Here is a 144179-nt window from a genome sequence, read left to right as displayed (position 1 = left end):
CTGGTGGCTGTGGGTGCTACACAAGTGCCATCTCTGCCTCTGGCTGTCCATGGCCTTCTCTTCTCTTTGTGTCTCTCCTCTGTGTGGAGATTTGGCACTGAACTGGCTCCACTCAGATAATCCAAGATGACCTCATCTCAAGCTCTTTAACTTAGGGGTGCCTGGGTGGCTCAGTCAGGTTAAGCGTCTGACTCTTGGTTTTGGCTCAGGTCATGACCTCAGGGTCGTGAGACTGAGCCCCCAGTTGGGCTCCGCGCTGGACGTGAAGCCTAAGATCCTCCCTCCTCTCCTTCTGCCCCCGCCCTCGCCACCCCGCTCACACACTGTGTCTCTTAAAAAAAAAAAAAGATCCTTAACTTAATGGCATCTGTCATCTGCAAAAACCCCTTTTTCCAAATAAAAGTCACATTCACAAGTTCCAGGGATTAGGACATGGGTATATCTTTTTGAAGGCCATCACTCCATCCACTATACCTTCTTAGGTGGACTGTCACATTGTATTACCCTAAATGACATAATCCCAGCACTTCAAAAGCCCACAGAATAATAAACACCATGTCCAAAAAAAACCACAAAGTGCTGTGGGAACAGACAAAATTATAGAAACTAACTCTCCTTGGGGAGTAGAAGGTTCAAGTCATGGAGGGGTCAGTGTCAAGGCTGGGTCCGAAAGGATACAAAAAAACAAAACTGGAGGAGGCAGGCCTTCCAGGCTGAGGACTTAAATGTACAGAGTCACAGCTGGTCTCTTCCCTGCCATATCAGAGAAGACTGAGCAATTGAGTGAGACAGAAGCCTGGTGTCTACAGGGAACTAGTGATAGGAAATGAAGCTGGATCAGGATGTAAACTGAGGCTCCTTGTTGGCAGTGGAGAAATGACAGAGATCTTTACAGAGATTAGTGACATAATCAACTTGGGTTTTTAGGGAGATAACACTAGGAGCAGTGGTGAGAAGTCAAGAGGAATCAGACCCTGGTAATGTAAAGCCCAGCTTAGAAAACCCTAGCAAAGACCCAAAAGAGATGATGAGCACCTGGACTTAGGCAGGGCATTAAGGGAAAGAGAAGTCACATTCAAGACCTTGTTGTCCACATCAGAATCCTCAAAGCTCACGATGGAGGCTGGCACGTTACAATTCTTGAAAAAACACAAAAAAAGGCTGCTGATCTGAACCTAATTTCATTTCCCACCAGCCTGTCACTCAAGAGTTTGTAAACCATTTCCAAATACTTCATCTCACTTTACTCTCCCAATTTTATGATGACATTATTATTATTCTTTATTCTCATGTAACAAGGGAGGGAAAACAAGAGTGAGTTAGGTGACTAATGTCATAGCCAATGGGAGGGCCAGGACTCAAACTCAGGTCTTTTGACTCTCTATGGCATTTTTTCTTAATAAATTATTTCAGGATCAAGAAGAAGTCCTTTGGCTAAAAGGTAAAGAGGTATTAGTAACCCTGCCCCTTCCAAGGCAAGTAAAAAGCATTTTTAAGAAGTGTGCGGTGAGGGTGTCTGGGTGGCTCAGTAGGTTAAATGTCTGATTCTTGGTTTCGGCTCAGATCATGATCTCATGAGTCATGGGATCAAGCTCAGTGGGGAGTTTGCTTGAGATTTTCTCCCTCTGCCCCTCCCCCAACTCTCTCTCTCTCTCTCTCTAAAATAAATACCTTTTTAAAATTAAAAAAAAAAAAGTGTGCAGCGATAGTGATGGCATTAGGAAGAGCCAAAGACCAGAGAAAGAGGAAATGCTGACAAGGATACAGAACATTCTTACTACCAAACCTAGTCCTATCCTTCCATAGGAGAGATGCTATCTATGTAGTCTAAGAAAAAATTATAACTATCTAAAATATGCCCTTTAATTAAATCTTACCATGACTACCTCTTGTTACCCAACAAAGCTATGATCAAAAAAGAGAAAGTAATATGCTGAGAGAGAGAGAAACAAAATTATAAAGCATTCATTCAACAAAGATTTGACCATTTACCATGGGTCATGCAACAGTCTAGCACTGGGGATACAACAATGATCAAAATAGAACAAAGTTCTTGACCTCATAAAGCCAACATTCTAGTAAGGGAAGACAGACTATAGATGTATAAATAAGGAGGCCAGTGTGGCTAGATGTGAATAAGCAAGAGAAAAAGTAAAAGAGAGAAGGTTAAAGAGGGGGTCAGATATACAGCCATAGATATGACTGAAGAACTTTTGACTGTGAATGAGAAGGGAAGCAGTAGGACCAAGAAGAACCTGATTTGACTTCTGTTCTAAAAGGATCTGATGGGGATGCAAGAACAGAAATGGGAAGACCAGCTAAGAGATTACTGCAATAATGCACATGAAAACTGATGAGGACATGGACCACATGGGGATGGTGTTAAATCAGATTCTGGATGAATTCTAAAGGACCTGCTAATAAATGAGATGTGGGATGAAGAGAAAGAGAACAGCCAGGATTTAGCACAGGTTTTACCCTGAGCCACAGCAAAGATGGAGCTGCCCTTTAATGAGCTGAGGAAGACTGCAGGAGGTCAAGTTTCAGGTAAGATCAGGCATGTTTAGTTTCCGATACCTTAAGTTTGAGATGCCTACCAAATATCCAGGTGGGATCCTGAGTGGGCAGTTGCATTACTAGCATAAGGAAAAGGTCAGAGCTTCCGTGTAAATTTGAGAATCATTAAGTATTTAGGTGTTAATTAAATCTATGAGACCAAATGAGATTAGCAGAAGAGTGGCTGGAGATAAAGAGGTGTTTTACCATTTTTCGTAAAATTTTACACACACACACACACACACACACACACACAGAAATACACATGGCAAAATGTTAACTTCGTCTATAGGTAAGTGGTATTACAGTGCTTATATGTTGTTTTTTGGCTAACCATATTTTTCTGTTGTAGGCAGAATAATGCCGCCGCCCCCCCCCCCCCCCCGCCCCAAAGACGTCCATGTCTTAATGCCTGGAACCTATGAATATGTTACGTTAAATGGCAAAGGGGAATTAAAGTTGCAGATGGAATTAAGGTTGCTAATCAGCTGACCTTAAGATAAAACAATTATCCTGGATTATCCAGGTGGACCCAATATAACACCAAAGTCCTTTAAAGAAAGAGGGAGGTGGAAGAGCGAAATGATGTTATGTGATGAGGACTCAGCCCACCCTTGCTGAACCTCTAGGATGGAACAAAGGGCTACCAATGCCTTGATTTTAGCCCTGTAAAACCCATGTCAGACTTCTGACCTACAGAACTGTAAGATGATAAATCTGTGTTGTTTTAAGCCATTAAGTTTGTGGTTATTTGTTACAGTAGCAGAAGAAAACTAATACAGTTGCTATGGCAAAAAAATCTTTTTTAAAGATAAAACATAGAATTTGTATACTTTTAATAAGAAATGTCTAATAACTTCTCATGATTAACTTTTTACCTCTGACTGTATCTATAACCTGTAACTTGCTTCCTTCTGCATTGAGATTTCTTCATAATGTGGCAATCAAACTTGATGAATCAAACAGTTACTATGACCATCAGCATTACATTCAATGTATATTTATGTCAATTTCTAAATTAAACATAAAATTAGCATATATACTTAAAAACCTAGTAAAAAGAATTATGTACAAGGTGAAATAAGTGATAATCATATTTTAGCTATGCTTCTATGCACAGACATTCTATCAGAATCATCACATTAAGATATGAAGTTCAGTAGTACTCTGAAATGATGTGATACACACGGGCTAGTAATCATTTTGAGCACGGAAGCTTTAAAAAAAAAAAAAGTCTAAGGGCGCCTGTGTGGCTCAGTGGGTTAAGCATCTGCCTTCGGCTCAGGTCATGATCCCGGGGTCCTGGGATCAAGTCCCACACCAGGCTCCCTGCTGCTTCTCCCTCTCCCTCTTCCTACCACTCTGCCTACTTGTGCAAGCTCTCTCTGTCAAAGACTAAATAAAATCCTTAAAAAAAAAAATCTATATGCTTAATAAAAATTAGGTGTCTAGAATGCTTATCTTCCACTTTTTTGCCTGACAAAGTCCTACTCAGTTCAAATATCACCTCTTCTAGGACACATCTTCACTACCTTTCTCAGGCAGTCAACTGTTCCATCTGCAAAGCTCCACAGCCTTTTATTCATCTTGTTTTCTAATTCATCTATTTACAGATCTCTACTCACCAATTCTCCTCCCTGAGCCCAGTTGATGATCCTCCCAGAGGAGAGACAATCTCTTATTCTTAGTTTCCTCAGAATCCAGTACAGTATTAGGCACATGGTAACCTGTTAAATTTTTTTAAGGTTCATGAGTGGGTTCTCTACTTTATGTTGATCTAATATACTAGAAAGGAAAGTTTGAGTAACGTCCTTAACCTGTGTCATCTGAGAATCTTTACTAAAAGCATTCTACCTTCTAAGTTCCCTGTTTTGAATCAAGGCAACTTTGACATCTAACTAATGTTCCCAAACAGAAAAACAGATAAGTTTGTAAGGAATCAAAACCCAGTAACAAGAGCTTTACTAGACGAAAATATGTCCACTGATAATAATGCAAGCAAACAATATTCCCTAAATAAATGAGATGAATAAAACTTGTCTAATAAATAGTACACAGGTTGCTCTAACATTTAGTTATTTCTTACAACAATTTAATCAAAGTCTTTCCCAGAAAATCCATGCCAACAACCTGACAAGCTTATGGTTTATATTGCAGGGTTTATCACAATTTGGGATTGTGAAGTTCTCTATCCTTTGATGCCAATACAAATCTTAAAAGGCCTTTAAGTGAAAACAAAGAGCCAGGAAAAGGATGCTATCATTTTCCCCCATTCTTCTGCCAAAACCAAAAGGCTACCCAGATGTACATAATTCAAGGTTTTTACCCCTTCAAATCTCTCCATGGGGGCTGACTTCCTGGGTGGCCCCAACCCTTCTGGACCATGTGATGGCAGAACAGCAGCTGCTACCTTTCACTGACCGTTTATTATGTGTGAGGCATTTCTGCATACACTTCTTCAGCTAAGCCTCACAACAGTACACAGGATTCTATTTTACAGGTGAGGCTCAGTAAAGTTACACTGATTGACCAAGGCCTCACAACTAGTGGCAGAACTTGGGAAAAAGGACGGATTTTAAAAATCCAGATGTATATGAAGAGACGTGGTATCATGTCACACCAAGGGAATACGAAATAACCCTTTACATTTAAATATGGAATGATTATGGCAAGCTGTTTATCTTCATTTTTTTTTCTTTTTTGCTTAGGCCAAAATGAGAAATTGGTTTACATTTTCTGTGCAAACCTTATCAGTAGGCCATCCCAATAGTGTATAAGGTGACAGAACAGACCAAATTTCTACAATTTTTAAATGTTTTTCACTCCACAGAGAATAATTCACACCTGATAATTAAGAGCACAACACACTTAAACTGATTAATTTAACCTCAACCAGATTTTAAAGAAGTCCATAATTTCTGGGCGCCTGGGTGGCTCAGTTGGTTGGGCGACTGCCTTGGGCTCAGGTTATGGTCCGGGAGTCCTGGGATCGAGTCCTGCATCGGGCTCCCGGCTCAGTGGGGAGCCTGCTTCTCCCTCTGACCCTCTCCCCTCTCATGCTGCTTCTCTCTCTCTCATATAAATAAATAAAAATCTTAAAAAAAAAAAAGAAGTCCATAATTTCTTTTAAACCAATGTAACTCATCCTTTATGAACAACTCTCTACCCTTATAACATGTCACTGGCAGAACAGACTACTAGAGTGGCAAAATCATGGAGGTAGGGAGAAAGACTTCCCATCTGCTTGTGTAACTAAGCATCTTTTCCTGCTTTCTTATGGAAAGAAATTTTAAAACTTAGCCAATAATCAAACTGTTTCAATGAATTTTAATGATTCCTGAGAATCACGGAGGTCTCATCCTACAATTTTAAGTTGAGTACTACCAGAATACAAGAGAAATTTCTAGCATTTACAACATTCAGTAAGAGCCCTCAAAGCACTGCCATTCTTAATAAACCAGAATGTTAATTTATTAATATACAATGAAAAATATCAAGTGGGCAAAAATACTAAAATAAATAGGTAAGTGAACCCCCCTTTCAGGCAAAAAGGTTCCTATGGACAGCAGCATTTTAAGATTCACATTTGTTTTCCTCCAATCTCTTTTTAAATTCCTTTTTTTTTTGAGAGAGAGCATGCGCCCGGGTGTGTCTGTGGGGGGCGGGGGTGCAGAGGCAGAGGGCGAGAATCTTAAGCAGGCTCTATGCCCAGCATGGTGCCCGAAATGGGGCTCTATCTTACCACCCTGAGATCATGACCTGAGCCGAAATCAAATGTCAGAGGTTTAACCCACCGAGTCACCCAGGCGCCCCTCCAATATCTCCTTAATATCCATCCCCTCTTCCCCACCCTCCTTCCCACATTTCTCTACTATAATGGCTTTCAAGCTCTGATCAATGTCCATAGGAAGAAATGCACTTACATTAGTCTACATGTAGGAATATAACTCAAACAAAAGTTTCACAAAACACTTCTTACTGCTAGTACATGTGATACACTCTAATATTATCTTTTCTATTGTTTTTCTTTAATGCAGATTGCAAACTACCACAGGCACAATCCTAGGTTTGAAAAATGCTGATCTACTCTAGATACCTCTATGACCATTATTAATTCATCTTCCATATTACCACTTATCATCATAAAATGTAAATCTATTTTACTCATCTGCTTAAAATACATAAAAAGTTCCCTCTGCCTTATTTGTAAAATACATACATACATACATAAATTAATTAAATAGTTTTTCTTTAATTCAGCCATTCATTTACTCAGCAGCTATTTATTGAGAACCTACTGAACGCTAGGTACTGTGCTATACATTGGTATATGGGTCCAACATAGGTCCTTAACATTGTAAAGTCTACAATCCAGCTAAGACAGTTACTACAAAAATATTACATACTCTTTAGGAGTGCTCTTATCTACCTCTCCAACTTAATTCATTCCCCTCCTTCACTTTTACCACACTGCTATAACTATTCTGATTTGCACACAGGTCCCAGAAAAACCACACACTTTGGCCATTGTCCACAAGGTTCCTTCTGATTAGAACGTCCTTCTTTCCTTTAATCATCTCACAAATTCCTCTTCAGCCTTCAAGAATCAACTCAAGTGTCTCCTCTAGAACAGTTCTCCACTCCCCCTTTCCATGCCCTTTCCGTTGTCACTCCTTTCTTGTCATCATGTATAGGTCACATCCCTCTATTATAATGTTGGTCACATTGTTTTAAGTTGTTAGTCTTGCCTAGACTATGAGTTATCTTAGTTATCAATAAACAGCATAGTTTATTGCTCACAGAATAAATTAACGTATACTATAATTGTACATGGGTCAATAACTCCATTATGCTGATTACTCAATTAATCAATGTTTGGAAACATATATTTTTCTAGATATTTACAGTAAATATATATTTATTTTAAGGACTTTCTTTTTAAAGTCTTATTTCAATATGTGGATGTTTTCCTTCATTAAAAATTTGCTCAGCAGCAGCCAGTCTGACTTGGGATATTTGTCTTGAAATTGATCCAATGAATATTCTCAATTTCAATAACTACTCTGGCAAGAAAAAGCATATAGGATTTCCAAAATCAATACATTAGGTCAGTGTCTGCAGCACAGCACAGTTCATACAGGCAGGGCAGTATTACGCCATGTGTTTCCATTTCTCAATGCTAATCATTTTTGATTTGAAGATAAACTGTCAGATGCCATTAATCTGTTTACCATCTCCCACCATACCCCACAGAGGGTTTTACATTGTCCTTTTCCAATAATCTCAGGAAATTTTGGTAGAGCAGAATGACTTTTTAAAAAAGCAACCTTTAAATAGGTCATTGTTATATAAGAGTAACATCGAATACATACTGAACTCATGCAGGGAATATCCTATGGTTCTCTGTCCACTTTACCTTTTATCACTTTTCCAGTTAAGACTCAGATCTCCCCATTTCCACTTTTAGGATTCTAAATCTGTTTGGAAAATCTCTATTTTTCTAAATTTCATCACGGTTAAACATTTTCATTCATGCCCATTGCTAACACTCAAGTTCAAATCCAAACTGGTCTTAGGGAGCCCTGTGTACAATCTGCATATGAGGGACCCACATGCCCACATGGCAACAGGCAGCTAAGGGGCAAATGTTTCAAGCACTCACCAGCCCTTTCCATGCCAAATACAGGTTTTCTTTGGACATCATCAAATATCTCAAGTTGAGATTTACATTTCTTATGATTATATAATGTTTCATACCTGTTTTGCCTCTAACAGAATACAGCCCTTAAAATAACTGAGTTGTTCCCTTTTTAAAATTCTTATTACCCTGAACACAAAACGATATTAAGTGTTTACCAATAAAAGAGTATTTTGGACATTGTAGATGATCCCAAAATGATTAAGAATCTGCACAGGCTTTCGGGAAACGTGGTTTCCTACCAACTTGGAAAAGCTATAGTAATCTATTTGTTTTCCAGAGTATATGTATTTGGGCACAGCTCTTAAGAAAGGTAATAAAAGAAGAAATTTTATGCCATTTTTGCTTAGGTGGTCTTTCATTTGCTAATGAGAAATATAAATCATTTGAATACAGTACGTCTGCCGGAAAGGACTTAGTCCACGCCTCTCCAGAGTATTTGACAAAGCCTAGATACTCCTTGTGACTTTCAGTTTGAACCCTACTTTTATATCCTGGATTTTATTCCATAAAAGAGGAGTTTTAATTTCACTCTTGCGGAGAAGCTATCGTGCCCTTCTCTGATCCATTCTCTGGTTAACCATTCGCCAGGTTTGGCAGCGGCAAGGGACCAGCAACCTTACCAAAACCTCCTTACTGTGGTACAACGGTAAGCTCACAATCCTGCCTAGACTGATGTAAATTTTAAAACACTGCTTACAGAGCATTTCCTTTTTAAGGAAAAAAACAACGAAACTTCCCTCTGAACCCATTTTGCCGACGCCTGCCAGTCAGCACATATCCCGCATTCCCAGTATCACCCAATTCAACAATATTCTCCTTTCCTTCCCCCACCCCAAATCCTCCAGGGGGCGCCCCCGACACCGGGGTGGGCCCCCACCAGCAGCCCGAGGCGGGAGCCCAACTCCGGCTCCGGACGCCGCGCGCAACCCCCGCCCCACACTCACCCACCGGACGACAAGGAAGTGCAGCCCGCCCCTTCCGCCGGACAGGGTTCGCCCCGCCCCGCGCTGGCCGCGGCGCGCAGGCGCAGGGCTCACTGCTGGACGCGAGAAGCCCAGGGGCGCCCGGGGGCCGGACGGAGGCGTTGGGCGGGGCTAGGGTCTCGGCGGACGTGGCCGCGGAATTCCGGCGTGTGTGGGGGACGCGTGTGCGTGAAGGCCTGCGGGCCTGCGTCGGGGGTGGGAAGTCGGTGGGGCGCCGGGAAGCTGTCGGGAAGTGAAGCGGGGGAAGGTAGTTTATGGCTTTCGGGTAGCTTTTCTCCGGGTCCTTATTCGGTCATCCACCTCCAGAGCTCGAGGGTAACATTCATACCCTCCCGGCCTTGGCGCGTTGAGAAGTCCGGGAGACGGAGCCAGAGTGCAGCCCCGGGGCCCCGCGGCATCGGCGGGCCGCAATCGCAGACCCCTTTTTTCCAATCCCAGAAGCTTCGAGTGTGGGGTAGAGGGTGAGACGTGGGATGTTTGACAAACGGTAACAGCAGGAAGACCCCAAAACTCCGGAAAGCCATTTCCAGCCTATTGGAATAAATGCTCAATCGAAATAGACCTCAAGTGTTTAAGCCATGGCATAGGTTTTTTTTCTCTTAAAAGTTACCATTCGTATTAACATTACTTGTACCAAAAGTAAGGACCCGCGACTGCCCTCGGAAACTCACCGAGGGGGAAAGGCTCCCGGTTGAAATGGAGATGAAAACGAACATGCTTTATATTTGCTACCTCACTGCGGGGCTGGAATGATAATGATAATTAATTTTTTGAAAACCTGTTGGATTATATAATAAGTAGTAAAACCTAAGTTTGACCTGAGTTCTAGGATTTTTAGGGAAAACTGAAGTCTCCCAAATGTATGCTATGATGTAATAAAGACAGCACCAATAGGCATTAAATAGCAAGGATCAAATTATGACAAATAGAAATGGTCCTAACTGGGGTCTATATTATAATCAGTATCCGGAGCCAAGACCACAATCTGATATGCCAACCCCCCCCCCATGATATGCATACTTGAATGCATTTGTGAGGGGTTAGGCCTTCCTCAAGTACTTGGTATGGGTTCGTTCTTGTTGGACATAGAACAATAAAAAATAATGAACTGTTGGTTTTCATTACTGTCTTCATTAGTATTCAGACTAAAAGACCACTTTTACCCCAATTGTAATTGACCCAAGTATAGTCAATTACGGAAAACTAAACATAAGTCTTAAGTGAAGTAGAGGGCCTAGTGGAAAACATGGAAGCAGATCTGGTTTCAAGTCTCAGCACCTGAACGCAGTAAATACAATAAGGATAAAAACTTGGTAGAAGTTACTTCATTTCTTTAAGTTTGGAGTTATTCATCTGTACAATGGTTTGTGTTTTGTTTTTTATTTTTTGGTATTAAATTTTATGAAAGCTGTTTGCATTACCTAAGGAAATGAGGAAAATTTGTTAATTTAAAAACGATTTTTAATCCTTACCTGGTTTTTATTCTACAAACTGTTAAACACTTTAGTTCATTTCATTTTTTTTTTTTTAATCCAGGTGTTTCCTAAACTGTTCTATGGAACGTTAGTCCATTGCAAAACGTTAATAGACGTTTCATAGAAAAAATTTCCAGCATCAGTACTGGGAAAACACATACCTGTTGCTGTGAGGTTACTGCAAGTACATCCATGTAGCATTCTTGCCAAAAACATTTAGCCTGAATCTGTGAGGAACACTCGGATAAATTCACAATGTGATTTATTTGGACTTTTCAGTGTAAGGTCGAGGCACAGAAGAAATAAAAAAAGGACCAGTTTGCAGTTAGGGCAACTGAACTGGATAGGATCGTGGATTTTTTAAGTTTTAGAAGAATTCTGTGGACAATTGAGGAAATTTGAACATGGAAGCAAAATTAGATACATGGTTGACTTAAATTTCTCAGGTATGATAAATTGTGTTTATTACAAGAATGCTTTTGTTCTTAGGAGGTGCATGTTCAAGTCTTTAGGGGAGAGATCATGATATCTGTCTGGGAACTTCTTTCAAATAGTTCAGGCCAAAAAAAAAAAAGTATGTATGTAAAGAGAAAACAGCCCTGTGTTAATTATGGTTCTAGGTGAAGAGTATATGAATGTTCTTTCAACTCTTCTATAGGTTTGAAATTTTTAAAAATTAAAAGTTGGGGAAGAAATTATAGCTAGCAGTTACTAGTTTTCCTTTTTTTTTTTTCTTCCTAACTAGCAATTACTTTAAAATACACTGGTAATGCTTATTTGTAGGAAAATACAAAGTTCATTTATATACTAGTTTTCTTATAATCTGACCTTGAGAAATGGTGTGCCATGTCTAAGAACTGTAGGAAACTGAGAAATTACCTCATTCTTAAAGGCATGATATTGAATCTACACTGAGGCCTATTCCCTGAGTAATGTTCAGGTACATCATCCAATGACCCCTGCTCTATGCTGTGTATGTTGCATTAGAATTTTAACAATATTAACGAATTCTTGTAATCTGTTAATAGTTTTTAAAATGTTCGTTTATTCCTACAAATATTTCTTTACTGCTGTGTGCCCAGGCACTGTACTAGGTTCTAGAGATAAAGCTGCCATCAGTAATGTACAGATAAAGTTCCTGCCCACACACAGTTTACATTTGGGGAACAAGAGAGAACACAGAGTACAAGCAAATATCCATCAAATGATAAGTGCTATGTAGAATAATAAACTAGGGTTTAGAGATTAGGGGACACCAGGTAAGGTTGGGCAAATACTACTTTATATAGAGTGAACAAAGAAGACCTCACTGAGAAGGTGACAGTTGAGCAGAGATCTGAAGGAAGGGAAGGAGTGGGTTGTGGATACCTAAGTGAAGTGCGAACTGAGAAGCGGACAGCATGCTTGGCATGTTTCAAGAATAGCAAGGAGACCAGAGTGAATGAATGATAATAAGAAAGGGAGAGTCGTAGTCGATGAGGTCAGAGAGGTAGCCAAGGCCAGATTATATAATATGCTTTCAGAGGTGTTTTAGCTCCTTTTTAAATAGAATTACCATCTGGGAAGCCCTTGCTGTAGTGCTAGTATATGTAGAACATAGTAACTGCTAGCTGTTTTTGTATTCGTTTTCTATTCCACAAACTTAGTGGTTTAAAAGAACGCAGATTTATTATCTTATAATTCTGTAAGTCTGAAGTCCAACACAGGTCTCACTGGGGTAAAATCAAGATATCAGCTGACTGCATTCCTTTCTGGACAGAATTCTCTCTAGGGAAGGCTCTGTTGCTTTGCCTTTCCTGCTTCTAGAGGCCACTTACATTCTTTAGCTTGTGGCCCCTTTCTGTCTTCAGAGCCATTAACATTGGTCAAAGATTCTCTGCTGTTAAGGCTTCCTGTGATCAAATTGGGCAAACCCAGATAATCCAGGATAATCTGTCCATATCAAGGTTCTTAACCTTAATCACATCTGCAAAATCTCTTTATCCTTATAGGATAACATTCACAGATTCTGGCAATTAGGGTGTGAACATCTATGGGAGAGGCATTCTTCTTACCACAGTCCAACCTCCGAGCACCAAAGATTCATGTCTGTTCACATGCAAAATCTCACCCCCCTCCCTCAATCCCCCCAGTTCTCAACATATCACAGCATTTCATCTAAATTTCAAAATTCCCAAACCTCATGTAAATTATTTATAGGTAAGGCTCTGAGTACAATCCATCCTGGGACAAAATCCCTTTCCATTTATAGACTGGGAAATGAGAAAACGAGATGTGTGCTCCCAAAATGCAAGGGAAGGGGAGGCACAGGAGAGTAATTGTAGCCATTCCCATTCAAAAAGGGAGAGGTGGAAGGAAAAAAGTAGTCACCAGTCCCAGACAATTTCAAAATCCAATCAGGCAGGCTCTATTAGTTTCAAGGCCAAGGAATAATCTGTGGTTCTTGGTTCTGCTCTCTGGGCTCACGGGTCCACTCTGGGCACTGGGAATCACAGCATGGCTATCCTTGTGGGGGCTATTATTATGACCATCACAAGCATCGTTATTAGATTTAATATTATTTTTTTACTAATCTTCATTCAGTAGTGGTTCCTTAGCTCTTAAATTTCTCCATTAGCCCCAGTCAAGAGGTTAATTGCCTTTATACAAATACACAATCAGTACTTGAGAAGCTCACCATTTTAAGGAACTTTATTGTACATCATTTCATGGTAAATGCAAATATCCCATCTAATTTCTCTTAGATGAAAAAGAAGGCACTCCAAATTTTATACACAGACCATATTTTCTTTACCTGCAGTTAATTTATTCTAAAATTATTGATTTCTGAAAAAATAAAATAAAAATAAAATTATTGATTTCTTTCAGGCGCAAGGGTACCTATATTATGTTTCATTTTATGGGATAGGCAAAGTTTTACAACTTCTAGGGTCATCGCTCTTTCCCTTTAAGGACACTGGAAACTCATTTCTGCCTCCCAGCAGGTGGCAGCAAATCAATATTCGATAAGGTGCAGTAAAATTGTTATAATTTTCTTGTCCTGATAAACGTTCTGAATGTTGCAGACTGTGGCTATTCTTAGCTAGAAGAGCAAAAAGACTATTGTTACCAGATTGTAGGAATTTATATCGGTGTGTCAACTACTTGGGAGAATGTACTTATGTAACTAAATTTTATTATGTAGTTATATTAATATTCATTGTCTCTCACAGAACCCAAAGTCCATTTGTAAGCAGTTATGTTGGAATAACAATAATGCTCATATGTTCTCTCCATAGATAATAACTCTCCATTGCCATTATTTGGCTAATATTCATCAACACAACACAGCCTTCAAAATTTATGGGATACAGATACGGTATTCTTAGAGGAAATATGTATAGCTCTTTTATTCCTTCATTAAAAAAGAATAGTTAATTAATGATCTAAGTCAAGGTCAGCAAAATGATCCATGGGCCAAATGTGGGCCAGAGCCTGCTTTTGTACACCCTACAAATCTCTTAACAGAGCTCATTTAAAAATAGAGACAAATTACCAGTGTCTGGAATGAAAGATCACTAAAGATCTTACAGACATTAAAACACTGGTTCTCAACTGGAGGGGTTTTGTCCCCAGGGAACATTTGACAATGTCTAGAGACATTTTTGGTCATCGCACCTGGGGAGACTGCTACCAGCGTCTAGTGTGTAGAAGCTAGGGACGCTGCTTTGCGCAGGAGAGTTCCCCATGGCAATTTTCTGGCCCCAAATATCAATAGTACTGAGGCTGAAAAATTCTAATTAAAACCACAGAAGGAGACTATTACAAATTTAATAAAATTTGATAACTTAGAAGAAATGAATACATTCTTTGGAAAACAAAACTTAACCAAAACTGACTAAAGAAGAAGTAGAAAATCTTTGTAGTTGTACATCTATTACAGAACTTGAATTCATAATTAAAGAACGCTTTGCAAAGAAAACCTCAGGCCCCGATGCTTTCACTGCTTAATTTTATCAACATTTAAAGAATACATACTGTCAATCTTATATAAAATCTTGGAGAAAACAGAGGAGGAGAGACTACTATCCCACTAATTTTATAATAACAACATAACCATCATAGAAATATCTGACAAAGACATTAGAAGAAGAAGATGACAGACCAATAATCACTCATGAATATAAATGCAAAAATACTATATAAAATACTAGCAGACTGACCCTAGCAATAAAGGATAAAATACAATGGCCAACTGGGATTTTTCCTAGAATGCAAGGTTTGCTCAACATTTAATAAGTTAAACAATGTAGCTTACCATATTAATAAAAGAGAAAAAAATGTTATGATCATTTCAATAAACTTAGAAAAAGCCTTTGACACAATTTATTGCCAGCTTATGTGGAAAACATTCACAAAACTAGAAATAAAAGAGAACTGACTTCATTTTATAAAGAGTATCTATGAAAGACAAATAGCTCCTATCATGCTTGATGGTGAAATATTCAATCCTAGGATTAGGAAAAAGCTGAAAATGTCTGTTCTCACCACTTCTATTCAACTTCGTCTCAGAGGTCTTAGATATTGCAATAGGCAAAAATAAAATTATACAAGGTGTAAAGATTAGAAAGGAAGAATAAAACTGTCTATTCACAGGCGTCTACATAGAAAGTTATTTTTAAAAACTATAATTACTTGTCTTTAGATTAATAACTGCCCATTTAGAAAATCTTTGAAATCTACTAGAATGAATAATTGAAATTAGTGAGCTCAGGATAAAAGATCAGTAATACAGAAATCAGTATTTCTATATATTAGCGAGCAGCAATTAGAAAATAAATTTTTAAATGTAACATTTAAAATAGCATTATAAATACCTAGGAATAAATTTAATGAAAGACATGCAAGAACTGTACTACTCTGAAACATTGCTGAAATGAAAGACCTAAATAAATGAATATGTGTGTGGATGGATCTCTCTCTCTCCCCTATTTGTGCACACAGAACATATACCAAGAAAGACCAAATTCTGGGCTATAAAACAGGCTCGATTGATTTGTCAGGATTGAAATCATGCAAAATATGTTTCCTGACCACAATAAAATTAAAATAGACGTCAATAATAAGTTCCTGGAAAATCCCCAAATCTCAGTAATCAAAGGCATAGATTTTCTAAACTGCTGGCCAAAGAAGTTCAGGTTGATACCGGAGACATGTTTCTTCTCTCCACAGCCAGTTGAATCACATAGGAATTGATTGATTGATCAATTGATCACATTCTAACCAACTGCGCTAAGCTGGCACTGCCCTGAGATTGGGGTATACTGCGAGCAACTGTAGACGGCTGTTATGTACTTGAATCTTGCTCTGGGACAGAGTTTCAGCATATTTAAAATTCATGAGATCATTCCCATTCCTTGCTTTCTTTCCCTCACAGCCTGAAAATACTGATGAAAAATCTGGGAACAAGACTGTGGGTGTAGTTGACAAAACAGAAAATCTGTTCCAGAACAGCTTTTGATGAATTTAATAAGTGAAAGATAATGAACATAGACTACATTTGCATAATGGCATAACAAAAATTCATTGAACAATGCTAACTCTCTGGGGAAACTACACTTTGGAAACTGAATGTAAGACTGGTCCTGGCAAGACTATCCATTCTATCTAAGGATGTGCATGGTTTGAAAAGGGGGGGGAATCCCCCACATGCTTTATTCTCACTGATCTTAAATATCTTTCATCCTATTTTTCTGGAAATAATTAAAATTCATTTTCTAATAGAAAAATTCCCAGCATCTGGAGCCATCCAAATGTATCTCTTTCAAGAATTTATAAAAGTATACATTTCTCTTTAATAGACCTTCAGAAGGATTTGGGACTATAAATCATGTTTAATATTAAAAGGTTTTTTCCACCCTTGAAAAGAATTTTAGGTTACCCCCCAAATTATTTATTTTGACTGTCAATTATGGTTAATTTAACCAGATAATTTTCAAATTTCACTTTGTAAGAATAGTTTAGAAGACCTTTCTTACCAGAAGTTTCCTTCCTTTTCTCTAAAAAGGCACTATTATTTGAATGTTCTTTCAGTATCTACCTTTTGCAGTTTTTAACTTCAAGCTACTTCTGGTCATTCTAAAGATAATTATACCATTTGGTATAATGTTATACCATTTTGGCATAATTTTCTAAAATCTCAGGGGAAGTCTTCTTTTCTGATACTCATTCTATTTTAGATTTGAACATAAAGAAAAAACCAAATGTGATGGTTTTTTAGCAGTCGATCATAACTGATATTATTGAGCTATTTGATGGCCATTGTGCTATTATCATAAAAGTAATTTTTCCTCTCAACATTCCTGTGAGATAGATACTACTGGTATCCCCATACTTATGAGGAAACTGAGACTCAAGGAGATTAATCAAAGTGCCCAAGGTCGTATCATAATGAGTAGGAAAGCCTAGGTTTGAGCTCTTGTAACTGACTACAGTGTCCACATAATTCATCATTGGTGTTTACTAGCTCTCATTTTGCTGTGCATTAACTAAAGTAATAGCACTACTGTTTCAAATCCCCCAACTATTTATGAATCTCCCAATTTCAGGACTCTCTCTCTCTAAAACGTACTATAATGGTACCTTGTTTTCCTCTATGTGGCAGGGTTTCCAATGTGATACACAGTTTCACCACATGATGGCGCCGATGAAGTGAGAAGCCTCGTACTGATAGTATTTGACGTTAGGCTCAGACCTAAATATAAATGTAAACAGAAAATAATTAAAGGTGTTAAAAAAAATAAGATTAAAAAAAAGTGGCCACAAAGGATTACAGTCTAGAATATCTTTTTAAAACATAAGGAATGAAAAGATCATAATTATGAAAAGGGTAAGAATAAATGACTCATAAAAGCTAAAAATAAAAAGATAAAAGATGAGCCTTTGTATTCATAAAGAAGTATGTGGGACAGATGTCAGAGACTTCCCACAGGAAGGAAAACACCAAAGGAAATGAACTAAATGAGAGCAGGTGACTTACAAAAAAAAAAAAAAAGAAGAAGAAAGAAAAAAAGAGACCAGCTGTATAGTGGTGTAGCTCCAGGGTCAAATGAATAAGTAAGATTCCACAGTAAGTGCAAATGTGGTAGCAAAAGCCAGTGAGTAAGGATTTTAGAGAACCTTTTAATAGACATTACTATTTCTTTTTCTAACCAAGATAAGTATTACTATTTTTCCCCCTGCAATATCAAAGACAGAACTTACTGTGGAAGGAAGAAGCATTGTTTTTCAGAAATTTATTGAAGCAAATCTGTATGCATTCTGTTCATTACAGCTATTCCAGTGACTCAAAATGTGATCCCTGGACAATCTGCATTACCTGAAGTTGTTATAAATGCAAATTCTTTGGCCCCATCCCAGACTGAATCCGAAACTCTGGGCATGGGGGCCCTGCAGGTGCTTCCGATGCAGCTGAAAGATCCAAGTCCAACTGTATCGCTTAAGAAAAACAGAAGAAGAAAAGAAATCCATCGAAACATTATTAATATAGAGATATTAAAAATTATAACATTAAAGGAACATTAAGTAAATAATGAAATGTTATCAGGACATTTAAACAAGTCTGATGGATAGTTTTTAATAATGGAAAATATATATCATAGTGGAAAATTCAGAATACAACATTGATCTCAATTATGTAAAAATAGTTCTGGAAAAAATAGAAGGAAACAAGCAAGAGCAGTTAACAGTGGTTGCCTTGGAGTGATGGGATTATATGCAACTTTCTTTTCTGCTTCTTTATATTGCAGGTGCTGTTTTCAAAATTTCTATGAGGAGCCATTTTACAAAAAAAAATAATAAATCATCAATATACTGATTTTTAAAAAAGTAAAAAAAGAGAGACTTTCTAAAGTCGAAATACTATTTACAGATTATATTCTTGCTCATTTTTTTTCTGTGTAAGTGGTTAATTAGGAAAAAATTGACACAGTGACAGTCCAAAGCATAAAGAAGAAACACAGTCATGATGTTGCTTACTGGAAAGACAAAGCACAGAAAGACCATGGAGTTGATGTATTCAGTGTTGAAAGTGGTACAGGAAGTAAAAATTTGAGAGGGAGAGAAAATAATCTTTTTACAGACACTAACCATGCGCTTTACTCTTTCAAGTATCATTAGTTAGTGAAAATATTAAGCATTCTAAAGTAATGTAAAGGGAAACGTCTTCAAATTTAAAAGAAAATAGGCTTAAACACGTAACCCCTAAGAAAGCTGCTTATTTTGTCCCTATGTCATTTGAATTCATGGCCTGACAAACCAACTAGGGGAAAAAAATCCCTCATATGACTACAATTGTAAAGATTAATATCGGGGTGCCTGGGTGGCTCAGTTGGTTAAGCAACTGCCTTCGGCTCAGGTCATGATCCTGGAGTCCCGGGATCGAGTCCCGCATCGGACTCCCTGCTCAGCGGGGAGTCTGCTTCTCCCTCTGATCCTCCCCCTCTCATGCTCTCTGTCTCCCATTCTCTCTCTCAGATAAATAAATAAAAAATCTTTAAAAAAAAAAAGATTAATATCTATGTTTATGAATATCCTGAATATTAGACCCTACATATGATTCTTTTTTTGACAAGTGCCTGTAAAATATATGTTAAAATTGATAAATATATTAGGCCACAAAAACTCAGTAATTTTTTTTAAATCTGAAACTAAACAGGCTACACTCTCTAAAAATAATAAAATACAATAAAAATCAATAATAAATGAAAAACAAGAGGAGGGAAAGGGAATCGTTTGAAAATGGAGGAGGGAAATGATTCCAAATAAGTCTTAGGGTAAAAAGGAAATCAAAACTACAACCCTTAAGAAAAGGCACATGTGAAATAATAGAACTAATGGATGTATCCAAAGTCGAAGTCAGAAACACATTTATTATTTAAATATTTTCATTACTTAAAAAAGAAAACTTAAAGGTAAATGAAGTATTCAGACAAGGAAAGATTCTCCCTGAGACCTCAGAGGGAGTACGGCTCGACCATCACCTTGATTTTGGATTCCTTGTTTCCAGAACTATGAGAGAATAAACCTCCTATTTTAAGCCATAAAAACAAAAAAAAAAGGTAAATGAAGTATTCAACTCAATAAGTTAGAACTTTTTTTAGTTAGAAAGAATTTTTTTTTTAAAATCATAAGAAAGCAAATAAAAGTAAAAACAGAAATTAAAGAACTGTGAAATAAAAACTATTAGAGGTATAAGTGGACCAAGAGTTGTGTCATTGGAGGAAAAGGACTACAGAAATGCCCTGGAAATTTCTAATTAAAACACACACACACACACACACACACACACACACACACACAGATACACACTCTAATACATTAAAATGAGGAAGGGGATAGAAACACAGGTTGAATATAGTTTTTTAAATTATAAAATAAGACCTACCTTTCCAATCATATGGCAGGCTACATTATTCAGGCCAACCCTCACACCTGGAGGGAAGAACAACTTAAAATAATGAATACACAAAAAACCAGTTCATAAAAGCAACACAGATCTGCTGAGACAGTAAGGAATTTCCAGGCCAAAATCTAAATAGAGGAGGAAAACCAGAGATGTTAGCAGAGCACTTCAGTTGCTTTGCCCTAGGAGCCTTTGCTAAACTAGGCAAACTTTCACTTTAGTGGCCTTGCAGAGTGTGGACAATGGAAATCAAAGCCCAGTGTTTACCTACGCTGAAGATCTAAAAGGAAACCCTTCCTGAATAAAGCCAAGATACTCAAGGGATATTCCCTCAGTCTAAGAATGAGCCAAAAGTTAACCTACCCCACTTCTGCAAGGAAGGTTTTCTTAGCTCTAAGCAGAGCAGGGATGGGAAATGAAAACCATCCCTGAGAAGTTTTAACCAGATGAATGCTTCAGGAGTTTGCATACCATAGTTACATCACCAAAGTGCTTCCAAAACCCTTAAGGCATGAATTTAAGCTGTTTCTGAACTGGTAGTATTCTTATGTACCAGGCAGAGACAAAAATATCTTCACTTTCAGCCTGTAGGAATCCTTAAAAATAATTTTCCAAGGGAAAACAAAAAGCAGTTCACAGTCAAAAGTAACAGAGTGCCACAAGGAGATCACCAAGAACAAAACCCAACAGAAACAATAAACTGCAGAAACAAAAAACATACGTTGAATTTAGCTATTTGAATTTTTCAGGGACAGATAATACAATTACTGTGCTTAGTATGTTTTTAAAAATGAAAAACAAGTTTAAAACATCTTCAGAGAATAGAAAACTATAAAATAGAAGCTAACACATTTGCAAGAGAACTAAACAGAACTTGTAGAAATAAAAAATAATTAAAATAAAACACTCAACTGGAGATTTAACAGAATTTCTATTAAGAAATAGTTGAAAAAAGAATTAGTGCATTTGAAGACAGGTAAGAAGAAATTATTCTGAATGCAGAGATACAAAGAGGTAAGTATGAACAAGAGTTTATGTAACATGGAGCTTAGAGTAATAAAGTCTACCACACATCTAATAACAGTTCCAATTAAAGAGAGAAAAAGAGATGTGGCATAGATAATGGCTGCAAATTTTCCAGAAGTACCCAAAACACTCAAGATAAATCTCCAGGTGTCACTGCAGAAAACAAAAACTTAAGATTTTTTAAAAAGCCAGAAGAAAAAAAAAAGACCCTATATTCAAAGATCTTCGGTTAGATTGACAGCAAATGATGAAAGCCAGTAGATAGTGAAATATCTTTAATATGTTGAAAGAAAATCACTAATCTAAAATCCTACATCCAGTAAACATTTTTAAACAAAAAATGGAGAGAGTTTACCACCACTGAAAAATCCCAAAAAAGAAATTGCAAAAGATATAATCTGGACTGAAGGAAAGTGATTTGAAAGGAAGAGTCTGATAGGCAAAAGGAAATAAAGGGCAGAGGAAGGACTAAATGGTATGAGTAAATGTGAACAAGTATTGCATGTTTCAAACAAAAATGATAGTGTTTAGTGGAATGAAAAACAACTTAGACTTAAAATCTATTAAAATAATGAAATGTTATTTGGGCACAAGAAGTAAATGAACTTAAAAGTGTTGTAGGTCCTTGTAGATAAATATATTGATTAACTTTAGGTTTCAGTAAGTTAAATATTTGTATTGTAATTTCTATGTAAAAGGAATGGGGGAAACTGAAATGATAAAAATGACCCAATCAACTCAAAAGAAGACCCAAATGTAGAGAAAAAGAAACAGAAGAAATAAACACAAAGCACAAAATAAAGTGGTAGTTTATAATGACTTACACAGATAAGCCCCTTATCTATTAGGAATTATATTTAATGTAAATGGATTAAATACTCAAGTTAAAAGACAGATTGTGAGACTGGATTTTAAAAAATCAAACCATATGCTTTTTACAAGGAGCACATCTAAAACGTAAGGATACAAAAGTGTTGAAAGGAGGAAAATTGGCAAAATTCAAATAGGGTGTGTGGTTAGTGTATAGTATTATATAAATATTAATTTCCTGGTTTTGATAACAGTACTATGATTATGTAAAATGCTATAATTAGGGAAATCTTAGTGAATGGTATATGGGAACTCTCTGTACCATTTTTACAACCTTTCTTTTTTTTTTTTTTTTTTTGAAGGTGGGGAGGGGCAGAGGGAGAGGGAGAGAGAATCTTAAGCAGACTCCACATCCAGCCAGGAGGGGCCCCATTTTTAGAACTTTTCTAACAGTTTAAAATTATTTCAAAATGAAGTTGTACATATGCAAGTCTTATGATGCAGTAATGCCACTCACAGGTATATATCATGAAGAAATGTTTGCAGTCATGTCCCTGGAGAAATGTATAAGAATGTTCAGGAGCACCTGGGTGGCGCAGTCAGTTAAGTGTCCAACTCTTGGTTTTGGCTCAGGTCCTCACGTCAGGCTCGTGGGATTGAGCCCTGCATCGGCTCTGCGCTCTGCATGGCGTCTGCGTGAGATTCTCTCTCCCTCTTGTTCTGCCCTTCCCGCTTGTGATCTCTCTCTCTCTCTCAAATGAATAAATAAATCTTAAAAAAAAAAATAGAACGTTCACAGAAGCATTATGCCCTAAAATAGAAAGAAACAAATATCCATTAACAGTAGAATAAATAAATTGTGATACTTTCAAGTAAATAATCTGCTGCATGGATGAACACTAATGAGTCACAACAACCAAATACTCAGGGAAAAAATCTAGACATAAAATCTTTATGCTACGTGATTCCATTTAAAGTTCAAAAATAAGCAAATTATAATGTTTATGGATACATACTTGGGTGGGGAAATTAAGTGGAAAAATAGAAAAGTGATTATTTTAAAAGTCACTATTATGGTTACCTTTAAGAGCTAGAGGGGCTTGCGTCTGGGGAGAGGAAAGAGGGAGCTAAGAGAAGGCATGGAAGCTCCGTGCCCCTTCCCCATATACTCTGCTCTATGCATCTCCTCATCTCGCTGCTGATTTATATCCTTCATTGTATCTTTTAATACACTGGCAAACTAAGTGTTTCCCTGAGTTCTGCGAGCCATTCTAGCAAATTAAAAGGACCTAAGGAGGAGGTCGCCAGAACCTCCAATCTGGAGCCGGTGGGTCACAAGCACGTTACCAGCCTGGGACTTTCTTGCCACTTGCATTCGTGGGGTGTACGTGGGACACAGTCCTGTAGAACTAAACCCTTAACCTGTGGGATCTGATGCTGTCTCCAGGTAGACAGTGTCAGAATTGAGTGTTTTGTGTGGGGTTCCCCCCAACCCATGTTGGGATTGGGTCTGGGGAACCCAAAAAGAACTGGTATCATTAGAAGCAGGACACAACAGAAGGAACACTCTGAAAGTATAGAGAGGAGATGAGCTGATTTAGGACCCCAGGACAGGAGAACATCTAACGCATTTACCCAGTTTTGTCGTTGCTGTCATCTGACCCAGAGAAGTCTTTTCTAAATAACTCCAATAGTAGATAAACAGCTTTGTTCCAAAGAGGTTTTAAGCAAAGAAAACTTAGGGGTACCAGATTTAGCAAATAAAAATACAGGGTCTAATGCCATATTCCAAATACTAAAAATGTTTTTATTGTTTATCTGAAATTCAAACTTAACTAAGCATCCTCTATTTTATCTGGCAACCTAACCTAAACCTAAATGCATTTTGGACTTCTGTTCAAATGGTTACATTACCACAATTATTATCTTAGGGCAGCGGTTCTTAACTTTGGTGACAGATTATAATCAACTGGGGAGCCAGGATCTCAGGGGTGGGAACCGCGCATCGGTATTTTTACAATCAACCCTCCCTGCCCTCTACCCCTCTCCCAACCAGGTAATCCTAGTGTGCAAGGTGTAGAAAAACTGGATCAATGTTTTCAAATGTTTAAATATTCTCCAGTTTACACAAAATTCCATAAAATGAAAAATCAAATTTCCAAAATAGTTGTCATAATTTAATTTAATGTATTTAAATACATTGTCTTAACTTGACAGTAGTATGTGCAATGTATCTGACATGACCACATCACTTTACAGGCAGCCTGGTTTTTACATTGCTCTGGAAACATTCAAGCTTCCTTTCCTCTCATTCAGGAGAAAAATTGCTAAAGGTGATGGTATAAAAGCAAGGGCTCTTCCCTAAACTGAGATGAAAAGCAATTCATTGTATTTTTTAAATTGTATTTGGTGATGGACTTTTATTTCAAAGTAGAAGGAAATACATTTTTAAAAAACAGATTATATTAAAGTATGAGAATTGCCTTGAAGCATAATTCAATATTTATCAAATTGTTTGTGTATTTCTGCTGAACTTGGAAAGAGTAGCTTTGGTCTCAGAAGACTAATATTAAACTGTCTATGATAAATATCCTTAGTCCCTTTTACACCAAATCCAAATGTGCTTATTTTGTTTCTTTTCAATTTCACAAAAAAGAGAGACAAGACTGCACTGCCGAATGTTTTTTTTTTTTTAATCTCATACATTATTTCAGCTTGTTAGAATAAATAAAAATGTCTGTTTATTTAATTAAAAGAACTCCATTGGCTGTGTTAGCCCATCTTCCTACTGATAGTGAAAGCAACTATACTTATAAAAGGAAAGGATCAAAAGTTGCGGGTTCAATTTCTCCAACATTTTCTAGTCTATTCTGACAGTTCTTTGGAGTATCAGCCAATGTTTTGAAAATGGTTTCTTCTGAGCCTTGAAATAACCATTTCCTACCTCACATTTTTAAATCATTATTTCCTCCCTAGGGATAATTGATGGAGTGCCTCCAAAATATCTCCTGATTATTGATTAATGCAAATTGCTGATTGGAAAGAGAAGTTACCCTAAAGCCAGGAGTCTCATGGGGAAAGCCTGCTGGTCAGCCTGACATGGCTATCAGGGTGCACCACCCATGATTGACTGCTCCTCTCTATCCAGGGCCAGACTTCAGCCTGGCAGACTCACACTTGATTTATGATCTCTCTGGTAAAGACCCATTTTAAGCACACTCATGGACACTAAAGTGCGTGACCAGAACGCCAATTTATTGATTGGTTATAAAAATATAACGTGTACTTGTCAATAATTCTCTCTACAGGCCAATTTCCATTTGAGGCCAAATTTCAATCAGAAGAGGAGTAAGATGATTTTAGTAGTTAGCATCATTGATCTATAATACCTGATATACCAGCTCCATTTTAGGGTTTTATCTCCTACGTTGCTGATCACCAGTTTTGACTGATATATACTTTTTTTTTCTTTTTACATATATCTAAACATTCGGTCAGATGACAGTGGAGTGTTGTTGGGCAAGAGTACTTTTCTTTATCTCCATGGTGAATTTGTGTTATTGATGAAATGATACTTCATAAGCTTTTTTAATGGCTTACTCCAGAGTTCAGTCATATTTTTCTCTTTTCATATTCTGAGAAGCATCTCAACACTGAACAGAAGCTGCATGAGGACAGAACTCTTGTCTGTCTCATTCACAAGTATACCTCCAGAGTCTAGAACAGTGTCCATAACGTAAACACTAATAATAATAGTAATAGAACAAAGGAACAAACGCTGTCTTTAGTTACTTCTACATTACACAAATGTTATTAGAAAAAAGAACATGTCCTAAGTACCCATGGATTATTCGTCTTTGAGGATCTCAAAGGAAATAACTCACATAGCACTTGCCTATGACCCATCAGTTTAAATTAGACCTTTCCATCCCCACCCACCACTTTCTTATTCTCTCTCTTTTTTTTTCCTTCAGCACTTACCACAGTTGGTAGCTTGCAATTTATTTGTGCTTATTTATTTAAGATCTGAATCATAAGATCTGGAAGGTAAAGACTGTCTGTTTTATATATATAGTCCGTGTCTATAGCTTATCTTCATGCTATGGGCTTCATGATATTTAATAAAAATCACTTGATCTGGGTGCCTGGGTGGCTCAGTCGGTTAAGCATCTGCCTTCGGCTCAGGTAGTGATCCCAGGGTCCTGGGTTCGAGTCCTGCATAGGGCTCCCTGCTCAGTGCAGAGTCTGCTTCTCCCTCTGTCCACCCCCCAACTCCTGCTCTTTCTCAAAAATAAGTAAATAAAATCTTAAAAAAAATCATTTGATCTATCTTGAAGTTGTAGGAGGAATAAGAAATGACTTGGGGATTTTGGATATCAGGCTAGTTGGATGATGAGCTATTTTGCCAAGTAGCCACCCCAATACCCCAAAATCATCCCCCACAGAGAAGTGCTGCTCACAGGCAAACCATGGATCATTGGTGTTCCCCCCGCTATCTATAAGAAGGAAAGAGCAAGGAAACAATTTCATGTTCATTTTGTAAATTTGAAAGTTAAGATTAATTTATTATATTTTCTGGAAATCTAGTTGCATACTTAATAATCATTATGTTCCTGAAAGTTGCTCATCCCAACTACTATTCCATTCATGGTGCCCTTTGCCTTGACTACTGCATTTTATACATTGAAGTGCTATTTACATCCGTTAATTTTACGTGTTTTATTGCATGTTATGATGGCCAATTCACAGAGATAAATCAGGTACTTACAGGTAGTTAAGAGTTGTGTTGCAATGATAACGTCAACATAACAGAGCCCTGTAAACGGTGAACAAGAGTCCAATGCAAATATCGAACGTGAAACCATGTGTGCTAGAACAAGGGAATCTTGATGAATATGTGAAAATTGGATTTCACCAGACCAGCAATCAATTTGCCTCTAGTTTCTATTGCATTGTCTGTTACAAAACTTTGTTAAGGAATGGCAAGAAGCCACAGAAGCTTTTGCATTGCTTTCAAAGTACCGTGACCTTTCTGATAAACCAATTGAGTTTTTCCTGAACAAGCACAAAATAATGCTTTCTAATATGAAATTGATAAATTTTGTCATTTAAAGGTGAAGAGACCCAACCTAAAGAAACATTATTCGAAATTGTAAACCGAAAACCAAAACCACCACCACCACCACCAACAAATAAGGAAGTCACACTGTTGCTAAAAGGTTTATAAATCCAGCTGTAAGGCTAATGATAATTACCATGCCTGGGAAGAAACTTAAATTAGCTACTGGGAATTTCATAATCAAAGAGTGCCATTGTACATCATGTAATATTCATGGCATATAGCACAGAAGGGCAATGTCTATCATGAGTGCCCGCTACCAGACATTTGGCTTACATTTGGAAAGAATCACAGATGTGCAGAGTATCAATCAACACTTGGCAGAAATGTGCAGAAATGTAGAGAAGGGAGGTGCTCACGGACTCACTGGTGAGTTTAGCGCTCTGCCATCGTGCTAGAGGAGATATCTCACGTAGTTGGCAATTATTTTGTAAGCCATGATGCAGGCTGGAAAGACAGCCACAGTACCAGCCATGTTTTCAACAAGGAAGTGTTTGCCTGTTGGAGAAATTGTCCCTTTACCTACTGCTTCATCTCAGGACATAGTTGGTGAACATGGTTAATGTGTTCAAACTGTGGTCATTGAGTATTTACCTTTGAAGCCTGCTTTGTGAAGAAACTGGCAGTCAGTACAAGCCTTCTTTTCCATACAGAAGTAAACTGTTTATCAAGGTGAAAGTGTGTAGACAAGCTTTTGAAATCGGGGATGAGATGGAAGCATTTCCTCATGACACGGATAATGGCAATTTTTTGTAATAAGTAGTGTTTTCAAGTGGCACATTTCAATGATATATTCTATTTTTTTAATAGCCTCAGGTTATCACGCCAGAGTGTAAATTTTCTCGTTTTAAGTGTTGTCACTATCAGGACTTCTTAAGAAGACCAAACTATGGTGTAAATCTTTTAATCAACAAGTTTGATTTTAACACTTGATTTTCTTCATTCATCGGGGAAATCCAAGACAGTATGGGACATCCTTGTATGTCATATTCTCCAAAAATAAAACAAAAGAAAGCAATCCAAATGCTTTTCCCAAACTAGAAAAAACACTTTTTAGAGCCAAATGAAATCAAAGTGGAGTAGGATTCCATTTACCATCATCTCTGAGGTTGAAACAAAACATTCCAAGTATCAGGTATAGACCTCCTTTTTTTTTATTTTTCACGTAGCATTTTGTGGGACGTGTGGTCCGGGAAGCACACTTTGGGAAAGGCCAGCCCTACAGAATTGTGATATTGGGATTTATAATAAACACACATGTGGTCTTCATCCCCATTTCCGGCACAGGGCTCCCAAAACCCTTGGCATTTCCTAAACGATGAGAGCAATGAAAGTGTGTTGATATGCTTAACAAACCCCTTTCAACCTCACCTGAGTTTATGTTAATGAGGTGACTTATGGAAAGTACCTAAGGCTGGGAGCTGGCTGCCAGGGGAATTGATCAGTTGCTAAGAGGGTTGAAAATTCCTGTTCCATCCCACTGACCTTGGAGATGGGAGAGGAGCCGGAGGTTGTTGAATCAATTGCCAATGGCCTATGATCTAAATCAATCATGTCTATATAATGAAACCTCCATAAAACCCCCCAAAAGATGAGATTTGGAGTTTCTCTATTGTGGAACATGTGCAGGTGCTGGGAGAAAGGCTTGTTCACAGAGCTTATAAGCTCTGGCTTTTCCCCCACACCTTGCCCTATGCAGCTTTCCATCTGGTCCCAAGTCACATCCTTTTGTAATAAACCAGTGATCTAGTAAGTAAAATGGTTCTCTGAGTGCTGGGAGCTGCTCTAGCAAATTACTGAGCCCAAGGAGGGGTCGTGGGAACCTCTGATCTATGGCTGGTGGGTCAGAAGCACAGATGACAACCTGGACTTGGCATTTGGCATCTGAAGTGTGTGTGTGTGTTGGGGGGTGCGAGATGTCATAGGACTGAACCCTGACCCCATGGGATCTGAGGTGATCTCCTTGTAGATAGTGTCAGAATTGAATTGAATTGAATTGAGTTGTAGAACACCCAGCGGTGTTGGAGAATTGCTTGGTGGTAGGGAAAAAACCCACACATTGGAATTGGGTGTCAGAATGAAAGGAATCATTTATATTGCCATTTCTTTGTTTTTCACCCCTGTTTTATGTGATCACTGCAGGTTATCAGTGGCTCAGGTGCTGTCAAATGATCTTAACACTTTTTGTTATACAGTATGTTTAAATGACATTAATTGTTTTTTTCTTATTAGAAAAGCAATGTGATCTTATGGAAGAAAAGTTGGAAAACACAGATCAGCAAAAAGAGTAAAACACCCATGATCCCACCATTTAGGGGTCATCACTGTTAACAATATCTGGGTATCAATTCAGCCCTCTTCTTGTTATAAATATACACATTTATATACTACAAGAAGACCATTCTGTACACACTTTTGAAACCTGATGTTTAAATTAACAGTCTACCACAAACTTCTTCCCATGCCAGTATTTGTCTACAGTATTATTTCTAAATGGCTAAAAATTCCGTATTTGTAAATACGTAAGTATAATACTAAAATGCAGATCTGAACTATTGGCACAGACTTTGTAGGTTCAGGAAATACATAAATGTCTCCATTCATTTTATCTCTTCTGGGTTGCATTTTAATGCCATTTTTAAGGAAGGATTTGGTCAGCTTTTCCTAATCCCTCCACAGCTGCATTTTGACTATTTAGATAGAGCCACAGCTGATCAAGGTTATGTGTGTCTCTAACATATTTGCCTATGATAGTTCTTAGATGAATCCTGAAAAGTCACTATAATGTCTAGAGACACCTGTTAGCAATTCACGTATATTTATTTGTGCATCGGTTGTCATCTCTTGCACACTCTGGACGGACGACCGATGGTGGTTAGCAACAGAAACTCGAAGTTCAAGGGAGAAAATGGGAAAAACGCAAACCATCTTCCAGGAAAGGAATTTGGCTTTTGAATTGAAATCTGTAGAGAAATCACCATCTTTTCCAAAGATGATGCTCCCTAAGTATTTCCATGTGCCACCCAAAACCTTATGTGTAATTATGTTCCTATTTCAAAGGCCCTCGGAGATCAAAAGGGATTGACTTGGCGGAACCACTGTTTTCAGGAAGGAAAGAATGAGCTGGTGAAAGCCATAGTCTTTTTCAAGGACTCGAGTGAGGGCTCTCCCCCGTCCTTGTCATCATGTCTCCTTTCTCACTGCCTCAACACCGCCCATAAAAGTCATAGTACAGCAAAGTACTTCTGCGAGTTTAGCTACACTGCACCTGAGTTCTCACTCTGACTGTGAGTAGAGGGACTGCTCCTCTGGTGAAATAAACTCTCTTAAATTTGAGGACCTGATGGGTCACCAACTCGAAGCTCCTGAAGGATAGAAGGTTTACTCCAAAGTAGGAATTAAAAGTAGGGACACAATCAGGCATACTTTGAAATTAATTTCAAAGATGGAAGTGTGTATCTTTATTTTAAAAATGTATGGGCAGTTGATTCACTTGGGATATCATTGTTTCTAAACCATAAATGTTTCTGATCAGGTATAAGAATAAGCACAAACAACTAGAGGATTAAAGATCACACACTTCAAGAAACAGAAGTAGCCTAATTCTAAAATCTATTTTGGCTTATTGATCACGTAGAAGTATTCTCTTTCAATTTGCCAAATCACTCAGTCCATTTCTAAGGATGTTTTTATGGACTTAGAAAATAGATCTTGTGTTTCTGCCAAGGAGGGCTTTTGTTGCCAATAAATAAACTCCATACACATGCATACATGCACATAGACACAATCTTCAATCTAGTTTCATGAATAATACTTCAAGAGCAGTCAACACTATTGTATGTTAATAGTTTAGAAACTTTTACAATTTAAAGTGAAGCCAGGAGCCAAAGTCCCAAAGGAATACTTAATTAATGCTCAAAAAATAATTGTTGATTGAAACCCTGTTCAGTCAACACATCTTCGAGAAAGAAAATATGTATTTGCCGACATAGAGATATATTTCTACTTTCACTTAAAATGGCTCATCGTACTCACATGTGCTTAGTCATTCTCTTGTCTCTCTCTACATGCTCATGCAGTTAGATAATACGCACTCAAAAGATATTTCTTGAACAAATGATCCTTAGAATTGCAAAGTATGTATACGTGACCTGAGCAGAATTATTTCTTAAGTCAAGACACTTAAGGGAGACAAAACTCTTAATGAAATGTACATATTTTGAGAGACTTTTAGATCAGAAGATGACCCAACAGATCATTTCATCCAACCCCTTCATTTTACAGATAAAAGGACTCCTGCGCCGGGGAAGTAAAGTCGAATTGTCCAAGGCCAGAGAGCCATCCGTTGGCAAAGCTGAAACTCAAAGACTCTGGGACCCCAGGTCTCCCGACACTTAGGCTGAATACTTTTCACTCCTACTCTACCATTTCTCACGTGGTGTGTGTTTTAGGAAATCCATATATGCAATAGTATTATACATCCATGTTTATAAAATATACACTGGCATGTATTGAAAGTTAAGCTACTCCTAAGTCAGTTCCTTACAGAAACCTTCGCCTATTCCTCAGACTTGGTCAGCAAGCCCCCATTCACTCTCATAGACTAATGTCCCAATCATTCAGAGTACTAACCCTGGGCATAATTTTACATTTTCTTGTATGATCACATGACTGTTAATTCTGTGAGGACAGGAAACACATCTATTTTTGCTATTATATCCCAAGCATCTAGCACAGCATCTGGCACTAAACAGCAAACTCTCTGGGAAGAATTGGGTAGCCACCATGGGTCTTGGACTCCAGAATAAAACTCTGCTCATTTTGGGAATTCTTAATCTCAGGAAACAAACTGAGGGTTGCTGGAGTGGGGGGTGGGGTGGGAGGGATGGGGTGACTGGGTGATGGACACTGGGGAGGGTATGTGTTCTGGTAAGCGCTGTGAATTGTGCAGGACTGTTGAATCTCAGATCTGTACCTCTGAAACAAATAATGCAATATATGTTAAGAAAGAAAAAAAGAAGAAGAAGAATGTAGCAGGAGGGGAAGAATGAAGGGGGGGAAATCGGAGGGGGAGAAGAACCATGAGAGACGATGGACTCTGAAAAACAAACTGGGGGTTCTAGAGGGGAGGGGGTTGGGAGGATGGGTTAGCCTGGTGATGGGTATTGAGGAGGGCACGTTCTGCATGGAGCACTGGGTGTTATGCACAAACAATGAATCATGGAACACTATATCTAAAACTAATGATGTAATGTATGGGGATTAACATAACAATAAAAAAAATTAAAAAAAAAAAAAAAACTCTGCTCATTTTGGCATTTAGGATGCCCCTAACATAATGACTATGAAGGGACCCCTCCTGGTCAAACAAGCCCCTTGCTGACACTCAGAGGGTGTTAGGCTTCTAATAGGCCTTTCAATTGCCTGTTTCTTCAGGATGAATGGAGAATAGCAGTTCAACAGACATTTGAGAAAAGCAAGCACCATGACGTAGAAAGTCCAAGATTAAAAATCAACAACAATAATAAAAACCCAGAAAAATCTGTAGCAGAGGAAGAAAAAAAATTAAAAGATATTTCAAAAATTTTCAGAAAAAAAGAAATTTCAAAAATAAAAGATATTTCAGATTCACTTTGAGATACTCTATCTGAAAAAAGATACATGTCCATAAAGTAAGAATTGGATCCTATAGAAGAGAAACAATCAAGGAATAATAGGTCTTGAAAATGAAATATGATATCTGAAATAAAGCATTCAATTGAAGGGCTGGATGACAAAGATGAGTAAATCTCTCAGAAATCTGTATTGGTTTCATATTATTGCTATAACAAATTGCCACAAACTCAGTGGCTTAAAACAACACAAATTTATTACCTTACAGGTCTGGAGGTCAGAAGTTTAAAATGGATCTTCTTGGGCTACACTCAAGGGGTGGGCAGGTTCCTTCTGGAGGTTCTAGAGGAGGATCGGTTTCCTTGGGTTTTTCAGCTTCTAGAGGCTGTCTGCATTCCCTAACTTGTGGCTCCTTCCTCCACTTTGAAAGCCAGCAGCATGGCGTCTTCCATCTGACCCCTCTCTCTCACATCTGCTTCCCAGTCCCAGCTCCTTCTTTGATTCTGACTCTCCAGCCTCCCTCCTTCCCTTATAAGAACATTTGTGATTTCACTGGACCCATCTGGCTAATCTCTCCATCTGAAGATCTTCAACTCACATCTACAACGTTCCTTCTGCCATGCAAGGTAACATGTTCACAGATTCTAGGGATTAGGCTGTCCTTAGCAAAACTGATGAAATGATTTTAGTAACAGCTAGAACTATCATTGTGACTTTCAACATGAGGAAGAAAGAAGAGATCCCACAAGCTTTCAGTGGAAAAAGAGATCCTCTAAAAAAGATTGATAAGCAGTCTGGCATCAGTTTCTCACCAACAATCCTAGACAGCAAGGAAAAACTCTAACAGTGCCTTCAAAGTTCTTTGGGGGAAATATTTTCAACTTGCAATTCTTTAACACAAACTATCCATCAGGGGGGAGAGTGAAATGTAACACATTTTCTCAAAGTTGCCCTTCATTTTTTTTTTTTAAAGGAAATAACTCTTAGCTGAACTCCAACAAAATGAGGAAGTAAGCCAACAAAGAGGATGATACAGGATCAGGAACCGTAGATTCAACCTGGGACAGCAGTGAAGGTAAGTCCTGAGAAAGTGGTCGTCCATGCCTGGGCTGACTTATATAGACTGGAGGGCCAGGGAGACAGTTCCAGGAGGGAGGGCCCCAGAAAAAAGGGGGGGCATTTGGTAGACTAAATAATAGGATGAAGACTTTGGTAAAACTTGAAGATGTGACAAAGGAGCAGAAGTGTTCAAGGAGAAAAGAACTAGTTAGAGACAATAGAGGATTGATAGATAATAGATTAGATGTAGGGATAGAGAGATGAGAGATAGGTAGATATATAGAGAGAGATTTGTTATAAGGGATTGGCTCGCACGATTGTGGGGGCTGGCTCTACAAGTCTGAAATCCATAGGCCAGGTTATCAGCAAGGGAAGATGACAGCAGGTTGAAACCACGGATACAGGCTGAAAGCTGGTGTCCACAGGAGGAATGTCTTCTTTTTTTCTGAGGGAAACTTCAGCCCACCACTTTAATCTCCCTTACTTAGAATCAACTGATTGGGGGCTTTAATTACATCTTCAAAATCCCTTCACGGCAACACCTAGATTGGAGTTTGAATAACAGGACTCTAGCCTAGTCACGTCACAATATCAAAAACCTCATGACATTCAAGTCAAAGAAAAGAAAAGAAAAAAATCAGTAACTCTAAGAAAAACAAAAAGATCCCATCATTAGAAAGTTATGGTCCTGGGGCACCTGGGTGGCTCAGTCGGTTAAGCATCACCCTTCGACTCAGGTCATGATCTCAGCGTCCTGGGATCGAGCCCTGTGTCAGGCTCCCCCCTCGGCGGGGAGTCTGCTTCTCCTGCTCCCTCTGTCCCTCCCCCCACTTCCCACCCCCGCTTGTGTGCGCTCTCTCTGTCTCTCTCTCTCTCTGTCTGTCTCAAATAAATAAAATCTTAAAAAAAAAAGAAAGTTATAGTTCAAATAAAAAGCAAACTGCACTCAAATGTTATTTTGATTACATGGTGGGAACACACAAAGGGAGAACCCATTTGAAGTTCCCTCCAGAAACATTTCCCTCTGAGGGATTCTGTGGTTGAGATATTAGAACCATAGAGCCGCTTGGCTCTAGCTGGATATTATTTACATAGTTATGATAATGTAAATGCTGTTTATTGGCTTGGAACATGTAGAATCAACCTGTGGCAAATCTCAGGAGACTTGACTCTGTTTAAGGAACACGGTATAAATGCCATCAACCCTGACTTTGTGAAAATAGAGGTTCGGGTTACAAGGCTGGGAGGAGAAGCTGAGGGCAGAGTGAAGGAAACAAGAATCATGAAACTGCTATCCCGGGCGCAGGCAGGAAGGGGATGTGGGAGCCGTAGAGTCTAGCGAAATCGTCTGTCACGGGGGATCAATAAACGAGGTCTAGAGTCGATAAATCAAGAAATGGAAGTAGAAGCTTATTATTTAGAGCTGTGGAGATGGCAAGCAAAAGACAAACAGTCACGGATGACAATGGTGGCCTCAGGGCAGCAAAATTAAGAAAGGGGAGAGCAGAGCCTGACCTTGTCGCTTTGCAAGGTAAGTCCCTCTGTACTGTTCGTTAATGATCACAGGCATGTCACCTGAATGAAAAATGTAAACAACTGTGTTTGTAAAGAAAAATCTCAAACAAAACAAAAGGCTGTGTGAGAGAAGTAGAAGAAGAAAGTTCGGGAACACTGTAGGAATCACCATATTTATAGTGGAAATCCAGCATTACCATCCAATCCCGTCTTCTTCTGTCTCCGTCCTCAGTGAAGCCCCCCCACCCCCGAGATCGGTGTTTGGGGGTCAACATTCAGCATTGGGCACACAGCTGGCCTGGGGGTTGGGGAAGAATGCTAGAGGACAAGTCAAGTATCACGTGGTAGTAACATAACATCTGACCCCTGGTCAAGATCACAGGGCATTTCTCCAACTGCCCGGCTTCCCAGGCCATCTGCCTTTTGGCCACTCACATGCACAGTCAGCTCTGATCAAACGGCCACTTGGCCGCCACGGGAACGAACCTGGAGAGAGGAGACGGCTCTGCCAGTGACCCCAATTCTCCTAGAGGGTCACCACACGCTGCAGGTGAGTAAGGCTTTTGTTGGAACGGTGCCAGGTCTGACTTCCTCATCGCAATTTCCTGGCAGCTGTGCTCCAAGGCTAGATGAAATCTTGACTCTTACCAGAAGCCACTCTCAATAAACATTTGCTGAATAAATGCTTGCATACATGAATGAATGATTAGAAGCTAGAGGAGAAAAGTCTCCAAGACGGGCTTGGAGGCGAGCGGGGCGGCAAGTGGGGGCACTCCATTATCTTTGCAGGTGGGGGAGCAGGCTGGGCAGGAGGAGAGATGTGGGGGGCACGGGGGCAGGCAGAGGGCAGACCACGGAGAGCTGGCTTCTCCGATCAGTCTTCTCCTCTTCGTGCTGTCCGCTCTGAACTCCTCTTTCTCTCCTGCCCTGTGACGCTCGGCCCCGGGCCCCGGGCTCTCAGGCCTCTCCCCGGCCACCCCTCGGTTCTGCTCGGCATCTGCAGTGAGCATGCAGTTGTCCGTGCTGTGCACGTACTTCTAATGCTTGGCTTCTCCACATTCACGGAATGTTCCTCTGATCTCCCTCCTGGCCTTTCTTCCTCCATGCCATCTAGTCTTTTCTAGGAGTTCCGAGAGAGGGAAGACAGGTCCGCACACACGGACCCCTCGCCCCGCAGCTGACCGGCTCATGATGGCAACATACCTCATTGAGCTGTTCTGCGGCCTGGGTTGGGAGCTTTTTCTCCCTCTCTCCCCCCACGAGAGCACCTCCAGAGGGAGACCTTTTCAGCGGTGGTTCCAAGCTGCAAGTAGAAGCCCCACAGGCAGTTGTGCAACCCAGGAAGAACCTCCTGTTCTTGGGTGTTAGGGCAAAGCTGCAGACATGGCTACCCCGTGCTAGACAGTTCTCGCCACTCTCCACGGCCACTGCCTCAAGGCTGTAATTCGAAAGAGGGGCGCGTTCCATGAGCAAAAAAGAACCTCAGTTTTACCATTCCAAACTGAAGGGCTGTGAGGCTTCTCTTTCTAAAAGCATAAAAATGCACTTGGGACAAGAATTTTCAAGGGAACTTCTAACTGTCACTCCCTATAGAGAGAACGAAGGAACAAAATGCATAGTCCCTTAAAAAAAAGTTAAATAACTTGGCCCATGTATAAATAAAGCAAGTCATCACAATTTCAGAAACTAAGGGCCTATGAAACTGCAATTTTAAGAGCTCCAACACAGCTCAGTAATTTTATTACAGAATTTGCATTCTGACCTGCGGTACAAATTTAAATGTAATTTAGAAGTATCTCCAAAGTGTGTGTGTTGGTGGGGGAATAAATGAAAGTACCAAATAGCACTCAGTCGTAGTACGGTTACATAATCTGGTGTAAAACAGAGATCAAGCACAGTAAGCAGATGCCTTAGCCCCAGTTTTAAAGTGGTACCCTTGATATTATATTTAATCAGTTTAGGAAGCCTGTCTAAGAAAACTGCCAGAAGCATCAGGCTTCTCTGATGGGAAGGCAACATGGGCAGGCAGTGGAAAGATCCCTGGAGACCGGCTTCCAGGCAGAGCTAGGACGCTGAGGTGCTGCGCGGCCGTGGGCAAGGCCCCCAACCCCCAGGACGAAGCTTTCTTCATTGAGGGAGGGAAGTCGATATTGGGTGAGATCTTAACCTTTTATTGGCCACAGATGGTTTTGAGAATTTAATGGAAGCTATGGGCCCATCCACCTGCAGGGAAAATACACCTCAATACGTGCACAAAACATTTTAACTGCAGTTTCAGGGGCTCATCACACCCCCCACCACAACCCTCCTCCTCTTATCCCGCGCACATGGGTATGCCAACCCGCTCTCCCTGGTTCTTCAAGGTCTCTCCTGTGACTGTCTGCTGGGCTGCCTCAGCTCAGTTGTGCACCAGGCTTGGCCACATCCTCCACTCTTGGAACCCCCCAGTATAGCCTTCCGGTCACAAATGCCCTTGATGAAAGCTTGTTGAATTAAACCTTTGCAAATACTCATCTGCCTTCACGCATCTCCTGTGTTTTTACTGAACACTATTCTGAAGAAGTAGAACATGAGAATCCCAAGGAAATGAAGCTCAGATCTCACATTCAGACTCAGGTGGTGAGACTTCCCTATGGAAAAAGCAAATCGTGTTCAAGGGTGAAAGGACAAAAATCATATTTAGAATAGCAGTTTCTGGAATGTTAGTTTAGCCCAGCAAAAGATCATAAACCTTTAGTAAATTCATTTTCTCATTCAGACAAGCATTCACTAAGTGTCTATTATATTCTGAACCTCAGGTAACACCCCAGCGCCTGAGAAGATAAACGAGATACAGTCCTGCATTCAAACAGCAGCTAGTTGAGTGGAGGACTATGAGGAGAAAATTATAGTAGGAGCATTCGTCACTTACAGTGGGAGTATGTCTAGAGTGTTATAATAGCATAATGGGGGGGGGGCAACACTGCCCGAGACAGCTGCAGGAGGTCCCAAATACTACTACTACTTCTTTTTTTTTTTTTTAAGATTTTATTTTTTTATTTGAGAGAGAGACAGAGATAGCAACAGAGAGCACAAGCTGGGGAGGTGAGGGAGAAGCAGACTCCCCCTGAGCTGGGAGCCCGACATGGGGCTCGATCCTAGGACCCTGAGATCATGACCTGAGCCAAAGGCAGACGCTTAACCGACTGAGTCACCCAGGCACCCCGGCCCCAAATACTTCTTGATAATGAGTTGGAATTTTCTGGGCAGCAGAAGGACCTCTCAGACAGAGGCTGTGTAAAAGCAAGTGGTCGTCAAGGATGAGGAGAACAAATTTTCCAGAGTGACTGGAGCTTAGGGCCTATATGGGGACACACTAAGAGGTGGAAGCAGCCAGACTATGCTCTGCAAGAGGGTGGCACTTCATTGACTTCATTATTTTACATGTCATATATGGTGATAAGGACTAACTGAAGGATTTTCATTGGAGTAGAGTGATAACACTGGTATTTTAGAAAAAGCATGTAGAGGATGGATTGAAGATGGGGGAGCCTGAAGGCAGGTAGTTCACACTCTTTACACACATCTCTCTTTGTATGCTCTCTTGAGAAAAGTTTTATTTGCCTAAGCTCTATGCTTATATGCCAGTTTCTGATAAATATTTCTTTGCTTAATTGGTAATCACGGTTTGCTGGGAGACATTTGACCTCATATTCATCCATTATGATTTTGTTTTTAACCCCAGTTTGAACAAGAAATCATTTATATGAGCTTTTATACACTGCATATGTGACCACAAATATATTTTAACTAAGAAATACCACACTTAATTGGAAAAAAAGAGCCTGCAAATCATTCGTGAATGTACATTCAGTTAGCTCTAATTTGTAGTCTCCGAAATGGTGAGCATGGGTGCTATTGATGCCGCCATATTGTTTCAAATGTCTTAACATTTTATTTCGTAATCCAAGCATTTACAGTTTTATATGTTATAAAATTATGAATGCTAGTTGTATGCTACCACCAAGATGTTTACCTTGCCTCATGTTATTCATTCTTTAATTCCACAAACATTTACTGGGCCCCTACCATATTCCCAGGCGATGTTCTGTGTTCTGTTGTATAAAACAGAAAAGATCCCTGAGCAGGTGGTGACCACTGGTGATGTGATGGAGAGTGCCTCGGGACCACCACGGCCAGAGAGGTCAGCAAGGACCGAAGGAAGTAATACTGAAGGAGGTGTCATCGCGCAAACAGCAGGGAAAAGAGCATTGGAGGAAGGGGGTGGCTGGTGCAGAAGCGTTCAGGTGGGAATGAACCTGGTATATTTGAGAATTTGGCTTGGGGTGGGATGAAGCCAGGTGGGAAAGGTACTTCAGAACCAGAGCACACACGACACAAGACACTGAATCTCAAACCTGAGACCCACTGCCTCTTTAAAAAGAATTGTAGTGCTCCTCCTACTGCTGAAGATAAAATTCCTATATATGTTAATTTCACCTTCACTGGTTTTTTTTTTTTTTTGTTTTTTTTGTTTTTTTTTCACCTTCACTGTTTTAAAAGTTAACAACATATTAAGAAGACAAAAGCTATCTAATTCCCCTAGGAAACGTAAGAATGGTATTAAACTATAAATCCTGCCCCTACTTTGTAGGTGGCCAATAAATTGATGGACCTCATCTGCAATATTTCCCATGAGAAGAGTAAGACATATCCTACATGGTCCGTGTTGATTATTGTTTATTTTGTTAGACGATTGTTATGACAACCATAGTCTATGCATTGGGAAATAATTTATGCTTCATATGTAGTTCCCTCATCTCATCTCTTGATGGATGAATATAACTAGTGCAAAATTTTTGCTCATAAGCCCAAACTGGTATCATCAATCAGCCATTACTTCTTGTTAAAAGTAATTTTAAAAAAGCAATTTATAATAAAGGACTTTGTATTTCAACATGTAAATGCTTAGGCACGACTCTGCTAGAAGACGTACGTAAGCGCGTTAACGGCCCAGTTAGGCAAAACTAATGTGCGTGTGAAGGGATGCTGCAATAGTGACTCAGACACAGCCAGGGGCTTCCTCAGCAGTGAGGTGATTTTCTGAAATGGGGAACAGTTCTAGAGAAAACTTGGAACAAAACACAGCACAGCCTTTTTTGCTTTGCATTTAATATATAGTATCAAGTCCAGATCCAGCCTCAGATAATGATCGACCGGCAGAATGAAGGCCCATCCTGCAACTGTAGGACATCTAGCATTCCTCACGCTGCCCACTAAATGCCAGGTGCAGCACCCCCTCTCAAATACTATGACAATTCCAATGCTCTCACCAAACTCCAATCTCTCCCTAGCAATGAGAACCACCGAGGCATGTCTTATGAGACATAGGAAGGAGTTTGGATTTGATTCTAAACACCTATGGGAACTTAATGAAAGATTTTATGCTAGGAAGTAACATAAAATGATTTGCGTTTTTAAAGGATTTCCCTGGATGCCCTGTGGAGAATCAGTTGTAGCAAGAGCAAGACTGGTGATAGGGAGACCAGCCAGAAAGTGATGGTTGTAGTCCAGGCAAGAGATGATGGTGCCTTGGGCTAGGATGGAAGGAGCAGAGGTGGAAAGAAATGGATAAAGATATGTTTTGAGGGTAGAGGCAAGGGATCTACTGATGGAATGGATTGGGATGAGAAAAGATTTTTGGCTTTAGCAACTGGATGAATGATGGTGGTCTTTACCAAGAAGGGGAAGAGCATGTGGGGGAGTGGCATGGGATCATGAGTTCAGTTTTGGCCATGTTAAATTTGAGATGACACCATGTGGAGACATGGAGCAGGCAGTTAGATGTCTGAGTTCCCAGGGGATGCCCTGGCTGGAGACACGTCTGTGAGTCAATGGTAATAGAAGGCAACCCAAGCCATGGGATTGGAGAGTAGAGGAGGTCACCTTGAGAGAGCGGGTGTTTGAAGGAGAGAAGGACAGACAGGACAGAGCCTTGGGGCCCTCCAACACCATTAAATGAGGCCTCTACTCTATTAATTATTCCATTACGAGAAACACTGAAGTTTTTACATTAATTTTAATGGGAATATTTAATGATTAATGACACCAGTGTTGGCTTATGAACAAAAATTTTGGAACTAATTATACTCATTTATCAAAGCATGAAGATGTACTTTTTCATGAATTTCAAATTATTTCCCAAAGCGTAGAGTATGATTATCCTAACAATCTTATGATACAAAAGTAGTAATCAATGTTTGGATCAAGGGCAGTCTACATAAGGGAGAACTTGGGCTTGTGTTCTCATGAAAAACTATAGATGAAGTCTATTAATCAATCTTTATTCGTCCCCTACAGAATAGGCACTGAGATTTTTCAGCTGAAAAATCACTTTTATATTTTCTAAGGGAATTTGATAGATTCTATTTTCTAAGTTAAAAAAAAATCTTTTTCACAGCTTTATTAAGATATAACTTTCATACCATACAACTTTATTTTTTTAAAGATTTATTTTTTTATTTTGGAGAAATTGAGAGAGAGAGATGCAGAATCCCCACTGACCGCACAGGGAGCCTCATGTGGGTCTCGATCTCACGACCCTGAGACCATGACCTGAGCTGAAGGCAGACGCTGAACCAACTGAGCCACCCAGGTGCCCCCATACCATACAACTTTAATGTTTCTGAATTTGAAGGCAGTTACAGTGAACTTTTGAATAGACATATATAGGTTAAAAAATAAATCCCCCTGGCAGCCTAACCAAACATAACAATGACATCTCTTGTTTCCTGGGCACAAACTCAGGTAACAGTAGGACAAGCAGACTTTATATCATTGTCCCTCTTCTTCACAACATTCCTGATAGGTATGCCTCCCATTTTACAGAGAGAAATCCGGGCCCAAACAATTGGACACCTTCACAGAGATCACAAGAGGTCATCAGGGGCCAGGGTTTGGATGCAGGTCTCTGACTCAGACCCTTTCTCTCTCCCTTACTTCCTCTAGCTCCCAGTCTCCTGGAAGACAGAAGCTCCAGTCTGGAATATATATAGGAACCCTCCACCCATTTTAAGGGTAGCTCAGTGTCACAACCCATTGGGATTGATTCAAATTTTAAAGCGTTTTACTGTCACAGGGGGATTAGCTTTAGAGCCGTTTCTTGGTGGTGTTACAGTTAATGCCTTATGCTTAAGTAGAATTACATATCCTATAAAGGTTAAATTGGTTTATCTTGTCTCCTTCCTCTCAAAAGGCCCTATGCGAATTCCAATTTCTAAATATATTTAGGCAAGTGAGGGGGTAGAGTAGGAAAATTGGTAGGGACAGGAGTTAATGGATTTTACTAGATGCCAGTGAGTTATGAATATACGATGACTGGTAACTGGTAGAATCTACTGTGTATTTAGGCAGACACCCAGGGCAGAGTGGCTGCCAGCTCACCCAGTTAGGAATCATGCACTTCCAGAAGTAGAATAGGAGCCTTCCATGTCCTGACCAGAGGAGACAGAATTACACTACCAAAATAAGTCCTTGCCTAAAAGGGATAAACAAGAATTTGGAATGTTGGAACCACACAGAAAAAGAATGGCTAAGGTTGTGGGAAAGGCATCCACTGGATGTGAATTTCCAGTGGGGTTGCCTTTCAACAGACGGAGCAGACTCTGGGTAAGAACTGAAGAGTAGCTTGAATCCTTTGGGGTCAGTGACACTCTAAGGTCGGTTGTGTGTGTGTTGGGGGGAGTTACGGTTCTGTGATCAGGTTTGGCGAACATTCGAGATAGAAACCACCAGGATGGAACTGGCAATAAAGAAATTATTTTAATATTGGCAAAAACAAGGGTAAGAGGTGGCCTAACGTGCAGCTAGTCTATAAATTAGGGGTGGCGTTGGGATAAATGTAAATCAATATTTGTAAGTACTCTGAAAACACAGTTATTTAGTAGTAAATAGAATAAAACTGGTAATATTGTCACATCAAAATTCTTCAGTCAAGAAACCATAGGGGGGATTCTTGTTGGAAGCAGCAGGGGAAAGAAACATCAGCTGTGCTATACATTGGGCATTTCTTTTGTGTGTGTTTTTTTTTCCCTCTACTCTAATGCTTACTATTGTTGTGGGGATTTAAAAAATTCTTGCTGGGTTTCAAATCATCTACCATATCCGAAAGATAATGAGAATACTCAAGAGTTCATTTAGGCCTGTATTTATGAAGCCCTCCAGGTCATCATCACCACTGCACCCAAGCCACTATTAAGTGCTTACTGTGTGCCTGGCTCTGTGCCAAGTATTTAGTGCACATCACACCTATCACACAACTTATGAGCGTGACTATTCTTTTTCCATTCACGGATAATGAGACTGAAGCTCATACATTAATTCACTTGCCTGAGATGACACAGCTGGAAAGTGACGGAGTCAGCATTAAAAAATAAGTCTATAATAACTCATGTGCCCAGACTCTTTAACTATGGCATCGGCAACATAACTGTAAATCCATGGGATGGAAATATGGTAGAGGTGAATCTATTCTTTAGTTTCCATCTGACCCAAGACCAAGGGAAGAAAGAAAAATTTCTCTCGTGCTCTCACAAGGTATCTAGTCCTAAAGAATAGCAGCAACTCAATTTCAATTTTTTTCTTAAGAGAGAGAGTTGGTGGGGGAGGGGCAGAGGGAGAGGAAGACTCTCCAGCAGACTCCGCACTGAGCACAGAGCCCGCCTCTCTCGGGGCTCCATCTCAGGACCCTGAGATCATAACCTGAGTTGAAATCAAGAGTCAGATGCCTAATCGACAGAGCCATCCAGGTGCCCCTTCCTTTTTTTTTTTTAACCTTTTTCAAACTTACTATGTGTTTAGGGACAAAGAAGGCTGTTACTTTGACTTACTTGTTTTTTGGATCAAGGTGGGGGGGGGGATTTACAAATTACCAGCTTTTCACAAAGTCTTCCTTAAAGAAGTCATTTCCAAGCTTTTAAATATGATAGGACCCTGCCTTTTAAAGAGCATATTGCATCTCAACAAGAATGTATGATGGCTTTTCAGTTGCTAGCACTGAGCTTCCAGATCTGCTGTGAAGAGGTTTTCAGTTCCAGTGCTTGGAAACTGCAGGCCTGACAATTCCCTACAGCACCATCCTTGGGGACCACTGCCTTAAAAACCACTTAAGAATTATAAAAATTATAAAATTACACAGTCAACAGACTCAATAAAAAAAAAATAGGCTTTTCAGTAAACTGCCTACAATCCCAATTATCCCAGAAAAATAAGAAATGTATTTGTAACAAAGAAATCAATAAACATTGAGGCCAGCAGCTCATCTTCTGTGTTGGGTGAAACCTCAGAGTTAGGAGATCTAAATCTGGTACAATATTCGCAAGGCATTTGGCAACCATCCCCTCTGAGAAGTCTTCCCTGACTCTTCTGGTCCAGTTTATGTTCCCTTCTGTGTCCTTTGCTGACATAGCACAGTGTTATTGTCTGTTTGCTGGCTTCCCTTTCTCTTCAGAGTGCATGCTGCTTAGGCGGGGCTGAGGATTTATTCACTTTTATCACCCAGCACAATGGTCGGCACAGGGTTGGTGCCAGTTAACTTGATCAACAAAGGGGGCCGATCATCATCTCCGTACTAATGGGACTAACCTTTAGACCTGAACTTCCTATAGCGTGCTGAGGATCTCTGTGCCAGCTTATCATAACCACCTGGTTCAAGGACAAACTAACTTAATTACCAACGGTTAGTACAGGTGACTTTTGGTTTCTTCTTTTTGTTTCTTAGACTTTTAAAATCTTTAGTGAACAAGTATTGTTTTGGCTAAAAGAAAATTATCTACAGAAATGATCCTTTTTTTTTTTTTTTTTTTTTAAAGATTTTATTTATTTAACAGAGAGAGAGAGAGAGAGCACAAGCAGGGGGAGCAGTTGAAGGAGAGGGAGAAGCAGGCTTCCCGCTGAGCAAGGAGCCCGATGCCGGGCTCGATCCCAGGACCCTGGGATCATGACCTGAGCCGAAGGCAGACACTTAACCATCTGAGCCACCCAGGTGTCCCGAAATGATCCTTTTTTTTAAAAAAAGATTTATTTATTTGAGAGAGAGAGAGAGAGACAGCACTAGAGAGAGAGAGAGCGAGCACAAGCAGGGGGAGTGGCAGGCAGAGGCAGAAGCAGGCTCCCCACTGAGCAGGGAGCCCAACGTGGGACTCGATCCCAGGACCCTGGGATCATGACCTGAGCCGAAGGCAGATGCTTAAATGACTGAGCCACCCAGGTGCCCCAGAAATGATCTATCTTTACAAAAGTATGTTCATACTGTATCGCATAAACCACACACTCTTGCAGGCTGACAAAAACTCAAACTACATGAAGCAAAAGAGGGATTATCCACAAAGATTCTGGTGTCCCAGGAAAACCAAGAGCAGGAATGTGGGAGCAGTTGGTTAAGTCCTACACCCCACAACCTGGATGCCCAGCCCATACAGGGCCAATCCCAAGGTTTACTGTAGTTTCAGCCAGGCACAGGATAACCCTTCCTTACTTCCAGCCCCAGAAGTCCCAAAGAGAGAGGTCCCTACCTAGACCATCGAACAGTGGCCAGAGGGACTGTATGATAAATCCCACAGAAACTCTGTGGGTTGGAGGCATGTCTTTAGAAACTGGTGGGCAGATGCTGGGGTGTCCCAAGCAGCAGGTATCTGTCACACATACTTTTACTTATACTGTTCTCCTGCCCAGAAGCTTCTCCAATGATCAAAATGTTTTCCATCCTTCAAAGCTCAACCTTAAATACCACTTTTTCCGTAAAACCTCTATTGATCTCTACTCACCCAAGTCTGAACTGTATCTTCCTTCCTTTGTGCTCCTCTGTGCTTTTCATTCTGCCTTATTTTATAGTAAATTTTTATGTCTGCAAACTAACAAGAGAAAAGGATGGTGATGCCTGTACTTGCATGGCAATTATGTTTCCAAGGTATTTTCACACTTTTTTCTTCCAAGAGAGCTTCACCTCCACTTTGTGATAAGGAAACAACAACATTATCTCCTTTTTACAGGTAAGGAAACAGAGGCTCACAAACGTTAAGTGACCCAGCAGACATGCATAAGCGTGTGTTATAATACAAGTATTCTCTCCAAGGCTTTGTCCACTTGCACCACGATGTTTTTGGAGACAGCAGGATGCAGTAGAAATTTGTGTGTGGTCATCGTTTGGGGAATCAATAGGGCTGGTAAACAACTGTGGGAAAGATGTATAAAAATACAAAGGAGAGGGGCGCCTGGGTGGCTCAGTCAGTTAAGCGTCTGCTTTTGGCTCAGGTCATGATCCCAGGCTCCTGGGATCGAGTCCCACATCGGGCTCCATGCTCAGCGGGAAGCCTGCTTCTCCCTCTCCCACTCCCCCTGCTTGTGTTCCCTCTCTTGCTGTCAAATAAATAAATAAAATCTTTAAAAATAAAATAAAAATACAAAGGAGAAAGGGTGGCATCATTTTGGCCGGGGAAAACCCTAAGTCTCCTCCAGCCTGCGTCCTTCCAGGGCAGACTGTTGGGGCGAGGGTGGGGGATAGGAGAGCGGCTGCGGCATTCCCGTCATTCCCGCGGTAAGCAGATGGGCAGGTGAGCCCCGTCTTGTGGCGGTTTTAGTTCTCATTCTTTCCCAATATTACACTTGCTTTCTTGTGTGAGGTTTAGATATTGGAACTTTTGGTTGACTGAGTGCTGTCCATCAATAATTGCTTGTGCTGCAATTCCTCACATAAATTTATACATTTAGGTGTAAAATTCCAAATTTTGCTAGTTTTTTCTTAACTTCCGAAGTTCCACATGTCCTTTCTGTTCCGATTTAAAGGGAATCTGCTCTCTTCACGATTCGGTTTCCCTGTCTCTGCGTTAGTAATTTAGTTTGTTAACGTCTGGCAAGGAATATTTGAGAAAAATCTCTCAAAAGAGTAGTAAATCTTATTATTCCTAAAATCTAGTGTGTGAATTCAGGAAGGAAACAACAAAGTTTTAATCAAAGTAAGCAATAATGACAGGTTTATTTAAAATTTCCAGTAGAGAAAACCCACTAGTTTCGGAATAAAAGTACTCAATGTACGAGAGCGTAAGTGAATATAAAAGATTAGCAGAAGAAAAATAAAACCAAACATAGTACAAAAAAATTTAAAAAGTTTGAAATGGATTTAAACAGGGATGTTCTTTAAATCCTCCAAATATTTAACAGTTACTAGGTTTGGCAAACAATTCACTTGAAAATTAAAGCCTATTTCTGTAAACTCCATAAAAACTGCTTAGTTACATTCAAGCACTCCATACAATTGGTATTGAAACATACAGGCAGTCGATTTCAGAGTAGCAGGAATTACTCATTTGCTCTCACAGTTACATGAATTAACCAGCTGCATAACTGCTTTTGGAGAGGAAGGGAGAGAAGACACGAGAAAAAAAAAAAAAAAAAAAAAGTAGGATAAAATCTCTAAAAAATGGAAACACAGCAAAATTCAGACATCAGTTTGTTTCTTGAAAGCAACAAACTGACTCTTTACAGTATATTCTACATTTGCAGTTGTCATTTCCCTCTCCCCCACCCCCCTCAAATGCTCCTAAATCCACTAGTCTAATCAGTTCTTAACTTCCAGATAGTCTGTACATAGATATTTAGCAAAGAGCAGACGCCTAACATCATTCTGACAGCAGTATGGTCAGGATACAATTTTAGAAAGATTACTATGTATATCGTCAAGATTAAACTTTACTTAAAAAACAAAAACCGTTACTAAACAAATAGTTTTAAAATATTATGAAAACCCATGAAAAGAAGACTCAACACGGGTTCTAAACCTGATAAAAACACACTTCAGAGAGACTATTAATGCTAAACTTTTGCCAAACGATGACCTTAAAGTGCCAAACACAAAAGAATCTCTTAGGATCGTTTCTCCAATAGATAATTTGTCCCTGGCTTGGCCATCTCTCCTTTAACTATACACGAAGTCCTGCTAAAGGTATGCATTTTAGTTGATTTTACCATAAAATGTTACAATGTAAACTGAACAGGTTCTTGATATCGACAGTATGTTACCAAGGTTTTTTTATTTCTGAATCCAACGGTTGGTCACAGAGGTCAAGTATTATCAAGGCTCCTTGGTCAGTTCTCGATCGTGTCTGACTCATCCATCCTTCAAGTACATGCAAGGCTCAACAGTTTTCAAGAGGCAGAAGCCTGAGGCCATTTAAGATACAGATGAAATAGGATTGTGAGGTGAACCCATCTGAGTAAGAACTTTATCCAGCCACTGGAGCGGGCCATGCAGGTGGATCTCAATCCAGCAGGGGGTGCTAGTAACATCCTGGCGGTGGTATTCTGCTCCCCAACCCTAGAAGACACATAGGAGGTCATTTAACTTGCTTAACTCCGTGGTTAAACTTTTAAGTAAGAAGAATTCTCATAACCGGACATGTTGATTAAAGACACGGATGCTTTCCATAAGACAGATGCTTGTGCACACACACACACACACAATTTGGCAGGCAATTTCAGGGGATGGGTGTGTTCAAGGGCCCCTAAAGTCCCTCCATACATTCCAGGTTAAGAGGTATGAATTTTCAAATACATTATAAGGCTGTTTTAACGAAGGCACTTTTTAACTTTCATTTTCATTTCCCACTATGTTACTGACAGGGTTGTAACAGATATTAAATTCTCATTTTATCACCAGGAAAACAAGGAAAAAGTTATGTTAGACAAACTGACATTCTGCTTCTCCCCCACTCAGTCACTGATGGTCCTCCTATCAACACAAGAGCTCTTGATCTTTCAATCTCGAAGCAGACTGAGAGAAGCACATACATATCCCAAAAGCTATTACTGACACCTCATCATGGCTTTCAATCAATAGATTCCACCATACGCTTGTACAAGAAGGTAGCTTGCCAGACATCTTCAGTATGACTGAACTGGGACACCAAAGTTGCACGAGAGAAAGGCAATCTTGCAATTGCAAAGATCAAAAAAACTCATTGGTGTGGTGGGCAATGGAATATAAGCTCTGATAAACCCTTGTTTCACGAGGGATGTCAGAGGTTGGGTACTACTTCTCCCTGACACCCACCTACTCCAGGAATTTCAAGAAACACATATAAATATCAGAACCTCCAGCTAAAAGCTGTGAGACATGAACTGCCTATGTATATGCACCCATGCATTCCTGCATCTATCAGTACATTGCTAACTTGAAAGGTTTGTGTGCATGTTTCCTCCATTTGATAGGGAGTTCTTTGAAGGGACCAGATCTTACTTATCTTTGATCTCAAACATCTAGCACAGTGATTGGCACAAAGCAGAAGCCTTAGAGATACTTGTTCAGCTAAACTGACTTGGATTTTTCAGATATATGGGGAATTTAGTGTGCAAATAATTTATAAAATGTGTGCTTTAAAGTCCAAAATGATTGTCTTCAAAATAGCACAAGATTGGCTATTAATATGAGTAAAATGTTCTATATCATTTCTCTAAGATGCTAAGTGTGACAAGGGCAAGGTATGCAATCCTTATGATAAAAAAGAACAATACTGTACAAACACTATACAATTTTTTTTGTTGCAAACGTATGATAAGCAGCTGCCCTTTATCATGTCGGCAGGAGTTTTAAAACAAAATTTGCTGACCCTTAACTCCAAATCCAGCTTCCCAGCTATGTTCATTATATCTTATATTATCCCCCATTCCACTATATATCACATTATTTTATGATTAAATACATACTAGGGCATTAGCATTGTGAACCTAGAGAATGAGGTGCTTTTTCAATCTTTGCATTAATTCTCTGGAATAGTGCTAAAAATATTTGCTGAATGAATGAAATCTAATACATTTTTAATGCATGTCCTTATATCACACTTTTTATTAGTGTAAAGTTTGTTTTTACTTGTGTAAAAGTAAATAATTAAAAATGTATAAAAGTAAAACCATTAAAATTGGGTAATCAATATGAAATGAGCTTGAGGAGAAAGCCAGTTGGAGCAGTAGAGTCGTAAATTCTTCTTGAGTGGTCCGGTCCTTCAGTAATAGTAGACTACCACACTTCCCATCTCCATCCACCCATTTTAAACATGATGATCATGAAGATCGGCAAAGGATCCCTGTGCCTTAATCGCACAGTTAAAAGGGCAGCTAAAACTAGAACCTGGGTCTCTTGACTCTTAACAGGTATTCTTTCCTCCATACCAGTAAAACAACAAACAAAAAGCACTGCTGGCAAGTTACTGTCCTCATTTCAAAATTCATTTTAGCCAAAATGCAAAGTCAAAAATCAAACAGTGACTGTCAGTTGTGGATGAGTAAGATCTCTGTAGTCTCACAGGTATACAGAGTATTGGTCAACCTCTTTAAAGGGTAAAAAAAAAAAACCTTTAAGACTACAAAGGGACCAGACCAGCCACACACAACTGTTGAATAATGTTTTGAGAAAACATTAAGAGAACAGAGTCAAAATCTGCTAATATGATTCAAAGAAGTAAGAAAAAAATGATACGCAGGGAAAGGTATCTTTGATCTAAAGGATGATTAACAAAGGAAGGTTCCAAAATTACCCTCTGTAACACACACATTACAAAACAGGTTTAACAACAAGTTAGGTGAGCTTCTGAAGAGAGGACATAAAAGGTGATTGCCTCACCCAAATATATAATTAGTTCTGTTTCTCGAGGTAACAGAGGATGAAAATTTATCTTTGAGAATTCAGAGACAAGTCAGTCACTAGCGTAAGTTACAACATAAGTTACAACTCATGAAATCTAATCAGATATTTAATTTTTTTACATTTCAGTGACATCTTAAAATTTTTTATTTCTCAGAGGCAAAAGAGAAGGCAGAAAAGAGGTTATTGTGAGTAATGTCTTTAACCTTCTCCATCCTCAACCCTAACAATAATCTTAGAAGTAAGGCATCTACTAATCTGTGGGCAAGGGTCTTATTAATTTTTGAATTATAAGAAAATGATGTTTACTGAAAACATTAAAAAAACCTGACCAATCAAAAATAAACCCCAGTGTGATGAATTTTTATTTACAAAAAGGTCACCTGTTTATTGTTGAAACAAAAGCAACAAATGTTACCATCACAAAGGTACTAAAAACACAGAATGAAAAGGTAGGGAGGGTGTGTTTACTGAATTGATCTCTTAAGAAAATGATGCATTTAAATTATACATGTTAAATATATAACAAAATATTTTCTTATGGTTCTACAATAGTTAAAACAGTGCTTATTCAAATAGGAAGAAGTTATTCAAGCCTCCTACACTGTTGACATTTAATACACACTCCTATAATTCTAATTATATCCTCATAATAACTGACATCCTTACTGAAGTTCAAAAATGCCTTGGTAATAAGTTGGCTTCTACGGACACATATCAAGAAGATACAGATTTGTACACTGAGGGGAAGTGCAGCAAGTGTGTCGACTCGGAGCTCACTTACCTTGACAAAGCTCATGCGGATAGTGCACATTTTAGTGAGCTCATAGACTGTCTCGAAGCCATGGTTCACAGACTGTGCCAGTAACTGAGCGAATTCTTGGTTATTAAAAATTTTCAAACTACACCCACTAGGGATCTTGCAAACAGTAGTGGGGTGAAATCCATGATGGTAGTTGCAGTTCCGACTTTGCACAAAGATGCTGCTGTCGCTGAGGCATTCGGCATACACTTCCCCTCCAACATAGTAAAGATGCACTCCTGTAGGAAGACAACACATGCAATGTCTTCATTATCATTTTCCTCAGCCAAAAAGCATCTGTGTATCTTCAAGATATGAATTTGCATGGATTTAAACTTTGGCTAACTAGACAGATACTCTCCAAATCTTGCACAACTGATAAAATCTTAGTTAACCCTATTAGGTCATACAATGTTCTTTTGTTAACACGTACGCCTAAGAGGTGTCTAGGAAATAACAAAGAAAGGAGGGTCAAGACAAGTAAAAGAACTAGAAAACCAGAGGTGGAGGAAGTAGTGCTGAGAGCTAGAAGATGTAAGGTCCAGGGGAAAATAATTATAAAAATAATTCATACTGTGTGCAATCTGATCTCCCCGAACTACCATCTGCTCCAAACTTCTTCCTGTGACATCTTAGAGTGCCAGGAGTGTAGGAAATTGATCCTACCCAGCCTTTAAAAAAAGGAAAGTGGGGGGAAGGGGGCTTTCTGACAAAGCCCTACACCATTAAGGGAGATTATTAATAGGCCATGCAGCGAACAGAGTCACATCCCATGTGGCTTTAAACAATCTACTGTGCAGGTAACTCTGGCATATGCCTCAGCCAATGCTAAAACTATTGTCTCCAATCCAATCCAAAAAATTATGTGTTGTGTTTACATGTACACACAATGGCTAAGACTTCTGTAACAATTAAAATAGCTGCTGGAACAGAAGCCCACCTTCCTGCCTGATGTAGAGAAAACAATTTAAGAGACAGACTGTGTGTGTGTGTGTGTGTGTGTGTGTGTGTGTGTGTGTTGAGTTTTTTCCTGATTATAAAAATGAGGAATTTTCATTTTGAACATTTAAAAAGTAAAACAAAATATAAAGAAGCAGAAAATATCATCACTTGTTTAGTGACACAGAGACAAGAACTGTTAATAGTTGGACACACTGGATTACAGGTTTTGAGTATTACTAAACTTTCTCTGTAAACATTTAAAGTATCTACACGATTATATGGATACAACAATTTACTTTAGCAATTCTCCCAATACTGGACCATAGCGTTGATACTAATTTTCTGTTATAACAATGCCAGTATAAATGTCTCTGGATTATTTTTGATAATATCCTTGGGAGAGGTTCCTGGAAGTTAAATCACTGGATCGAAGGCTCTTGACTCACTTTGCCAAACGACTTTCCAGAATGCTTGTATCAATTTACACCCTACCAGCAGTGTATGAGTGCCTTTCTCGTTTTGCTTGGGCCAGGACTGAGTAAGCTTAAGACAAAAACAAATAAATTAAAATAAATTACAGCTGAAAAACAATATTGTTTTAATTTGCATGTGAGACTGGATATGCTCTCATATGTTTATTAGCCATCTGTTTCTCTTATGAACTTACTGTTCATATTTCTTACCTATTTATCCCACTGGGGTTCTAGTATTTTTATTGTTTTTTTATGAGCTATGTGTAAGCTATAAATAATTTATTTCCTATTTGTTTCCCCATTAGTCCTTTGTATTTTTAATCTACAGAAGTTTGAAAGCTTTGAGTAGTCAAATCTCTTGTGATCTTTTCTACTGCTTTTTATGCTTAGAAAATTTCTACCTCTTTGATCAAATGTATTTTCTTCTAGCTTAATAGCTTACCATTAAAAACAAAAAACAACAAAACTCAATTCATTAATCTATTTGCATATATGAAATGAGGTCAGGGTTTCTCCCTATAGCCTCACCTAAAAGCTAACTTTGTTACTGCAGGACCACTAGAAGACTATGGATTTGTTATGCTTCACTTAACATACATTAATTTTGAAATACAATATAGTCTGAGTTTAATTTCTTCTACCATTTTGTCTAAACCTGATTTAATTGTAGTTTTCATAATATTTAACCTAACATCAAGAATTTCTTCTTTATTCTTCCATTTAAAAATTTAGCTATTTTCACTTGTTTATCCTGCCAGGTAATATCAGAACACATTTTCCCACTTTCAAAAAAATAACACATTGTGATTCTGGCATGGGTTGTTTTAACCCATAAACTGAAATTAGGAAGAATAGACATCCTTAAAATATTCTCATGATATTAAGCCTTCTCTTTAAGGAACACTGCTTATTTATATACCTAAATTTTCTTTCTCTCAGTAAAATTTGGTTTTCTTTACATAATTCTCATGTATTGCTGATTCGGATTATTTCCAAAAAATTACATTTGCTGTTGCTATTGGAAATGTGATATCCCCCTCCACTATATTTTCTAACTGGTTATTGCCAGGTTAAAGAAAACTGGCATATAGTTTCTAAAAATAAATTCTTTAGAAGTTTCTAGATAAACAACCAGAACTTTTGAATAAACACAAGGACCATAAATATTACCAGGTCAGTATTACTTATGTCAGTAATACTAACATGGGTGAAGGAGGAAAGGCACTCATACACAGACTTATGGTGCAAGTGGAAAGTAATAAAAGCTTTCTGGAAAGTAATTTGGCATAATATATCAAGAGCTTTAGACCTACTAATTTCACTCCAAGAATCTATCCCAAGAATATTATCAATTAGTTAATCACATCATCTGCAATATTGATAATTTTGGCTTATTTCCATTATCGATAACTCTACATTTGAATACATTAGTCAAGGCATCTGGAATAATTTTAAATAACCGCATTCCCAGAATCCTTATTTTCTTCCTATTTTTTGTTTTTTTAAAGTAGGCTCCACGCTTGGCATGGAGCCCAATGTGGGGCTTGAACTCACCCTGAGATCAAGACCTGAGCTGAGATCAAGAGTCAGATGCTTAACCAACTGAGCCACCCACGCGCCCCTCTTCCTAATTTTTAATAGAAATGTTCCAGAGTGCAATGGCTTTTTAGTACTTTGGGGTAATGGTCAACTTCAGAACTTAGGGAAAAATATATCCCTCCGTCCCAAATGTATGCAAAATTGTGTTTATGTACAATTTACAGGGTTTACAGATCATAGATCTCTATGTTACGAACCTAGTAGCATTTCATCATCAAATGTGAAGGTTAGGGTTTATTTTTTCTCCCTTAATCATATAAAGGAACTATCTATTAATTCCTGTTTTAGGCTTTTTTTTTTTTTTTAAGGATCAAGTGTTGTATCTCAAATGCCTTTTAAGCATTTATTAAATAACCACTTAATCTAGTCCACTATTCTAAATTTTATAGGTCATTTTAAAAAAATGTTTACCATAGAAATAATTTCAAACTTACAGAAATAGAACAGCCAAGAAAAACAGAACAAAGAACACTCATATAACCACTATCCTGATTCATCTATTGTGACAAGTTTGATCATTTGCACCTCCTTCCCCTCTATGCTTTTATACACACCCTCATATACATTCATATATACACATCCACACATATATACATGTATATGCATAGATCTATATATATTCTGACCCAGGATTTGTTTTAGATGGACAGATATCTCTACTTATCTACATATTTGTGTGTATATACATATACGTGTGCATTTCCTAAGACTAGGGATGTTCTCTTACATAGCCACAGGACAGTCAGCAATGCCAGCGCATGTACCATTGATGTAATAGTCTTACCTAATCTATCACTCGTGCTCTAACTCTACCTGCTGACCCCAGTAAGGCCCTCTGTGGTATTTTTTCCCCTTTCTGGGACAGATCATTACACAGCTTATTGTAATGTGGGTCAATGGGTCAGCTTATTACACAGCTGTCATAGCTCTTTAATCTCTTTTAATGTGGAACATTTGCACACCTTTGTCTTCTGACGTTGATATTTTGGACGAATACAGTTCCTCCTCACCCTTTTTAATAGAATTTTGAGTTTGTCTGAAGTTTCCCCACTGATGAGATTCAGACTGGCATTCTCGACTGGAAGTCTGCATAGGTGATGTTACTTCCTTCTCAGGGCATCACATCCGGTGGTATATGACATCCATCTGTCTCTCACTGGTGATGATAATTTTGATCTCCCAGTCAAGATGCTGTCCAATGTCTCCACTGTATGATTACTGATTTTTATTCTCCCTTGTAACTAAGAGGCAGTCTGTGAGGAGACACTGCAAGACCATGCAAATATCCTGATTCTCGCAAAAAATTCTGTTTAGCATCCATTGAGGATTCCCGACTGATGGCTGCAAAATGATGACTTTCCAACTCTAGCACTCACTCTACATTTCCCAACCAGCCTTCCTCATTCATTCCTTTATCCATTTATTATTGGCGTGGACTTACAAAATTACTATTGTTTTTCAGTGGTTTAAAATCCATAGCTGTACTTAATTATCTTGGTGCTCAAACCGTCCCAGAACTGGCCCGGGAAGCCCCTCCAAGTTGGCTCCTGTGACATTCCCCCATCATTTTCATAAACGTTTCTTCACTGTCTGGTGTAACAAAATGTTCCAGGCTCATCATTGTCTACCTGGAGTCAGCCCTTTCCCTGAGAAACCCCGGATCCTCTCTCAGTGGGAAATGGTGTTAGAGATGATGGGCCGAGCACCAGATGTGCTTACTGCTCCTGGGTGTCTTTGCTTGTTGGCCCTTTCAGCAGACAGATCACAAACTATATGCATGTTTGAGCACACCTACATACGCACATGCATGCACACACACACATCCACGAGAACATAAACATGCATACACATATTATTAAATCATCATTTCACCCTGATACCTCCACAGGGTTTATCTTTTGCCCTCCTCCACACCTGTATGTTTCTTATTCCATAGTGAACAGCCAGGCTCTCAGCAACATCCACACACTCAGTCATTTGCTTCATCTTCTATCTCAATGAAGTTCCCTATTTTATTCATATTGCTACCAGATAATCAAGTCTACTAAAAAGGGTTCAGGATTTGTTTGGAAGCACTCTACCCTACCTGGCCTGGCCTGGAGATTCATAGCCGAACACTATATTCATAAGTTATTCTGGATTGATTCTTTCTTTCTTTTTCCCCGTGAGTTACGGTACTCATTTGAAACACATTAGGTTTACTTGTTTTAACTTGCGTTTAGTTTTAGGTTGTTAAGTCACTTTCTAACAGCTGCTTTTATCCTGCAGCAAAACGTAAGCTAGAGCAGTGCTCCCCAGATCACTATTTCAGCTAATTAATACCAACTCCGATGAGGCGGCAGACCACGAAAACTGCTGATTGGGAAGTGAGCAACGTCCTGCTGATAGAAACTGAAAGAATATTTACCAACTGGAGCCAGTGTTTCCTACCTGGTGTTTGCTATACGAGTCTGCTCTAGGAACAACTAAGTGGGTTCTAGGGGAACAGGGACACAAGAGACAAACATTTGAAAGAGGTTCGAGTGCAAACTCACCTTTTCCAATGTGCCGCCTGGTGTTTTCAATAGTGGAATTCCGGTTAACGTTGGAGAGCAGCCCAAGGCAGAAACGGTTCTTATTGTTGGAAGGATCGGTGAAACCATCCACCAACACACTTGTGGAGGAGGCGTGGAACGCTTCACCCACACGATTATTGAGCTCATAGTAGACAATAGAGCACCAGTGTTTTGGTTCCTCATAAGCAACCGCCTGAACATCTGTAAGAAAGAAAAGCTTATAGTCAACCTCGGTTAGTGCCTCAGGCTCTCAAAAACTGAAACTGTGTTGTAAAATTGGCTCAGGATCATGGAATGAAGATATGGAAAAGCAAGGGCCATTATAACGTATACGGTTTCTCTATGACATCCAAAATAGGTCCTCCTTACTAAGTGTGACATTTCCCTTTAATTGGAAAATAATTTTCCCCAATTACTATCAGATCACCAAAACGCCAGCTAAGCAAGCATACCGAGAGCATTTGCTGAACACTCACAATATGCTACTCGCTCCCCACCACAGACGCTGGCTCCCCATCTAAAGAAATACAAGTGGCAAGTGAAAAACCAATGGGAAGAGCACAATAGAGGACAGGAAATGTGCCAAAGGTGCTGGCAGAAAAAGGGTGACTTTCAACAAAGCCTTCACAGGCCTAGGCTTTTTTCAAAGCAATGAAAATCAGTTTCTAATCATTGATAAGCAGTTCCCTTACTTCACATTCAGCTGCCAATAACGATCACAGCCGTAGCTCGGCTCCAGTCCTCAAACGCAGGAAGAAATCTTGCCAGCTGGCCATTTTTACAGAATGAATCATATCTCGCTCATCCAGATTTCATGCTAACTTCCTTATATTTGCTTTAAGTCATGCAGAGCAGGTGTGTTTTGTCTCTCCATTCCCAGAATGGGCCAACAATGGAAATTACCCAACTTTACTGACAGGATGCAGCTTGTTAAGTCAAATCTCTTAAGACTAACAAATCTCCAAACAGAACATGCTTCTAAACATTTGCAACTAAAAGGTTCTAAAGATAAGTTCCTTCTGTAGTAAAACCTCTTATACCACTGCTTTAGAGATTCCAGGAATACAAACCACGTATGCCCAGTATGCCAATACGTAATGATCTGAGGTTTACGAGGTCCTGAGCATACAGTCGTAAAAAGAGAAAGAATATCCGCATTAGAAGCATAAGCTGTAACTGCTTAGGAAGAAGTACTTCTGTGTTCTTAACATCAACCTCCACGGATATCCCGATGCACTTAATTTTAGCATTCGGTAAAGAAAACAAAGAAAACGATCATTAAAAAAAATCCACGCATATGTTAGCCGCTCTATACACTTAAGCACGTGAGCCCAATACAGGCGTACGCTATCTTCTCTGCTGAGCAACGATCCCAGGTCAGCTTGCTGTATTTCAAAGCGCAAAATTTTAGTGATTTACCTAGTGCTAAATCTTAAAAGAAGGCTGCGACATCATTAGAGAAGGCTTTTATAAGCTATTGGGATTGTTCAAGATACTATTCGTTTAGGTCGGAGGATGACACATTTTTTCCTGTAACAGACCAGAAAGATTTTGTGGGCCATCTGGTCTCCACTCCAACTATTCAACTGTGCCCTAGCAGTGCTAAAGCTGCCACAGATCATACGTAATGGACGTAGCTGTGCTCCCGTAAAAATTTATTTACAAAAACAGGCAGCAGGCTGAATTGGTCTGCGGGCTGTAGTGTGCTGAGTCCTGCCTTAGGAAAACCAGCAAAGGTAAAACAGTAACAGAAAGGCCAACATTCCTTCCTCATGAAGATATTAACTGTAAACCTATTCTAATGGGGAAATTTCAAAAAGCTATTTAAAGGAAAAATTTTATAGCAACTGAAAGGCCTATTTCCTGACAGCAGACATTTTAGGCTTAACCATGATCGCCACAGGGTCCACCCGCTCCTCACTGGACAGCGGTGCTGTGCCCATCCTCTCCTGCTGTCCTGTTCCCGAAATACAAACTCCAAAGATGGGTGAGACAGGAGAGTTTTTTTTTTTTCCTCAACCAGCATTTTTATTTTTTGGTTGATAATTATGTTTGGGAGGTTGTTCGAGAGATTATGAGGAACCATAAAATACAGAGCCAGTAAGACAGATGTAAAAATATTTTACAGATTAAGAAGTTGTACATTCCAATTTACTACACTGCACATCTAAGAAAGGTTCTTTAAGTTTACCATCAGGTTTTAAGAACTTAAAAAAATGTAAGCAACTCTGATAAAGTCTGAGGTACCTCCCATTTTAATAAAAAAGTAGTAAGAACGAAATGAGACATACACCTAGTAATGAGATTGCACTGTAACTTCAATGTGCATAAAATGCATACATATTGAGAAATGGTCCATGCCACGGGGCACCAGGGTGGCACCTTCTTCCACGAGAGGCTGTTTGGGAGCAGTTTTCTTCAACAACTCATGACCTCCTAAGGTGCTCAGGGACTCTCCCAACACTCACTGACCCGAGTTCTCTGCTCGGCTGGGCCCACACCACTTGCCAGTGCAGAACGATGGCGTTCTCCCCTCAGTCACTGCCGGCGGGATGGTTATGGTATGACAGGGCTGGAAACGCACCCACTCTCTACCAGAAAGGGAAAGAAATGCTCCATCCTGCTTAGAGGTGCTGCTTATGCTCTTCCAGGTGAGAAGAGGAAAAACATGTGCCTCCGCCCCTTTTTGTAACGAGGTTAGAAACAAATAAATATAGCAAGAAAGAAACAAATGTTATATTAGTTTGTTCCAGCTGCAGCTGTATATGGATGAGGGCTGGAAAATAATGGTATTGATGAATATCAACAAAAGAACCTTTGGAAAGCCTTGTTATATGAACTTCTAATTTTGGAAATCACCAGTGACAACTCCACTTTAGTAATGTTATGCTCATTGCTTCTTACTACTACCCCTCTGTCCTTCACTTAAAAATATTCTTTTATCACCAATTCAAAATCATCAAGTATTGTGCTCTCAACAGAAGACTGCACAACTGTACTTAGGCCTTCATTAGTTAAGTCAGTGTGTTTGTTCTTCATAGGAAAGATTTATTTGTAATCCAAAAAATTCTATCTAGCTTCTCTTATTGAGCTCTTTCTCCAACAGCTATCTTTTTACAGACTAATAAACATTTGTGAGAGAAAGTAACGTTTGGACAGATAAACTTTAGACACTAAAAAGGGAATACACAGCAATGCATTTTACCTCCTCTGTTGATTTCTGAGGGCAGGGAGGGTGCCATCATATTTGTGTCCATCGGCTGAGAGCCATCCTGGGTCATGGGGTCTTCGGGAGGCAGGTAAGCAGGCGGGGGCGTATCAGCTACAAAGTTTAAAGAAAATGGTTTCTTTCTCCTTAAATAAACACACACACTTAAAACGTATATTGTGTGAAACTGAGACTGAATTGCCCATTTCAAGTCCCCCATCAGAAAATGGCGACTGCAGACACTGAACTGGGTACACGCTTCTACAAGCCTAACACACACCTCAGGATCTGGTACAGCTGTGGTCAGCCCAGTGGAGGAAAAGCACTCTCCGCCAGCTCCAGGAGCGGTCTGCCTAGCCGGGCTCGTGCTCTCTTGGAATAATCAGAAGAGCTTTAAACACACTGCCATACAGTCCACTTTGAGAGGACCTCTGCGTTTCAGTTTCACTGGTGGACGGCAAAGCTACATAGGATTTCTTAAGAAAAAGAGCTTCAGGGTCTCTTCCGTTAAACTCATAGGCTCTTAGGAATTTACCAACTGACTTTCATTACAGCCAATTTGCTGACTTCGACTGTTAATTTCTCCTGACTTCAAGCACTGTTAGGACTACCTTCTCCCTACCTACTTTAATAATCACTAGTTTTAAAATCCCTAGTAGCAGAATAATAATCAGTTTATCACAGCTACTTTCTATTTCAGAATTTACGTATGTTCTTCTAGAAAGCTCAGAGCCAGCTGGCAATAAGAGGCAAAGAGCATGACTTTTGAAACAAAGAACACTAATATGGGTCTTGTGTTTTCTTAAATAAAATAAGGGGTTATGGGTTGCCCACAAATAGTCCTTTGTGATCAAAAAGCAAGTCCCTCACGGGCTATCGGGAGCCCATCTCGCACACTTGACAGGGCAGGGAACAAAGCTTTACCTTAGGGAACCATGAACAACCCGGAGGAGTAGCCGAGATCACTCAGGGCAACTGTGGAATACAAATGGCCAATACTGCTGCTCCTTTAACAGCTTTTCAGAGATTTCCAAGACCGAGTCTCCAGCTGACTTACAACCCAGGAACTCCCACCGTCCAGCTGCCAGCAAGCAAGGACTCACAGCACAAAGACTGGACTATGGGGACCTTATCTGGATGCCTCTGCACCCTTTCTCCGGCTTCTTTTAATTCAGCTCCTTCCCCTGCAGCTGTAACACTGACTCTGCTTTACTTCCAGCCAGGAATGAAGACAACGAGCATCATGCCTCTGAGACCAAATCCAATAAATTTCTGCAAATGACCTGGTGAAAATTTCATCAGCAACCGATGGATCAGCACCACTGGGAGAGACCACCAGAGAGCGATGGGTAATACTCTGCTCTTCCCGCAAGTGCCTCCTCCCACCCCTGGCCGCTTTCTCTTTTCCACATTTCCTTTACGTGGCCTGTAGCCTTACTCCCTCACAGCCGGGGACAAAGTGTAAACTCAAGCAATAATCTCCCAGTTTTTCACTCTTGGGCCCACCCTGGCTTTGCCACTGCTCAAAAGCTTCTGAAACTATCTCTTCACCACTTACCTGTTCATCAAACCCAACGGGTCTGGGAGAGAGTGGGGTGAATAGGAGATCACCAGATGATACTTAGTTTGACTTTTAAACTCATCTATATCCCTGCTGCCCTGCCTCATCCTAAACAGTTTTGGATTGAGAAACAAAACAATGCAAAATAAAAGGCTCAAAACCAAAAGAAGTCATAAATATGGAAATAAAAGACAACAGTATCAAGTGTGGACCACTTTTCAATTTTTGAGGACCTACCAGCACTGTTGTCAAATTCACATTTACTTAAACACATTTCAAGTGGCTTAATAAACAGGCCTGCCCGCCCATTTTCCCCTTCTTGAAGTATTAATCAATGTTAAGTACATCTTTGTGTAGAGCATCCTTCTTGAAGTCTACTGGCAAGAAATTTGGCACTAATCATTTTTTGTGAGATGCTTGCTTACTAACCTATAATTTGAAAAATATAATGTCCTAATTAATCATTTATTTTTATAAACATTACACCATCAGTTAAATCTAAAAAAGGAGGATAATTGTTTTTGTCTTTGCTAAGTTAAACAAGCAGATGGTCTCCAGTACTTCTGCTGCATTTCCTTTGTTGCTAAAGTATATGTTTCTTGGGATTACATCACCACTTAAATGAATTTAATTAAGTAGGGGGGTGTGATCCCTCAGGAAGTATCTTTTCTGAGGTTGCACTTACAAGAGGGTTTTTTTCCCCCCACGTACAGCAATGTGTGCAACACATTATTTTTCTTTTTCTCTCTTTTATCAAGAGCAAAGACTGTAACAATTATGCCACTCCTAGAAGGATGCAGCTGTTTCAAAACCCTTCAAAATCAAAACTTATTCAAGCTTCTGTGCCTGACAGATAAAACAGGACATTTGCTTGCTTGACCACAGCGGCATCCTGCATCTGAGAGCAGAGCGCCGTGTAGCAGAGCTGAAGAGCGCTCTGCGTGCAGGTGCACCCGGCTCCCCCCCAACCCTCGCAGCAGCACTGTCTACCTGACCCGAACGTCGTGGAATGTTCCAACCCACCTGGCATCTGGAAAGGGCTTCCTGGGTCTGAGCTGGTGGGAGAGTGCGGGTAGGTACCACTGCTGCTTCCAGGAGAGTTGGGGTAGCTGCTACTGGGGGAGTGAGGGAACGGATGGCTGTTGGGTTGCTGGAAAGAATCCGGGAAAGTGGCGTTGAGGGGCATGTGAGGCTCATTTTGTCCTAAGTTACGGAACTGAGCTAACAGGCTGTGCTGAGGATTATATTCGCTGTGTCTTGGAACCAGCACTGGAGGAAGAACTGGAAAAAGGGAAAGAAAAGCGAGAGATAAACATGGAAATGATGAATATCTGTAATAACGTCACAATGAACCCTGCCCTGCTGCCAACTCAAAATCATCATTCAAGTGCAAAGCACCTTTCACTCAGGAATAAATGGGGTAACAAATGGTCTCTTTAGAACGGCTGTGACGTAGGCCCGAGACCTGCAGCACAAACTGCCCAAGGAAAGTCTGCAAAACACCTTCTATGTTAAAAATGTTAAGGCTGGTTAGCCTGGTGAGGGGTATTAAAGAGGGCACGTACTGCATGGAGCACTGGGTGTTATACGCAAACAATGAATCATGGAACACTACATCAAAAACTAATGATGTAATGTACGGTGACTAACATAACATAATAAAAAAAAATGTTAAGGTTGCCCCATTCTTAATGTTTTCATTCACTAAAAACCGAAGCACAATTAAGAACATATACCACCGACGGTTCCACACGCTCACAGCTCTGGTTGTTGATAAGATATTACGTTGAAAGAGTTAATACTTACTGAATGGTATGGATTATTCACCACAAATGTTTTGACACATTAACTCACTTTAAAACAAAAGGAGGCACAGTAAATAAGATTGAGAGGATAAATACAGTGAGCAGCATAAAATCCAAATGCCAATGAAGGTAGTTAATTAGATAAAATATGTTTTGTGGGACAGACTTTATGTTGTGTCCAAGTAGTCACACTTCACAAAAAACCTTTTCCCTGAGGATATTAATGCATGTAACCCACTTCTCAGTAATCCTCAGCACTACCTGACAGGCAAAGGAGAAAACGGGTTATACAATCCACATTTTGCTAATTGGATACTCAAAGTATAAAGGCCAAAAACATACATACCATTAGAGAAGGAAAGAAAACAGCTCAAGTCATTCCTAAAAGCTCTGTATGGTAGGAACCTAAGGAGTTAATAATTAGCAGGGTCTGCAACCTCCAGAAACCTCTAGAGGCAAAGGCACTATAAATAACTCTAAATAAGATGCTAATCGAAGTGAAAGCCTGGGTAACAAGCCCTAACTGGGTTAGATCCTCAACTTCCCACCACAGTCTCCAGATAGCTCCTCCCCAGGAACAAAGGCCCTCAGAACCCCTACTACTCTCATGGCCTTGGCTAGAAAAACCACCCATTTGGAAATCTGCATGGAGGAGAGGGGAGGAGATTTAAAATCTGCTACTGTTGTTGGGAGCTGGAACTCAGAATATATTCTCCCCAAGAAACAATATTTAGTGGCATTAGGGATTAAATAGATTTTTGAGGGCTTTCCAGGGATCTATCTGTAACTTACACCATTCCTGCAGGAAAATGTGCCCTGAACACTTAGATTATCACTTACTCATGAGCTGGAGATTGTTTTTCTTTTAAGCAAAAATAGGTTCTTGAAGGTCTTAAATGGTCTCATAAGCTATATCTTAAATTGCTGATCTGTAGAAATAAATTCCCCACTAACTGATCCTTTAAAAAACGAATCTTTTTAGTATAATACATGTATTTCCTTTACTGCACAGTGATGGAATCTAGCCAAATTAAGTCATCAAAAGCTTAAATCCTTCTCCTACCTTTCAATAGTCACCTGAAATATAAACTATTTTGATGAAGAAAAAATTCCTAATTGTCATAAAGGCTCCCCCAATGTCAACAGAAATCTATATTCCAAAATAAACAAAGGCTCTGAAATAGCACAATGCCTGTGAATTACCCATGCAATTAAAAACAGTCTTTTTCTTTGAGCGGCTGCCGCTGGACTCACTACTTCCCAGCCTGCCTCTCATGGTCATCTAGCGATAGTCTCAATTCTGATTAGGGCCTCTAAACCCTGCCCCCAAAATGCAGCACCAGACGACACCTGGAATCCATCCTCCATCTTGACCCTTCAAAGGACACCCCCCAAATACACACACACACTCTACTTACTGGAGCCCCTGTCTCAGCGACTCCTATTGCCTATAATTTGAGAACTGGGCATTTGCTTCTCATCGCTCACAGACGACAGTGGCAGGAGGAGGTGGCAATGTACACCTCGAGTTCGTGTCTGGCATGTGTGTTCCTGCAGCAACTCTGTAGTGTGCTGTGGTGGTCCGGCTCCGGGCGCAGCGCCGTCCTTCGTCCACAGCGCAGATGACATCATCAGCGTTTGCAGATGACCTGGGAATGAGCCACCAACTACAGCAAAGCGCCACCCTCCAGATAAGCTTGAGGAGAAAAATAACTTTTTCCTCACCTCTGATTAGTAAGATCAATTTTGCCACTGCCAACACAGGTACAAGTATCTTTATTATTTTTTTAAGTGGGCTCCACGCCCAACGTGGGGCTTGAACTCATGACCCTGAGATCAAGAGTCCTATGCTCTACAGGCTGAGCCAGCCTGGTGCCCCGGTACAAGTATCTTTTAATAAACTTTAAAAAAATGTGTTGAGGTATCACAGATCTATAGTAAAATGCACAAGTGTTCATATAAATGGAATAATACATACTCTTGTGTCTGGGTTCTTTGGTTCAACACTGTCTGTAGGAGTCATCCAATGTTGTGTGTGGCATCTTATTATATGTATATTACGATTTGTTCACTCAGTCCCCCCACCTAACCTCCTTAAAGGATAATCAATTTCTTTTTATCCCCTGGTTTATCCTTCCTGTATTTCTTCTTGAAAAAGTTAAGCTGACAAATATGTGCTTTCGTCTTTACTACTAAACAGGAAAACAGCCTACTCTATATATTGTTTTGCACTTTGCTTTATTCACCTATATCCTACAATTAACTTACTAATTTAGAGAGATCTTCCTCATTTGTTTTTGCAGGTAATACAGCACCATAGTTTCTTCAGCCAAGCTCCCATGTCTGGGCAGTTTACAATATTTTACCACTACACGTAACACTGTAATGAATAACCCTATGCACACATATACTGCCGTATTGTTAAAGGAGTACCTTCTGGGTAAATCCCTAGAAGTGGCCATACTGGATGAAAATGAAGATACAACTTTGTTATCGTCAAGCACCCCTTTCGCATTGCTACCAGCCATATACGAGAGTGACTTTTCCCCCACAGCCCCTAGGACAGACTATTTTGTCAAGATTTTTTTTTTAAGGAATTTCTTTTTCTTTAAAGATTTTATTTATTTTAGACAGAGACAAAGAGTGGTGGGCAGGGGCAGAGAGAGAGAATCTATAGCAGACTCGTGCTGAGTGCGGAGCCCGAAGCGGGCCTTTACCCAATGACCCTGAGATCCTGACCTGAGCCGAAACGAAGAGTTGGACGCTTAACTGACTGAGCCACCCAGGTGCCCCAAGATTGGTCAATCTGATGGGTGAGAAATGGTATTTTGGTGCAATTTTAATGTATATTTCTCTTATGGTGAAAGTCGATCATCTTTTCATGTATTTCAGGGGGTATTTTAATATATGGTTTTGCAAATGGTCTGCTTGTGCCTTTTGCCCATTTTTTGGTCTTTTCATTTTTCATTAAAAAATATAAATAAATATATATTAGAGCTCTTAGCCTGTACTATTTTATATGTTACAAATATTTTATCACAATCTGTCATTTGTCTTTGACTTTACTTATTTGAAAAAGCTTATTTTTTTTGGTAATCGAATTTATCAATATTTTCCTTTATTGCATATGGGTCTTGAGTCACAGAAAGGCTTCTCCTACACCCAGATTATAAGGAAGAATTCACCCATGCATTCTTCCAGTGCATATAAAGTTTCCTATTTTACTTAGAGCTCTGATCCATCTGTAGCTCAGTTTTATTTATACTATGAGGAACAGATCTAATTTTATCTTTTCCCAAATGGTTGGCCAGTTGCCCCAACACCATTTATTAAAAAGCCCATCTTTTCCTCAGTGATTGGATATACCACCTTTTTCATAAGGTTCCATATATGTTAGGGTCTATGTTTAGACATTCCATTCCATCCTATTCTAGTCGGTGCCCCACCACCACTGTGTTAATTATAGAGGCTTTATAGTATGTTTTAATAGCTGATATGGCTAGTCCCCCCTCACAGTTCACTTTCAATGTTCTGCCTGCATGCTTACTCCTCCATATCAACTTTAGCTATCATCTTGTCTACCTCCAGAAAAAGAGATTTTGGTACTTGTACTGGGGTCACAATATATTTATAAATTAACTTATCAGTAAGAATATCTTATGTTCAGATGTCCCATTCAAAACCTAGGACGGTTTCTTCAAGTCTACTTTTGCACCTTTTAGGAACATTCCGTAGTTCCTATCCGTGTTCATCTGCTCGGGCTGCCGTAACAAAATACCACAGACTGGGTGGCTTACAAAACAGACATTTATTTACTCAACGTTCTGGTGGCTGGAAGTCTGAGCTCAAGGTGTTGGCAGGATGGTTTCTCCTGAGGCCTCTCTTCTTGGCTTGCAGAAGGCTATTTTCTTCCTGTGTGTCCTCACATTGCTTATTTCCCTGGTGTCTCTCTGTGTGCTCTAATCTCCACTTATAAGGACAGATTGGATTAGGACCCACCCCAATGGCCTCACTTCAACTTTTTTTTTTAATTTAAATTCAATTAGCCAACATATATTACATCATTAGTTTCAGATGTAGAGATCACTTTAACTTTTTTTTTTTTTTTTTTAAAGATTTTATTTATTTATTTGAGAGAGAGAGAATGAGAGACAGAGAGCATGAGAGGGAGGAGGGTCAGAGGGAGAAGCAGACTCCCTGCTGAGCAGGGAGCCCGATGCGGGACTCGATCCCGGGACTCCAGGATCATGACCTGAGCCGAAGGCAGTCGCTTAACCAACTGAGCCACCCAGGCGCCCTCACTTTAACTTTTTAAAGGCCCTATTTCCAAATACAGTCATATTCTGAGGGACTTATGATAGGGCTTTGACATATAAATTGGAGGGGGGGGATGAACAATTCAATCTAGAACACTGCATTAGGTTTCATACATTTCTTATTACATTTACTCGTATTTTATCTTTTCTGTTGCTACTTTAAATGGAGTTTTCTCTTCCATTATATCTTCTAACTGGTAATTATTTTTATATATGAAGGTTATTGATATTTCCTTGCTTTTATATACTGCTACCTGGCTGAATTCTTTTGTCTTAGTTTTATCATTGATTCCTTACAGAATTCTCCAGGTAAATGATCATGTCACCGACAAATAGAGTTTTCCTTCTTTCCTTTCCAATTGTTTTCTCTTGCCTAGTTGCGTTGGCTTAGTGCCAATATAACATTAAAAGGTACTGGAGCCAGGGAACTTCCTTGACTTAATTCTTGACCTTGGTGGGAATGCCTCTAGTATTTCCCCTTAAGATGTTGACTTTAGAACTCTGGTATATATATTATGTTAAGGAAGTATCCATCCATTCCTATAGTTCAGTGCTGTTATTAGGAACAGGGGTTAATTTTTTTTTTAAGATTTATTTATTTTGAGAGAGAGCATGCCTGTGATTGGGGGAGAGGGCAGAGGGAGAGGGAGGGAGAGAATCTCCAGCAGACTCCCCACTGAGCGGGGAGCCTGACTAAAGGCTTGATCTCATGACCCTGAGATCATGACCTGAACCGAAACCAAGAGTCAAACGGTTAACCGACTGAGCCACCCAGCTGCCCGCAGGTGTTAAATTTTTGTTAGAGAATTTTTCAGCATTTCTGAAGATTGTTATGATTTTTCTTCTTAGACCTAATTAATATGATTAATTATTCTTGCATTCCTGGCATAAAACCTGCTTGGGTCATGATATATTATTTTCTTAATGTGGGATGTTAGAGTCTAATAACTGATATTTAGGACTTTTAGACCAGTATTCATATGTGATACTGATCCAAGTTTCTTTGTGTGTGTGTGTGTGATCGTTATCAGGTTTTGATATCAACGTTGTACTTGCTTCATAAATTATTTCTGCACTCAGAAACAGTTTATGTTGCTAACTAGTCTCTAAATGTTAGGTAGACTTTCCCCGTTAAATTATCTGGGCGTGGTGCTTTCTTGTGGAGTAGCTCCTTAATAACTTTCTTTATTCATTCCACAGAAATAAATTTAAACTTTCTATGATTACTGAGGCTAATTCTGGTTAATTATATTTTTCCTGGAAAATTATCCATTCTATCTAGGTTTTCAAATTTACTTGCATAAAGGTATGCAAAGTAATCTTACAATGAAGTTTATATCCTCTGTATCAATAACTGTTTCCCTCTTACATCTTTTTTAAAATGTTTGTGCTTTCTCCCCACCCGATCTTTTTTTCTTAATTACCTGATCCTTGGTCTTTTTTTTGAAACGAGGATTTGTTGATTTGACTTTTTAAAAAATTCTCTATCTTATTATTTTTGCTTTCATCTTTATTCTCTCTTCCCTCATACTTTCTTTGATTTACTTTGTTCTTTTCCTAGAGCTTTTTTGACTGGAAGTTTAAAAGTAATCTATTTTTATTCTTTCATTTTTACTGATAAAGGTGTTCAAGGCTATGAATTTTCCTCTGATCACTGGTTTAAGTGTATCCCATTGATTCTGATATGTAGGTGTTTTTGTGATCATTATTTTCCAAACATCATGTAATTTTTATTTATATTTGCCCATTCACCTATGGGTCATTTAACAGAATAGCTTTTAAATCCCCAGGTGTAAGAGCTTATTTGCTTTAAACTTCTAGGTTTATGGTATTGTGATAAGAATGCTGATTGCACTATTCCTAATTTATGGAACTTGCTATTTTCTTGGCAACTTACAACAGAATAAATTTTTGAGTGTTGCTTGTACACTGAAAAGAACGTATATTTTCTATTATCAATGTGCAGTGTTAACAGGTATCTGTAAGAGCTACCTTATTAATAATGTTGCTTAGGTCTCCTGTATCAGGGGTCAGCAACCTTTTTCTGCAAAGGATCAGAGAGTAAAAATTTTAGGTTTTGTGGGCTATATGGCCTCTGTCACAACTTTTCAACTCCTCTGTTGTAGCAAGAAAGGCATAGATAACATGCAAAAAATTGGATGTGGCTGAGTTAGGAAACTTCACTTATAGGAACTGGTAACAGAAGGGATTTGGCCTGTGGACATAATCTGCAAACCTCTTTTGATATCATTACTTATGTTTTTTCCACATGACCAGTCTTCTATTTAGACTGGTATGTTAAAGTCCCTATTATTAGCATGCTTTGTTTTTAAGATTTTACTTATTTGAGAGAGAGTGAGAGAAGCATGAGCAAGGGGAGGGGCAGAGGGAGAAGCAGAGTTGCTGCAAGCGGGAGCCCGCTGCGGGGCTTGATCCAGGACCCTGACGTCATGACCTGAGCAGAAGGCAGACACTTAACCGACTGAGCCACCCAGGAGCACTGTTATTTGTTTTTGCTGCCATATCCTATAGTTTCTGCTTTATACAGGAAGTTGCTGTGATATTTGGTACCTATATGTTCATTATGAAGTGTCCTTTGTGTCAGCACTTTTTGGTCTGAATTCTGTTTTGTCTGGTATCAATCAGACTCACAGCCCCTACTTCTTGTTTCTATTTGCCAGATATAACTTTGCTAATTCCTTTATTTTTAACTTTTTGTCACTTTTCTTTTTATTTTTTGAAGGGATGGATCTCTTGAATACAGCACTGAGTTTTGCTTTATGAACTAACTTGATAATTTCTTTAATTGTTGAGTTAAGCCCATTTAATTTATTGATATGAATGACGACGTGGTCTCAACTCTTGTCACGTTATTGTATAGTAATTGTCACATATTTACCGTATTTCTCTATGTGATGTGATTCTTTCTCTTCTGTATTTTTAAAGGAAGTTCTGAAGATAGCTTTGCATTTCTGCTGCATGATTATTTTTGTATTTGTACTTAGTGTCTCCAACCTTTCTTTGTTCCTTACTTGTGTATTTTCCAGTTGCTAAGTTTTAAATGGTATCTTTTGACTCTCATCTATTATCTATACAACCAATAATCTTATTCTGCTTTCCTCTTTTTCTGTTCTTCTATTCCATTTTTAAATTTGCACTCTTTCTACTTTGTCAGAACATCTAGGGTTTACATATTGCTTTTCTACCCATATAACTATTCTTATTTTTGCCTTATCTCTACAACTTCATCACCAAATTTTCCCGAGTCATCTCTTAGTTGAATAAAGTTACCCCATCAGATTTCTCAGGAAGAGCTCAGTGTAACAGTATTCACGCTTACACATTTAAAACTTTCTGTACTCACGATACTGAAAGAGAGCTTGTCTACAAGCCTTTGATTTCCTTAAGCTTCCTGAAATGCTTTTTCACTGTTGCCAGTTTCTGTATGATGATTTTGAGAAGTCTGATTTCAGCACGTTCTTGCCTTTACAAGCTATGTGTTCTTCTTGCCTGCAGGCCCTGAGGACTTTTCTTTGTCTTGAAAGTCTAATATAGTTTTACTAAGGTTTGTCTTAAAGTTCATCATTCTAGATGAATTTTTCCAAGTAGTTGGTAGGTCCTTTCAATATGTAGATTTAGGTTTTCTCTAACTTCTGTTCCATAGTCTCTAGGACCTTAGGAGCTCCAATTATACATCAGTTAGACCTTCTTTGTTGTCCATTTCAACCGCTTTCTCTCTTTCCCAGTCTCCCATTCACTTGTTAGTTGTTTTCCTGCCTTCTCCAGTGAATCTTCTTACATTTTAATAAGAATCTATTCTCCCGTTGGCATACTGTAATTTATTCTTTATTTATGAAGTTTTGTCTTAAAATTTTCTGAGTTCTATCACTCTCATTAATTTTCTTCCAATTTTTGTCCATTTCTGTAGTTTCTGAATTTCTGATTTTTCTCCCAAATGCTTGTTTGAGGATATTCATTTTGAAGTGTTGTCTTACACTGACACATTCAAGCCATACACTCAAAGAAAATGCTTGCAAATCACATAGATGATAAAGATTGTATCATGAATAAAGAACCTCAAAACTCAAACCAATTAAAAATTAGGCAAAAGATGTGAGCAGACTCTACACCAAAGAAGATGGACCTTAAAATCACTGTGCTTAGTGAAATAGGTCAGACACAAATGGACAAAGATTTTGATTCTATTTATATGAAAGACTTAGAATAGGCAAATTATTAAGATACAGAAAGTAGAACAGATGTTAGTTACCAGGGGCTGGAAAAAAAAAGAAAAAAGTAGTTATTGTTTAATGAGTACAGAATTTTTGTTGGGATGATGAGAAAATTTTGGGTATGGATAGTGGTAATAGTTATACAACACTGTGAATTTATTTAATGCTATGGAATTGTACATTTATGAATGGTCAAGTAATAAGTACTACGTTATATATATTTTACCACAATAATTTTTTTTAATTATTAGAATCGACCATACCAAGTGTTGGCAATAGGGATTCTCATACATTGCTGGTTGTAATGTAAAGTGGTACAATCACTTTGGATAACATTTTGGCAGTTTCTTACAAAATTAAACATATCTACCGTATGTCTCAGCCATTTTCCTTCTAGGTCTTTACCCATGCAAAATGAAAACATATCCATACAGATGTGTGTGTTTTATCTGTGATAGCCAAAAACTGGAAACAAATGTCCACTGACAAGCAAATGAATAAATTATGGTATATTAATACAGTAGACTACTACTCAGCAATAAAGAGGTATGAAATACTGATTCATACAACTCAGATGACTCAAAATTTGCTGAGAGGAGGCAGACAGAAAAAGAGTGTACGGGCGCCTGGGTGGCTCAGTGGGTTAAGAGTCTGCCTTCAGCTCAGGTCATGATCTGAGGGTCCTGGGATCGAGCCCCTCTTGGGGCTCCCTGCTCAGCGGGGAGCCTGCTTCTCCCTCTCCCTCTGTCCTTCCCCCCGCTCATGTTCACTCTTGCTCTCTCTCAAATAAAATCTTTAAGAAAGAAAGAGAGTGTATACTGTGTAATTCCATGCATATAAAATCTAAAATATGCAAACCAATGTATGGTGACAGAATGCAGAGCAGTAGTTACCTGGGGATGATAGTAAGGGCCAGAGGGAGAGATTGCAAAGGTGCAGGAGTAAATTTTGGAGGTGATGTGTGTGTTCCTTGTCTTTACTATGGTGATACTTTCGCAGGAATATGTCAAAACTAATCACACTGTACATTTTAAACATGTACAGTTTAGTCTATGTCAGTTATTCCTTAATAAAACTGTTCAAAAAGTAAATGTGAAGAGGCAATTTAAAACTGTCTTCTATCAATTTTTAAACATAGCTAAAATGTTTTATTATCAATTCCCTTTTCTAATCCCATCTTCAAAGTTTTGGAACCGTTACTCTGAGCTCTTCAATAGTATATTAATACCCAACTAAAACAACTTTATCCTACTATCTCTACTTCTGTCACTATATGATGTGTAGCTCCTAATGCAGAATCCCCATCCAGGAAAGGAATTCCAGCTGGTTATCAGACATACCAGCTCTTACGGTGAAAACCAACTGAAGATATCAAAGTAAAGAGCTGCAAGGAAGCTCCATGTTAAAGCAGCGATAACACTTAAGACATACAGTGTCTCGTATGGGCTGTTTAAAGTTATTAAGCAGAACTGCAAGGTAAAAAGTAAATGGATATCCTATGCACTCTTTTTTTTTTTTTCCCCCCAAGCAGGCTCCACACTGGGCGTGGAGCCCAACACAGGCCTTGAACTCATAACCCCGAGATCAGGACCTGAGCTGAGATCAAGAGTTGGATGCTTAACTGACAGCCACCCCAGGTGCCCCTCCACTTGAAAGAGGACTTTTCTTAAAAAAAAAAAAAAAAAAGGACTTCTCTGTCAAATTTATCTGAAGTTCCATTTAACCCTCTAACAGATGGCTGCCACCAGTGTTTTAGAGCTTCTCACATTACCCTCAGAATCTTTCTGAGACATTTTTGCAGTGTTTTTCAACATTTTTCAGTGACAGAAAGTGAACTCATCTGGTATCTCAGCAGCTCCACTGGAATTGTGAAATTACACTGAAATTTTTCTTTACCAAATTCATACACATTTTATGCCCTACTCCTTACTACTTACCAAACACAAAGGTGATATTTTAAGTAACTTACAATCAAATAAAACTGCTACTCCAAGGAGACGTAGGCTCTGAGTATCCGGAATGGCGCACTGTGCTGAAGTGGGCGGCAGTACCCTAGAGTCTGAATGTGTGGGTTTCCTACTGACTCAGTGCCACAATTCTTAACAAGTTATTAATTTCTTAGAAAACTACAGCCAACAAGTGACCAGTAACAGCCAGAGGGAGACAAATAATATACAGAACAGACTCTAGAACTAAGAGCATTTATCCTCAAATCGATTTTAGGTGATCACCATATTCCACAAAATTTACATTAACATACCACTGTCACCACAGATATTTGCTTTAAGCCAGACCCAGGCTGAGCATGTTGTATCACTTTGGAAAGAAGAGTGCTTACAGGGTAACTTCCCTAAGGTCACCCAAGAAGCGTCAAGAATTAGGAAGGCATGGAGCACTCTCAACCATGACGTTCTCCTGCTTCAGCGACTCTAGTATCCAAGAATGTTAAATTACGTCCTATACAGTTTAAGGGATGGATAAGTAGAACAAATTTCAGAAGTGTTTCTGGACAAAAGAAAGTTATGGTCAGCCAATTTAAAGGAAAAAACTCTAGTCCAATTTAACAAGTTCAGTTATGAGATACTTCTAACTCCCTGATGATACAGAATACATGATGACCAAATCTGATTTGTGTAGTTTGAAGACTTAGAAGTAGGATGTCCGTATATTCTGGTTTGCCTGGGACAGTCCCAATTTGTATGTGCCGTCCAGTGGAATTATTAATAGGTGACCCATGTCACTCTCAGAAGTGTCCCAGTGAGGACAACAATTATATGGGCATCCAGACTATAAAGAGTAACTATTTAAATTCAGGAGAGGAAAGATCTGGGTCTGGGATCTGGAACAGCTGCCAGCCCCAGAGAGAAGCGTTAGCGTGCAAGAGACACACGGTGGCTCATGAGGCAGGGCTGCATCTACGTGCACAAGCTTCTCTGAGAGGACAGGCCCAGCCCCTCTGGCCTGGGTGGGCCCTAGAGGGCAATGCTGCCGCTCCCTCCCAGACATCTCTTCCCCTTCACCCCCCACCCCCCTTGTTCCCTTCACTCAATAATATTTCAGGTAATGAAAGATTAAGAGAGCGGTTTTCTACTGGGGGAAAAGGAAAAAATAAACATCCAGACGAATTTTCCATGTTTAAATGCACCTTCTATGTCCAATTCTTATTTCCTAGGCGAGAGGTGGATGAACTAGCTGAAAGAAACAGGATTTGCAAACTCTGGGCCTGACTCAGGTCAAGAATAGGAAGGTAGAGAATGAGAAATGTCTTCCTTTTAATATTTCTTCCCATGTTTCAGGCGATTTCTATTTTATGGAAAACAGATACGGAAGCACGGACTCTTCTGGGGAACCAAAGTTTTCTTTGGTGCACCGAAAAGGTTACTCCTACTTGGCAATTTCAAACAATGACTCAAATTTGTGGCTTCTCTTTCCAGGGCTGCTCCTGGTTAGTTTGAATTCCAAGAATTTCTTTGGAAAGAGAAACCCAATGGGTAAAACACCTTTCTTTATATACACAAATTTCTTTTTGATTTCAATCATTTAAAAATCAGACTGTGTTGTGTCATTCCCTATATTCTAAGAGTCCTAACCCTGGTAAGAACCCTGACTGGCTTCACACCACCTCTTCAGGCGTATCTGGGGGGTGGGGGTGGGGGAGGACTCCTAGGCAATTTCACAATGCCTCCTTCCACCCACCTGAAAATCTCTAATTGCTGTATGTCTTTAAGAGGAGGACGCTCTCTTCCCTTCTCTTCCTGACTAAGCAAGGCGGGAGAAAAGTCAGATTGCTGCCTTTTCCCAGAGATGGACCTCTGCTTTTCAGTTTTTAGACGTCTCTTTTAGTTAAAAAAAAGTAAAATCCCTTTCTCAGTCAACAGGGAAACCAAACTAAGAAAGTTTCAGGAAGTGAGTTTCAGAAGACATTTGTGATTCTGCTACTGGACTCTGCTTTTCTGCGTTGCCAAGGCACAAGGAAAAGGCATGAAAAAGAAATAGCTAAAATTGGAAAGAGGAGCAGAGCTCTGGAAAGCATTCATGCACACCCTCTAGGTTTGTGAGCTTTTTCAAGATTTTGAAGTCCTGTTTGAAATTCTATCACCAAGTCAGTGGTAGCCTAGTAATGACACTAAGGCTGACAAATCCCTACCTAAATTGTGACCCACCAGATGCTGGTGAATACTATTTTTTTTTTTTTTAAACATGCATGAGAGTTTTGATAACAAAGTGGCCAGGCCCTTGCCTACATTTGCCCACATATGCATGAGGGCTAACAAGCTAGATGCTACCCAGTGGTACATAAATGCTTTTGAGTTCTGAAGACTTGGAAAAGGCATTTAGGTAACAGGACATCTGAGTTCAGCCCTGGCTAGGATAATAACTACTTTTCTGACTTTGAGCAAATCATTTAACTTTTCAGAGTCTCAATTTCCTCACTCAAAAAAGCAAGGGACTTGAATTCGAAGGGACCTTCTTGCCCTAAATTCCTCAAGTCTTCTGACTGATGACAGTGCTGCTCTATGTCTATTTGGGGCTTCCCATGTATAAAATTCAGCGCCAGACCCCATCTCAGTTGGGTCTCAGGACACCTTGGGAGGTCACCTAAAAAGCAGGAAGGAGGCCCAGGGCTAATCGAAGAATGGCTCGAGGGCGAGGCCAGTGGCGGCCGTTCCCCGTGAAAACAAGGGACGGTGAGGCTGCCAGAGCAGCTGTGCCCGGTACAATATCTGCACTAGACAGATGTCCCCAGATACAGTGTGTGCTCGGTGACCTTCTAAACAGAAACATTTCAAGGAGAGAGTGGAGAGGGGAAGACCATTTAAAAGTTCACAGTATATGTACTTATGAAATGAAGCTCCTCACCTCAGGATGTGTCAGGGAAACTTCGCACTGAAGACAAGATTCTCAGAACCTTTAATCAAGGTTAAATTTTAATAAAACATATAGCCCCAAATCCCTGAGTGCTGGCATTTTATCTCTTTGTTTGCTTAGTGGTAGTGAGGCAACAATAAGGAGGGTGTGAAATAATATTAATGTTCACTGAGCACTACACACACGCCCATCAAGTACCGACTACGGGTGAGGCCTTGTGCATGGCACGGCCGATGCAGAAGTCAACGGGACAGCCATGTCCCTGCCTACACGGAGTTCCTAGCAGATCACTGAACCTTCACAATGGATGAGGAAGCGGGCTCGGCCCAGGTCGGGAAGACAGCCAAGGTCACCACAGATGCTGCGCTGAGGGCCAGGCTTTCAATCAAGGCCTGCTCATCACCACCACACTGCACTGCTCAGTCCTGTAAAACTGGAAGGAGATTCTGGAAGTTGTTGTTAAAACCCTCTTTCCGGTCCTCTGTTTAGTTTTTTGGGAGAACATCTTTTTAAAGGTTAAGATAGTTTTGCCTAAAGGGAATAACTTCACAGTATTTTCTAGGAATATATCAATTACTCTTCAGTACAAATACATTAAGAGAAAACAAAGATGTGAACACAGTTTGAATATAAGCAGAGAAATCAGTTGTATTCAATAACAGAATCTCCAAGCTTAAAAAGAAAAAAAACCCCAAAACATTAAATTTACTTAAGAGTAGCCACATCTAATTCAACTTTGAGAACTGAACTTCCTAGATAATTCCAGGCCAGGGATTCTTTCTGTGTACTACAGCTGATTTCCGTGAAAGACATCTTATCTGTGAATGTATGCACCCACGGTACATCTTCTGTGATTCCATGACCCAGGCCAGGTTCCAGTTCCAACCTATCCTTGGGGGGATGTGTCCTCCCACCCTGTCTCCACCCAGCCATCCCGGCTTCTTGCAGTTTCCATCTGCTAGTTTCATACTTCTGTACCTTTGACCCTATTTCCAAGTCTCAGTTCTAAATGTCATCTCCTTTATGGTGCCTTTCTTGGTTTTTCTACTCACCCCCAGTAAAAATGAATTCCTCTTTTCTTTGTGCCCCACTGTTTCCTAAAGAGACCTCCATCACAGCATCTGTAACATTTAATTGCTAATTTGACTTTACCTCACCCAGACCCTAAGCCCCTAGAGGGTAGATCTGAGGGTTTTTTTCCTTCTGTATCATTCAGTGCACAGCATATAATAGATTCGTATTATTTTTTTCAATTAATGTATGTTTGTGAATTATATTACTATTCCTGGACTGTTTATTATGAGCTGATTAATATAGACCGATCTTTCTCGAAATCCTCAGACTACCTGCATCTGGATTAGCAAGATACTTGTTTCAAATGGCAGATTCTTGTGCCTCATCCCAGATACGTTAAGTCAGACTGCCTGGGAGTCGGGGTGCAGGACAATGAGGGGTGACTGTAGGCCCTGGCAATGCAGGACTAGCTTTCTCACCCTATGTCTCTAGGTAGCTATGAAACCTGGAACTTCAAATTTCTCACATCATTCCTCTTACCCCTAAAACTCTATACAGTACCAGTTCCGATTCTCAGGTACACCGATTAAAATGAGAATGATATAGAAAACACCAGCAGGGCCTTACACGAAGCTGACCAGAAAATTTATCAAGTGTGCACATTTTTGGTCAGGTGGCATGGTATCATGCGCGGGCTTTGGAACAAGACCGCCACGAGTGCCAGCTGTCTAGACCGGGCAGTGGAAGTTCTCCCCCGTTTCTGTAGGGATAACGACACAAGCCCCCCAACAACTCCGTGAAGCCCCAGTGCTGCAGCACAGGGCGGGCTCTCAAACGCTGCCTCCCTCCCTGACTCCTCTCTCCCTACTCTGGGCCTAGGTTCCTTTCCTCTGTGGAGGGTTTATTTGCTTAACTACCACAGAAGGAAGGTGCTATGTTATTAGAGCTTCGGAGTTGGTTAGGGGAAGACGAACTTCAGAGTGTAAGCTAAAAATACCAGGAGGAAAAAAATCCTTCATAAGGTGTAGATGGTGTAGAACAACAGTTAGAGGCCGGTTTTAGTTTTTGGCTTCTGAAATTGGAATTCCTGCTCAATTCTTTACTAGCCGATTATTAGGACCTCACTTCCTTACAAGTAAAATGGGAATAATAGTACCTCTCTCAGATTTTCATTTAACATTTATACAGTGCTTCTACATGACAAGTGCTGTACAAACAGCTCCCTTCGCTGTCATGACTCTGACCGAGGCGCTGTCATTACCACCACTTTTTAAAAATGGACACTGAGGTACGGAGAGGAACTTGCCTTTAAGAACATAACCAGTAACCAGCGGAGACAGGATTCAAACCAAGGCATCTGGCTCCAGAATCTCGGCCCGTAACCACCGAGCCGTGGTGTCTTCCCGTGTTGCCCAGGCAGGCTCCGGGGCCATGAAGGCCCTCCGTGAGGGGCAGTTACCATTGCGCAGGCAGCGGCTGGCTGCCCTAGACACCACTGATATGTAAATGACCATCCCAGGGGTCGCACCAGGCCGTGTGACTTAATTTGTAATTGCAGCTGAATGTAATTAGTCCTCATTCCGAGTTCAAATTTGATTCCATTAAATATATTCCATGAAACAGATACTTGTTATCTAATGATGAAGCTTACTGACCAATGGGAAATACACACAAGTAAAGCCTCCATGAACACCTGAAGCACAGGGGTGGACTCACTTGATTGTGACGGATGGACCCTGACTTCAGGCAGCTGGTATACAGTTCAGATCACAGGCTCTGCTACTAAAAACCGTAGATGCTCTTCTCCTTCATTAGAGAGAGAAAACTGGTTAAAGTGGCGGGGAAAGCCACTTCTTTTGGCAAGCAGTACAGTGTGGTGGTTGGCAGCATGGATTTTGGAGTTAGACTTCAATCTGAATCCCAGCTGGCCTGGTTTAAGTTGTGTGATGACTGACAGTGCATCTCCGTGGCCCAGCTGGTACCTGTGCCCCTGACAGTTGTGGTCAGTATTAAATGAGAATACAAGGGGTGTGACCAGTGACAAGCACAGTGCCTGGCACACAGCAAGCATAAAAAGTAACTATTCTAATTTTCACTGTTACTATTATTATTATTGTAACTATTATCATTAGTTTTCCAAAAATTTGTTTAGTCAAACTTTACTTACAGTATGAATTTCATTTTTAGTCTGCAGATGTACACAGAAGTTATGTTCCTTATTTCAGCCACGCTGTGTTTCAAGAATGCATACAGAGCCTTTTCACATGCATTACTTAATTCAATCCTTGCCACAACCCTGGAAAGTAGATATAATCAGACCCTATCTCACAGATTAGCAAACACAAATTCAGAGGACAAGTAACTGGCCCAAATTTTAGTCCAGGCTTTTGGATCCGAGACACCTCTAACCGTATTTTAACCTTACAACCAAAGAGATACAAGCTATCTGCTTTAAACTGTCTTATTTGTCCTGAATATCCTAAAGAATCCATATTTACCAGTCAGCAACGGGCATTCTATCGTGAATAAGAGGCCCTCCCCCTTTCCCTCCATTTATTTATCATCAGGATTCCTGTTTTTAACCCTAAAGGGTTTATAATTATTTTCTGTCCATGATTATTTTGTTGATCAAATTGTCTCTGATTAAGCCACGGGCAGCTCTCTTCAGGCTGACCCACGTCCTTGTGACATGCTCCCATCAATTTTCTTTTTTCTACATAGCTTATCTTAAAATCAGCACTTCCTCGTCCTATTTAAAAGCTGTAGGTTATATTGTTTCAAAAGCATGTACCCAAACTGTTTCCTACCTTGACCATCATACTTAAATATCTGTCTGGCACACCACCATACACTAAATTTTTTCGACGCTCAAGGAAAGATACTGTCACAGAAAAAATACTGCTAAATCTCCTACAGAGCTAGCTAGACATAACTGTAAGGGAAACGATAGGGAAACATGAAGGAAAAAACATCCAAGACTTCCACTCTGCTGTCTTACATATGTTTACATTTACTTTACAAAAAGCTGCCCCAAGACCACTTACAGAAATCACAGGCTCTCCTTTTGCCTTACTGTGACTGAAGATCCCAGACAGGCAACCAGGCAGGTGGTCGGAGGAAGATGATGTGTGACTCTAGAAGTCAGACAACTACTAGGATAAGAATTGCTTCCTTTGTGCAAAGGGTTAAGAACCAAGAACAGCGAACAGCGGCGTATCCTGGGGAGCGGTGTTAGAACCGAGGTAGTGATGTAGAATGTGAACCTGATCTTCCATTGTAAGGTCTGCTGAGATTCCAGAGCATGAAGTTTGATGATACAGAGAACTGGAGGAAAATCTGCCAAGAGTCCTTGGTTGCCCTAAATCTTTTATTTAAACATGGTCCATGTTTCTAGACTCCAGATCTTTTTTCAGGGAAGTTACAGTTACTTCCAGTTATATAACCCACGTCACTCACAAATTTATGAAGAGCAGACCCATAAGAGAGTATGAGAGCACTGATAATGAGGAAAGTGGAAAGGGTAAGCGGCAAGTTAAGTGTTTATCTGCCCACCTCCCACACATGGGTAAGAATCGCTGTTGACATAGTGGAAGCCCAGGCCAGACTAAACTCAGGGGGAAACAGAAGTCTGCAGCTTTCAAACCGGTCCTAACACCAATATCTAAAAATGACACTAATCCCCAGCCAAGCTGCCAAATTAACAAAATTGGTTTTTCCTTTTTTTTTTTTTAGCTTTCCTATTCTTCAAGCCCTCTGAGATTTTTAACACAGTGCTTGTGGCACCCTATGGTTTCCCAAAGTATCCCAGCTCTGCCCTTTAAAATAAACATCCTCTCTTTCCTTCCCTATCTCTTCCCCAAAGAAATATTTTTCCAACCATCAGGACAGTGGTCTGATCATTTGGCTAATTTAAGATTATTAGGCATGAGGCTGAGGTTTTCAGAACATTTGCATTTTGAAGTAGAAAGAGACAAAGGAATGAAATATACATTTTGGGGAACAAAATCTCCAGTCTTCTTTGAGCCTTTTGATATCTAGTACCAAGGAGGCTGGAAGTTAACACTGAGATACTCGGCCTAAGAGCATTACATAAGCCAACCTTCCCTTCTGTAAGTATCCATTAGGAGCATAGGGCACTCCAATATGGGACAAATCACCAGTCACTCCCCTATCCCAACCACATAAAACATTCCCAAACCTACAAAAAAAAAAAAAAAAATCACTGTTTGAGGATGCTCCACATGTGGAGCACAACTCACAGGTCACATTATTTCACCCAAAGCTAGTCTTGGAAGCCAAGTTTTTCCTTTTAATTTAAATTATTATTTTTACATAGTTGCAATTATTATGTACACTACTTCTTTCATTTATTATGATAAACTTTCTTCCGGTTTTTGAAACAGTTTTTCTTCATCAGCCATGGTTGTTTGTGTTTTGTTTTTAACAACTGCTAGCTGGCGAGTATTCATTTGGCCCTAATAAACTAGCAGTGGTGGAGGGAAGTGTCGAACTTGGAATGAATCAGAAAGATCTGAAAATACCTTCTCTTGCACACCTAATGTTGCAGAGGTAGAAAAAGAATGAAATGGAAGATAATGGTCAGGAAAGCAAAATGATGAGAAAGATACTTTGTATAAGCTGTATATTCTTAATATTTCAAATTGGAGTATATCTACCAACAGAAAAATCCCATCCAGAAACAAATCACATAATTGGCCAGATATCTGCCTCAATTTACGTACTTTTACAACTTTTGTAAAAGTAACATATAGTAAATGTTACAACTTTTCATATGTTCATCAATTAATAAATAGCACAAATCCAATGCCCCAAATAATGCACTAAAAACAGCTGCTCAAGAAAAAAAAATCAGAATAGACTTCACAGTTTACCTTTAAGAATATGGAATCTGCTAAAAGATTTGGGTATAAAATCCTACTCAAAATTATATTACTTCATCTGTTTCTAGTAATATGGTAGATGACAATGATGAAATTATCAAACACAAGCCAAAGGCCAATGATAATAGCTTGGAGAAAAATTCACCATCTAAACTCCATGTCCACTTGGTTGTGTGTTGAGCTTTTACAGAAGGAGGATTAGTGATCAAACAGGATGGAGCCCTGAGTAGACTCTGGAAGAGCAACTACAAAGGCAGGGACATTCACGCCCCAGGATATCCCAACTGCAGTCAACCTCTGCAAAGGGCCTCAAGGTCCCTCCCCACCACCTACCCTTCACAGGTACAAATGCTTTGAAATGTACCTCTTACAGTTTTCAAAGCATTCTTCCTTCATCTAAATATTGTACACATCTCTCTCCCACACTGGAAGAATTAAGAGGACAGGGGTGCCTGGGTGGCTCAGTTGGTTAAGCAACTTCCTTCGGCTCAGGTCATGATCCTGGACTCCCTGGATCGAGTCCCGCATCGGGCTCCCTGCTCTGCAGGGAGTCTGCTTCTCCCTCTGACCCTCCCCCCTCTCATGTGCTCTCTCTCATTCTCTCTCTCTCAAATAAATAAATAAAATCTTAAAAAAAAAAAAAAAGAATTAAGAGAACCACCCAGACTATGACAGGAACATATAGTAACTAAATATAGCTGTGTACCCATCACAGTAACTCTTTTGGAATGCATTATGTGCTGATTTTCTTCTTAGTCTTAACCTTCCATTTTAATTTGTTTTCCCTGGTCTACTTTATTCGGAATACTTTCTACTTTCCGCATGTCTCCTTATAAATGCATTTAAATCCTGTGTACAATGAAATATACATACATATCGGCACCACCCAGAAAGACTGGAACACAATGTCCAGATGTGTTAGAGTTGAATGAGGTTTTCTGCGGCCACTCTCAGGCTTTTAAGAGTTAGCTGCATCCCCTGTCCAGACTTCTATTATTCGATTTCGCAACCTGTGCTATAACCGTATACCAGCCCTTCTTGGGCAGACACAGTTCCTGAGAATTTGTATATGCACCATAAATGTTTAAATGAGGAGAAATTTAGATGTAGATAATTATGAAGTGTGATGGTTAATTTTATGTGTCAACTTGCCTGAGCTACAGGATGCCCAGAGAGCTGATAAAACATTTTTTTCTGGCTATGTCTGTGAGGGTGTCCCCAGAGGAGATTAGCATTTCAATCAGCAGACAGAGTAAAGATGATTGCTCTCACTAATGCAAGGTGGGCATCATCCAATCTGTTCAGTGCCTGAACAACAAAGAGGCTGGGCAGGGGCAAATGTGCTTTTTTTTTTTAAGCTTGAGCTGGGAAACCCATCTGCCCTCAGAGATTGGTGGCTCCCGGGTCGGTTCTCAGGCCATTGGACTAGGACTGGGACTTAGACCACCAGCTTCCTGGTTCTCCAGCTTTTAGACAGCAGATCATGGGACTTTCTGGCCTCTGTATTTCTGTTAGTCAATTCCTGTAATAAATGTCTTCTTATATCTGTATCTGATTGCTTCTGTTTCTCTGGAGAACCCTAATACACAAGTCATAACGTTTTAATTTTTATAGGTAATATTGTTGGCTAATTAATCCCAAATCTTGAGAATACTTAACAATGATTATATCCTGATATCTGGTTTACAACTTCAGTTATCAGACTCCTATGAATCACCACTCAGATAAACTTGAAGGAAAAGTCAATATTTCTCCACTCCCATCCTCCAAATGAATATACTAACACAAGCCTAAAACAACAACAACTTTACTTGGATATAAGTTTTTGTCATCATTGGCTCAAGTGAAAACACATTCGCAATATGAAGAAACATTTTAAAAAAACTGTCATTTTGGTTAAAATGTTCATTTTATTAAATCTCAATCCCATAGTATATGTCTTTTTAGTAATGTGTTTGGAAAATAACAAGTGCGTATAGAGCACCTAATGCATTTACTGAAGCACAATGGTTTTCCTGAGGAAAACCACTAGCGTGATTGAGTCATGAGCTGAACTAGGGACTTCTGCACAGATCACTATTTTTTACATTAAGGTAACTGTAGATTCATTCACATGCAGCTGTAAGAAATAATACAGAGAAGTCCTCTCAACTCTTTACCTAGTTTGCTCCAATGGTAACATCCTGCAGAACTACAGGACAACATCACAATCAGAGTATCAACACTGATGCAGTCAAGACACAGAGAATTTCCATCAACCCAAGGATCCCTCATGTTTCTGCCCTTTTATAGTGACACCCACTCCCCTCTGGTCCATCCCCTCCTCAGCTCCTTGCAAGCACTAAGTTCACTCTCCATTTCTAGAATTTTAAGACTTTCTAAGGTAACATTTTCCAAGCCACGAATTACATGGTGACTGAGGCAGCCAAAGAGTCAAAACTCTCATTCAGCCAACAGGTGAAGAGGATTTTAGGTGTATTTTAATTTTAACAGCTGGGAACCATTATGCTGAAAATAAAAGCACCGGAAGCTAACTCCAGGGTGTTACTTTAAAGATTAAAATTGAAATCTCAGAATTTCGAGCTCAGGTTTAATACGGCCTTTCAAGTTGATTAAGTTTAAAGTACAGAAGATAGGTTTCAAGAGCCATGTGAAAAATATAAAAAATAAATAAGACCAAATGACAGGAAGTCTCCACAAAGGCATGTTAGTATCAACAGCTAGCCACTGAATGGTCTTCTTAACACCACAGTTAGACGACTGACTTTACCACTGTCAGCATTTACTTTGGTAAAGAAAAAGAAAACCTATATTTAACCCAACCACTAATAAGCAGCCTTGATTCTAAAGGCTACTAAAAGTCCAAGTAAACAGTCACCTGTTACATCATCAACAGGGTCACAGTCAGAAGCTGCAAGAACTTTCCTTCCTCTCACTATCCACGCATTTGTAGAAGAAGAAACCCTGAACATTTTTTACTTTCCCAAAGATATATTTTTCAGTAATGGCCAAGGCAGTACCTTTCACCGAAAGGAAGGCTGTCCCCCCTTTCACCTCCTTTACATTGTTAACTGTGATGAATACAAGTTGCTGGAAAGTGCTTCTGTAACTTCTGGTCCCCCCCCCCCACTACAATTTTTAGACCCTTTTATTTATAACAAAATAAATTACATAGGTTATAGAAGAACCACAATTCCTTAAACCCATAAAAGTATTTTTGGTCAAACAAACAGTATCAGATAGCCATAAGAACAATTATAAAACCTGCATTGGGCCAAATCACAAAGCATTCCTCTCTCCCTGACTCCTCCATCACCTTAAAGACACCTTATGATATTTTATCAGAGCGCTGATCTTAATGAATATCAGAGAGAAGGAAAATTCTGGGAAGAGCAGGTCAATTTTATATCTGTAACAAAACCTGCAAAGTCCAAAATGATGAGTGACTTCAAAGACAAACCATTAGCATCTCTTTTCAATAAGAGACAACTTCACCTAGTCAACTGGACTTGATGACTTACCTGGATACCTTAAACCAGTGGTTCTCAAACTGTAGCCTGCGTCAGAATCACCCAAAGAGCTTGGCAAAACACTGATTGCTGGCTCCATCCCCAGAGTTCAATTTAATAGGTCTGTGGAAGGGTCTAAAATTTTGTATTTCTCAAAAGATCCCAGGTGATGCCGATGCTACTGGTCTGGGAAGCACACACTTTGAAAACCACTACTCTAAACCTAGAGACACCCAATTTTTGTAGAATTTTTCTCTAGAGGTCTTAACAGGGGTCTCTGCAGAAAACACCAGGTTTGGGAGACCTAACTATCTTATGCTTAAACTGCTAAATTGCTCTTTGAAATAATTCATCTGAGGTAAGTAGTTACATAGCTCAAAGTAATTCAGTATTGAGCTGTGTATGTGCACCTTAGAATTCCAGACCCCTTTTCCCCTAGTTCACAGAAACGATAACCAGGTGTGCTCCAAAATGCCTACTGAACTCTGGGAGAGTAAGGGGCTTAGGCACCCTTATACTTCTGGTGGGGCTTCTCCTCAAAAAGTGTAGGGGCTGCTTCATAGTGGTCTCTGGAAAAAGTCCATTTGTTCTTATTCCCACATCAGCCACTTTACGATATGAAAAATATAAGTAAAATCCTGATATGTTCAAATTCAACAGATCTTGGCCTCAGCCTCAAGCTTTCTAAAACTGTTCTATGTTTGTCTCACAAAATTCTTGGCTACGTTGGGGGGGGGGGCGGCAGGGGGGATGAAATGACATTTGTGGAGTCTCAAATGTCTTATTTTAGCTGGTTTTCCACCCCCCCATCAAACCCTTTATATGTAAGTTATTCAGAGTAACAAAATCATCTCAGTATTAACTTTTAACTTAAAAAAAAAAAAAAACCTTTCCATTTTGTGTCAGAGATGTTAGTAGTAATGTTAGGTGTTATTTCATTGTCAGCAACAAATGAACAAGGGAAGATGATGTTCAAAGGGTACAGGCAAGCTGAAAACTCGCCTCCAAAAAAATGGACAAATGACCATACAGAGAAATTAAAACCAGTATTTTCATTTACCAGCAAAAATTGATCGAACTGTGCTAGTTGCTAAAGTAAAAACACTAATAATATATATGGTCCCTGCCCTCATGGAGCTTTATTTACTATCTTGCAAGGTAACAGAAAGATAATTGTAAATGTGAAGAACATTATGAAGAAATTCAGAATGCTATGGGAAACAGAGACTAGCCTACCTGGGGGGTGGGAAAGGAGGTATCAAGGGAGGCTCCTCAGCAAAGCTAACCTCCACCAAGCTTAGAGCTGAAGGATAAATAAGAGTGAGCGAAGCAAAGAGGGAGGAGAAATGAGTTACAGATGGAGGAGAAGAACACTGAGTGCTCCCTTATGACTCAAACACACAAAACATGGAAAAGTGGGAAAAGGAGCTGGAAGGGTAGGCAGGACCAGAATGTGCAGAGCTCTGTGTACATGCAATGGGAAGCAGGAAGATAACATGATCATAACATGCATCTTAAAAGAACTCTCTCTATTGTGCAGATATTGGCCTGAAAGGGGTGACGGGTCAGGAGGCACAGGATGCAGTATTCCAAGGATGGAAATGGCAGGAGGGTGGATGGAGGAAATACAGTGAGTCTTAGTTGTCTGACATACAGGTCACTTAATTTATAGGGACCTCAGTTTCATCACTAATGAAGTAGGATTAGAATCTTTCCTGTGTATCTCTTAAAATTACTATGGTGATAAACCACACATCTAAATAATCTTGTTTGTACCTATTACTTATACACTACTTTTTTCTTCTCCCAAACTCTTAACTCCATCTCGACTTCTGGCTAAAAGACCATGTATCTCCGCATTGAGTTTTTGCTTTTTTTTTTTTTTTAAAGATTTTATTTATTTATTTGACAGAGACAGACACAGCAAGAGAGGGAATACAAGCATGGGGAATGGGAGAGGGAGAAGCAGGCTTCCCGTGGAGCAGGGAGCCCGATGCGGGGCTCGATCCCAGGACCCTGGGATCATGACCTGAGCCGAAGGCAGACGCTTAACGACTGAGCCACCCAGGCGCCCCTGAGTTTTTGCTTTTTAATTTACATCACAGCACGTATAACAGGCAGAAAAAAACGTCTCCATTAGAATAAAGAGAATTCAGCAAAGTTGTTGGGAAAAAAAAGCAAGTGCCGTCCTAGCCAAGATCAACTCTAACAAAATATAACTTTTTCAATAAAAACCAACCAGTTATCTAGACATTAAAGAACTTTATGGAGGAAACTTAAAGAAAAACACCTAAATAAGTTTAGAAAAAAATGTAAGTCAATCCTTCCCAGAAGAAACCAATGAAATTCCAAAAGAAATTTCCAGGGTATTTTTCACAGAATTTGACAAGGTAATCTTAAAGAATATAATACAGAAATCACAAAAACATAATGTTGAATGAATATGTTGTAGAAGGATGTTCCAGTATCATTAATACTTCTAAACATATAATATTACATGTTGTCATAGATTCACACAAGCAAGTATGTATGTATACATACATAATAACAGTATAAAAACACGCATGGGAATGACATCAAATTCTAACCAAAAAATTCAGAATAGTTACTGAAGGGAAAAAACAGGACCAGAGAGGCATAAACTAGAGTTTCAGTTTTATTTGTAATCTTTTATGTCTTAAATTGAGTGTATACAAAGATGTTTATTACATTATTCCCTACTCTTTAAACTTTTTGTAGGTCTTAAATAGTCCATAAAAAAAATAAAAACAGAATGCCTTTTGAGAACCACATAAGTACATGATCTAGCACAGTAGTTCCTAACACCAGTTCAACAGCTACTTGACACCATCTGAAGTATTTGTTAAAAACACAGACTATCAGGCTGAGCTAGAATCAGAATTTCTGGGAGGGGACCATGTGATTCTAATGCACAGCCTCATTTGGGAACCCCTGGTAACCACAGCTATTAATAACTAATCCATCAACAAAATGGGTTCCAATCTGACAATGAGATATTTAAGTGCTTAAGATTGCCTAATTACTTTCCAATTGATGTAACGGTCTAGAATGTGGATTCTCATGTGAGGGCAAAACCATACAAATTTTAATGTATATCCTTTACTATAACCCTGCCCCCCAAAAAAGGTCATATATGTAAAAACTCCGAATATCCTATAAGGTAATAGTATCTAATGATTCCACAGCAGAACATAATTCCTTCATACCCTCCACAGGGAGCAAAATTCCACCAGAGGTGATAAAAGATGCTCCCTTAAAAATAAAAGATGCTCCCCTTAAAAAAAAAGTACAAGTCATTGGCAATTGCACTAAAGATGTATTTCCCTCAAGCATGTAGATGGTAACCCCATGTTTCTTTCTTTTTTGAATTTTCTTCTTTTGTAATTAAAATCACAGCTAAGTTAGAGAAATGCACGGAACCAATGAGAAACATAAAAAATAAATTTAGAAAGAAAACTATTTATAGTTAGAGGTGTTAGTATTGCTATGACAATTTTGCCCTGCTCCTAAGAAATAAAATTAACTAAAGAGTACTAAGTTGTTAGAATGTGGAAAACCTTCAAGGGCTGACATATTTTCCCCTAATACTTAAAAAAATCACAACTAAAAATACGGAAAGGGATGATTTTCATATTTTAAACAATACAAATCTGCTAAGCACATCAATATAAAAGGACTCACTCATATGTAGAACACAAGGAATAGTGCAGAGGACCACAGGGGAAGGGAGGGAAAATTGAATGGGAAGAAATCAGAGAGGGAGACAAACCATGAGAGACTCTGGACTCCGGGAACCAAACTGAGGGTTACAGAAGGGAGGGCGTGGGAGGATGGGGTAACAGGATGATGGGTATTAAGGAGGGCACTGATGATGAGCACTGGGTGTTATACGCAACTAATGAATCATCGAACACTACATCAAAAACTAATGATGTACTATATGTTGGCTAACAGAACATAAAAAAAAAAAAGGCTCACTTACCAGGACTTTCTACACGCTTATAGTGGTAGGGATTGATGCACACCTCCTTCTGCTTGGAACCAAAAGGAAACTCACAGCATTCCAGTGGTTTTAGTTCATGGTGGCTCTGAAGATCAGGCCAGCGCCACACACGGCAGTAAATGACATGAGGCAGTCCCTTCCGGTGGGAAACTTGCAGCCTGCCATCCAGAGAGCGGGGAATGGTGACACAGTTACTTGGCTGCCCCGGGCAGCTCAAGGCCTTTTCCAGTTCCTCCATGGCACCTTTCTTTTTCTTCAGTTTTTTCACCAAAGCATCAACAGCTTTCTCTGCCCATTTTTCTTCTTCATCACCCTGTTTCCACCCAAGGAGTCTCTTCACAGCTGGACTTGTGAAGGAAAATAAACTTGTCACATTCATAATGAATGCACTAGTTATAGACTCCTTGTGTGTGGTGAAATAAAGAAGTCTCCAAACGCAAAAGGACAACAGAAGAGATTTCACTTTATTTACATAGGATTCTCTTTAGCTTCTTGGTTTTGAGATCCCGAAAAGGAGAAATTACCATTCCTAGTGTTTTAAAAGTAATCCAAAGTCAGCACCTAGCAAAGAAAAAAGGGAAAAAAAAGTTTAAAATAATTGCTACCACAAAACTACCATTCATTAAACAACTGCAATGCTCCAGGTACTATTTTAAGTAATTTTCTGTATTATGATAATCTATGGGCTGAATTATGACTCCCCCTAAAATTCATGTTGAAGCCATAACCCCCCATGTGACTGTATTTGGAGATGAGGTTATGAGAGTGGGGCCATAATCTGGTAAGATCAGCGGTGTTATAAGAGGAAGGGCCCCCCACCATGCCCACATACTGCGGAAGGGCTAGGTGAGGACATAGAGAGAAGGCAGCCTATGAGCAAGCCTGGGACAGAGCCCTCACCAGAAACCAAACTGGTGGGAACCCTGATCTTGGGACTTACAGCCTCCAGAACTGTGAGAATAAATTTCTGTTGTTTAAGCCACCCAGTCTGAGGTATTTTGTTGTGGCAGCCCAAGCTAACACTCAGTATTTAGTTTACTTAATCTTTTCCGTGAGGTAATACAATCACTCCCTTTTACAGAAGAACAAACTGAGACAGAGTTTAAAAAGTAGTATGTTACTTGTTCTGAGATAGAAGCAGTAGAAACCTCAGTGCACATAAGTCCAAGTTCTCAACAGATACTGTAATGTTTCATTCTTAGATTCATTTATAGGCTCTAAAAATGTATTTCAAAACATACATCAACAAAAACTGAAAGCAACAGGAAAAAAAAATAGTAGTCTTAACATCTGTTTTTGGTTTGCTCCTCAAGTATCTCTTACGATAAAAGAAAAAGTAGTTATACATATACTGTGTAAACATTACAACATTTTAGGGTATTTATTCATTATTCAGTAAACAAGCCGGTGCCTATGGGATATAGGGCAAGTAAGTATGAAATTTATTTGTTTTTTATTGATATGAAAGGAATGAAGGACATGAACACATACTGTACCAAATTCTTTCGTCCGGTTGTCTCATTTAAACTTTCCAGTTACTCCTCACCAGACAAAAACAGAGAAGATGAGAGACCTTCAAGAGGATAATTGCACAAACTCCAGGTAAGATGCAGTAGAACATGTATCACATCAACCTCTTCCCAAAAATCACTATAAAAACTAATAAAATATAAACAAACAAAAAAGCCCCACTTTAATTTTAAAGATATCAAAGAGCAACCAAGGTCCTCAGGACTAGAGAGGCCAAGATGCTGAGAACAGAAAAGCAATGAAATGTGAGCTGAACATTCTTTCCTGCTCTTCTTCTCAAGGCACTTCCCAATGCCTGTGCTATAACTAGCAAGGAGACTGGTAGCCAAGCTGCAGGAGGCTCAAGAAGCAAGCAAAGATTTCAGTGGCCTCATAGGGTGGAGGAGATCAAACAAGCAAACTGTAGTGGAGGGCCTGTGGAGAAGGAGGCTCTCAGTTGAGACGGCAAAGCGGTATGCTCTAGTGTAAGGGCAAAAATGAAATGGACCAGTTTTTATACTGAAACACAGCCTGAAATCTTTTTTTTTTAAATCATCTTAATACTAGACTGCATCAAGGTAATGGGAAACGAAGAGAAAAAACTGTTGCAGAGGCAATATTTGTAGATACTAGCCAAGGATTTTCCAAAACTGACAACAAACAAGTAGATACAGATCCATGAAGCTCTACAAATCCCAAGAAGGATAAATACAAAGAAATCCACAAGGTTTGATGTGCCCTCTCACACAAAAATCGCTGAAAACCTATGACAAAAATCTTTAGAAAGACACATTACTCTCAAATAAGTACAATAAGGCTGATAGCTGACATTCCAACAGAAACAACGGAAATAAGACCATCCTTAGTGTGCCAAATGTAAACAAATAACTGGCAACTCAGAATTCTATAGTTAGTGGAAAAATCATGCAAAAGTGATTGTAAAATAAATGTGTTTTCCAACATACGAAATCTGAGAAAAATTCCTTCCAGTAGGAATCTGTGAGGCCAAAGGAAAAAGATCCCAGAAAGAAGCAAGGAATGGCAGGAAAGAATGAAGAGCTCCAGAAAGGTAAATAAAAGTAAGTCTAAATGATACTGACTTTACAAAACAATTACAGGAATCTCTTGTGGTTATTTAAAAAACAGAATTAAAATGCATGACCAAAAAAAAAGCAGAAAGGGGCAAATAAAATTAGTGTTCTAAGGTCCCCGTATTACCCAGCAGGCTGTGATAAAGCATTGAATTATTATTGATAAAGTCTTGTCATAATAAAAAACTACTGAAAGAGAGGCACCTGGGTGTCTCAGTTGGTTAAGAGTCTGACTCTTAATTTTGGCTCGGGTCATGATCTCAGGGTAGTGAGATCAAGCCCTGCCTCAGGCTCTGCGCTCAGTGGGGGCGGTCTGCTTCCCTCCCTCTTCTTCTCCCTCTGTCCCTCCCCACCACGTGCATGTGTACACTAATTCTCTCTAAAATAAATAAATCTTTTAAAAAAATAATAAAAAGGTAATAGAGAAGTTAAAAAATATGGAATTATTTTTTAAAATATGATTAACCCAAAGAATGTAAGAGAGAAAAAAAAAAGCAAAGAGATGGGACAAATAGAAAACAATAAGATTTAGATCTAATCCCAAAAGAATCATTAATTATTTAAATATAAACATATTAAATATGCAAGCAAAAGATCGGCAGGGATGGATGGGGAGCACCACTTAACTACCGTACCTACAAGAGATACACATCACACAAACGACAGAGAAAAGCTGAAAGAAAAAGGATGGAAAAAGATATACTATGCATACTCTAACCAAAAAAGCTGCCATAACTATCTAATCAAACAAAACAGACTTCAAAATAAGAAGCTTCACCAGAGATTAAAAAAGGGACATTTCATAATGTTAAGAGTTGATCCACCATGGATATAGCATAATCCCTAATCTTCACGTAACAACAGTGTCAAAATATATAAAGCAGAAACTGACAAGTAAAATAACAGACAAACCCACAATCTTAGTGGGAGATTAAAATAGTAACTGATAAAACAAGCCAACAAGAATCAACAGATACAGAAGATTAACAACATATTTAAAAAACTTGATCCAATTCATGTACATAGATCACTGCACCCAATGACTAGAGAATACATAATACTTTCAAGTAGACATAGAATACTTACCCAAATTGACCATATAAAAATCCATAAAGCAAATCTCTACACATCAAAACCATACATACTGGTCTTGAAAATAATTGCACTTAACTCATGGGTCAAAGAAACTACAGTGAAAATTTAAAAACTTTTAACTTAATGATTATAAAAATACGACACATCAAAACTTGTAGGATGTGGCTCAAGCGACGCTTAGCGGGAAAGCTGTAGTCTTAAATGCATATATTAGAAAAAAAAAAGAGATGAAAACTAATGTTCTCTGTATCTACCACACACAAAAAAAGAACAGGAAATTAAACCCAAAGAAAGTAGAAAGAAATGAGAGCAGAAACGGGGGGGGGGGGGGGGTGGGGGGGGCTGAGGGGTAGGGGTGGGGCAAGCATAACAGAAAACCTATAAAATCAAAGTTGCTTCTCTGAAAATACTAATAAAATTGGCTAAATCTCTAGCAAAACTGGTCAGTAAAGGAGAAGGCACAAATTACCAACAACAGGAATAAAAGGGGAAAATCATCAGTGATCCTCAGAAGTTAAAAAGGTAAGGATTATGAACCGCTGTCGCAGCAAACTGCATCTCTGCAGCGACTCCAGGGTAGTCCACATATCCGTGTTCCCCACTACAGGAAAGTGATTGAGGAATTCCATCTTACTACTCTTCCTGTCTTTAGAGCCCAGCACTGTACCTGGCACACAGCAGATCCTCAATAAATGTTTAATGAATAATTTAGCTCCCTGAAGAAATCAGAAGGCCAAGTGTGGAACTTCAACTTTATTCAATAAAATATGAATTAATATTACTAAATATACATATCATTAAATGGGCTGTAAGGAGTCCGTTGTTTCCTTTCTTAAAGAGTTTTATCCAAATTTACCAGTCCTTTTGAAGTTGGCATTATTTTCATTTAACAGAAAAGGAAAGAGAAAACACAGCTGGGCCACTATCAAAAGCCACACTTGGTCAGAGTGTACCTACTGAAGTCATCATTTACTTTCAGGTTAGCTTTGCAAAAGAACAAGGACGACTTCTCTCTAGTCTTCTGGTAACAAATGACAAAGGGAATACATTTCTTCTTACTCTATATGGCCTTTTCTTCTACTCCAATAACTGCTTTTTTATATTTTAGCCAATGATTTTCAAAGAGAAGGGAGTGAGTTTCTATCAAAATCATCTGGGGCTGTTTCAAACTCGGTCAGTGATGGGTTAGTTGTACAAGGCAAGTATATTGGGGGGGGGTAGGGGATGAGATTAAGAACCACCATTTCAGAGCCTCGTTTTTACTATTCAAATTGACATTCATTCAACAAAGCTGTACTGAGTGCCTGCTGAGTGCTTGGCACTGTGCTATACACAGGGGACAAGGGCAAAAATGTCTATCTCCTGAAGGGGCTCACAAGCTAAGGGGAGAGCCAGGGGGTACACAACTAACTCTCACCAGGGCAAGTCAGTGTCCCTGCATGCTAACACTAAAGGATGGGGCTGAGGTTAGGCCAAGTGTTAGGGCCTCCTCCAGAAGGAATGTGTGACTATACCAAGGTTGACCATGAGCACAGGAATAGAAGGGGAGGCCCATGTACTATGCATTTGCCCATCATGAACTAATTATAACACTATATGATAAAAGCTCTAAAGCAATTATAAACAATAATATATAAAAGAAGAGAAAGAACAATGAATTCCACGGATTTCAGGAAGTTTTCCCAAAAAGGTAGTTTCGGACAGGTCTTACAGGATAAGTAGAATTTTATGAAACAACAGAGCTAACATTTTGAAATATCACTGCATGACAGACACTGCTCTAAGCACCTTCTATCTCCTAACTAGTTTAAGCTTTGCAACAAACTCTCTGAGTAAACACTATCATTTCCCCCGTTCTACAGGTAAGGAAAGTGAAATATGGAAAGGTTCAATCATCTGTCCAAAGTTTACATACACAGCTGTATGCCAGAATCAGGGTTGGAACCCATCTTGTCTGGCTCTAGAACCTCAACTTTTTAACCACTTGTTTCAATTGCTAGTTCTCACAGACACAAGACAGAAATGCTGGGGTTCAAGGTGGCTGGTGAGGACACAAGGCTGCTAAGAAGGGCAGGTGCAAGACTATGAGGGCCGGTGACGCATCTTACCCTGCAGACGAGTGGCAGGTTTTATATCAGAGCCCTGTGGCGATTAGCTCTATGATTCAGAAAGACAGTTAATGTGTTAGCCTCAGTACAGGAAGCCTTTTCCAAAAAGAGAACAAAAAACTCTAAACACTGTAGGAGTCAGCTGGAGGATGCATGTCCTGATGCCACTCACAAAAATGAGTGGCTAGATCACAAAACTTTACGTATAAATGTGCGTAGATGAAACAAAATGCAGGCCGATGACTAATTTCTGCCTATTTGAGTTAGGCATTTTTTTTATATACAAGTCAAACAAGCCACCTACCTCCCCATCAGGAACTCAAATGAGTCCATGATACTATGGCCTTGGCAAGACAACTCATTTTTTTCTGCCCCTTTTTGTACTTCCTGCTTTAGTTTATGTCAAAAGCTAAGTGGCCTTATCAGTTTAAAGTGCAAAATAAAAACATGAGTCAGCAAACAGAGATTTCCTTCCCTCTTCTCCAAATACAAACATTTCACACTGACACACACACACATACACACACACACACACAGCATTCATCTAGTAAAGAACCCCCCAGAAGCCTTAAAAATACTATCTTTTGTTCCAGCAACTTCACTTTTAGAAACTTACTCTAAGGAAAGATTCTGAACTAGAAAGGTTAAACGTTTTTGCACAAAGATTTTCATCAAAGCATTATCTATTTTAGGGGAAAAACAGTAAGATCCAATAACTGGAAAACAGTTAGGTAAGCTACGGTACAATCCACTCAATAGAATATTATGTAGCCCTTAAAAAATTATGTTCATAAAAGCTATGTAATAACTTGGAAAAAACCTTAAGCACAACATAAAATGGTATATACACATACGTAAATATACCAAAATATTAACAGTGGCTGGGTTTGGAAGGTTAGTAATATCTCTCTCCTACTTTTCTAAACTTTTCAAACACTTAATGAAAAACTTTAACTTCTGAATTTTAAAAAAGACTCTATATGCAAATATTTGCAAATTACAAAAAACAAAAATCAATTTCATGAAGTCAAGCTACATACAACCTCTACTTCTAAAGTCTAAAGACTTAGAGCGTGATCTGATTTTGGAAGTAATAAAAATACAGTTTAAAGCAGGGTTCTAAATTCGGAACTTTTCCGTAGGGAGTCTTCCCTATGGGAAGGATTTCTATTAGCACTGCCAGAGGCCAAATGAGAAAAATACTCTTATAATACTCCGTTTGACTAGGCTATTTAATTTTGCAACCTATGTGCTATTCCTTAATGTTAAAAGGAAAAGAAAGCGAAAAATTTTAAAATACCTTTAACTGCTGTGTAACTTGCTTTATATTTAAAGGAAACCTAATTAGCCAATTGCACAACAATGGACATTTTCTTCATCCTGGCCTCGTCAAGTAAAGAAACATGTAATTATCCAACTGTGTGAATAAAAACAAAATACACTATCTGGTGTTCAATACTTTTCAGATCCCAGACTCCCACAGAGAGTTTTATTTATTTAATTAATTAATTAATTTTTTTTAAAGATTTTTTTTTTTTTAATTTATATATTTGACAGAGAGAGACACAGCGAGAGAGGGAACACAAGCAGGGGGAATGGGAGAGGGAGAAGCAGGCTTCCCGCGGAGCAGGGAGCCCGATGCGGGGCTCGATCCCAGGACCCTGGGATCATGACCTGAGCCAAAGGCAGACGCTTAACTGACTGAGCCACCCAGGCGCCCCCCACAGAGAGTTTTAAAAGAATTATTCTAATTGTATCTGAAAATACATTTTAAAAAAGGGCAGAGAGGGTAGCTGCCAAGTGGTACAAACCAAGTACCATTATAAACTGATGAAGGAGAGAGGAGACAGATCAGAACCAAATTAAATGCCCTCTGTAGCTTCAACCAGTTGGTTTATAATTCTTGCACTGGCATGGAATTCAATGAAGTAGACAAAATAAATGACTCCATTAAATATTGAGGGAATAAATTATTTAATAAAATAAATATAAAATATAGGCTCCAAAAAGTGACTGGGGAAAAAAAAATCAAAGACTCCCAGTACCTTAAAAAAATAACGGACAGAAGATAAATGGTCTATTGTCAATGAAGCAAGCAACTCACTTTTTTTTCACTTCTTGTTCTTTGGTTCATTACTCTGTCTTAACTCTAATGGTAAAACAGCATGGCATAGAGATCAAAAGAATCAAGGAACTAAACGCACAGGATATTGATTAACTTCACTTTGGAACTGTTTAACAGCTGGATAAGTTATTTAAGGAAAAAAGACAACTTTGCAAAAATTAATCTTCCTATAAAAATGTTTGAACCATTTTTTAGGAAACAAGTATTTCCAAGTAACAAAATAAACTGTGCACGTTTCCTGACTTATACCACTACACTAGCTTTCTTCTTAAACAGATGATCTTGTGAATAAGCAGGAAAAGTAAGACATGAGCACCCAAAGAAGAGCTACACTGGGGCTACCGAGAAATCATAAGCCAACTATAGGATTTTTATAGTGCAATAGTTTTTTATATCTAAAATGTTTCAACATATACCAACATACACCATGGAGATGTAAAATACCACAGAGATGTGTTGTATAAAGCAACTGGGAGCAATATTAGTACTATAGAAAGGTATCTGTCATCTATCCTAACATCCAATTTTCAATAGGATTCAAGGTCTGATAAGAACCCTTGCCTCCTCTGAGATGCCTGGCTAAAGTAAAACATCAAAAAGGGCCAAAAAGTGAACATGCTAGTGGATCTCTAATGTAACTTTTCATTACTCCATTTTTTTTTTAGCCTACTTGATGTCATCTGGGTACCCAAGTCAACTGCATACTTTTACCAAAGGCAGAATTGCCAAAACAGATCATGATTCTCAAGAAGAATAAAACAAAGATAAACTAAAAATTCCTGACACTCACAGAAACCACAGAATCACAGAAGAAGAGTAGACACTACCGATTAGGGTTAAAAATGCTTAAAAAGATGAAGGCTGCAGCAAAGAAAAATATTCCAGAGATTCAATGCCAGTAAACATTATAAAACATAAAGAGCAATCCATCATTAAGCCAAGAATTACAAGCTCTGCTGGTTAAGAGTAAGATGGAGAATTCACAAAATGGCAAGAGAAGGGGGTGGGGGGAGATCATAACCATATTCATTAGACCTAAGTAAAATTAGGCTATGGAGTCAAGTCCTGAAGAACAGGGATCTTCTAAACTTTTGCTAAAACTAAATTACTTAGTACTTAAAAGGGGAACAGCAGACAATCCACATGGTGGCTTAGGAACGCTGAAGCAGAAGCAGCACATACACTCACATCTGCGGGTGGAACAGCAATCCCAGGAACAGTACCTGTGAAAAACAGTAACGAACACAGGCAGAGACAGTACTCTGGAACAAGTAAAATACAGCCATAAGCGGTATCAGCTCTAAACAGTTCCCAAGAAAAGCACGAAAGACTATCATACAGTTCCTTAAGGAAAGCGATACATCTTTATCCACTCTTAAAGCAGACAGGAAAAAAAAATGTTTAAATTTGCAATGCAAGTATAATGCCATTACAATGAATATCAGAACAGAGAGAGGGTTTCTCTAGCTATCTCGGTCTCAGACAAATACCTCAAAGTTACAATGCTCTATGATTTGGTTTCAACAAATAATCTGTTCAAATGTTTCATTTCCCCAGTTACTCCAATTAGGAACTAACTTCATTTTGAGATATTTGAATTGTAGGAGAAAACAGGTGAAGTGCCTCTGCATTTTTTTCCTGTTTTAAAATAGCAGTTAGCCCTCGACTTTCAATTTCAAACAGGTCAAATGTAGCTAAATAAAACTCACCACCAACCAAAACAAGGGGGAAAAAAAATCCTAGAACAAGAAAATGAGGATGAATAAAATCTTTCTCCAACTTTTACTGATTTGAAAGCACTTTTTAAACCACCCACTTCGCTGCCGGGAAGTTTGGCTAAAAGGAACTCTACTTCAACTGAGTCCTCAGAAAACGCAAGTGTATTTAAACAAATTCCTACACAAGAAAGTGCTATGAAGATCCACCAGAGATCACAGAAGAAATCTGCTGGTCTTAGATCAAAGCAGCAGCAAAGTCCCACCATTACAAACACCCAGAAGTCAAATTTCACGTTACTCAGTCTCTTGTTATTAAGCCTTGTTATTGTTACTTCCAAACATTTCCCAACTTTCTAAACGTGTAATTAAATGACACAGAATAGTTTGCCATTTTTTCAGAGATTAATGTTCCAGATCTGGGGTAATGGGGGAGGAGTGAAGATGGGAGGGAGGATAAGCTCTTGAAAGCCTATTTTTAGTAGTAATGTAATTACGCAGTACTACCACCTTAAAAACACGTGCGCTAACAGCCAGTTTCCCGGTCTCGCAGGTGTGACATGACTAGCAAGAACTGCAGTGAGGTCTCTCAACAGTGTCAACCGAGTGGGAAACTTTGGAATCAAAAAGGAAAGGAGTAGCAACATGTAGACTTTGAATAGCAGCTTCCCACTTACCACTTGTTAAGTTCACTGCAAACTGTGATTTCGGCCAGATAATTTCAAAAGCAGCATCCCTTTGATGAAAATGAAGCATGGAATTTATGGATGTCACAATTACTTGAGACTTTAAAGAGGACAGGGCTCTAGTTTACATATTTAGGTGTGCCAAGTACACTATTCAATACATCTTCCACTGTGTTAGAAAATTCTTGAAGACGAGAATGCTCTCTGGTTCTGTTCTGCATACACAAGTCCTTCCATCCTGACAAACCTAGGCTGCTTATGGGACAACTGGTCGATTTTCCCTAGTCACAGAAACTCCCCAGAGGATGGCAAGTGTCGGCTGTGTTTTGTTTCATGAGATGATTACTTGTTAAGTAGACTGAAGGCACTTAGAAGTTTTCTTACTGTCCTCAACTTCAACAAACAAATCTGGCTTATTTGTACATCTCCTCGCCACTTCTTTAATCCCACTGAATCCCTGTTCTCAAATTCATGCTTGTAACGGAAGACTACTCTTCAGTTCATGGTAGCCTTTCAAGATATCCAGGTCCTAATTACCTCACCCTGATAAATGTCATCTGCATTCACCTCAAGACTGGACAGTCATTTGGCCTTCAAGTGCTCACTCCCCAAACACAGGAGGATTGAAGACCAGAGGCATTTTAAACTTTAATTTTGTTGAGTACAAGAAGAAAAACTCTACCATAGTTGTCTCTTGGAAAAAAGAAAAACACTCTCTTTGGGTCACTGTTAATGTAGAATAGCAATTTCACAGACTGCAAAGAATGCTAAATGTGGTAAATTCCCACAAGTAGTCAGTTATGAATGAGTCATCACTAACAAATGAACAAAATTATTCTAATTGCATTATTACCTTATGTAAGTATTATACTGGTTGTTTTTACAAACATTATCTTACTGATTTCTACAGCAATCCTTCAAGCTATGTATCATTATCTCTATTTTCCTAATAAACCTGAGAATCAGAGGTCAAGTAACTTTCTCAAGACCATATTCTAGTAAGCGGTAGATCTACATTTTAAACAGATAACTACACAGAACAGGTGCTAGAGTCCATTAATCAGGTTTAAAAAAAAGTAATTCAAACTCCAAATTCACAGATGAAAATGGAGTAGGCTAGAGAGGAAAAAAACTGCCCTATTTAAAAAAAAATCCTGCTGTATTTCATTTTTTGGAACATATTTCTCCTTCCCCACTGATCTCACAGGTGCTGTTTATGACAATAAACACACATCTGTAGGGGTGAGCTGACATACACAAGGCAGGACAGCCTGAACCCTCTCCCTATATTTAGATCCTTCTGCTCAGCTCTTAATTGAATAATTTAATCAGGACCCTCTAGAAGGGAAACACATCCATATTCATCACAGGCATCAAAGGAAACATCTTTACAAGTTATATCCTTTTACAAACCAACATATGGTCTCACGCCATTCTCCCAATTGTTGAACTCCTCCTCTGGGAAGAGCATGGAATTTTATTTCTTTTTATCACTTGAAAAAATCACTTCCCTCCTAATTCAGTAAAACTGGGTGGAGGCCACTTCCTCCACAGGTGAGAGAAATAAAACTTGTTGATCTGTCATTGTCAGGAATTTTAAAGTTAACTATTTATTCTATGTACTTTCAAAATAGAAACAAAAGGCAGACTCAGTCCAAAATAAGAAATCAGGGCACATGTCCCACACTTTTAAATAAAACCCCTACAATTTTTCTGTCACTGTAAGATGTTTCTAAATGAGAAAACAAGGGCCCTTCCCTCGGAGTGAAAAGAGGCAGGCTGAAATGGTAGCTTCCACTTAGAAGCTGTACTCTGAACAAAACATCGCTCTGAGCTTCAATGTGCTTTTCCACAAAATTTTGATTCCATCACCTATCCTGCTGGATTGTTAACGAGGCTCAAATATGAACATGCAAAACTCATTTGAAAATTACAACATGCCAAAAAATGTAATATATTTTATTAACACAACAGCTTCACAAATAAGGAACTTAATTTGAATACTTTGTACATACAAAAAACCAAAGTTTCTGTCCTAGTTTTGTCTGTTCCGTGAAGTTCTAACTTTATAAGACATAAAGAAGGGGGGGCGGGAAGGAGGGAAAACACTGGGGACATGGCACTGAACAAAAGAGACCAAAAGCATATTTTTAAAACTCTGTGCCTTCATGAGACCTACATTCCAGTGGTCAGGGAAGGCCTCACGAGGAGGGTGCTATTTGAACAGAAGCCTAGAAAGGTGACAGACTGAGCCACGTGGACAAGTGGGGCAGCACACTGCTGCAGGGGGAACGAGGCAAGGGGCAGGCGGGAGAGTGGAGGTGGGCCTGGTAACGGGGGCAGACCCACGGGGAGCCGACCCACGGACTTCCCAGCCTGCACTCTGAACTGAGCTGGGGACCATGGGGGAGATGTGAGCAGAGCTTGACAGGATGAGCACGGGTTTGGCCCCCTGAAAGAATAGAAGTCGGAAGCAGTAGGAGTGGTGACGGCTGGTTGTGGTAGTGGCAGCAAGAGCGAGGGAGACCAATTAGGAAGCGACGGCAATTGTTGTGGTTGGAGAGGGTCAAAGGTTTGGATCAGTGTGGCCCAACAGTCAGATCCTGGATATATTCTGAAGGGAGGGCCATGAACAAATAACACTTTATTGCTGAAGTAAATAAAGAAAATAATTAACCATAAAGCTGGAGAAATCGGTTTAATTTTTAGACATGCAAAATCCCATATTATGGAACTATGAGGCGGAGTCTCTGAGGTGGGGTCAAAGGTCACTGGAGCAGTCCAAGAATCATCACAGGAGCAGGAGGGAGGGAGTAACGACTGGTAGCTAAAATCTCGCAGGAATGAGGGTGAATGATGGGGACCGGGGCAGTAAAGCACTAACAAGGAAGGAAAGTGAGAGGTGAAATCTGACATGATATTCAAAGCTGGGTGTTTCTATGGAGGACGGAAGAATGGTGTGGCGGTGGCAACGAATAGGGCCCCCGCTTCCAGGCACCATGGTCCTCTGTTATGAGAGAGAACGCCACGCCTTAAGACAGCTGCAAGGGAAGCGACATCCTCAGATGAACAGACACAAGCATATTCATGTTCTAAATAACCCAGATGTCTAACAATAATGGAGTGATGAAATCAATTAGGGTACATCCGACAATGATGTAACTGTTAAAAGAAAAAAAAAAACAGACAGACTTTTATGTCTAACAGGGAAAGAAAACCATACCATAACTGTTCAGTTAGAAAAAAGTTGCAGACCAGTACATACAATATGGTTCCATTTCAAAAACACAAAGAGAAACAAAACCTGTACAGGTATAACACAGGTACATTTTTAAAGGCCTGGAAGGAAATGCACAAAACCAAGTAAGTGATTCCCTCTAGGAGTGAGCTGGAAGGAGGGGAGTGCAGAACATTTTTACTTATAACCAATTACTGTTTTCAATTTTAAAACCCAATAAAAATAAAAAAAAACTGAAGAGGGTAACATTTATTCTACATCACTCTGTAAGACAGTATTATGACCAAGAGGTGGCAAGATTTATCTTTTTATAAAGAAAAAATAATTGACAGTGTTTCTGCACAGAGTGGAAATATCACTGCAGTGGGATTTTTAAGAGAAATCTATTCCTGTATTCAGAGTTGGAATATATGACTTAATTCCAGGTGAAGAGGTGAGCGGGAATGCACTTTTTTATTAAGCAAGTCAGCCACATCATCAAAAAATTTAATTTTATAAAATGCATATTATAACAAAAAATAATTTCCTTCCCATTCTAGCCCCTTAGTCCCCTTTCCATTAACAATTCAAATATCCTTCAAACTTTTCAATGCATGAATTTCTTACCCCAAAAAAGTTTTGTATTACTCAAAAATCTTCAAAAGCAATTTGGTCCTTCACTTTTCCAGCATATAAATCTGTTACTTGGAAGAACGAAATAGTTTCTAAAAATCAAAGTTTACACAATCACTGAAACAAACATTGACATTAGCCAGATTTCACTCTCCTCCGCATGACAATCAACGACAGCCTGTTTTCAATCTGCCAAAAACTAGACTGGACTTAACAAAGGTTCGCTTGGCCACCTCGGAGAAAAAACTGAACAAAACAGTAGCAGCCCTCTTCCAGAACAGGACAGCTCCCTCCAGCTAAGAGCTAAAAGAAGCAAATGCAACATCTCCCACTGGGTTAGAGGAAAAATGCTCTGGTTATAAGCAAGGGTAACCAACGGAATTAGATGAGAGCTGTACCATAAGTCCAGACTTTCTCTGCCTCAGTCACGGGTTCAGTCCGGTCCTCCATGAACTTTACCACAATGAGTGACTTACCAGTCAGAATGGAAACACCTAGCAAAGCTCTCAGAAGTCTTCGGAACCCAAATTCTCCTCCTTTAGACATTCAACTATTAAGACAACTTTAGTCTTCACTAATTCACTACTTAATTGAACAAATTCTTTAAGCGCTTACCACCAACATAAAAGTGCAGTAGAAAGAAAATTGAGTATGGTACAGTTCCCATCACCACCAAGCTTAGAGTTAGGAGGTATGTCAGTGAGAGATGGGAGAACCATCTTATATGATGACTGTGATAAGAGCCACACAACGTTTATCTAAGGAGGAACATACATACAGGGCAAATGGCCAAGAATCTATGCTGTTTTCTTTGCCACGACTACATCTCACATGCATCTTGGGCTTTGTTTTCTACCATGCAATAAAAATACAGATTGAGTTCAACTGATTGTTAAGCAGTCACATCAGTAGGAACAATAAAATGGATAATCCAAAGCAGCCTCAATAAAAATTAGCCACTGTAGACATTTTTCCAAAGAAGACATACAGATGGCCAACGGGCACATGAAAGGATGCTCAACATCACTAAGTTTCAGGGAAATACAAATCAAACCACAATGAGATATCACCTGACACCAGTTACAATGGTTTTTATCAAAAAAAGGTCAAAAAGGCAAGAAACAAGTATTGGTGAGGATATGGAGAAAAAGGAACCCTTGTGCACTGTTGGTGGGAATGTAAATTGGTGCAGGCACTATGGAAAAGAGTATGGAGTTTCCTCAAAAAATTAAAAATAAAAATACCATATGATCCAGCAATTCTATTACTTGAGTATCCACCTGAAGAAAATGAAAACACTAATTCAAAAAGATATATGCACCCCTATGTATATTGCAGCATTATTTACAATAGCCAAGATATGGAAGCAACCTGTGTCCAACTATGGATGAATGGATAAAGATGTGGTACACACATATACACAGTCACAGACACACACACACACACACAAATACTACTCAGCCATAAGAAAAGAATGAAATCTTGCCATTTATGACAACATGGATAGACTTTCAGGGTATTATCCCAAGTGAAATAAGCCAGACGGAGAAAGACAAAGACTGCAAGATGTCACTTCTGTATAGAATCTAAAAAACAAAACAAACAAAACAAAACCCAGACTCACAGGCACAGAAGAGACTGGTAGTTGCCAAAAGGGAGGAAGGTGGGGAAAGGGGCAAAATAGGTGAAAGGCATTAAGAAGTACAAACTTCCACTTATAAAACAAATACATCATGAGGATGTAATACACAGCATGACAGATACAGTCAATAATATTGTCGAATTACTATGTTGTACACCCGAAGCTAATATAATATTGCACGTCAATTATACCACAGTGAATTAAAAAAAATTAACCACTGTTTTTGGAATGTATTATACTTTATCAAAGAAAGATTTTAATTCCTTATCACAGTTTGTTTACATTAATATTATATACCCTGAGAACACAGCAAATTCTAAAGAAATGCCTGTTCAAGATTCAAATACCGCTGTGGAAAATCTCTAAGTGGATGATGCAGTCAGTTAACTAGAATGGTTTTATTATAAAAACTTACAAAAACAAACCTATTTTGTCATACAAATCTCTCCTCCTCTTGAAATTCTGACTGTAGGCAAGAAACAGCCTTAATAGAACATCTGAAACACACCAATTTGAAGACTCAACAAACTCTCATCACCATCACTACCAACTTCAAAAGGAGGGAGTTGTCATGCACGGGGTTCAATGGATGACATCATATGAGTGCATCCATGGTCTCCATCAATTTTCAACACAGCTCAAGTATTCAAAAAGAATCAAAAATCATCCTCATATCACCACCACCACCATCACCACTCACAACGAAGCACCAAGCACTGTTCTGATACTTTATACCTACTGCCTCTCATAATCCTTACAAGAATCCTATAAGGACTATTTTAGACATGATGAAACAGAGGTACAGAAAGGTTAAGGAGCTTGCCAAGGCAACCAGTCTACCACCCTGCTCCTCCTAAATAACCTCCTCCTGTGTCTCATGCATAAAGCAGAAGGATGGTAAGCAGGGATTTGCTTATAGTTTTATTTTAATCCCTCCAATTCTTCCCTTCCCAACTTATTTTTATTTTCATTGTTCTTTCCTTCTTGATAACTTCCCACTTTCCTAGAACATGGGAAAAACCAAGAGTTTTATTATCAGGGCAGCAATGACAAAATTAAGTTCATTTTAATCTTAAGAGCCCAAAATAAGGATAAAAAGTCATAAGCTACAACTCAATAAGACATAAGGAAATTGCACCATGGCTTCACACCAATAGACCATATATGTTTCCAAATCTTAATATTCTTTTCTTTTATGTCTGTGGAACATTAAAATTAAACTCCTTTGATGAAATGCATTTTTTTTACATTCTCACTGATTATTCTTAGGGTTCTTCACTGAAAACATAAAACTACTGGCTTAAAAAAAATAAGCCAGTAGTTTTGTTAAGGTAATTTTCCACTCAGGCAAATGTAGAGATGGAGAAAATGTATAGGTAAAATATTAAAATATTCATTTTAATGGCTAACACACAGCTGACAGTCACAATGCTATCTATACATGATGGCAAAAATGAATACTGTGAACTCTGGAGGATGTGGGTGAGGGAATGAGCAGCAGAGGGGAAGATAAAGCAAACCGTGTACTGGCATGGCAGTAACATCAGCTGGGGGCACTACCCCTTCAACTCTTATCTGCCTCATAACCCCCCCCTTCCCCCCCTTCATGTTCTGTGGCAGGGTTTCTCAATCTTAGCATTATGGGATGTCAAGCAGCATCCCTGCCCTCTACCGACTGGATGCTGGTAGAATCACTCTTGCCCTGCCTCCCCTACTTGTGACAACCCGAACTTCCTTTTCTCCTTGTAATCTAAATGCCTCAGGCCTCAACACCTCTATTTAGCTCCACTTCTAGACACTAGGACACAAGGAATTGCTGATCTCTTCAAGAATGGACAAGAGAAAGAGGTCAAACATACACATCCTTTCTTCCTCTCTCTTTTTCTCCTTAAACAAAAAAAAGCAGGGACAGTGGAGCCTGGGTGGCTCAGTTGGTGGAGCGTCTGACTCTTGATTTCAGCTCAGGTTGTGATCTCAGGGTCGTGGGATCCAGCCATGGGTCAGGCCCGTGCTCAGCAGGGAGTCTGCTTGAGATTCTCTCTCTCCCTCTGCCCCTGCCCCCACTTGTGAGCTCGTGCTCTCTAATATAATAAATCTTTAAAAAAAAAAGGGGGGGGGCAGGAACAAAACAGTCAATCGTCAGAATTAACTGGTATGGTTTGAGCACCTACAACGGGTATTACACAGGGTCAAGTGCTGCTGGGTATAAAAGACATAGTTCATACCCACAACGAACTTAAAATGAAAAAATTCACTCATCAGGTACCTACTGTGTGTCAGGCCAAAAGTTCTTAATGCTGGTAGACATTAAACTTGCCCGTAATAATTTTATAAAAGCTCCCCACCATAACCCTTGAGTAGAATCCCCTAGCGGCAGGTCCATGGATTTCTGCGGTGGTTGTTCAAGTGATTTTAATGGGCAGACCAAGGAAGAACAATCCTGTGATCATAAAGACACTGCCCGTTACCCCCAAGTAACTCAGTCGAAAGAGGTAATAAGAAAACCATAACAAAGGCTATTAAAACAAAGGCTAGACTAGACAAGCTGGTTTGTACTGTTCGTCAAAGTTACAAGATTTTTAGTGCAAGTCTAACATTTATGACCACTGATTCCCACCTTATCAAGTGTATAAAACATACCTTATGAAGTACAGACACACTCAAAAACTGCTGAAGGACAGGAAGCAAGAGCTCCACCAACTGCATTAGCTTTCTTTCTCAATCCCTTGATTTTAAAAGGCTATCCCAATTATAAGAGAAATACCTTCAAAGTAAGAATATGTAACATTAGTAATGATGGCTTGTTATTTAACTTTTCTTATTGTAGTCTCCTCCTACTGATAGGATTGCTCCTTGGAGGCAGAAACTGAGAATACATTTCTCTATCCCTCCCGCAAATATAGCAGACACACAGCAGGAGTGCACAAGTTACTTGCTGAATAGATTTTACCGGCTTAACAAAAGGCAGAACCCCAGAGTGAGGCTGCACCTTCTTAAAGGAGCCCTTCCCGAAATACAAATCCACATCTCAGCCTGCACAATTTGACAAGACAGAACTCTTCAGTGTTTAAATGCAAATAAATGCTATAAATACAGTTTGTGTGCCAATCATTTGAATGTTAATCAACTTAATTTTGTTCACAGTTAACAGGAAAACATTTAAAACCAATCAAACATTCCCTCAAGCTTGAACAAACTAAATGGAAATCCTGAGCACACAAACATGAACACAAGGAAAATAAAGAGGGTGTTATTAATCATGCCAGACTGCAAAGCCAGCAATGGGCAAAAAGCAAAACAGGAAGCTGTAACAGATGAGATGGCAAGCCATATACAATCTGCCATCCTGGGTGTTCCAGTAGGGGCTAAATGCTAGCACAACATGCTCTGCATTATTATTCCCTTTCATGAAAAGCTACAGTCTCTGATAAAATTAAGACCCGTTTTCCAGGCGGTCACCCTCCCTGTCCCACTCAGCTTTTAAAGAGTCTGAGCCTGACGAAGGCATATCAGTTCAGGGTTCCTACTCACAGTCACTCAGAAAAAGGAGGGGATGGGTACTGGCCTGAGTGGTAAGTGTGTAAGTGAGATTTAAAAGTCTTTTTCCCCCCAACTTTGAAATATTCACAGATCATCTAAGGGGCACCTGGCCGGCTCAGTTGGTAGAGCATACGACTCTTGATCTCAGGATTGTGAGTTCGAGCCCCACACTGGGTGTAGAGATTACTTTTAAAAAAAATCTAAAAGAAAGGAGATGGTGAGGCAGAAAATGCTGCCAAATAATTCTACTCTGGGGGCGCCTGGGTGGCTCAGTCGTTAAGCATCTGCCTTCGGCTCAGGTCGTGATCCCAGGGTCCTGGGATCGAGCCCCGCATCGGGCTCCCTGCTCCGCGGGAAGCCTGCTTCTCCCTCTGCCACTCCCCCTGCTTGTGTTCCCTCTCTCGCTTTGTCTCTCTCTTCAAATAAATAAATAAAATCTTTAAATAATAATAATAATAATAATAATTCTACTCTGTCTAGCAGCTCGGTAAGAACTCCCTTAATGCTGAGGTAAGACCGAGTGTGCTTCAGTCAGGTATGGACCTCACCCACAAGCAGCAGATGTTTCCCTTACAGACAGCATATGAAAAGCCTTTTTTTACATCCATGATCACTGTTATCCTTAAGAGAAAATCTGGGAAATTAAATGCTGATGCCTACCTTTTAAAATTACTTTCATTTTATAAGAACTTCTACACGACAGGACCTTTCTCACTTTGATACCTTATAAACTAATCAACTTCAACAATCAAAACCATATTCCCAAGCCCATCACTGGGTCTCCTATAAGAAAATGCCACTATAAATAGAATCTAATGCTGCAACTCAGGTAGGAGAGAAAGAGGCCCATCTCATTATACTCTGTGAAGCACTGGTGTCCCTCAGGTTCATCAATCACGTCAGTTGATTGAGAAACCGCATATAACTGATAACCCCTAATGGGATGGGAACACCTCACAGTCTTCCAAGACTCTGATCCCAAAATCACGTCATGGAGAGGAGCAGGGTATGATCAAGGAAATAAGATGGAAAAAGCTTGTCTTTTATAACTCTGGCTTATATATACCATGTACCTCCCAGTAACTCCAGCTTTGCTTAGGCAGCTGGGAAATTCTGGCTTCAATGAAAAATAAACCAGTTTTCCCAGACCAATACTTCCTGGTACATAAAGAATAACACAATAAAGTAAAAGACATCATCCCTATTCCAGTGAGGAATCTGGCCAGGACACAGGAGAACATTTTTTATTAGTAGCTAGCATTTCATGTATTTTTTAATTGTCTGTTCACGTCCTTTACCAATCTCGTTTTTTAGGGGTGCTGTCTTCCTATTGATTTTAGAAGTTTCTTACATAGAACAGTAAGTAACTTGCTGCAAATATGTTACCTAAAAGGTTGTTATTTGTAAGTCCATGTTTAGTTATTTGTAAGTGTGTATTTGGCCACATAAATGCTGTCAAATCTATAAAATTTTCCTTTATGGATTCTGCCTTCCACATTTAAAAGGGCTCTAGAGCTGGCTATTAATTACCCCCTCCTGTCTCTTGATGAAATGGCACATATCAATCTCCCCCTTCCCTTCCGACACTATGACAAGAATCCATGCCAGAATCTTTCTACACTGAGTGTGTATTACTCCACTGGAAAAAAAAAAAAGTAACACTAATGAATGCTATAAAAAAAGCCACAGATAAATTTGAATACTTATCTTTAAAAGCTCTGGGCAATTTAAGTAACTTCTTTAAATCATTAAAGGGCGTTCTTCTCTTAGTTCAATTACTATATTTTTCGCAAAAACATTTATCTGCAATTGTCAGGGAAATGCTCCATCTACAAATTCCCAAACTTGATATTTCACAATTTCATTACCAGGATTCCCATTGCTTAACTCTTCTCAATTCATTTAAGTCCATTAGACTCCTTATAACCTATGACCCCTTATCTAGATTGGATTCAGCACTGTTCTCATTAACGTTCTAGACTCTAAAATCACATTGATTTTTATAAACAGCTAACGTTTTCTGAATGTTTATTATGCCAAATCCTATACTGAGCATAAAATGCACCTCCCCTCTCCCCCATTTTAACACCTCTGAAACGAGGAACTTTACAATCAATGGTAAGTCATATCTAATTGACGGGGTTTTTTTTTTTCCTCGAGTAGCACATGAAATAGTACAATGAAATAATTAGCAGCATCTTAATTAGATGAGATATGAAAGTATAATTCATTTAATCTTACTATCAATCCTGAGGCTGATACTATTATCTCTATTTTTCAGACAAGGAAAAGCGAGGTACCAAAGTGAATGGTAGCTCCCCCAAAGTTATAAAAAGCAAGTAAGTGGCGGGGCTTAGACTTCAACCCAGGCAATCTGACTCTAGAGCCTCATCTCTTAACTGATTTGCTATGGTAGGCCAGAACCATCTTTACCAACATTTCTCTCCAATCTTACTATCAGGTCATCCAGTTATTCTAGAAAGTAATAATTACCTAATCCACAGCCACATCAAACTTCCCACCAGGCTCTGCCCTTGCTGTTTAGGCTCTGAATTCTCCATAGACTCAGTGGCACACTACCTGCAATGGTTCTTTCAAAACTTCTCCATTATTCTTAAACTTCCAATACCATTTGCCGAGTCGCCCACCTCACCACCCCAGTAAGGGACTCGTCTCCCACACTACTGGGAAAGTCAGCACAAGCTGGCAGAAGCTCCGCCATCTCCTTTCTTCTAACTTGAGCCCCATCCTACTTCTCTCTCGGACAACTGTCCCACCTTACCATGGTTAATATGTTGTCACCTGCGCCCTAGATCACTCACTCCATCATCTTTAATTGCTCTGTCCATTAACTTCTTTCCTTCAACCTTCGGAATCAAAGAGATTGCATCTATTTTGAAATATAAGTCACTCGAGGGCATCTGAGAATCTACTTCTCATTTTTCTTTTTTTTTTAAAGATTTTATTTATTTATTTGACAGAGAGAGACACAGTGAGAGAGGGACCACAAGCAGGGGGAGTGGGAGAGGGAGAAGCAGGCTTCCCGCAAAGCAGGGAGCCCGATGTGGGACTCGATCCCAGGACCCTGGGATCATGACCTGAGCCAGAGGCAGACGCTTAACGACTGAGCCACCCAGGCGCCCCTACTTCTCATTTCTTAATATGCTCTGTGTCTCTTCACACCTGCATTCACTTGATTATCCTGACCTTTCCTCCTTCAACATGAGCCAACCATACAACATTTTCCCACTCTGAACCTACTTCTGGAATCTCTCTTCCCCAGGCTTTCTGGTTTCACTGCTCCTCTGACCCTACATCTTTCTTCCAATTTCTTCTTCCATCCACTTTAAATATACCTCTTCCTTCTACTAATTCCCAATCGTGGATTTCAGTGGAAGGCTCGACCCACCAGCTTTTTCCTTTCCATGGTCCTCTCAGAATACCTATCCACTCTTGGAAGGTCAACCATCATTTCCAGGAGAAGACTCCTGAGAATCTTTTGTGAAGCTCTGAGCCCTTCCCTAAGCTTTGGTTATGTATCTCCAACTTGCCGGTAGGACACTTCTACTTAGAGACTCCACCTTAATTTGACATGTCAATTCAATCTTTATTCCTTCCACAACCAGTTCTTCCCTATTCTTAAGAAAAGACTTTATTAATTTTCCAGCCACTCAGGTTGGAAACAAGAATACTCTCTGACACCTCTCTCCTGTTACTCTATAGTGAAATAACCACCAACCGTTTTTTTTTTTTGCTCATAAAACCCATCTCTATCACATAGATAACTCAAATAGCTTTCCTATTAATCTCCTGGCATCCGGCCCTACCTTCTCCAATCGACACTGCATGTTCACCTTCACCGACTTCCCAATGCTTCCTTATTCTGGCACTGTAAGGTACTCAAATTCTCACCCCAACTTAAGCCTTCTGAACGTGTCTTCCCCCTTACCATACTGAGCCCCATCAGGAATACCCACTGTGGTGAGGTAGGGCTGCTCACTAGCCTCTACATCTGTGCCGTCCAATATGACCGTCACAGGATAAACACAGTTATGTTTAAACATAACGTGATTAAAGTTAAAATATCAACTCCCTTCAGTTGCACTGGCCACATTTTAAGTGTCACGAGGGCTAGTGGCTATTATATTGGACAGTGTAGATAGCAAACATCTCCATCACTGCAGAAAGTTCTGTTGGGACATGCTACTGTAGAGATTCTCAACACTCATGCCTAACTTCCTTGGTCTTTCATACCACTACTCTGCCTAGAATGTTCCTCCCTTCTACCTATGCAAATCCACATGTCCTTCCATACCACAGTGGTCCTCATGTGAGTTGTCTGCGTAACTTCTTATATGATCTTGTAACAACTCTTGCAATGTTGTTATACTTTTCCATTTTTGTGTGTCTTCTAATTATTGGACCACTCAGAACTAATAAATATTCAAAGGAGTAAATGAAGCATATACTCACTATAATACTGAATCAAAATTATCAAATTAATGGTATACATAATATCCTTCTTCCATTAAAAAGGTATGTTTTCTTTCAATCTAAACAAACAAAAGATCATGTATTTAGCTAACTAAATGACTTAATTTAATGCCTAATTATAATACTTGAAAGATAATTAGTTCCCCTTTTTTTCTTGTGGTGTTTGAAACTGAAAGAAAAAAAACCTTAAAGGTCTGAAATACTTCCACTTTGCATAAGCACACCGCAAAGAAACCACAAAAGACAGACAAGGAAAGGAAAATGAATGAACGGTTTGAGTAACTACACCCTAACTCTCTGAGATTATAGGAAAAAATATCTATTGTACGGCTACCCTAAAATTAAGGAGAAACTACAAATAAAGTATTTAAAAATTATGTATCTAAATATATTTTTGAATCAATAGCTAGACCCTTCTATCCTCTTTGCAAATATGACATAGTGAATATTTATCTATATTCCGAGCTCAACAGCATATAGACGCATAACTGCTGTGTATGTATGTGTTCTTTAAATTCAAGATTATTGTCTCAAGAAAAATAATTAAGAAACCAATCCACCACACCATAGATCTGGGTTCCTGACAAGGGAACAAGGCTCCTTATCTGAATACTAGAACTGAGCAGAGATTTGGGGGAAATGGCCAGGTAAGGATTCCCTCAAACCTTCACAAGCGGGATGCTTTATTTTCAAGCGGGAGTCTTGATTTGAGTTCTGATTTGAGCTTATAACAAAAACTATAAAGATGTAAAACTGCTCAAATACTGCAGTTCCCAGTATCTTCCTAAAACTCTGATGTGATCACTGGAGTTGAACTATTTATGAAAGTCTTGGCTTTTTCTGTCTGAAAACAGCCCCTCTTACATAAATGAATGTTCTACAGGCTGTTCGTTTCTGCAAATCAGCCAGCAGCACCTGTAAAATGTTACTTTTTTACCTGATAGGACTTGTTGTACATCTCTAAAACTGACTCCATCTTAATAACGCATACCAAAATGAAGATTTTAATTTAGATTTTAAGTAATTACATTCATGCTACTTAGCTTTGTTTGTTTTGTTTTTTTTTAAAGAAAGTTACTCTGGAGTAAGTGTTAAAAATTCTTCAGGTATTTTTGCTGCAAATCAGATGACAGATCACCACTATCTGCACTACCAGGTAACAGCAGAAAAGGAATATAAAGAGCCAAGAGATTTCAGTTTGGAGGAAAAAGGTGATGCCCTTATTTGTTATCAAAGCATCCCCTGCTAATCTTGCTACAAAAAATGAAACTAGAGCTTCCAAGTTGTTGAACACATCAAAGTGCTAGGAGAGCGGCAAGCCTGGAGAGGACACGGAAGCTCCTCACCCCTTCCTCTGTACCTTCCCCTGTGCCCTTCTTCCTTCTGCTGTTCCTGAGCTGAATCCTTTATAATAAACCGGTAGTCTGGTAGAGAAAGGGAGGAGGAGAGAAAGAAAGAAAGAACAGTAAAACCACATATAGAAGTACCGTTACAGAGAATACTTCATCAGCCTCATTTTATGACTTAATATCAAATTCCTCTACCTCCTTGTAGGTAAATTATCCTTCTTCTCCTCATATCTTTCCAATTCTCTCCCTAATACCTGCTAGCTCCTTCCTTAAATACTCTAAACCTTAGCTTTTGGTTAAGAATGTAATTTGCTTTTGAGAGTCAAGAGAGAAAATTCGTAGAGCAGAACTGACTGATTTAATTTGATCTTGATACAATCTTAGATCTCCCATTTTCTAGCAAGGTCCCATTGATTAAATGAGACATAGGGCTTTTCCTTTCCACCTCTACAATGAAAAATATCAATTTTAATCTGTAAAAAATATCTCTCTCAGATTGTCAGACTTGATTCTTATTCGGCTCAATGTTAGGTACAAAAAAGTCGATGCCAGGCCAAAACTTATCCTTTCCTCCCCTCCCAAAATTACACTGGATATGCTCAGAGCAAAACCTTAGTAACACAATGAGCGTAGAAGGAAAGGATAAACAAATGAGAACTCAACAACTGTAAGAGTGGTCTGGGTTCTGGCTTTCCCCCTTCTAGTCACTTAGGTGAGTGACTCCAGGCAAGTCGGCTGTTTTCTCTGGGCCTCAGATTGCTCAGCTTGATATGAACCAACGGGATTAGAAAATCTTCAAAGCAGCTTTTAACACTAAATATCTCTATTCTCTACAAAGGAAATTACACATCTTAATGTTTATGAACGCACTTGGCAAGACTATTCCATGGATGTCCTTCACCTGAAATATCATGCAATTTGGGTACTTGTGTATACAAGCTCACCAGGGCATATAAACATTTTTGCATTGGAGGATCTTTGGATTGGAGGATGGGAATGAGCAGATACTGGATTCATGGTTTCATCAGATTCTTAAACAGCCTGACCAAAGAAAAAAAAAAAAAAAAGGGTTTAGAGTAACTGCAAGACTACAAAAAAGTAGACATTAAATGTGGAAAAAAAAAATTCCAGGATTTGCCATGAACTATTTTCATCTCAAAGTATAAGATCTAACAGCTAAGAGAAGACTAATTTTGATGAGATAAACTGAACTACTAGAACTTTTCTCTTCACTACCATCAGCTTGTGATATTACAAGAAAAACACATGGGGAAAGTGGCAGGAATTATCCAGAAAAGCAGAGATGAAAATAATTCAGCACCGAAATGCCTTACTTTTTTGTCAAATTTATTCTTCCAATTATGTTCTGCTTAAATATGTATAATGTAAACATTATGCTTCTTCTTAAGCACTCAAAAGAAGACAGCCCGGAAAAGCACAACAGAGGGCAAATCTGTCTAAAAGCCTAAAAAATAAAAGTCAAGTCATGTCCATACTGGAATAGTAAAACCCAGCAGAACAATGATTATTTGAATATTCTAGACAGAAAAAGTATACATATAAATATAAATTAAAAAATATATACATATATAGTTAATTAGTTAAAAGTGAGGCTCTAGAGTCAGACTGCCTGTTCATAACCCAGCTAAGATTATAAATCATAATCACTCACTAGTTATGTAGCCTGAGGCAAGACACTGAATCACCCCGAACTCAAGTTTCTTTGCCTGTAAAATGTGATAACAACAGTACTTATGTAAGTTTTGGGGTTTCAATAAGGTATGAGTATTAAAAATAAGCATACAGTAAAAACTCAGAAAAATATTAACTACATTCTAAACCAAATTAGGGTCTATGATAAATATGATCCAGAGAAAAATCAATCTCATTTTATCCAGTACTTCAATTATCACTTCCAGTTTTTTATTTTATCAAGAGCAACTAGTAGGTGGAAAAATTAATGATACATCCCTTACTTTTCCTGACCCCACAAACTCATTAGAAGTAGTAAGCACAGAAGTAGCTGAAAGAGGAGTAGAAAGGAAAAGCAGAAGTAAAGGTCCTAGAGCAGCACTGTCCAGCAGACCCTTCTGTGAAAATGGAAATGTTCAATATACATTGTCCAATATGGTAGCCCCTAGCCACATGTGGCTAGTGCTACTGAGAAGATGAATTTCAATTTTACTTACATTTAAATACCCATATGTAGCTATAGCTACCTTATCGGATAGCACCTCCCCAGATGACCCATAAACTGAATAAAGATTGCCAGAAATTTCATCAAAAAACAAGTCTTCTTTTCCTGAACTGTTCATACATTCAATTCAAATATCTTTGCTTTCAGTGGAGACCTGGTAACCGTGACTAGTTAAAGAAATAACATGCCAGCTGATCCATCAATACTGTGCAACTCAGTGTTAATGAAAGGATCAGAGATAAGAAGTACGTGGACCCTAAGAAGGTCCCTAAGGCCACGTTAAATTCAAGCTCACATGAAGCCTGATTCAGTACACAGGATCAAGAGCTGCAAAGGTCCTTATCAGAACCCCCAGTGCATCTGTCTCTCCCCTACCAAATGGAAAGCTACTTAAGACAATGCAGACTGAACATCCTTTCGTTTATCTTCAATTTCTTCAGAAATTAAGACAATGCAGACTGAACATCCTTTCGTTTATCTTCAATTTCTTCAGAAATTCAGAGTTCTGTAGGCCTTTCCCTCTTTCAGAAACACTAGCGTTCCTGGGCAGCTCAGCCTTTCCACTATAAACAAAATCCATGTACCACCCATATCTGAAGTATAACGCCAGACTCCTGCTTAGCTGCCCCTGTAATATGGTTTAATTATGATGACTGAACTAATAGGCTGACATCATAGACTTTTACAGGCTGACCCCATGTCATCCTGATGTATCATTTTGCACCAGTTCAGTGCTGTAAATCAATTTAAGATCTCAAGCAGGTTGAAAAGGCTGGTAATGATGCTTTCTCTGCTGTCTCTGGAGACTCTACATTATACACAACTTACATTATTTATAAAGTCTCAACGATGCCTCCATTAGCCTTGTAAGACTACACAAATGAGATCTTTTATACACACAAAACTTGGCCTTGATTATGCAGGCAACTACAGCTTAAATATAGTCATCTAATTACACCCCAGTTTCTTCTTTTTCCTATCTAACCAAGTCATTAAATTTTATCTTTGAACCAGAATTACTATAAATCAAAATCACAAACTGAAATTTAGTTTTTAACTGATAAATTGCATGTGGGAAAATGGGATTTACTTAATGCTTTAATGAACTTAGTAGGAAAAAATTACTTAAATTCCAAGAGCTGTAAGAGGTTAACATTTTTAATTGCCTAAAAACGGTCATTCCTCTAAAATGCAAAGGTCATCAGCTCTTCAAGGGTATAAAACCAATGGATACTACAAAAAGGAAAAATGTATTTGATTACCTACCTGTGGTTGGAGGGGTCAAAACTAAATCAAGGACAAATCCCTACCCTCAGAAGAAACCCGATCCTGCCTGGATCCTCCAGAGGCTCTGGCATCACCCACCTCTAGAAAATCATCTCTCACGACCCTGGTTACAGTTTCCTAAGAATTGCAATATCATACAAATGTATACCACCTGCAGAGAAATATCAGATAACTGCAAATGGGAAAGAGAGGGAGAGAGAAGGACAAACACCTTAATCAGTTCAGCATACTGAGGCCTGGCACCTATATCAGAATAACAATAATGCAAAATATTTCTACTACATGAAAATGCTGGGGCCCTGAACCTGGGTCCTGCCTCGATTTTTTTGTTTTGTTTTGTTTTGAAATAGTGGTTCCAATACAGCTCAGCTACCTCCCATAAAACGTAAAGTGGTAATTATAAACAAGATGAAAAGTCAACATGGGCAGGGAACAGTTTTCTCATTGTTACTGAAAGTAGGCATGTTACCCACCACAGGCAATCAGAGCAAGAAATGCTCTGAAATGAAGGCATTCTGTGATTGAGGTGCCAAGAGTTTCAGCAACAGGATGACACACTGAAATCATGCGACTTCTGTTATCATTCCACACACTCTGAAACTTCAGATACAACGGAAAGAAGAGAACAGGAGGGCAAAGGAAAAGGCCGGCTGCCCCAGCACTCACGAAAACGATGCTTTCTCAAGGAGATGGTGCTGAGATGCGCCTCAATTTCCAGCAGGGAAGCGTCTTACTGGCTATCTTGCACAGTAGATTGAAAAATCGTATGCGCCTCAAAATAAACAAAAGCCGCAGCTACTGTAGTTGTAAGATCCGGCAGGCATTTGTTCTTCCTCCCTTCCTAAAGTACATCAAGGAAACGTTCTCCCTTTAAGCCTACATGTATATTAAGCAACTAGAAAAACAAGCCCACGTCTGTCTCTCTCACACCCACTCCCCCCGCCACCTTCCTACCGCAACCACCCCGAGAAACACTAACAAAGACAGAGAGCGGAGTAAATGAACAGTTGTTCAACAGCGAACTCACAAATACACATGCAGTGAGGCAATCGAATCCGGTAAAGGGAAAGGAATGAGACGACACTTGGGAGACGCACGGGGTGTAGGCGGAAGAGGAAAAAAAAAAAAATTACGCGCCGCCGCCAAGCCTTTGAATAAATTAGAAGGAATTTCGGTGCGAACTTTCCTTGACCTCGACCCCCAAGAGGCTCGTTGGGGCAGAGAAAGGACCCCGTCTGGGATGCGGAGGGGCGCGAGGCACCGGGTGTCCCCCTCGTGCCAGACCCGCTCCGCGAGGCGCCGCCCGCGTACAGGGCAGCGCCCGCCGCTGCCCTCCAACTCCCGCAAGGGTCGCCCGGGCCGGCGCGGGACACAATGGGCCCGCGGGCAGCGCGGACGGGCCTCGGCCCGGCTGCGGAAAGGGAAAGAGAAACGGGGAGCGGGCGGAGGGGGAGGGCGGGAGGCGAGGTCCCGCCGCTGCCAGGGCCGGGGGCGAGGCTCGGGGCCGAGGAGCGCGGCTTCCCCACCGCAGACCCAACAAAGACGCGAGGGGAACCCCGGCCGAGCCCTGCCCGGTCGGCTGGGCGCCAGAGCAGGAGGAGGTGGCAGGTTCGCTCCTCGGAGCGGCCGGGAGGCGCCATCATGGGGGGGGGGGGTTCCCCAGTCCGCCCCACGCGGGGAAGAGCCCCCTCCCCGCCGCGGCCCGCGTCACCGGCCCCGCACAACCGCGGCAGCCCCGCGGGCCCGCGCTTGCCCCACAAGAGGCGGCGGCGGCGCTGAAAAGCCCTGGGCGCCGAGGGAGGGCGGGGACGCGGCAAAGGAGAAAGTTGGGTTCGGGTCTGTTTCGTTTTACCGGGTTGGCGGCGCGCCCGTCCGCGCGGGCGCACGAGTGACCGGGCGAGCGGGGTCCCGCGGCCCCGGTCCCGCCGGCGGGGCGCTGCGCCGCGCTGCGCTCGCAGGGTCCCTCCCCGCGCCTCGGCCCGGGCTGAGCCGCTCGGCCTCTCCTTCCTCCTCCCGCCCGCCCGCTCGCTCTCTCGCTCGCTCCCGGAGCCTGGATTGATCTGGTCGCGCTGGCGTCAGGGAGTCGGAGCCGCCCAGCCTCCACTCCTCGGCTGCCAATACCCGGCGCACTCGCCCGCCCGCACGCTCGCTCGCTTGCTCACACGCGCACCCGCGCGCCGCCGCCGCCGCCGCCGCCGCCGCCGCGCGACCAGGGATCCTCTCCAAATTCCCGGCCGGTTAGCGCGAGCGCGGAGCCGCGGGGCCAGTCACCCCCCACCCCCACCCCCACCCCCACCCCCCGCCTGCGGCCCCACGCCCCATTTATTCCGAGGAGAAAAAAACAACTTTCCTCCTCCCGCTTCCTTTAGTCCCGGTGGAGCGGACTTGGTGCATTATCCTCAAATGAAGTTCGGTGTTCAGTATTTATTTTCTGAACTGCTCATCACCCGTCTACCGCGCCCTCCGAACCCTATCGTTAAACGTGGAGTGCGTTTTTGACAATTATCTTTCGAGGCTCCCCTTTTCATGTCTAGTTTCCATTGCCCTTCACTAACTTTCCGATGTTTTGCGAGCCCCGGCAGTTGCACGTACCCAGAATTGGATAGCCTGGTACTATTGCATGTGCTTATACCAAACCCCGAATCAATAAATGTGCTTTGTGCCAGTTCAGTATCTAATGATTCGAGTAGGTAACCTAGTTGTTCCAAATAATGACAGATGCCACAATGGAACTCAATTTTTGATCCAATTTCTACTATTTTATATATGACACCAACCCCCTAAAATAAAAACAAGCTGGCTCTCATCTAATCTGCATAGACATTGAACATATCTTTTTGTAAGAATTAATTTTTCCCTTGGCTAGCTCTCTGGAAGCTGGCATGAAATCTTGGATAATTACCATAATGTTGAGTTATGTTTAGAGAGGAATAATTACTCTGAGGAATAAATTTCTCATGAACCCAAAGAATCATTACCATCAATATAAGGAAAATATCAAAGACCGAGGTAAGTTAATAGTACTCTCCAATTGTTCATGGACCTTTACATGCCCACATTCTATTTTAAATTCTTATTTCTTAATTTATTTCTGCATTTCATGTTTAATTATTCAAAGGAAATGCAACAAATCCCATAAAACACATAAAATACCATTTATAAACTATAGATCGGAATATTTCAGTTAATTTCTTCGTTAAACTATTTGAGCACTTACTGGTCGAATCTTGGGCCTCATCTTATTTTCCCTAAAAGCATCATTTGACACAGTTCATCATTCTCTGCTCCTTGGAACAACAGCTGGAGTGAGCCTTGTGAAATGCCACTCAGATCAGGTCACTCCTCTGCTCAAAACCCTTCCCTGATAAATAGAATGTGCTATATACACAATGGAACATTATTCAGTCATTAAAAAGAATGAAATACTGACACATGCTGCACGAATGAACCTTGAAAACATTATGCTACATGAAAGAAGCCAGACACAGAGACCACGTATTGGATGCTTTCATTTATATGAATTTCCAGAAGAGGCCTGTCTATAGAGACAGAAAGTAGAATGGTGGTTGCCTGTGTTTGGGGCAGTAGGGAAGTTGGGGAGGAGTGATAGCTAAAGGTTACAGAGTTTCTTTTTGGGGATAAAAAAAAGTGTTCTAAAATTATTCTGTGATGGTAGTTACACAACTCTGTGGATATACTAAAAGCCATTGAATCGTACACTTTAAATGGATAAATTATATGGTATGTGAATTTTATTTCAATAAAGCTGTTTAAAAAAGACATGACAACTAAACGCAGTGTGTGATCCTTGATTGGATCCAGGACTGTGGGGGAAGTTATAAAATGACATGATAACACTTATTTTTTTATGTTATAAAAATTATAAAATTATTACATTTTAACCTACACATGACCTTTCTTAGAGCAGTCCTAGTAGCCACAAATGATAATTATGAATACTATACATGCTTTGCAATTTGATTTTGCCCTTTGTCAAGTTATTTCTTTAAATGGTAATAAAAACTTGGATACTTTTTTTAAAAGGACATTATTGGGACAATTGTCAAAGCTTGAATATGGCTTGTGTATTAATATCATTGTATGAAAAAATCTTCCCTTGGCTCCTCATTTCATTCAAAACAAGAGTTCTCACAATGTATACAAAACCCTACCTGCTCTGCCCTCCCGACTCTTCCTTTCCCATTCTCACCTGGTCTCCTACCTCTCTCCCTTGCCTACTTCCTCAAGTCAGACTGGCCTCCTCCTCATAAGTCCTGGAGCAACCTGGGCACAGTCCCACCTCAGGGCCTCCACACTAGCTGTCTCCTCCCCTCCCTCACCTCCCGCAGGTCTTCACCCAAGTGTTCCGCTCTCAATGAGGCCTACCCTGGCCACTCTATCTAAAATTCTACCCACCCCTCCCAAACACACGTATTTTATAACCCTCTTTCCCTATCACTACCTAACTACCTTCTTAGCCAAAAGAGCAGGACTTTTAGTCTGTTCTGTTCATTGTTATTCTCCCAGAGCCTAGAGTAGTATCTAGCACCCTGTAGGAGCTTATTAAACACCTGTTGAATGAATGAATGAATGAACGAACGAATGAGTGGAGCACTGTTCTAATTACAGGGCATATAGTGGCAAACTACACAGATAAAAATCCCTGCTCTCATCAAAGAAGACAAATAATGAATAAATACACAAATATGCTAGGTAGTGGGTGGTACATGGGATGGAAGAAGCAAGGTAGAAAGGATTGGGAATGGGGGAGGTTGCTATTTCTATAGGGGTAGGGTAAAGCTCCCGAATAAGAGGTCTTGGAGGAAGAGAGGGGGCATGCCACTGATCTAGGAGGAGGGTCTCCGAACTCCCAAGCAGAGTGAAGAGCAAGTGCAGAGCCCCTGAACCTGAGTCTACTTAACCCATTTGCCGAAAAGCCAGGAGGCCCGGTCACTGACACAGGGAGAAGCTAGGCACAGGAGGGAAGAGAGTGTGTGGGTCCAGGTGCACCCGCGCCCGTGGCTGCAGAGGCGGGAACATAGGGAAATTCTCTTCTACTGCTTCTCTTATCTTGGTGAAGTAGCCACGGCCCCTACTTCCCGAGAATGGTGAGGGTGGGAGACACTACGGAGGTTGGGAGAGAGAGAAGCAGATATGAAAGAGTTATCTTCTGGGAGAGTTTGAGAGCAAATGAACAAGGCAAATGCGGTAGGATTGCCAGGCAGTGCTATTAAGTGCCCATTTGAGGTTAGTGGTCATGAATTTAAAGCAAGACCAGTCAGCAGGGCTGTGGATTTTTCTCCAGCCATGTCGGCCTAAGGGGACAGCGCTAGGGTTTTGCAGGTGGATGTGATGGAGGGAAAGAGGGTCAGAGAGCAGAGGGTGTGGGCAGAGGAGTGACTGTGGCGGGCTGTGGGAAGGAGGGAGGTGAGGACATAAAGGAGTAGAGAACAAAGGAAAGGTGATAGGATCAATGGATTGAAGGTCCCATGGAGTCCAAGGATTGCCCGAGTTGGGACCCACTCCCAAATGCTGGGAACAGTCTGAGAATGGGATGCTTGAAATTATGGAGCTGGGGAAGTTTGGGGAAATGCCAGGATCTAGCAGTGTGACCAGAGAAAGTGGGTGGCTAAGGCAGGGAGAAGGACAAGTTCTTCAAAGAAAAGGAGGTATCAAGGAACTGAAGACAAACTAATAATGCTATTGAGCTACCTTGTTTAAAAAACAAAAACAAAAAACAACCACTAATCATTTATAATAAGGCGAGCCCTTAAAATTGGCTGCAAATATTAAATATTCAAAATATGAACCCAGGAATTTATTTTAAGAGATGGTTCTACTCAATAGAAAAATAAATGTAATGTAGGATTTGTGTAACAGCTCCTTAAGTGAATTTAAATGAATCAATTTCCCTGGAGTGAGCCCACCAAGGATCACTGGTGCGGTATTCCAGACATTAAACAGGAATGTTCCAGTGATAACTAGAGTTGGGGGAAGAGTGCAAATTATGAATTTTTGATGTTGAAATCCCTCTATTCTCTCATCACACCTTTTCCTCCAGAGAGTTTTTGGCTGCTTGTGATTAGGAATGTGTTTAGGCATGCTGTTTTGTATATCCGTGGGAAGACCCTACCTGCCTTCTAGGTAATATGAGGGTGGGAACTGTGTCTACTTGTTTCCCCTCTGCATGCCCAAAGTTTACACAGACCTATCACAGGAGACACCCAAATATTAGCTGAAAGAATAAATATCTAATTGAACTGTGGTAAAAATTCCAATTGGTGTTTTTCTTAAAATAGGGCATACTTCGCGGTAGGGCTTCTTTCTCATGATTGCCTTCGCTCCCAAGTCTGAATTTCTAATTTATTACTTATTTAAGTGTATTTAAACTTCTAATTTAAAATTTCTAATTATAAATGCTAAGAATTTGCAAAAAAGTTGTTAGCCCTTTTTCTAAGAGTTTGTTTTTTAAAAAACATCTTTTTTTTTTTTAAAGATTTTATTTATTATTTATTTGAGAGAGAGAGATTGAGAGAGAGAGCATGAGTGGAGTGAGGGGCAGAAGAAGAAGCAGACTCCCCACTGAGCAGGGAGCCTGACGTGGGGCTCAATCCCGGGACTCCGGGATCATGACCTGAGCTGAGGGCAGACGCTTAACTAACTGAGCCACCGAGGCGCCCCTCTAAGAGTTTCTTAACAGTCTGTATGCTACAAGTTCTGTGTGAACATTTTATAGTAATTATTATTGTGACAGAATTTTATAAGAATTCCCACAGTTTCTGAAGTTTGTGCAATGTCCTATAATCTTTGCTTAGCAGAATTATTCTCTGGGACCCCATTTCCAGGCAGGGGTCAGGCAGGACAGTGTTTACAGCATCTAGACACAGGCCCTGGAAGACTATTTCTTCCTCCATTTGCCTGCTGCACAGAACTTCAATGCTGTTATTCCCCAGAGCCTCCCAGTGAATATTAATGCTACTGAACTCCTAAAATATAATACAGAGACAGCATTTTCTGCTTACCTGATCTCTATTAATTTGACCATTATTAACAAAGACTGACCCCAATTTTATGAGTTTGCTACCTATTGTTCCAACTGATATTTCTAACAAATGTTCAGACCCAAGTTTGTGCCCCCACACTAAACTGCTGACTTGTCACATCTACTCCTTGCCAGGTAATCATATGGGGAGAAGTTTCCATGGGTTCATTCTTTCCCTAAGATGTTCACATCTTTCTCCAAATGATCTCACGTCCTTCCTTTCCCATTGCCCCCAGGTACTTGGATCTTGTGCCTAGACCTCTACAGTGGCCCTCAGACTCTCCTCCATGCCTCCAGTGACCCTTGTATCATTCTAATTGCTGAATAATCTCCCACAAGGAGTTGTTTGTCCATGTTATTCCCCTGATCAAGAAGTTCAATGGGTCAGCAGTGCCTCCCAATAGACTTCTAACTCTGAGGCCTGGTACCCAAGGTCCCTTGAAGTATGACCCAGACCCACATTTTCCTGCCTGGTCTCCTTCATTCTCCCACAGAAACACAGGCAAATTTGCAATGGTATTCTTCCAATTTTTTTTTGTTCATACTGCTATATGATCCCAGCATCTCCAGTTTTCAAAATTCCTCCTGTTCTTTAAGGTCCAACATCATCTCCTAGCCATTAAACAAACAAACAAACAAACAAAAATACTTCTTAAAGCTGGGATGGATGGGTTTATTGATCTCAAAATCCTCATCTTAACAAATGAAGGCAGTGAAGTCTAGCGAAGTTCCGTAATTTGCCCAAGGTCAAAAAACTAGTAAATGGTAGAATCAAGTCCAATCCTGGGCCTCCTAATCCAGAGTAATCTCTTCTCCATACCAAAGCTTCATCCCCAAGGCCTTCTCTGCTCCCTTCCTCGCGCTGTGCCCCATGCTCTCGGTAGCTATGTGTCGCATGTCACATAACACTCATCCTTCGACTCATTAACTACATACATATCATGAGGCCCCACAATACATTGTAGAGTTGGATGAATAATGACTAGCCTTTTCTCCCACAAACGGCTAGTTTTTTTTCCCTCCTCACTGACACAATATTTTGGCACAAATCTCATGAAAAGGGCCACATTCCACTGCTGTTATATATCAAATTCATAATAGCTAGAGTTTACCGGGCATTTACCTGGAACAATGTAAACACCTGAGAGGCATCATCTTACAGTCTGAGAGCTTTGCTATGAGATAGATGCCACTATCCTCATCCGCTGGTAGTACCAGCGCCTACTGAATAGGCTTTGTGGGGAACCATAGTGATAACGGTAATAGCTAATACATATTTAGTGTTTCCAATTTTCCAGGCATTGTTTCGAGCACCTTACATACATGTTATTAACTCCTTTATCCTTCAGAACAACCCAGTGATATAGGTATCATGTTATCTCCATTTTACAGATGAAGAAAATGAAGCAGCATGATGTGAAGCGCCTTGTCTAAGTCACACAGCATGTAATTCCTCCAGCGGCCTTGGTATCTGGTATATTGTGTGTGTTCGACAAAGGTAGTCAGTAGGCTGGGCGCGATTCCTGCCTCTGAAGTCAAGTGTTTTAGATGGACTCATACCGACAAAATATTTAGTGGACTGGTCAGTTTTTAAGTTTTAACGAATACCCGAATTCAAAAAAAAAAAAAAAAATCTTAAATAGTTTTGCTTCTGGTAACGATTTCTCTTCACTAAGCCCGCATCCACTGGCAAGTTTGCCCAAGTTCAAAGGCTAGATTTGGCTGCCTTTAACACGAAAGCTAAACGTCAGTGGCTTAAGCAATAAATAAATTTACTTTATCTCTTGCAAAAAGAAGATCAGAAATAGGAATTCCAGAGGTGGGAAGGCAACTCAAAGATGTCTGGGCCGAGATCTCTGTGATTTCCTTGTCCTCTCCCTTGTTGTTGATTATTAAATGGTTGCTGCGGCTCTAGTCATCATGTCTGCATTCCAGGCTGGAAAAAGAAAAGGACAAGGACAAAAAGGGTAAACTGAGGCCGGAGCCCCTTTAAGGAACACACACTACCACCACCATCTGCGGTAGGGCCATCACTACGACCAGGACACCTGCTTACTTCTCATTAGTAAATATTGTCATATGGCCCCCTCTGTTTGCCAAGATGGCTGGGAAATGTCATCTTTTGTTTTTAATCCTAGAAAACTGCCACAACAGATGGTATTTCTGCTAGTGATGAAGAAGGAGAAGGATGAATGCAATGATGTGCTCCACATGGTTCGTACTGGCTTATGAGAGCTGATGGTTAAATTTTCAGCTGTTTTTTGTTTGTTTGTTTTGTTTTTGTTTTAACAAGCCGGTTGTTAAACACCACGATAGCCTGAAATTGGTCACAGTGGGAGCCTTTACACCACAAAAATTGGCAAACGCCACAAATTAAGGCCTTTAAAAAAAAAAAAAGCCAGTTGTCAAACATTTATCAGCACACCACTGAATATTGGATAGGTGACTAGGAGTCCCAGAAAGTTTTTTATTTTGCCTTATTGTATTTGTCATTTATTTCCGACTAGAATGGCTAAGACTTGTGAACACTTAGGCAGGCAATCTTTTGAAGTTCTTGGTATATTAATAATCGCCCTCTCTTTATTCTATAGAAACGTTGGGCATGTGCACTTACATTGTGTTTTGATATTTCCTCAGAGAACGTACAAGTTGTTCTTTGGTAGTCAGTCAGGGATGGCATGAAAATATTGTAAATGTCTCTTCAGGAACTTGAAAAGGTTTTGCGTAAAAAAATAGTCTGTTCTGGTAAGCTGTGCAGAAACACATGCAGAAACAGCCCCTCTGTTTGTGTTTGAGGCAAGTGTGGGATCAGGCCCTGCCTAAGACAGAGCAGCTTTTCTAAGCTAAGGTATAACTTCATCGAGGTATCAAAAAATCGTTTAAAATAATTTCTTCTTCCAAAATGTATTCCTGGGAAGAGAGTAAAGTGGTAAAGTGGAACATTTTCTCCTGCTGGTTAGGAGGAAGAATCAATAGTTTTTCACTCTTAAAGAAGAGACTCCCCAGGTAGGTCTTTTCTGCTTTTCTTTTGAACACAAACAGGCACTTAAAAACACAACACTGATAGGGACAAAGAATGCCTTCCTTTTGGTTTGAAGGAGGCAATAAGAAGAACGATTTCAGGAGCTGAGCCAAAAACGAGAAGAAAATCTCAAGGGCTTGTGAACATGACCCTACCCTAGGGCTCTTGCCTCTAAAATAGAATTTAGGTTATTTAGAAATGAGCACCAGAAACAAAGTCACATGTGAATTAGAGTTGTAAAATGTATCTTAGATTTTTCTTTTTCTATTATTGTGATAAATGGACAAGAAGAAGCCTTTGAAATTTTACATTAAAGTTTTCCTTTAAGTTTTTATTTCTCTGGATAGTACATTTTAGGACAGAGATTTTTAGTGTTGTTTTGTCACCTTTAAAGTCCATTATATAATTGAAGATAGTAGGTGGGGGCTTTATGTTGTTGTTGTTTAAAAGGTTTTTCTTTTAAAAATCTTGCCTTGTAGGATTTACTGTAGCTAATGTTATCCAAATGCCACAGTTGAGATGATGATCCTTATTTGAAAATAAAAACACTGATCAGTAGCGATCAATCTAGAAGCCTCGGGTATCCAACTGACCAAACCACGTTTGAGCTCTGTCCAGGATTTTTCGGAGGATGGTCAATAAATAACATTTGCTTCCTGTCCTGAGTGTGGAGACAAACCAGAACCAAACCCAGAAGTCAGACAGATGGAACTCAAAATATGATCTTTCTTAATTACAAAGTGTATTGCAACATTTAGCCATAGACTTGTGGCCAAATTGGCTTGCTAATATTTTACCTCCAAACTGGAAAGTCTCAGGCATCAGCAGAGTGGAACAGCCCACAGGCTGCAATTTACTTGCACAGCTGTGGATCAAAAAGGTCGTTCCCTCACAGAATGCTCTTCTAGTTTCCTAGAGGATTACTTCGCTCTGTATCCTCTCCTCTGCTTGTACCCAGTTAGCTCATCCTTCAAAAGAAGCCCAATGTTGCCCTTTTCCACCTGAGACAAAGTCATCACGTTTTGGTTGTTGGTTGGTTTGTTTTTTTCTTCCCCGTTTATCACAGAAATACGCCACTCTGCCTAAATAAAGTCCCCTAAAGTTTGCATTTTGTTTTTCAGGAGTTCAAACTCAAATTTTATCCATTTCGAAGTTTTTGCAGTTGGATGGACCTCCAAAGCCATAACTGCTGAGTTAAAATGCCTTGTGCAAAACCAAAGGAGAGAAAATAATAAGTAAAAGATGGGAAGATGACTACAGAGGGTCCTGGCAAAAGCCAAAGAACAGTATTAATTCAGTCAGGAAATGTTTGTCGAGTGCCTACTATGTGGCAGTACAGTTTTAGGCACTCTGAAGAACAGCAGCTTTTACTCTGGGTTGGCACATGTTTTAATTGGGGAGACAGACAATGAACAGGGAAGACTAAGTAAGTTAAGATGTGATCATCTAAGCTTTGAGGACATAAAACAGGGCAGTGTGACAGTAGCTTCAGGGAGTGGTCAGGGTTCCACTTTTTTTTTTTAAAGATTTTATTTATTTATTTGACAGAGAAAGAGAGCACAAGCTGGGGGAACGGCAGGCAGTGGTGGGAGAAGTAGGCTCCTGCCGAGCAGGGAGCCCGATGCGGGGCTGGATCCCAGGACCCTGGGATCATGACCTGAGCCAAAGGCAGAATGAGACACCCAGGCGTCCCAGGGTTCTACTTTAGATAGGGTGGCCAGAGAGGGCCTACCTGAGGGGAGAACTTTGAGGTGAGATGTGGACAACGAGAAGGAAGCTGAAGAAATTATAGGTCATTTGGAGCCCCTCATAATGACTTTGGATTTTATTTGAAGTGTGACAGGAAATAGTCATTGAATAGTTTTAAGCAGGGAAGACACAGGATTTGGGTTACATTTTCCTGGCTTCTCTGTAGAAAAATGAGAACAACAGAAGAATCCAAAGTGAAATCAGGTAGCCCAGGGAGGAGGCTTCTACAGTGGTCACAAGAGAAAATGGTAGATTGGACTAGGGGTTAGTGATGGCGATGGACAAAAGAGGGGAGAATGCTGCAGTAAGGATAAACACCTCATTTACTATAAGTTTCAGGAGGACGAAGATTGGGCCAGGGAAAGTTATCTTTTCATGGTGACTTGAGTTCCTGTAAATTTTAGGAGATAGGCATATGTATATAGATATAGGTAGATAGATAGATAGATAGATAGATAGATAGATAGATAGATAGAGATATACAGATATATATATTGCTTGTCACACATTTATATTTTCCAACCACACTCTAAACAACCTTGAGTCTTCTCTTCAAAAATAAAGAATTACAGAGTTTCTCCACCAGCAACTCCTTTTTTTCCTTCTTGTGTTAACTTTTCCTCTTTATGGCCTCTTCCCCCAAACAATAAATGTGCTTCTAATATCTTCCATTCTAGAAACACATCTACACAACCATTCATAAACATACAAAAAAGAGCCACTAAGATAAATCCACTCTTCTTTCCCAATATTTCTCTATTTATTTCTCTATCTATTCTGTGTCCCTTCTTGTCCAAACTTCCTGAGAGAGCGGTTTATACTTCCTGCCGTCTCCGTTTTCTTAGATCCCATTCACACTGTAACCCACTATAACCTGATTTCAGTTTGCACTAGGTCATCCAAACTATTCTTGCTAAGCTAGGGCCACTGCATACTGCTGGGAAAGTTGTGTATATACAACCTAGCCCTGGTTAAGATTTCCTTGACCTTCATATTGCCAAATCCAATGAATGTTTGTCTGTCTTCTGCTGGATGGTTCAGATTCACTAGACACTATTCATCATTTGTTCACTCTCAAAAGCTTTGGCTTTGGGAAAGCTGGCCACGATGCTAATATCCATTCCTAGAGAACTAGTTGAATGAACATACTGGAGTACTCTGGAACTGTAATAAGGAATTAAGATTACTTTCTATATGCTGCATGAATGTATCTGCAGGATATATTGTTAAGTGAACAAAGTAAGGTGGAGAAAAGTATGTATAGTTTTCATCAATGTAGGTATGTTATCTGTTTTAAGAAAGTGGAAGGATATGAATATATATCTATATATATTTGCTAATAACAAAACAAAAATGAAAGACTAAACCAAAACTTTAAAAAAAATTATATATAGGGGAGAGAATAAAGTGGAGAAAATGAGAATAGAAACTAGATTTCACTGAATATACCATGTTTTTAGATTTGACTTTGGAACCATGGGAATGTTTTGCCTAACTATAAAGCAAAGACATTTTTTAAAAAGAAACAATAAAAAACTAAAATCAAAATGAACAAATGAGCCTAACTGTGAATCAAGCCTGTGGCATAAAGAGAGGAAATATTTCAAATGACAACAAATACGGTAATCTGACTGTAAATACTTAGTGGGATATAATCTAAGGACAAAAATAACTAAAAAAAAATCAAACTATTTTCATAAGTCATATTGTTAGTGATAATATTTGGCATTTTTATTCCGAAATTGTAATAAAAATAATTATTTTAACATTGTTGCAAACCAAGACTTTCAGCATAAGGCAAAAGCAATACAAATGCAAATTCAATTAGCAATAATCACGCCTTGGGTAAGCCTCATTGGCTACGATACTGCCACTGCGAATTCAAATGACTTAACTACAAATGCTTTGATCTTATTTTTGAATTGGGAACATCAGTATGAACTTATGAGGTATTTTGTCTAAAAACACATATTGCTTGGCTCTTTTGAGGAAAAAAAAATCTTAGAAATAATTACCAATGTAATAGCAATGAGCACCTTCGGTTCCCAAATTGTGGTCTCTGATTAGCACGTCCCATTAAAGAAACCGGAACGTTTTTTGAGAAATAAGTGATCCCAGATCTGGAGTAAAAAATGTATAAGATAGACTGTGTGAATCATCTTGTTATAGCAGAAAGCAAGGAAGCTAGCATTTGTTCCTGGCGTTATTTCAGAAAACTCAAGAATGGACTTAAAGAAGCTCCTATAAGCCAAAGATGGGACAATTTGTACATCAATAAAATACTTGCAATAGATTGAAATACACAAAAATATTTAAATGAATGACTTTATAATAATACTTTGAAAACATCCCTCATTTGATCACATTAGATGCTAGGGAACCAACTTATATTGAAACCCGGTAAATAAAAAGAAAGAATGATGCGTTTATTCTGCCTTTATTATATGACAATATCTCCAGGTAACCAATAGGTGATATGGGAAACTTTCTCTTTATAAAAGTAATCCCATTAACAAATGAAAAAGGGATGCATGAAAAAGAATGATGGAATCATACTACTACTATATTGTAATTTCCAATCAAATAAAGGATCTGGATAATAATCATCAATGGCTGCTATCTCACCAAAAGAAAGGTAACCAGAAGTGCACAATACCTCCTGTGAGGGTATTCTTGCCAAAAAATGGAACATAAATTGGTCAAGCCTTGCCTCTAGATCTAAACTACCAATATACAGGAAATATAGTAGATACAAGAATATATTAAATGACCCAATGGAGACGTTCAGCAAAGTCCAGAATGAGGGAAATTCTACAGGACCCAGTTTCTTCAATTAATAACTAGCCAAGAAAAACAGAAGGCTGGCGGGGGGAGGGGGAGAATGCTGTCATTTAAAAGAGATCTAAGAGACATATTAACTCATTGCATTGTGCAGATCTTACCTGGCTCCTGCTTCAACCAAAAAAAAAAAAAAAGTAAACCCCCCCCCCAAATTGTGAGACAGCTGGGGAAATTTGGATATTAACTAAAAATTTAATGACATTATGGAATTGTTAACTTTTTTGTTGAGATAATGATATTGTTATGATATTTTTTCAAAAGAGCTCTTATCTTTTAGAGATATCTACTGAAATATTTGCTGATGAACCAACATGACACCTATTTTGTTTCAAAAATAATAGTTTAGTTGGCAGGAGGGAGTGGGTAGAGATACAAGTAAAATAAGATTAAAAAAAAATAAGTGAAATAGGACTGGCCATGAGTTGACCATTGTTGATGGCTCTATGGGAAATCATTATACTATTCTTTCTACTCCTTGTGTTTTAAATTTTATATAATAAAAAGCAAAACAAATGAATAAAACCCCTTAGCTCCCGAAGTACTGAACTCACCCATTCTCTTCTACCTCTCTGACCATTTCCTTTTTCCTCCTTTTGTGTGCTCCTTCTTTCCCTGTCCCATAAAATTTGGTGTTTCATTTTTAGCTCGTTGCTCTTCTGACCCTATCTACTCCCCTTGAGCGATTTCATTCAGGAATCTCATAGCTCTGACTACTATCTACTTAGTTACCAGAGGATTTCCAAACTGGTATCTCTGGCCCAGAGCTCTCTCTGATCTTCCGATTTTCACATCCAACTGTCTAATGCTTATATTCTCCTGGAAATCTCATACAACCTTTACATGCAACATATCTCAAACTGATCATCATCCTCACTCCAAATGTGCCCTTTACTCTGGAGTATCTGCCATTGTCAATGGCATCACTCATAGTCATCCAAACTAGAAACCTGGACGTCAGTCTTGTGTTTTCTATCTCATCTCCCATATCATCAGGTAGTGTTGATTTTCTCTCCTGAGTATTTCCTGAGTCTATTACTCATTTGTTTATTCAGTGAGTGTTTATTGAGCACTATCACATGCTAGGCACTAATCTAGGTGTTGGAAATATAAAATTAAAAAAAAATTGGACAAAATCCCTGCTCTCACAGAGTTTATATTTTAGTTCTAGATTTTACTTTAGACGTTCCTTTTCTCTTTCCTAAATTAGTGATATAGCCTCCTAAGTAGTCTCCAGCCTAGGCTCCTTCAGGAACATCCTACACAACAATGGTTCTCAAAACGTGGTTCCTGCAGCCACAGAAGATTGCCTGGAACTTGCTAGGAATGCAAATCCTCAGACCTCATACCAAGCCTCCTGAGTGAGACACTCAGGGAGTGGAGCCCAGAAATCTGTTTTAAAGGCCCTTAGGGTGATCCTGATGCACATGCTAACATTTGAAATCCACTGCTCTACCAAACCATCAGAGAGGTTTGTCTAAAATGCAAGTCTGGCCATGCTATCTCCCATTTAAAACCTTTCAGAAGAAGCGTGCTGAATATAGGAAAGAGCCCAAGCTCCGTGGAAAGGTACACAGGGCTCTCCATGATTGGTTCTAGCCTGCCTCCTCTCAACCATCACTGAACACACCCTCATTTTTGGGGGCTTAATTCTGGCCTGACTTCCTCTAAGAAGATTTCCCTCATTGTTAACTCCAACCCAGTCAAAAGCCCTACTTGTGTGTTTATAATACTGCATCTGTGGTCATCATTGTATATACCACATATAAGCAGAGGAATGTGTCCAGGGCTCTGGAGCCAGATAAGTATTGTGAATTTGGGCAAGAAACTCATGGTCTACACTTCATCTATAAAATGGATTAATAGGCCCTAGATCCTAAGATTGTGAGAATTGTGTATAGTGCTGGCTGGCACTTGGTAAGAGCTCTGTGTTACCTATTTTTATAAATTATCTTTAAATTTTTTTTAAGATTTTATTTATTTATTTTGACAGAGAGAGAGAGCATGGGTGAGTGGGGGGAGGGGCAGAGGGCGAAGGAAAGATAGAATCCCAGGTAGACTCACACTGAGCGTGGAGCCCCATGGGGGGCTCCATCCCACAACCCTGAGATCACGACCTGAGTGAAATCAAGAGTCAGTTGCTTAACCGACTGAGCCACCACAGGTGCCCCATGAATTATCTTTGTGTGTGCATCTCCTCACTAGATTATGAACTGCCTGAGGGCAAGTGCCTGGGTGTTATTCAGCAATGTGTTCAAAACACCTAGCATGGGATCTGCCACATAATAGGTGCTCGCCACATATTTGTAAATGAGTTAATTTCCCAAGTATTCATTTCAATTCAGGTAGAAGACTCAATGAGTGGGTTCTGTTTCAGTCTCTGTTGCTAAGAGATCATTACATTGTTTATGGTGAAATGTTCATTAATAGAGCAGTACACTGGGTGCCTGTGTGGCTCAGTCAGTTAAGCGTCTGCCTTCAGCTCAGGTCATGATCCCAGTGTCCTGGGATCAAGCCCCGCATTGGGCTCCCTGCTCTGCGGGTAAACCTGCTCCTTCCTCTCCCACTCCCCCTGCTTGTGTTCCCCTCACTCGGTGTCTCTCTCTGTCTCTGTCAAATAAATAAATAAAATCTTAAAAAAAAAATAGAGCAGTACACTGAAGCAAAACTGAAAAGTATGACAAATACATATTATAATTACCTGACTTTATTCCACATAGGTTTTTAAAATGTCAATAATGCTAATTGTGTAGAACAATCTCACTACCAGTTTCTTTCAGCAAAATTGCTTTCACACATTTAAATGGTTCTTTCCCTAATAAGGAAATGTGTATAAATGATAAAATGAATTGCCTGCTACGTTTTACCCCTACTTTCACAGTAGTGATAATCCAGGCCTGCGTAAGCCCTAAATGTGTTTGTTTTCCCTGCTCAAGTTTTCTGAAGCCTGTTGTTCTTCCAGTCTCTCAAATTCCTATGCTTTGACATTCCCAATTTTGCAGATCTGAATGAGGTATAAACTTTTCAGGCCAGAGAGACCTGTGCCTTTGCAAGATTCTACCTTTCAAAAACTCTTCCCACACCAGAAGCAGCAAGATACAGTTGATTTACTAGGTCATTCTCGATATTAGCAGAAAGGAAAAAATATTATATGAAATCCCAGAAAAACTGCAGCAATGGAGTTTTCTGACAGTGTAACCAAATATTCATCAAAGATAAAATATTCTTCTTTCCTGGGAAGTAGAGGCTACCCTGACCCTTTCGGTTACTCTTTGGGGAAATCAACTATTATGAGTACATGCTCAGTCACAAGAATTCTTGGGTAAGGTATGTCTTATCATCGTCTCAGTTCTTCTCACTGAGTCTGGACATTGCAATCAACCCGAGACCTCAAGCCTCCCTGACAGTGTGGCTCCTCAAATTATAGAGAAAGAAACTTCTTTTCCCACATCCTCTATTACTTTCCGGACACACATGACTCCACGCTGGCTAACCCGCAGAGGGAGGGAAATACACAATTTGGAATAAGTCTTAAGGTGTTGTTCCCTTTGTCATCTTTAATGTGCTAGAATATCTGGTATCAGGCCCAGAAAATCAAGATTTACTTCCCCTTCCCTGAAGCTGTTTCCTCTAGGTAGGGACACTGTTCGGTAAGCAAATGTGCTTTGGCTCAATCTGACTTAAAGGAACCTAGGCTGAAGCTCTCCATCACACAAGCTTTCTCCCCCGTGTATTGGTATTGATGTGTTCCTTCCTCTCTCCAAACCTCTCCCAGAAAACATCTCCCTTCCTAGTAGTGTTTCAAAGGACAAAAATTAACCCTCGTCAATCTTTAACCCTACGTTGTAGCGTTTGGATATTTTCATGTGGATCAGCTTACTCGTTCATGTTTGTTCAGTGAATATTTCCTGAACATCTACCAGGCCCTCTTGCAGGTCAATGAGCAATACAGAACTCTTGGTGTCATGGAGCAGTCATCCTAACGGATCCTGCAAATGTCCTGTGAGGGGGCTTCAAATTGGCAGCATGCTGGTATGTAAGAAGAGGCATAAAGAACCAGACAAGCACATGCGGATTTCCTGTTCTCAAAGCTCTTACCATTACCCTGTGGGTCCATTGTTCTCATAGGTAGGCTGCATACTTTACTTCTTATATTCCCAGAAACATTGGGCTTAACTGCAGGTGTTGTGGGAATACATTTAAGAAATTTTAAGAGAGACCAGGAGGGAAATGACTCATTTTGCAGAAATCCATGTCAAGTAGTGTATCTGGAATGATCCTTTTTACTAGCTGGGAGTTCAAACACAACTGCCTTGCTTTTATTTATTCAATTTATTGCTGGAGCACCCATCTGCCCTTCACGACAGGAAGTTCATTTGTTTCCCAAGGCCTCCCTTCACCACCTTACTTGGGCAGGAACACAAAGGATTAACTCAGTTCAAAGGAGATGGGTCCCGCTGCCAAAAGCCAGGAAGGAGAAAACCGGGAAGTGTGCCCCGTCTACTCATGCCGGGGCTTGGGTCTCTGCCACATGAAGTCACAGGTGAGTCCTGCACATTCCGATGTCAGGAAACTTGCTCGTGGTTGCTACGATATGCCTATTGAATCAGCTCTTTTCTTCCCATCACCCCGCGGCGGCCCTGCCTGAGCTCTGGGGCCACGTCTCTGGTAGATCACGCTCACCCGCTCAGCCGTTTCCCCCAATGCTTCCTCAGCTGAGCTCCAGGTGTGCCGTGGCTGGGGAACCCAGCCTCAGCCTCCTGTCACACTGGAAATGTCTTCCCCAAGAAGCCTGGTTCGGTCTGCTATGGCATCTTTCCCTGCTATGGGACCACTGCAGCCATCCCAACAAGAGATCTCCCTGTTGCACATAAGAAGGAAAGACAGATGGTGCTAAACAACAAAAACATATGCATTTTACACACAAACTTTCACAGGCAAGGACTGCCTGTTTGCCTTAAATTTTCATAACTTGGAGGGTCTTGTAAATCATTTGTTCCGATGAAGCAGTATCCTCCAAGGGACTGTTCTTGGCCATACAGCGGAAGGGGCACCTCATTACAACGCTAACTTTTCATGAAGAACGTCTGCTTCTAGGACTATGGCTATTGAAAGGGTCCCAGGGCCCTAGATCGCACATTGAGCACCACTGCTAAGCCCTTCTCTCTCACTGCTCTTCAACCAAACCTCATATTCCCACTAAACTGGCCCCTTCTTTATCCCCATAACATAAGGTGGGACTTAGGACTCAGAAGTTCTTTTGCGTTATGTCCTATCTCTTTACTCTCCAAGGGCAGGGACTTTGTCACCTTGTGCTCAGTACTAAACTTTGAACACCATAGAATACAACACCAAATATTTGTTTTTCCTCCTTGTGACAATATTTTGAAAGTCTTAAATTCTTTAAATTATTAAAAAAAGTTCATGCACACTAAGAAATTCTAAAGCAGAAATGTATAGAGTGACAAGTGAGAGATATTTGCTTTTTTTTCCCTATTCCTCAGAGACAGATCATTTAACACTGTGACCGTGGCACAGACTATTAAAAATTATGAATATTTTGAATTATAAAAGAGATACAGGCTCATGATCTTAAAAATTGAAAACTTTCCAATTATACAGCAGAATAAATAGAAAAATAAAATCGTTAAGTCCCACTTTTCGGAAGAAAGGGCTCTTGAAAGTTTAATATTTTAACACCTCCAGAAAGGTTTCTAAGCCTATAAGCTTTTTGTGTTTTGCTTTTGTTTTTGCGGAAATTGTTTCCTGGCACACCGCACTGTGACCCTGACCTCCCCCAGTCCAGGTGTTGCTAGATTTCTGCCTTCGACACTACTACTCATTCTTCTTTTCCCACTCCAGCCAATCTCATTTTTTAGACACCAGCTACTCCTGTTCCTCTTTTTGACTCTAACAGGGCATTTATCTGGGATTTCTGTTCTTTCTCCGAATGCCTTCACCCCCAGAGAATTTGTCCATTCCTACTTCTGTCCCCAGTGATTCCCCTAACATTCAGACTCCAGAACCACTTCAGTCTGGATCACATATTTAGAACATGGCACATGCCGACCTGCATTGCTGTGTAATTTTTTATATTTTGTTTGCCAAAATCAGCTTTTAAGGAAAGGATAATATCTCATTCATCTCCTTATCCCTGGTACATGTGCGGCATTGTGTTTTCAATAAACATTTATTAATGATGAATTTGTATACTCATGTTATGTTACCATTAGCATACATATTTGGGAGTAGACTGTAATAAATAGTAATTGAATTCTCAGTGGCCCAGGCTTGCTATATGTGTATTTTATAATAGATAGAAATGTAACTTGATGGGTAATAATAACAATAATATTTATTGAGTGCCAACCATATACCTGGCTCCCTGTTAAAACTTGATGTGTGGCGTCGTCGTTAATCTTCATGAAACTTTCCGTGGCAAATACTATAGTTAGCCCCATTTAAGGTTAAGTAATTTGCCTAAGACTACACAACGTGAAAGAGATAGAGCCAGGACTCACACCCAAGCATTCTGGCTCCAGAGCACATGTCCCTAACCACTTCACTATAAAGTGCTTTTTGCCCCAGCAATGATTTCATACGAGTAGTCTACACTCGATGCCTCCTTTTCATCATCATTTGGTCTTTCCTTCTAAAATTGGGTGTCCCCAATAACCCTCTGACACTGTTCTTGAAAGTTTCAAATTACTTTTTTCTTATCAGTTCCAGTGGCCTTATGCAATTTTACTTCAAGATTAGCATGTGAGAGCGTAAAGTCTTACCACCTTAAAGAAAAGTCCTCTTCCTCACTTATTTCCGTTTAATGGTACCTATGACCACTCTCTAGTCAGCTGGGGAACATACTGGTCATTTTCCTCTTCCCTGCCCTTTGAGTCCCTTCAATTGTCTCTCCCACAAATTCTACTGCTGAATCTTAAAAAAGAAAGAAAGAAAGAAAGATTTATTAACTTGAGAGAGAGGCGGGGAGAGAGCACGCATGCACATGCACAAAGGCAAACGGGGAGGGGCTGGGGAAAGGGAGGGGCAAAGGGAGAATCTCAAGCAGACTCCCCTGAGTGTGGAGTGCAGAGCCCGCTCTGGGCTTGATCTCACGACCCTGATATCCTGACCTGAGCCAAAACCAAGCGTCAGACCCCACCAGCTGAGCCACCCAGGCACCCCTACTGCTGAATCTTTTAACTTGCTTCTCCTTTCTAGTGCTACCATCTCACTGCTTCTCAACTGCACTTGGATAGCCTTCTGATTGTTTTATCTTTATCCCCACCTTCCCTATCTTCCCACCGGTTGCCAGGCTAAGTCTTTCCCAAAGCCTGACTCTGAATCTTGTGCTTCCTTGCTCAAAACTCCTCAGTGACAAGCCACATGTGCGTGAAAGACAAATTCTTCAACGTAGTTTCAGAAATCCTCCGTAACAGTGATTCTCAAACATTTTTGTTTTAGGATTCCTTTTCATTCTTAAAAATTATTGAAGACCCTGAAGAGCTTTCATATTTATATGGGCTATATCTATCACTATTTACTGTATTAGAAATTAAGACTGATGAAATTTTAAAAATATTTATATATTTTTTAAATGACAATAAGAAGCTCATTACAGATTAACATAAATACGTTTTATGAGAAATAACTATTTTTTAAAAGAAAAAAATTAGAGAGTGGCATTGTTTCACATTTTGGTAAATCTCTCAAATGTCTCACTTAATAGAAGACAGCTGCATTCTCTCTGCTTCTGCAGTCAATGTGTTGTGATATCACAGGTCATGTAGCCTCTGGAAAATTCCACTGTATACTTAGGAAAGTGAAAAGGCAAATAACATCTCAGTACGAATGGGGAAATAGCTTTGACCTCACAGACCCTTTGAAAGTGTCCCAGGTCCCCAGATTGTGCATTGAGAACCACTGCATTGTGCTTCTCTTTCACTGCTCCTCAATCAAACCTCATATTCCCATTAAACCAGACTATGCTTCATCCCCTAAACACAGTCACATTTCCATGGCTCTTCTCTGAAATAAGTATTTTGATTAGACAATTTGTTTGTTGGGAGTACTGAATGGTTTGCCAGGGTACAGGGATTTAGTGAGAAAAAACCCAAGAGAACTTTCATCTGATTTACTGGAAAGCACTCCAGATTAAGAATCAAGGAACTTATGTGCTAGTGACATATCAGTAACTAATATTTTATGTCACCTTGGACAAGTCATTTAACTTGGCTAACTTCGTGGTTCTCAGTGCTTGCATTTATAAACAGAGAAAATAGATAAGATGAACTGTGGGAGTTGTTCCAAGTCTAAAATCAGCAGTCATTTGGAATTAAGTTACCTTAAGTCTGTTCTGAGAAAGTAGGAAACACCTGCCACTTCCAATATTTTGTATACTTCTCTCTCTTTTGCTCTCAACTACAAGCTGCTGTCTTATTGTGAGTACATAAAACATCATAAAACTGGAAAGTTTTCAAGAAAGAACCCTTGGAAACTTTGTTGAATTCCTTTTTTTTTAAATTGAGATATACTTGACATGTGACATTATATTAGTTTCAGGTATATAACATAATGATTTAATATTTATATATATATTGCAAAATGATCACACAATAAGTCTGATTGACATCCACCACCACACAGTTATAATTTTCTTTCTTGTGAGGAGAACTTTTAAGATTTACTCTCTTAGCAACTTTGAAATACACAATACAATATTGTCTGAAATACACAATACAATCAGCTAGAGTCACCATACTGATTATTACATCCCCAGGACTTATTTATTTTGTATCTGGAAGTTTATACTTCCTGACCCTCTTTTGTGCCCCCCCAAGCCCTGGCAACCACCAATCTGCTCTATGTATCTATGAGCTTGGGTTTTATTTGCTTGTTTTTTTAGATTTCACATTTAAGTGAGATTATATAGTGTTTGTCTTTCTCTATCTGACTTATTTCACTTAGCATAATGCCCCTAAGGTTCATCCATGTTGTCACAAATGGCATGATTTCCTTCTTTTTTATGACTGAATAATATTCTAGTGTGTGTGTGTGCGCTGTATTTTCTTTACCCATTCATCCATTGATGGATATTTAGTGAGTGTCTTGAATTGCTGGTAGTTTTAATTAAATTTGGAATAAATTTCCAATATATTTCATAAAATCTGGTACACCTTCAGCCATTATTTTTTCCTTTTTATGTTCCCTTTTCCACCTCTCCTCTCCTGTAAGGACTCCAATTACACATTGTCACACACCCATAATGGTCTGTCCTTTTCTCTTTTTTTTTCCTTCCTTTTCTGTCTTTGTTTCATTTTGGATAGTTTATATTCTACATCTTCAAATATCTTCAACTTTACCAGTCTTTTCTTAAAACAGGGTCAACTCTGTTAACCCCATCTAGTGTATTTTTCATCTCAGATACTTTATTTTTCATCTCTAGTAGTTTTGGTCTTTTAAAAAAATCTCTTTCATGTTTCTTCTTAACATGCTCATGTTTTCCTCTACCTTCTGGAACATATGGAGTACATTTATGATAGCTATTTTAATATCCTTATCCACTAATTCTATAATTCATTTCATTGGGTCTGTTTTTGTTAATTGATTTTTCTCCTCATCATAGATCATATTTTCCTTCTTCTTTGACATATTGTTTTTCTTCTGTGAATGCCTGGAAATTTCAACTGGATGCCAGACATTGTGAATTTCATATTGTGCATGTTGGATGTCTTTATTCCTTTAAGTATTCTTGAACTTTATTCTGGGATGCTGTTAAGCTACTTGGAAACAGTTTGGTTTTTTCAAAGCTTGCTTTTAAGCTTATTTAGGTGGGACCAGAGCAACCTTTAGTGGTAGGGCTGATTTGGCCCCATTCCTGAAGCAATACCTTTCTGAGTACTCCGTTGCTCTGTGTAGTATGAGGTTTTTCCACTCTAGCTGCATTGCACTTGTGCAATCTCTGGGGGTTATTCGAACTGCTCCTTTTTGGTGATTCTTTCCCTGGCTCTCAGCACATGCATGAGTGAATCAATAATCCTCTGAAGATTCAAGGGAAACATCTG

General features: G+C 39.7%; 2 protein-coding genes across 7 annotated transcripts in view; both read right to left on the bottom strand.

Annotated features, from left to right (window-relative positions):
* MMAA (metabolism of cobalamin associated A) overlaps positions 1-9285 on the bottom strand; it is a 22764-nt gene extending 13479 nt beyond the window's left edge. Inside the window, exon 1 of one of the 3 annotated variants that reach the window (XM_032412932.1) lies at positions 9202-9285. The gene's annotated coding sequence lies outside the window, so the exon portion shown is untranslated. Of the gene's footprint in view, positions 1-4181; positions 5396-9201 lie in introns of those variants that run through there. The other 2 variants (XM_032412935.1, XM_032412934.1) reach the window with 2 other exon arrangements.
* Positions 9286-47290: 38005 nt separating this feature from the next.
* On the bottom strand, positions 47291-121383 carry SMAD1 (SMAD family member 1). Of its 4 annotated transcripts, XM_032412930.1 has the most exons (8): positions 99890-103154; positions 92271-92352; positions 90759-91340; positions 63133-63390; positions 60546-60662; positions 57320-57541; positions 51754-52010; positions 47291-48647 (listed from the first exon to the last, which is right to left on the bottom strand). In XM_032412930.1, exons 3-8 carry the CDS (start codon positions 91156-91158, stop codon positions 48504-48506), a joined length of 1398 nt encoding a protein of 465 aa, XP_032268821.1. In that variant the 5' UTR covers positions 91159-91340; positions 92271-92352; positions 99890-103154; the 3' UTR covers positions 47291-48503. The 4 variants fall into 4 exon arrangements, with proteins under 4 accessions (XP_032268821.1, XP_032268822.1, XP_032268820.1 ...); XM_032412931.1 differs by lacking the exons at positions 92271-92352; positions 99890-103154 and adding an exon at positions 121320-121383; XM_032412929.1 differs by having other exon boundaries at positions 90759-92352; positions 101100-103154.
* Positions 121384-144179: the final 22796 nt, after the last annotated feature.

This window comes from Phoca vitulina, unplaced genomic scaffold (assembly GCF_004348235.1).
Source record: "Phoca vitulina isolate PV1807 unplaced genomic scaffold, GSC_HSeal_1.0 scaffold14, whole genome shotgun sequence".
Classification (NCBI taxonomy): Eukaryota; Metazoa; Chordata; class Mammalia; order Carnivora; family Phocidae; genus Phoca; species Phoca vitulina.
The sequence above is the reverse complement of the archived record's forward strand: the minus strand, read 5'-3'. Positions and strand labels throughout refer to the sequence as shown.

Coding starts and splice junctions, on each gene's coding strand:
- SMAD1 (XM_032412931.1), bottom strand. CDS start 91,158: ATGAATGTGACAAGTTTATTTTCCTTCACAAGTCCAGCTGTGAAGAGA. Junction 57,542..60,545: donor CTCAGAAATCAACAGAGGAG/GTAAAATGCATT, acceptor TCTTTCTTACAG/ATGTTCAGGCGGTTGCTTAT. Junction 52,011..57,319: donor CAGGCGGCACATTGGAAAAG/GTGAGTTTGCAC, acceptor GTCTTCCTACAG/GAGTGCATCTTTACTATGTT.